The sequence below is a fragment of the Salvelinus fontinalis genome, chromosome 4 (assembly GCF_029448725.1).
Source record: "Salvelinus fontinalis isolate EN_2023a chromosome 4, ASM2944872v1, whole genome shotgun sequence".
NCBI classification, from domain to species: domain Eukaryota; kingdom Metazoa; phylum Chordata; class Actinopteri; order Salmoniformes; family Salmonidae; genus Salvelinus; species Salvelinus fontinalis.
The window spans coordinates 47,315,016-47,459,194 of NC_074668.1; the positions used below are offsets into that span (position 1 = coordinate 47,315,016).

The window sequence follows — 144,179 nt, forward strand, 5'->3', positions numbered from 1 at the left end:
GAGCAGAGACGAGAGATGGAGGGCTGGGGTTGGGGGGTGCTGTGGTGTGGTGTATTGCGTTGTGTAGCTGGAAGAGTTGGGCTGTCTATGATAGCTGGGGAAACACTGTTATTCTGTAATGTGTTGTGTAGGGTTATGTTATGTTATGTATGGCCGTGTAGGCTTGCTGGGGAAATCTCTGATCCCTGGGGGCATTGCGTCAGGCACATGCACCGGCTGCCCCCCGCAGACCCAGCCTTTTGTTATGCTGATGGCGGGAAACTGCTTGGCCTTTTGTCCAAGGCTCAGAGGGAGAGAAGCAAAGACGGAGGGAGGGAGAGAGGCAGGGAGAGACTGAAAGAGAGACACTGAGTAAGAGAATGAAAGTAAGGTGACGGAACAACGAGGCAAAGAATAATTGGTAAGATAATAGGAGGGGAGAGAGAGAGAGAGAGAGAGAGGCACACAGACAGACAGAGGATCCCCAAGGTGTCCTACTCTCCCTGACCTATCCCAGCCTCCCAATACAACGTCACATTCTGAGAGAGACAAAACAAGCAGCCGTCAGCTAGGCTCCTCAGTCGCTTTGAACACACACCGCTCGTACAGAACACACGCATACATACACACTCACACTCACTCATGACCCTGCGCGCCCACAAACTCAGACATATACAGTCAGCGAAACACTCGCCTCAGCTCTCAGAACTCATCCACGTGGTGGTGTGTTGAGAAACACTCTGTCACACACTCTGTCCGTCACTGGCTCCTTGGCTCTGACCGGAGAGAATGCTTTTGCTGTATCGCATATGACTCCATGCCTGCTCTAACTGAAGACTGCTACAGAACACAGAGCAGAGCGGAAGCAGCAAGCAGCAGCTGTGACTGAGGAACAGAGGAGGAGAAACGCTAACCCCCCTCTGAGAGAACAAAAAGCAGCCTGACGTTGTGGCAGCAGCAGAAACAGCCTTTGTCTTGTCCTGCTTGGTTCACATGCTCCCCCCGTAGAAGAAATCAGAAGAGAGGAGACCAGAGGAGAGGAGCCGCACTGAGCACTGACACACTGGCCTACTCTACCAGAGAGAGAAAGGGTTTGCTGTTTGATGTGTGTTATCCTGTTGCTCTTCCCTGTGTGGATTCAGTACTTGGACAGCTCCAGAGCACTAGGTCCGCTCAACAACACAGTGTGTATTTTTGCTGGTCGTGTGTTACAGTCTATGTGAAGTCTCCCTCGTCGAGACTCCATCTCCAGGGAAGCCCTGGACCCCCATCCCCAGCCCTCCATGGCTCTCTCCCTGGCTCCCTGCAGCCCTCTCTCCCTGGGGACAGCAGACAGTATGGCCAGCCTGGAGCACCAGGGGGAGAAGCAGCTCTTTGAGAAGTTCTGGAAAGGGACGTTTAAAGCTGTGGCCACACCGAGACCAGAGAGCATCATCGTGGCAAGCATCACCGCCAGTAGGAAGGTTATCAGGTCAGTTACTGTATCTCGCTATCTCTCCTACTGTAACTAGTTATTTTACCCTTCATTTTGTATTGAACACATCTATAGCTCTCTGAATTCAAGTTATATTTGTGCCTTGTCTTATCTTAGAATAGTGCATATATATGATGATAGCTAGCAAGCAGGTGATTCGATTTTGAATGAAGCAGGTGGTTGGATTTCTTGTAGCAATGTGCACACAGCACTGTCCAACATCAAGAAACGCATGAATAATAATCTAACTGTTTTGGGGGATTTCAAGGGCATTATAATTTCATGCATTTAACATATCATATGTAAATAAAGGATTATATCACATAAAGGGAATCCCTCACAGCAGACATGCCATGTAAACATGACAGAGGCTTCAGTACAATTGTCCCAGGCAGGCTTTTAAATGTTACGGGCATGTCTTCTCTTCTCTCTCCGAGCCTCTAATGTCAGCCACGTCCCCTCCAGTGGCATGGTGGCCGTATGTTGCTGCCTCTCTGTGAAGTGCCACCGCCGTGTGTTATGTATTCATGCCCCTTGTCAGTGTGTGTGTGTTATCTATTCATGCCCATTTTCATCAATGCAAAGGTTATCCTCTACGATCAGCCCCCAGAGCAGACAGGCAAGCAGGAGAGAAACAGACAGGGAGAGACATGTGACATCAGTGTATCACTTTTGATCTATTGTCTCTCTCTCTCCTCCTCTTGTCCCGGTCTTCCTATTTTCCCTGCTCCCGTCCTCACAATCAGACACGATCCCCCAGCGCTAACAACTTTATCCCTCACCCTACCGCCCCACCCGACGAAAGGGTTTGTCAAACACTAAGGGCTTTTCACACTACTGAGCCGAACCGAGTCCGGCCAAACCAAGCTGTATCGAGCTGGCCTGGTTATGTTCCAGGTTGCTGGAACCATGCTGAAAAGGCAAAATAGTGAGAAATGGGTATAAATATCTGTAGCAGTGGTTTTTGGGTATGGCCCTAACACACGAGAGAACAATCACTGTCACAATCAACAGTTCTGAAGTCCCACACGCGAAGTTGATCTTCGAGTGTGGCTCAGTTGGTTGAGCATTACGCTTGAAATGTCAGGATTGTGGATTCAATTCCTGCTGGGGCCACCTGTATGAAAATACATGCTTGCACTTCTGTAAATCGCTTTGGATAAAAGTGTCTGCTAAATGGCATATATTACGATAATTATTGTATTGTTTTGACACCCACCATCATCGCTGAATCTTATTTCACACTGTGTGCTCCTATTAGAATTATAGTTATTTGAATGGGGATTATGATGGTTCATTTCACCTCATATGCTACATGGGTGGGGAACAGGCACATTGAACCATGAAATAGGTCATTAACGGATTTAACTTATCCTTTTAATAGGCTATTCCTCATTCACAAAATGAGTGATACTGTATTTCTCTGAATATTTGGTTTGTCATCCAACCTGTGGCTCGATTAAGGGTTATTTTGTGTGTTGAATATGAAACAGACAATGCAACTGACAATGTAACGTCATCATAGCCAGCCAATTCACTGTCTGTCCCAATCAAAATGAGAAAGACAGTTCTCTCACTATTTCTGTATATATATATATATATATATATATATTTAAATCCCCCAAATATACCATCACTCATCTAACATGGGCTTATAAGACACAATATATTCAGAAAGGACACAGTTCTCTGAGTTGAACTGAGCAGTGTCATTATAATGCCCAGCATTAGAGGAGACTAACGAGGCTGTCTCTTCTGTTTGAGCCCTTCCATAAAGCACGTCCTCCAGCAGCGTCTCTGCCTCTCCTCTTCTCTCATCTCCTCTGGAGGGGCTGGCTCTGAATGACATTGACATTGACGCAAGCATCGCGGGGAGAGGGGAGATGACAGACAGATTTACAACTAGCTAACTAATGTTGTTAATTCAGCTCCAACCAGCCAGCCAGCTAGAGCCTAGGCTGACACTCCTGATTGTTTTCTCTCTCTTTCTCTCTCTCTCCCTCCCTCTCTCACTCTCCCTCTCCATCTTCCTCCCTATTTCCTTACTAGATTCCTCCCTATTTCCTTACTAGATTCTTCCCAGGTCTATAGCACAGGCAGAGCAGAGTGTAATGGTCTAATGTGCTCTGGCAGAATGTGTAGTGTAATGTAATGAGATAGAACAATGCACAAAGACAACACAAGGAGATTGTAGATGGGTGGAGAAGCATCCTACCTGTGTGCTGTATGTATGCTGGTGATGTTCTGTCGTGTTCTGACGGTAACTGGGGAATGCTTAACCCGACAGAACACATAGCCTCAGGCCTAGTTCCTCTCTTCTAATTGTGAGCTTTCTCTCTCCGTTTATCCCTCTCTCAGTCTTTCTCTCTTTCTATGCACTGTAAAACAAATCTACTTAATTCAACTAATTATTATTTAGTATCTGGTTCCACAGCCTTTTTAGTTTACTCAACTTTTCGCCATAGTGTTACCTGAACTTAAAATATTTAGTTTGCCAAAACTTAGGTTAGGGACACCCAGACATCGTGCCTTTAACATACAATGTTTACAACGTACCTATTTGTCACAAATTATTACACTGTGCATATGCATTTATACACAAATTATTATTCAACATGTCCTCCCCTGGGATTTGAACTCACAACATGGCGTAGCAGGAAGATAGGAATGCTTTGAATCAAGAGGTTGTGAGTTCAAATCCCAGATGTTGAATAGTAATTACTGTATAAATGAACATTCACAATGTCATCCTATATGTCAATGTGTGCCAAATATGTTGTTTTTTTTAAAAGCACTTTGGGTGTCCCTAACCTAAGTTGTCTCCAGTTGCAGCCAACTAAAAATGTTAAGTTCAGGTAATACATTGACTGAACAGTTTAGTAAACTAGAAAAGGCTGTGTAACCAGTTACTGAATAATTCTAAGTTGAATCATTAATCTCGCTCTATACCGCCCTCTCCCCCTTCCTCTCTCTCCCTGTCCCTCGCCAGAGAAACATCATTATTCACTGTGTATAACCGAGGGGTGATGAACAATCCTAGTCAACTCCAGGGCAGTGACAGTCAGTGTAGAACAGATGGAGAGAGGGAAGAAGGGGGGAGAGCTGGAAGAGGGAAGGCAGATCGAGAGAGATGTTTAAGTTTAATCAGCGTCTTCCCTTCCTCCTCCTGCCCCCCTTTTATTTTCCTTTTATTTTTTCATTCTTCTCTCTGTCTTTTCATTCTTCCAGCATTACTGGAGCTTGAGAGTCACAGAGCAGTAATTAGAGCTGGTCATTCCATCTCTTCTCCCCCTCTCTTCTTTCCTCTCTCCTCTCTCTTTTCCCCTCTTCCATTGTCTCCCCTCGCTCCTCCCAGTCTTCCCCTCTTTTTCACACGGGTTTGCAGAGGGAGGGATGAGGTTACTAGCTCTGCAGCTGGAGGGTCACGCCCTTAGCTATTATAGCCCTGCAAGCTGTTTTGTTCAGGGGCTCTCTTCATAAAAAATGCAGGCCGCTGTGGTTTAGAGTTGGGGGTTGTGGTGGTTTGTGTGTCTGACCTGCATGCCTGTGTGGGCTTGTTTGTGTGTGTTTGCAGGGGTTAAAGGATATTTGTCCAGCACTGAGGCAGATGGCAAGCTAGGGGAGCTGTGGGAAGAGTAGCGGGGGGCAAGACTCTTACCTCAGCCTTCAGCAGATGCTGCCCTAACGAGGAAAGGAAATGAGAGCTAAGGGATTGGGAGAGGTTGCATCCAAAGGCATTGGGGATACACTTGCTAACACACATAGAAACAGCTACAGCGTAGCCTGTACTGTAAATGAACTAGGAATTGACTGCTGTTGCATCCGAAAACACTTTGACACAGAGGCATATACATGTGGATGGACATTGATACAGAGGCGTGATATGAACACTTCTCTCAGCTCTAGACCAGTGGGACTACTCCCTCTTGCATCGAAAAGCATAGAGAGGGGATACACTTTCTAACACGCATGGATACAGACTCAGTGTAGCTGTAAATGAACAGGGAATACGCCCTGTCTCAGATGTAGCTAGACCAGAGGCAGTAGTACTTTCTGGGGAGAAGCTGCTCTAGTCTGAACAACATGACAAAGATGATTCAATGATGTATGAGGTGGTGCTGCCGGAGTCAAGTCCTGGCTCTGTATATGCGTCCCAAATGACACCCATATGGGCCTTGGTCGAAAGTAGTGCACTATGTAGAGAATAGGGTGTCATTTGGGACAAAGTCTGTATCATGTACAGTTCTTTTAACAGACTGGATTCGATTCCGTTATTGATTTTTACACGGCCTTTAACAGTGAATAAAATCAAGCTGGGTTCTCTTCCCTGACACATTATTTAACATGGCTGTGGATTTGGAGGTTGTTCAGATTATCATAGAATATCATGCCACATTGAAGCATTTAATGGTAACTGGTAACTAATGGTAACCGTCTTATGTACTATGGCTTGCTAGTGTCTGTATGCATAGATGCTGCTGAATCTGCACCTGTACATACATTGACTCGTTGACATTTTCTTTATGTTATGACTCTGAGGCCACTGTGGTGCTAAGCCCGTCTGTGCAGTATTGCTGGGACGGGTTGGATTTCCATGGTGTTGGGCTGGAATGCTCCTGGCTGTGCTGCTATGGTATAGTACAGAGCTGTAGAGTGGCTGATACCCAGGCCCTGTATTTTCTCCTCCAAACCTAGCTGGGGTTCTGTGGACTCTCTCAAAGTACAGAAATGCTCACGGTTGAGCTGCTATGCTACAGAGCTGTAGAGCAGCTGATATGCCATTCCCCTGGGGGTTCTCCTCAGTAATTCCTCCATAATCTAACAGCAGCATTTCAGCAGTATTTCACAGGATGAGAGGAGAGGAGAGAGACACATTTAACCCTTTCAGTAGACAACAATGTCACAACGGTTTTCGACTATTTTCAATACATGTATATTATGGAGTTGTCTCTTGAGTCTATGCATGGTTTTGTTTGAGTATATATATATATTTTTTTGATATATTATGGTTCCACTTAGCTACTGTAGTTCACCCACTTTTTAACCATTGTCGAACTAGGCCTTGATTTCCCTATATTTTGTTCTGCTTCGAGTGAAGCTGTGCGCTCTTGAGTGAAATGTTTCGTTCATACATACCAAGCTCCTTGTGAAAGAAAACATGAGGAAAATGCGTGTGAGGTCTTTGTGAAGCGTGACTGACTGACGTAGCCGATGGGGCTGAGTGTTTTAAATGGGCCCCTCTGCAATAATTCTGACAAGGCCCTGACAACTATATTTAACCTGGAGATATGTCAAAAAAATAATTATGGGCTGGCGAGGTCGCCATTTGTCAGCTCACAGTGCACTTTCGTGTAAAAATCAAACACATTGATATGTAAAGAGTCTCGTGGCATTTAAAGGCTGTGTTCTACTAGCATAGGTACCATGAAAGATTTGTTCCAGTCTGTCAGTATACCAGCTTCTATATAAACTGTTTGTAAACTTAGTTTATAGAAACTGAAGTGTATAAACCCTTATTTTACCAGGTAAGTTGATTGAGAACACATTCTCATTTACAGCAACAACCTGGGGAATAGTTACAGGGGAGAGGAGGGGGATGAATGAGCCAACTGGAAGCTGGGGAGGATTAGGTTGCCATGATGGTATGAGGGCAAGATTGGAAATTAGCCAGGACACTGGGGTTAACACCCAGACTCCTACAATTAGTGCCATCTTTAGAGAGTCAGGACACCTGTTTAACGTCCCATCCGAAAGACAGCACCATACACAGAGCAATGTCCCCAATCATTGCCCTGGGGAATTGGGATATTTAGACCAGAGGAAAGGGTCCCTCCTACTGGCCCTCCAACACTCCAGCAGCATCTGGTCTCCCATCCAGGGTTAACCCTGCTTCGCTTCAGAAACAAGCCAGCAGTGGGATGCAGGGTGGTATGCTGCTGGCGCAAAATAAGGGAAAGGAAGACATACCGTATGTCCTTAACTGACACGTTGATATAGACTACAGTCTCTAACCCGATGAGACATTCTCTAGCCTTCTCAGAACCATATGTTCTCGTTGGGGTTGGACATTTATAAAACTCTGACTATTTTTTGCTTGACATTGAACCACCTACGTATTAATCCTCTATGACAAAGTGAAGAAGTTTGACGCTGCTTACTCAAAGGTGATTGTGTACCCAAGGACTCTACCAATTTCCTTCTCCAGAGAGAGAGAGAGAGAGAGAGTGAATGAGTGAGGCACTTTGTATATTAAAGAGAGCGATCAACTGTGGGTCATTGTGCTTGCTTGCACAAAGACATTCACAGACAGAGAGGGATGGAATAATGTGACTCAAAAGCCATATAAGTATAGGCAGAAAGGGAAAGAGAAAAAAAATGAAATAAAGAGAGATACATAGACAGAAAGAGAGGGAGTACGACAGACCAAAAGAGAAGAAAAGAGAGACAAAGGAGAAAGAGTAAGAGAGGGAGGGAAGGGCAAATCAAGCTGGACTTTTAATAAAGTGGCATTGGCGCTCAATACTTTATGTAGTGGAGTAGGCCGCAGGGAGAAGTATAATGAGTGTCAGAGAGAGAGAGTGAGGCAGGGAGGGAGGGAGGGAGGGAGGGATGAGGGAGGGAGGGAGACGGGGACAGAGAGGGAGACGGGAGCGAGATAGAAGACAAGAGAGAGACATAGACCGGTGAAGAGTCAGACCTTACTGTCAGAAATGTGAGTGAAAGCATTATAGTGTTATCGTGAGTTAAACCTATTTTGAGTCTGGCAATTTGCGGAAATAGCAACTCCACTCAAAGTCATTATACTGTTATGTATAAATAAATGTTCCAGTTTCCGATGTGCACATCAATTCATTTTTCTCAGCTGGATGACTTAAAACAGGTTATGACCCCACAGTAAAATGTGTATAGTGGAATAAACTTAATAATGAAGAAATGAAGAGGGTAAGAGAAGGGATGAATCTCCTTTGTCCTTTACTGATATTGCATTAAATTGAAGGTATGACTTCTTCCTTTGAGCTATTCATTATGACTAATCTTGCAGTGGTTTAGGGGGAGAGGGAAATATGGTCATTGTTTCCTTAGATCTTCATAATCCAAAGAAGCCTAGGTCTCTGCACATGTTCTTATCTGCTGCAGAACATACAACCAGCGGCCAATTGCTCTGCTATATACCAAAGACACTTTGCCAAGATGATATTAATCATTAAAGACAATATTTTAAATCTTGGTTAGAGCTCTAGCACAGCACAATTATGATATAAAGAGAGTAAATAGCCCACATTTCGTCTCACAAAGTGCCCTAACCAAGAAAAGCTTACATTCACACCTCAATTTGATATAGGACATATTGCAAAGGGCTCAACTTGAGTATAGCAAAAAGATGTGACAATCCTGAAGATTTAAGGGTCAAAACGTTTCTTCTTTTCCTTTTCCTTGAAGTACTTAAATTGATCATGATCAGAGCATTTTATGGCCTGTTCTATAGTGGTCAGAAGACTCAGTGGGTGTCACTAAAGGTCACTTGCATGGTGTGACCAATGATGTTTATACGTAAACCCTGGTATTCATCTGGGATTTATTCGATAGCTCTGATGCTCGTCGGATCTGGCACGGCTTGCAAACTATAACAGATTACAAAGGGAAACTCAGCCACGAGCTGCACAGTGATGCGAACCTACCAGACAAGCTAAATGCCTTCTATGCTCACTTCAAGGCAAGCAACATTGAACAATGCATGAGAGCTGTTCCGGGCGACTGTGTGATCACGCTCTCCGTAGCCAATGTGAGTAAGACCTTTAAACAGGCAAGCTGGCAAGTGTCTTCACTGACAATTTCAACCTCTCCCAGATCCAGTCTGTAATACCTACATGTTTCAAGCAGATCACCATAGTCCCTGTGCCCAAGAATGCCAAGGTAACCTGTCTAAATGACTACGCCCCATAGCACTCACATCTGCAGCCATGGAATGCTTTAAAAGGCTGGTCATGGACCCACTCCCTGGACCCACTCCAATCCACAGTTGATGCAGTCTCTATTGCTGTCACGATCGTGTGGAGGATTGACGGACCAAAACGCAGCATTAGGAAAATAAGCCATCTCTTTTATTTTAGAAGAGGGCAAAACGAAACAAAAACACTTACGAACTAACCAAAACAATAAACGATCGTGAAGCTAATAAAACGTAGTGCACACACAGGCTACAAACGTATAACATAGACATATACAATGACCCACAAACAGCTAAAGCCTATGGCAGCCTTAAATATGGTTCCCAATTAGAGACAACCGAAACCAGCTGTCTCTAATTGAGAACCCATTCAGGCAACCATAGACTTTCCTAGAAAACTACACACCCATAGACACAGCTAGAATACATACACTCAACACAAACCCATACACTACCACCAACACCACCTCTACCATATAAATACCCCCAAACACACACATACCCCATGTCACACCCTGACCTAACTAAAATAATAAAGAAAACAAATAATACTAAGGCCAGGGCGTGACATAACCCCCCCCTTAAGGTGTGAACTCCGGGCGCACCAGCACATAGTCTAGGGGAGGGTCTGGGTGGGCGTCCTTCCACGGCGGCGGCTCTGGCACTGGTCGTGGTCCCCACCCCACCTTAGTCACTACCCGCTTACGTAGCCTCCCCCAAATGACCACCCTCCACATTAACCCCACTGGATTAAGGGGCAGCACCGGACCAAGGGGCAGCACCGGACTAAGGGGCAGCACCAGGATAAGGGGCAGCACCAGGATAAGGGGCAGCACCAGGATAAGGGGCAGCACCAGGATAAGGGGCAGCACCAGGATAATGGGCAGATCCTGGCTGGATGACGGCTCATGGCTGGCTGACGGATCTGGCTGCTCATGGCTAGCTGACGGATCCGGCTTCTCATGGCTGGCTGACGGATCTGGACGCTCATGGCTGGCTGACGGATCTGGACGCTCATGTCTGGCTGACGGATCTGGACGCTCATGGCTGGCTGACGGCTCTGGCAGATCCTGTCTGGTTGGCGGCTCTGGCAGATCCTGTCTGGTTGGCGGCTCTGGCAGATCCTGTCTGGTTGGCGGCTCTGGCAGATCCTGTCTGGTTGGCGGCTCTGGCAGATCCTGACTGACGAATGGCTCTAGCGGCTCCTGACTGACTATCGGCTCTGACGGCTCGGGACAGACGGGCGGCTCTAATGTCTCTGGACAGACGGATGGCTCAGATGACGCTGGGGAGACGGATGGCTCAGACGGCGCTGGGGAGACGGATGGCTCAGACGGCGCTGGGGAGACGGATGGCTCAGACTGCGCTGGGGAGACGGATGGCTCAGATGGCGCTGGGGAGACGGATGGCTCAGATGGCCTGCGGAGACGGATGGCTCAGACTGCTCCTGTCTGGCGGAAGGCTCTGGCTGCTCCTGTCTGGCGGAAGGCTCTGTAGGCTCATGGCAGACGGGCAGCTTTGCAGGCTCATGGCAGACAGGCAGTTCATGCGCCGTTGGGCAGACGGCAGACTCTGGCCGGCTGAGACGCACTGTAGGCTTGGTGCGTGGTGCCGGAACTGGAGGCACCTGACTGGGGACACGCACTTCAAGCCTAGTGCGGGGAGCAGGAACAGGGCATACTGGACCCTGGGTACGCACATTAGGCCTAGTGCGTGGGGCCGGAACTGGTGGTACCGGACTGGGGACACGCATCTCAGGGCTAGTGCGGGGAGCAGCAACAGGATGCACAGGACTCTGGAGACGCACAGGAGGCTTAGTGCGTGGTGCCGGAATTGGTGGTACCGGGCTGGAGACACGCACCATAGGACGAGTGCGTGGAGGAGGAACAGGGCTCTGGAGACACACTGGAAGCCTGTTACGTGGTGTAGGCACTGGTGGAACTGAACTGGGGCGGGGAGGTGGCGCCGGAAATACCGGACCGTGCAGGCGTATTGGCTCCCTTGAGCATTGAGCCTGCCCAACCTTACCTGGTTGAATGCTCCCCGTTGCCCGACCAGTGCGGGGAGGTGGAATAACCCGCACCGGGCTATGTAGGCGAACCGGGGACACCATGCGCAAGGCTGGTGCCATGTAAACCGGCCCGAGGAGACGCACTGGTGGCCAGATATGTAGGGCCGGCTTCATGACATCCGGCTCAATACTCAATCTAGCCCTGCCAGTGCGGGGAGGTGGAATAACCCGCACCGGGCTATGCACACGTACAGGAGACACCGTGCGCTCTACTGCGTAACACGGTGTCTGCCCGTACTCTCGCTCTCCACGATAATTACAGGGAGTAGGCGCAGGTTTCCTACCTGACTTCGCCACTCTCCCTTTAAGCCCCCCCCAAGACATTTTTGGGGTTTTCCCACAGGCTTCCTACCGCTTCGTCGTGCTGCCTCCATTCGCCGGTATCCCTCCTCGCACTGCGCCAGAGAATCCCAGGCGGGCTCCGGCACTCTCCCTGGGTTGATCGCCCACCTGTCGATCTCCTCCCACATAGTGTAGCCCAGATCCTTTGTAGGTTCCTTTTCCTGCCTCCGAGCTAGCTCCTCATATCGCCGCCTCTCTGCTTTCGCTGCCTCCAGCTCAGCTTTGGGGCGGTTATATTCTCCTGGTACCTCCCGGTCTAAAATTTCCTCCCATGTCCATGAATCCTTGCATTGCTCCTGTTGCCGCTGGTCTTGTTGCTTGGTCGTAGATTGGTGGGTAATTCTGTCACGATCGTGTGGAGGATTGACGGACTAAAACGCAGCATCAGGAAAATAAGCCATCTCTTTTATTTTAGAAGAGGGCAAAACGAAACAAAAACACTTACGAACTAACCAAAACAATAAACGATCGTGAAGCTAATAAAACGTAGTGCACACACAGGCTACAAACGTATAACATAGACATATACAATGACCCACAAACAGCTAAAGCCTATGGCAGCCTTAAATATGGTTCCCAATTAGAGACAACCGAAACCAGCTGTCTCTAATTGAGAACCCATTCAGGCAACCATAGACTTTCCTAGAAAACTACACACCCATAGACACAGCTAGAATACATACACTCAACACAAACCCATACACTACCACCAACACCACCTCTACCATATAAATACCCCCAAACACACACATACCCCATGTCACACCCTGACCTAACTAAAATAATAAAGAAAACAAATAATACTAAGGCCAGGGCGTGACAATTGCACTCCACACTGCCCTTTCCCACCTGGACAAAAGGAACACCTATGTGAGAATGCTGTTCATTGACTACAGCTCAGCGTTCAACACCATGTTGCCCTCCAAGCTCATCATTAACCTAAGGTTAAGATTAATTACCTCCCTCTGCAACTGGATCCCCCAGGTGATGAGGGTGGGCAACAACACATCTGCAACGTTAACCCTCAACACAGGGGTTGCGTGGCCGTGCACGTTAACCCCATGACTGCTTGGCAGTGCACGAATCCAACACAATCATTAAGTTTGCTGACAACAGAACGGTGGTAGAACTGATCACTGACACCAATGAGAGCCTACAAGGAGGAGGTCAGAGACCTGGCAATGTCGTGCCAGTACAACAACCTCACCCTCAATGTCAGCAAGACAAAGGAGCTGATCGTGGACTACAGGAAATGGAGGGCTGAGTACACCTCCATTCACATCGACGGGGCTGTAGTGGAGTGGGTCGAGAGCATCAAGTTCCTCGGTTTCCACATCACTAAGGACCTATCATGGTCCAAACACACCAACACAGTCGGGAAGAGGGCACAACAATGCCTCTTCCCCCTCAGAAGGCTGAAAATATTTGGCATTGGCCCTCAGATCCTCAAAAGGTTCTACGACTTGAGAGTATCTTGACTGGCTACATCACCGCTTGGTATGGCAACTGCTTGGGTAGTGTGTACTGCCCAGTACATCCCTGGGGCCGAACTCCCTGCCATCCAGGACCTCTATACCAGGCTTGAAATCTGGGCTGGTCATGGACATCGATGTTTCACAAGTTTGGACAGCACAGAACAGTGAGGTACATTACAGTGCAGTTGGGCACAGTGTGATAGAGAGGATAGAGAGGAAGCCCCTAAAAATTGTCAAAGACTCCAGACAACCAATTCATAGACTGTTCTCTCTGCTACCGCACAAGTGGTCCCAGAGCACCAAGTCTGGGACCAAAAAACTCCTGAACAGCTTCTAACCCCAAGCAATAAGACTGCTGAACAGTTAGTCAAATGGCTACCCAAATTATTTGTATTCATCCTCTTTTTTTTGCACTGACTCTGTTGCACTGGCTCTATGCACACTGACTGGACTCTACCTACACACTAACACATACTACACTGACACTCCAACACACAAATACATAACCACACACACACAGTGCAAATGCTCACACAGACACAAAACACACCCACACACACATATTGACACCATTATCAATCCTGATTGCCTAGTCACTTTTACCCCTGCCTACATGTACATATTACCTCAATCACCTCAACTACCTCGTACCCCCAGCATATTGACTTGATACCGGTACTGGTGCCCCTTGTGTATAGCCTCGTAATTGTTATTTTATTGTGTTACTATAAAAAGAATTGTGTGCTAATTTTTGTACTTTTTAACTCTGCATTGTTAGGAAAGAGCTTGTAAGTAAGCATTTCACTGTAAAGTCTACACTTGTTGTATTCGGCGCATGTGACAAATACAATTTTGTTTTATTTGATTGCTGATGGTATGTATTGGCCAATGATAGGCTTTGAAGCCACCGGTTGGCCACATTACACTTTTCAGAAGAATCAGTCCTCCATAGGAATGAATGGAATTCTACAGTATTGAAATTAAATGTTTCAAGGACAAAATGGCATGTATTTAAGTATATTGTCTAGTGGGGACAGTTACAAAAAATGATGCTTTAAGGAAAATGTTTTTAGATATTTTTGGATTTTATTTAGCTAACATAATATAATGTAAAAGTATGCATTAAGGTGTCTGTAATAAAATACAGGTGGCAAAAACAAATGTAGACATTAATAAATGCATTTCCATAGCTTCCAAAATGTTTTTTTTTTACAATAGTGGGGGAGCGCTAAGATGGAGGCCCGGTGGCTTCAAGACAGCGCTCCCTGTCAGTCATGTAGTGTATATATATATATATATATATATATATATATATATATAAATCATTGGGTGTGACCCGTGCCATGTGGGAGTTAACGAGAGCGAGAGCGACAGCGAGAGCGAGAGGAGAGGAGAGGAGAGGAGAGGAGAGGAGAGGAGAGGAGAGGAGAGGAGAGGAGAGGAGAGAGAGAGAGAGCAGCACTGCATTGGGAGAAAGCACAATACTCACTATCCTCTGATAAACCATTCCATTGAAACACTGCACAGGGCCCTTACACACATCACTTCCACCCGAGCACTGCTCCCACGGTAACAGCATGGTAACTAATGTAAAATGGAAAGGGATTGGCTGAGATTTAATCTCTCGTGGACAGACTACCTAAACATAACTGGTACGGTAGATCTGTCGGCATGCTATGAATGCGTGAGATAATGAGCAGCATTACTTCCCATCTTTGGTTGTTGTCACTGGTTATTTAGACGTATCAGGATCAGGCGAAGGCGGTACTAAACATCGCTTCGGCGGATGAGAAACACAGTTGAAAATATGCAATCTCAATTTCTAATATGCTCCCCGCCAGAACCTAATCGAGCATCTGACCAAATTACACAAGATTTTAGTTCCAGGTTAACCGAGATCAGGTGGGATTAGGAAAACTTCTTGAACCGCAACAGACGAAATGTGTCAATAAACCAACCCACTTTCCACCGCTTTGTCATAATTAAGATCTGGGAATGTGTTTTTTAATGGCTGTCAACTCATCGTTAAGAAACACATTTGCGTCAGTCTCCCATCTGTAATGCAATGAAACTGTGGTGTTGGACAGATCTCCAGTAAACGTGATGCTGAGAAAGTATTAATTGTAATAAGATCAGCAGTGCTTTGAGGAAAGACAGATGATGAGACGTGATGGGTTTGTGTCCCAAATGTCACCTATTTCCCTTTATAGTGCACTACTTTTGACCAGGGCACATTATTACCATTCAGACTACACCCATGGGGCCCCGGTCAAAAGTAGTGCACTATAAAGGGAATAGGTTGCCATTTGGGATGCAGGCATGGTTATTGCCAGTTCCAACTGGAACATTCCACAAGGTACAGCAGCACCATCACTCATAATGACTGTGCAGTGGAATGACTCCTAGCCAAATAGATTGCACAGAGACCCAAGACTCATTAAAAATACATACACTCTGAGTCGACATATTGGAAAATCCAGAAAAGTCCTGCATAATAGCTTGACACCGCATCTCCCCAGTGGCAAATTCAGGTCTGAAGGACGAGGACGGTAGAAAAAAATGTATCCGTCCCAAATGGAACTGTGTTCCCTGTGTACACTCTTAGAAATGTGTTTTTTACATTTAGAACCTAAAGGCTTCTTCGATTTTCCCCATATGAGGAACCTTTTGATGATCCCTTGCTGGTTCCAGGTAGAACCCTTTTGGTTCCAGGTAGAACCGTTTGGGGTTCCATGTAGAACCCTTTCCACAGAGGGATCAGCAAGGGATCATCAAAAGGGGTTATCAAAAAGGGTTATCCTATGGGGTGAGCTGGAGAACCATTTTGGAACCCTTTTTTCTAAGAGTGTAGTACACCACTATTGACCAGGGCACTATGTATGGAATAGGGTGCCATTTAAGACACACACAGTATTTACAACAGGTTTAAACACGGTAGACAGACAACCAGACAACCAAACACTCTGTGGTCTCTCAATAAAACAGATCTGAGGATCCTCAACGTTTTGTCCGAGGTTATTGTCTCTGTCTGTCAGCTTACGAACTAAAGCCAGTCCCTACTTGCAGATTTCTTGCTTGGTCTGCACAATATTTTCTTTGTGGCTGCTGACCGGACCCCCGAAGCGATTGGAGAGCCAGTATAACAATGCAAACTTATCAAAGTCAAACCCTCGTCACTAACATTAACTCATTTCACTTTATCCTGGTGCCGGGTCTGCCCCGCACATTTCCATGTCATTTCCATTGTTTCGGTCAAGTTCCATTGACCACTTTATCGCATCTATCTGATTGCATTGTGTTTTTCCTGTAACCAAACATTCTACATTAATGGGCGAATAGGTTGGGATTAACAAAAACTTTACAAATGAATATACATTTCACATGGCATTGATAAACATTGACAAAACAATTAACACGATGAAACAAGTAGTGCACACGAATTGGCGGGAGTCCGTGCGCAATGGTGGAGAGTGACGGTGCCTTTAACCTGTCTTCGCCACACACCCATCCCCTTACTCTGGTCTCAACATTTAAAATGATGCTCGAGACACGTTCCTCACTCACATGCAGCAACATCCTTAACATTGTCAGGATGTAGCAGTGGTCATTTTCCCTTCCACTGAAATCATTACTGTCCAGTATTCCTAATGGTCATGTGACAGCAAGGCAGAATGGCACATTCCAAACGAGCATGTATGGTTCATTGAAAAAAAGCTGAGCTAATATGCTTAATAAGGTCGTGTGAGGATTAGAGTAATTATGTAACTGCTATGGGCTAGGACTGCTTTCTTTATTTTTATTTTCTTCAACAGGGGAAGGTTATTTTCCTCCCCGTGCCCCAGAGAAATCAATGAGAGAGGGCAACGGGAGTTCACATTACACATATGATTGCATCGTTTGTTTACATCATTATTTTGTACAATTATTTGAATAACCAGACCCTATCTCAGTCTCTGGGACCATAGTTTTCTTTGTTGGGTTTCATGGCTTAACATGCACTGCATGAACAAAAGTATATGGACACCTGCTCGTCTAACATCTCATTCCAAAATCATGGGCATTAATATGGAGTTGGTCCCCCCTTTGCTGCTATAACAACCTCCCTTCTTCTGTGAAGGCTTTCCACTAGATGTTGGAACATTGCTGCAGGGACTTGCTTCCATTCAGCCACAAATGAGTGAGGGCGGCACTGATGTTGGGCGATTAGGCCTGGCTCGCAGTCGGCGTTCCAATTCATCCCAAAGGTGTTTGATGTGGTTGAGATCAGTTAAGTTCTTTCCCGCCGATCTCGACAAACCATTTCTGTACGGACCTTGCTTTGTTTAAAAAAAAGATAATAATTTCACCTTTATTTAACCAGGTAGGCCAGTTGAGAACAAGTTCTCATTTACAACTGCGACCTGGCCAAGGCAAAGCAAAGCAGTGCGACAAAAAACAACAACACAGAGTTACACATGGGATGAACAAAAGTACAGTCAATAACACAAAAGAAAAATCTACATACAGTGTTTAAAAGTGGATTAAGGAGGTAAGGCAATAAATAGGCAAATAGTAGCGAAGTAATTACAATTTAGCAAATTAACACTGGAGTGATAGATGTGCTGATGATGATGTGCAAGTAGAAATACTGGTGTGCAAAAGAGCAAAAGAAAGTTAATAAAAACAATATGGGAATGAGGTAGGTAGTTGGATGGGTTATTTACAGATGGGCTGTGTACAGCTGCAGCGGTAAGCTGCTCAGATAGCTGATGCTTAAAGTTAGTGAGGGTGATATACGTCTCCATATCACCCTCACTAACTACAGCGATTTTTGAAATTCATTCCAGATAACTGGAAGGAAAAGCGGCCAAAGAAGGTGTTGGCTTTGGGAATGACCAGTGAGATATACCTGCTGGAGCGCGTGCTACGGGTGGGTGTTGTTATGGTGACCAGTGAATTGAGATAAGGTGGAGCTTTACCTAGAAAATACTTATAGATGACCTGGAACCAGTGGGTCTGGCGACGAATACGTAACGAGGGCCAGCCAACGAGAGCATACAGGTCGCAATGGTGGGTGGTATGTGGGGCTATTTTGTAAATGACATCGCCGAAGTCAAGGATCGGTAGGATAGCCAGTTTTACGAGGGTATGTTTGGCAGCGTGAGTGAAGGAGGCTTTGTTGCAAAATAGGAAGTTGATTCTAGATTTAATTTTGGATTGGAGATGCTTAATGTGAGTCTGGAAGGAGAGTTTATAGACTAGCCAGACACCTAGGTATTTGTAGTTGTTCATATATTCTAAGTCAGAACCGTCCAGAGTAGTGATGCTAGTCGGGCGGGCGGGTGCGGGCAGCGATCGGTTGAAGAGCATGCATTTAGTTTTACTAGCGTTTAAGAGCAGTTGGAGGCCACGGAAGGAGTGTTGTATGGCATTGAAGCTTGTTTGGAGGTTTGTTAACACAGTGTCCAAAGAAGGGCCAGATGTATACCGAATGGTGTCATCTGCGTAGAGGTGGATCAAGGAATCACCCGCAGCAAGAGCAACATCATTGATATACACAGAAAGAAGAGTCCGCCCGAGAATTGAACCCTGTGGCACCCCCATAGAGAATGCCAGAGGTCCGGACAACAGGCCCTCCAATTTGACACACTGAACTCTATCTGAGAAGTAGTTGGTGAACCAGGCGAGGCAGTCATTTGAGAAACCAAGGATGTTGAGTCTGCCGATAAGAATGTGGTGATTGACAGTCGAAAGCCTTGGCCAGGTCGATGAAGACGGCTGCACAGTACTGTCTTTTATAGATGGCGGTTATGATATTGTTTAGTACCTTGAGCGTGGCTGAGGTGCACCCGTGACCAGCTCGGAAACCAGATTGCACAGCAGAGAAGGTACGGTGGGATTCGAAATGGTCAGTGATCTGTTTGTTAACTTGGCTTTCGAAGACTTTAGAAAGGCAGGGCAGGATGGATATAGGTCTGTAACATTTTGGGTCTAGAGTGTCACCCCCTTTGAAGACGGGGATGACCGCGGCAGCTTTCCAATCTTTAGGAATCTCGGACGATACGAAAGAGAGGTTGAACAGACTAGTAATAGGGGTTGCATTAGCGGATCATTTTAGAAAGAGGCGGTCCAGCTTGTCAGGCCCAGCTGATTTGTACGGGTCCAGGTTTTGCAGCTCTTTCAGAACATCTGCTATCTGGATATGGGTGAAGGAGAAGCTGCGTGAAGGAGAAGGAGGCTTGGGCAAGTAGCTTGCGGGGGGTGCTGAGATGTTGGCAGGGATTGGGGTAGCCAGGAGGAAAGCATGGCCAGCCATAGAGAAATGCTTCTAGAAATTCTCGAATATCGTCTTTAAAATTAGAAGCTCGAACTGTTTGGGCATAGATCTGGAAAGTATGACAGAACTTTGCAGGCTATCTCTGCAGTAGATTGCAACACCTCCCCCTTTGGCAGTTCTATCTTGACGGAAAATGTTGTAGTTGGGGATGGAAATCTCAGAATCTTTGGTGGCCTTCCTAAGCCAGTATTCAGACATGGCAAAGACATCCGGGTTGGAGTGTGCTAAAGCAGTGAGTAAAACAAACTTAGGGAGGAGGCTTCTGATGTTAACATGCATGAAACCTATGTTGCATCTCTGGAGGCACTAGTTATGCTAGGTGAGGTCACCGCATGTGTTGGGGGTGGAACAAAAGAGGTATCTGAGGCACGTTGAGTGGGGCTAGGGGTTCCACTACCCTAAACAACAGGAAACAAGGCATATTGACATTAGAGAGAGACATAAAGTGAGGCATAAAGCAATCACAGGTGTTGATTGGGAGAGCTAGCTAAGACAACAACGGGTAAGACAACAACAGCTAATCAGCTAAGACAACAACAACAGGTAAAATGGCGATGAATGGGCAGAGAGGGTCAGTTAACTACACACAGGGCCTGAGTTCGAGGCTGGGGCCGACAGATAAACAAAATAAACAAAAATGGCTTCCCTGTGATTAATGAACAGTCCAGCAGGCATCAGCTGTGTAGCCAGGTGATCATAGGGTCCAGTGAACAGCAATAGATGAAACAGGGAAGCCGTTAGGGAGTCATTACTATGCTAGCAAGCGGGAGACACGGCGTTCATAAAGTTAGCAGGCCGGGGCTAGCAGAGGCGTCTTCACCGACGTCTGACATTGGCCGGTTGAGGGCACATCGGATGGAATTACGTCGGCAGACCAGTCGTGATGGATCGGTGGGGCTCCGTGTCGACAAAGGGTTTAGGCCAATTGGCAAAAGAGGTATTGTAGCTGGAGTAATTTTGTTTGCTAGCCAGGATATGCACCTGGCTCGAGGCTAACTGGTGCTAGCTTTGGGACAAGGGCGTTAGCCACTATAGCCACTCGGTAGAAGCTAGCTAGCTGCGATGATCCGATGCAATGGTCCAGAGCTTACGGAAGGAATCCGGTGACGTTGTGGCTTCTTGTCGTGTTAGTGAAGAGTCCGGGAGGCATCAGCTGTGTAGCCGAGTGGTCATAGGGTCCACTAAGCAGGCCGGGAGACGGGCCTGGCTCAAGGCTAGGTTCGGGGCTGGCCCACTCGGTAGCAGCTAGCTAGCTGCAATGATCTGTTGTAATGGTCCAGAACTTACAGCAGGAATCTGGTGATGTAGTGTAGAGAAGCAGTCTGATATGCTCAGGGTTGATATCGCACTGTGCAGACTGCCGAGTGTTATCCAGGCTAAAAGCGTCTGGTGTCTGAGCTAAAGGTAAAGGCCGCTAGCAGTGGCTAACAATGACTAAATAGCTAGTAGCTAATTATCTGGTTAGTATCTCATGGCTAGCTTCTGATGGAGGTTCTAGCTATAAGGTTTAAAAATAGCAGATCCGTATCACATTGGGTGAGGCGGATTGCCGGAAGGTATATTTCATTTTAAAATGTAAAAAGTGATTGAAATATATACAAAAAAAGACTGGGGCACTGGGGCAGTGTAATTCTGAAAAAGGAAAGGGCCTTCCCCAAACTGTTTTCACAAAGTTGGAAGCACAGAATTGTCTAGAATGTCATTGTATGCCTTAACATTAAGATGTCCCTTTACTGTAATTAAAGGGCCTAGCCCGAACCATGAAAAACAGCCCCAGGCCATTAAGCTTCCTCCACCAAACTTTACAGTTGGCACTATGTATTAGGGCAGGTAATGTTCTCCTGGCATCCTCCAAACCCAGATTCGTCCGTCGGATGACCAGATGGTGAAGCGTGATTCATCACACCAGAGAATGTGATTACACCACTCCAGCCGACGCTTGACATAGCACATGGTGATCTTAGGCTTGGGTGTGGCTGCTCAGCCATGGAAACACATTTCATGAATCTCTCGATTACAAAAAGGCACTCGCACATCTGAGCAATCTTATTTGCAGGTGCATGGCATCAATTGAACAAGATGAAGGAAAAGGAAACCGCACACTGCTCTTGATAGTATCACCGATATTTAATAAGCTTTACGTATCGGCCACACGGCCTTCGTCAGAGCTTTTGGGATTTTTTGAAAGTTGCACCCTTATGTAGACCTGGCTCCACCCACATCCGTTCTACACATCGAAGGGGGTTGGAAGCAAAGGAAAATAAATAAGTGCTACCAAATATAACAATGTGCATTTCATAAATCTTACAAAAGTGTATAAATAAGGCGTATTGAACACTTCTGTATAATCTCAATGAGGACATAGCAAGTTCATTAGTCATTGGGTACATCATATGAAAAACGTCAGAATAATCTACAAGAGACACACATTTCATGTTCCAATTCACAGCATAACATACAAAGGCATTTCATCATTAAGTCCTTTTGGAAACAATGTCTGGAGGGTGAAAATCCAAAAACATTCTCTTTTACTCAGAGTATTATTAATATCACCTCCCCTGTCTGATATCTTAACTTTCTCTATGCCACAAAATCTAAAGGTGGAAATGTCATGCTTCATGTCATTGAAATGTATAGCGACTGGATACTCCCTGTCGTTTCTCCTGATCGAACTTTTATGTTCACTAATTCTCTGTTTAAGAGAGCGGGTGGTTTTACCGACATAACAGAGCCCACATGGACATTTAATAATGTAAATAACATGGGTGGTGGAACACGTAATAATGTCATTTATTTGGAACCGTTTTCCTGTGTGTGGGTGACAGAAATATTGACACTTCATCATGTTGTTGCACTGTGCGCATCCTCTGCATTTATAGCTACCATTTGGTAGAGGGCGTAAAAGTGCTTGGCTAATTTTCTTAAGTGGCTGGCAGTTGGCATGAACCAATTTATCGCGTAAATTGCGACCTCTCCTATACACAATACGTGAATCTCTCGATTAACAGTTATTGTGCTGATATTGCTTCCAGAAGTAGTTTGGAACTCGGTAGTGAGTGTTGCAACCGAGGAGAGAGAAAAAACACTGCACTCGGCGGCCCAGTTCTGTGAGCTTGTGTGAGCTACCACTTCGCAGCTGAGCTGTTGTTGCTTCTAGACATTTCCACTTCACAATAATAGCACTTACAGTTGACTGGGGCAGCTCTAGCAGGGCATAAATTTGACAAACTGACTTGTTGGAAAGGTGGCAGGCCTCCTATGACGGTGCCACATTGAAAGTCACTGAGCTCTTCAGTAAGGCCATTCTACTGCCAATGTTTGTCTATGGAGATTGCCTGGGTGTGTGCTCGATTTTATACACCTGTCAGCAACAGGTGTAGCTGAAATAGCATAATCTACAAATTTGAAGGGATGGCCGCATACTTTTGTATATGTAGTGTATGTAGTTCATATACATGCATGACAGACTGAAAAAATATATAATTTCAGCAAAGTAATGTTCAATCAGAAGTAAAATAAATGGGAACACAAAAATAAGTAACTAGTGTAAGCCTTTGAGAATGTTGTCAAACAGAAACGGAAAAAGGGACACCGCTGAGGGTTGTATGAAAAGGGCATGTGTTCTCCAAAGCTGCATGTTACATACAGTAGTGATGTTCCTGGCTGAGGCTCTACAGGCGCAGTGGGACTGTTATTCTCAGTGGCGTTCCAGTAGCTGAGGATGATTAGGAAGAATGAAGCTGACAGGTTAGCTATCTTCCAGGGCCAGCCTGGATATGTTGGGATACTCTAGGAAGAGCAGTAGTGAGTGGAGGTATAATCAGTTGTTATTGTGTCTGGCCAAATCACATTTAGGCTGGTTTATTAGACACCTATGACAACAACAAAAAAAAAAATTGGATTGGATTTATAAGAGCATGGATCCTCTGTAATTGGTTGACCTCCTATTAAATGTATCTATATGGATCTGATGGGGATTTGGGAATAGTTTGTCAATTATAGAAAAAAGTTTAATTAATGTATCTCGTATAATTTCCATGGCTTAATCATAATCACAACTGAGTTAGAATGGGACGAGGGATGGACTCAATTTCCAAACGTCTTAATAGCCTATCTATTTCATTTTGTGTCAATGGGAAAAAAAATCGGTTATCACACTTTTCTCTCAGTTCATTTGGAAAACATGAAAGCCTTTGCAGATAATCCCATAATTAAACAGTTATTTTAGGGGTTTCAATTAAAATGTTGAGCTCTGCAGTGTCCTTGTGGTGAAAGAGATGGAATTGCTTTGTCTCAGCAACTCTCTATGACTCACAAATGACACCATATTCCCTTTATAGTGCACTCCTTTTACAAGCGCCGTATAAAAGTAGTGCACTATAAAGGGAAAAGGCAGCGATTTGGAATGCGGACAGTTTAAGGACATCAAATTGCGGTAAAACCTCTAGATCTGCCTAAGAGGATAGGCTCAGAATGAATGATGTGGCTTTGATCAGAAGGCAGTGATTTCTGGTGTCCCATCTAAATGAGTTTCAAATTCTTCTCTCTCTCTCTCTCTCTCTCTCTCTCTCTCTCTCTCTCTCTCTCTCTCTCTCTCTCTCTCTCTCTCTCTCTCTCTCTCTCCTCTCCTCTCTCTCTCTCCTCCTCTCCTCTCTCTCTCTCTCTCTCTCTCTCTCTCCTCTCTCTCTCTCTCTCTCTCTCTCTCTCTCTCTCTCTCTCTCTCCTCTCTCTTCTCTCTCGTCATCTCTCTCTCCTCTCTCTCTCTCTCTCTCTCTCTCTCTCTCTCTCTCTCTCTCTCTCTGTGTAGATGTTGAATTATTTAAGCAGAGTTTGAGATTGGAGTTTTTTATTTTCCGCCTTTCTCTGTCGTTCTTTTCCGAGTAAACCTCTGTGAAATGATACACAACAAAACTAGAATAACTTAAAATACATATAAGGTATGGTATGTGCTTCAGCCGTACATATGGACTGGGTTTTCAATGCACTCATGAATACATTGAGCAGTCACAGTAGTGAGCACCCATTCTTCCTTTTGTCAATGCTTATTTCAAGAATTTATAACATATATTTTGTTAACTGTCAAGTAAAAAGTAAGCAGTATAAAAACTTTAGCTGTGGACTCTGAAATATATGCAGTCGAGTGTGATCCTGATCCCACCTCATTGAATTTAAAATATTCAGTTAGAGTTAGAGGGACGATGGCCTTTAAAGTGATGATGCAGCTAAACTAATGGATCTTGACTGGTGGCATAATTCCACTCATGATGGCTAAAGGGTATCTATAATAGACTTAGATATCAAAGTCAAGAATGCACGGAGCACACACATATTCTTGTGTATAATGCAATAATCGAACTCTCTGACTTTTCATATTTGCATGCTTCTGAATTGCTTTCAACACCTAATGCTCATACGCATTGCATAACATTGGGTGCAATGTAGCCTATCAAAAGAGTGGAGAGGGCATTGCCTATTGGGGGCGTGACTTTCAATTTGTACCAGCACTGAATTTTAAATTATATCTGCGTAAGTACTTTGATACTTAAGAGCCTGGAAAAGTTCCATTGATGAGATGGTCACCATTTGGTTACAATGTTGTTGTCAATGGCGTGCGTACTTGGAGCGGAGTCAGGTGCAGGAGAGCAGAGAGTTGTGAACAGGCACACACTTTATTTAGGCAGGAGAAACCTCCAGCCAATGCAAAAGTGCAAACGCGCAAACAGTCACAATAATATGGTATAAACACAATAACATACCTCGTGAAATAAAACACGGAAATAAACGCATATGAGTAAAGCACGTCAACATAGACACTTAACCCCAATACAATCTCACACAAAGACATGAGGGGGAACAGAGGAATAAATACATGTAGTGTGATTGGGGAATGAAAACCAGGTGTGCAGGGAACAAGACAAAACAAATGGATAAATGAAAAATGGAGCGGCGATGGCTAGAAAGCCGGTGACTTCGACCGCTGAACGTCGCCCGAACAAGGAGGGGCCGACTTCAGCGGAAGTCGTGACAGTTGTAACCAGTTAATGTGAAAGTCTTATGTAAGAAAATAGTTTCTCCAGTCATTATTTCATGTTATGGAACAAACGTAATATCTTGATAAACAGGAAATTGATTTCATTGCTTGTAACCCCTGTGAGTAAGAAAGATTATGTTGAAATGACGTGTAAAATACGCATTTCCAGACGTTGAAGTTAGGTTCAATTTTGGTTCTGAATGAAAGATGAAAATATATATTTTCCGTACCTTTAAAATACATATTTTCCAGGATGTTTAAAAGGCATCTTTTCCGGACGTTGAAATCAGGTTCATTTTTGGTTCTGAATGAAAGTTGAAAATATGTATTGTCCCAATGTTGAAATCAGGCAGGTTTTTGGTTCTGAATGAAAGTAATTTATAGACGTCAATGTTTGGGCCAAATCAAGGCTGGTCCAGGCCGGACAAAATCAGAAACCAAACATAGACGTCTATGATTGGTTTAGATTTTGTCAAGGATCAACAAAAAAACAACGTCCGTGTATGTGGAAGATGTCCAAAAGACGGCTCGTGCTTGCTGGGGTGTAGCCTACCATGTCGGCCACAATGGATTATTCTTTTTAAATGGTGATAGTCCCACCATTTGTAAAACAGGCCATTGCATTGGCTTTATTAGTCTTGATTCCTGTGATGAATCAATTTGGCTATTTACAGTACATTCAGGAAGTACTCCTTGCTGTCCCCAGTCCACCTGGCCGTGCTGCTGCTCCAGTTTCAACTGTTCTGCCTGCGGCTATGGAACCCTGACCTGTTCACCGGACATGCTACCTGTCCCAGACCTGCTGTTTTCAACTCTCTAGAGACAGCAGGAGTGGTAGAGATACTCTCAATGATCGGCTATGAAACGCCAACTGACATTTACTCCTGAGGTGCTGACCTTTGCACCCTCGACAACCACTATGATTATTATTATGTGACCATGCTGGTCATTTATGAACATTTGAACATCTTGGCCATGTTCTGTTATAATCCCCACCCGGCACAGCCAGAAGAGGACTGGCCACCCCTCATAGCCTGGTTCCTCTCTAGGTTTCTTCCTAGGTTATGGCCTTTCTAGGGAGTTTTTCCTAGCCACGTGCTTCTACACCTGCATTGCTTGCCATTTTGGGGTTTTAGGCTGGGTTTCTGTACAGCACTTTGAGATATCAGCTGATGTAAGAAGGGCTATATAAATGAATTTGATTTGATTTGGTTTGATTTATTCAGACCCCTTGACTTTTTCCACATTTTGTTACATTATAGCCTTATTCTAAAATTGATTAAATATTTTAAAAATGTCATCAATCTACACACAATACCCCGTAATGACAAAGCGAAAACATGTTTTTAGAAATGTTTGCAGATGTTTTATATAAGTATTCAGACCCTTTGCTGTGAGACTCGAAATTGAGCTCCGGTTCATCCTGTCTGCATTGATCATCCTTGAGATGTTTCTACAACTTGATTGGAGTCCACCTGTGGTAAATTCAATTGATTGGACATGTTTTGGAAAGGCACACACCCGTCTATATAAGGTCCCACAGTTGACAGTGGATATCAGAGCAGAAAACAAGCCATGAGGTCGAAGGAATTGTCCATAGAGCTCAGAGACAGGATTGTGTCAAGGCACAGATCTGGGGAAGGGTAACAAAAAATGTCTGCAGCATTGAAGGTCCCCAAGAACACAGTGGCCTCCACCATTCTTAAATGGAAGAAGTTGGGGCTCACCAAGACTCTGACTAGAGCTGGCCGCCCGGCCAAACTGACCAATCGGGGGAGAAGGGCCTTGGTCAGAGAGATGACCAAGAACCCGGTGGTCACTCTGACAGAGCTCCAGAGTTCCTCTGGAGATGGGAGAACCTTCCAGAAGGACAACCATCTCTGCAGCACTCCACCAATATGGCCTTTATGGTAGAGTGGCCAGACAGAAGGCACATGACGGCCTGCTTGGAGTTTGCCAAAAGGCACCTAAAGGACTCTGAGACCATGAGAAACAAGATTCTCTGGTCTGATGAAACCAAGACTGAACTCTTTGGCCTGAATGCCAAGCATCACGTCTGGAGGAAACAGAGAGATCCTTGATGACAACCTGCTCCAGAGTGCTCAGGACTTCAGACTGGGGCGAAAGTTCACCTTCCAACAGGACAACGACCCTAAGCACACAGCCAAGACAACGCAGGAGTGGCTTCGGGACAAGCCCGGATTTGAATCTGATCTATCTCTGGAGAGACCTGAAAAATATTTGTGCAGCAACGTACCCCGTCCAACCTGACAGTGCTTGAAAGGAGAAGAATGGGAGAAATTCCGCAAATACAGGTGTGCAAAGCTTGTAGCGTCATACCCAAGAAGACTCGAGGCTGTAATCGCTGCCAATGGTGCTTCAACAAAGTACTGAGTAAGGGGTCTGAATACTTATGTAAATGTGATATTTTCAGTATTCCATTTCAAAATTTTTGCAAAAATGTCTAAAAACCTGTTTTTGCTTTGTCATTATGGGTTGTTGTGTGTAGATCGATGAGAAAAATGAAACAATTTAATCAATTTTAGAATTAGGCTGGAATGTGACAAAAATATGGAAAAAGACAAGGGATCTAAATACCTTCTGACTGCATGGAAGCTCTGAATATCAGCTACCCAACTTTATCAGGAGTTATCGTAAGCTTATTTGCAATGTGTTTACACAGCGGGAAATGCAGAACTATTTTCTTTTTCACTATGATCAGCTTGTCAAAAATGTTCGGATACAAACTCGAAACCAGTGATCCTGACAATGGGGTGAAACTCCTGGACAACAGTTGTGATTGTCCATTTCATATTGTCCATTTTACTTGGACCTGTCCTGTTTTTTTACCCCTTTTTCTACCCAATTTTGTGGTATCCAATTGGTAGTTACAGTCCTGTCCCATCACTGCAACTCCCGTACGGACTCGGGAAAGGTTGAGAGCCGTGCGTCCTCCGAAATACAACCCAGCCAAGCTGCACTGCTTCTTGACACAACGCCCGCTTAACCCGAAAGCCAGCCGCACCAATGTGTTGGAGGAAACACCATTCACCTGGCGACCGTGTCAGCGTGCATTGCGCCCGGCCCGCCACAGGAGTCGCTAGTGCGCAATGGGACAGGAACATCACTGACGGAAAAACCCTCCCCTGACCCGGATGACGCTGGGCCAATTGTGCGCAGCCCCATGGGTGTCCCGGTCGAGGCCGGCTACGACCTGTGGCGGGCCTTAGACCACTGCATCACTCGGGAGGTCCGACCTGTCCTGTTTCTTTTGTTGTTTGTTTATTAACGTGACAGTGCAGTTTTTATTTGATTGGGCGCCATTTAGGTTAGAGAAACCTTGCATGATGTAAAAAGTGTCCATCTCATTACATTGTCATACATTTTATATCCAGCCTGTAGGCTACAGAAAAGGACACATACTCTTTCTTCTCTCCAACATCACCCTGGAGAGGCACCCTGGAGAGGCGTGCTAGGAAGGGACAAGCAAAATATTTTGCGCCCCTACCTTTGACAGAGTGGCCACTGTTTATCACAGGCCAGCTTTAGCGATCATCTAAAAAGCCCGTATGCCACTGGTTGAGAGAAATGTACATTGTTTTGGGGCATAATTATGTGAGGTTGTATGTGTTGTTGTTGGAGGTGTGTCTTGGTCAGTTTAGCTCAGAAAATTCCGCACTTGTTAATGTTCTGCCATAGTCGGCCGACTAATCCTGCCTACTGAGCGGCCCGGCCGTGTTTGTTAATAATAAAATATAACAGTTGGTATTGAATCATATATTTGATTTCCACAAATATATATTTGCTGTACAAATGAAGTATGGACCAAGAAAATGGGGTATAGATCTGTAATAGTTAGACTATAATGTGTACATCTGATCCTGTTTAGTAAGTCCCTTCTCTGGATTCCAAGTTTCCACAGGACATTGAGATATTGACTTCCCACTGGGCACAGATGTCAATTCAACATATCTTCCACCACGTTGGTTCAACCTAATTTCATTGAAATGACGTGGAAACAATGTTGATTCAACCACAGTGTTTGCCCAGTGCTCTTCATCCCTCAAGTACTTCACTGTGCCTCTCTCCTCCCATCACTGCCTCAGCAGCACCCCATCCTGTTGAGAATATAGCTTGGGAAGATTGAGAGAAGGAAAGATTAGGGGTGATACGGGAGAGAGGGAGAGGAGGTCTAATCTCAGAGTAGCACTATCTAGTATGCAGCGTTCCTCCAGCTCCCTCCCTGCACAAACTGACAGACACTTCAGAGCCATTGAACTGTGTGCGTGCGTACATGCATGCCCGTGTAAGTGTTGAGCCCAATGTTAGGCTCTCTACATCAGATTGAAAGACATCTCTGGCTCTGCTCAGCTCAGTGTCTGAGGCTAGGTAGAGAGGCTACGTCGACACCTCCTTCCTCCGACCGACACGCTGCCATCTCGCCTATTACTACTCATTGAGCCCACGTTGCTGCTTCGTCACCCTCCCACCGCACACACACAGTCCTGCTCTCTTAAACTCTCCTTCTATCATCTGCCAATCCCATCCTGGGTAACACTTTATTTTAAGGATCTGTAATAAACCATTTATAAGGCATTTATACATTGGGTGTTCACCATTTATTAATCCAAAGTTCTACATTAATGAACCATTTACTGATCATTAGTAGTCTTTTTGCAGACCCAAATCTAAAGTGAGCGCTATTTATACTTTATAACTACTTTATAAATGTTTGGAGTGAGCAGTGTCATTTCTCACAAAAGATGGAGCATGCCATTGGTAGACATTCCTGCAGAACCTGGTAAAAGAATAAGCACACAACACAGGATTTTCTAAAGACGAAATATGTCACTTTTTGGCTAATGCGACCAAATTCATATACAAATGTTAGTTATCGAGCTGTCATTCTCATTGAAAGCAAGTCTAAGAAGCGGTAGATATGTTCTATGTGCACTATATCTATGCCTCCCGTTCTTTATTTATTTATTTTTTTGTCTTTTACTTTTAGTTTTGTACTAGAGGTCGACCGATTATGATTTTTCAACGCCGATACCGATACCGATTATTGGAGGACCAAAAAAGCCGATACCGATTAATCGGCCAATTATTATTGTTTTTTTTGTAATAATGACAATTACAACAATACTGAATGAACACTTATTTTAACTTAATATAATACATCAATAAAAATCAATTTAGCCTCAAATAAATAATGAACCATGTTCAATTTGGTTTAAATAATGCTCCGCGTGAAACAGAGTGCATCATAGGATATCTCCGGCTCCGAGAGCTCTGTGAGCCTCACGCTCTTTGCCTTTTCATCAGGCCTTTAAACCTTTACTTAACACCCATCCCGGATCCGGGAGCATCCTCATCAGTAAAAGCTGACTAGCATAGCCTAGCATAGCGCCACAAGTAAATAATAGCATATAAATATCATGAAATCCAATACAGCAAATGAAAGATTAACATCTTATGAATCCAGCCATCATTTCCGATTTTTAAAATGTTTTACAGCGAAAACACAATATGTATTTCTATTAGCTAACCACAATAGCCAAAGACTCAACCGCATATTTTCACCATGTTTTTTTACCGCATAGGTAACTATCACAAAACCGACCAAATAGAGATATAATTAGTCACTAACCAAGAAACAACTTCATCAGATGACAGTCTTATAACATGTTATACAATAAATTTATGTTTTGTTCGAAAATGTGCATATTTGAGGTATAAATCGTAGTTTTACATTGCAGCTACCACCAAAAATATCCCCAAAGCAGCCAGAATAATTACAGAGAGCAACGTGAAATACCTAAATACCCATCATAAAACATTTATGAAAAATACATGGTGTACAGCAAATGAAAGATAAATATCTTGTGAATCCAGCCAATATTTCCGATTTTTTAAGTGTTTTACAGCGAAAACACAATATAGCATTATATTAGCTTACCACAATAGCCAAACACACAACCGCATTTATTCACTGCATAGATAGCATTCGCAAAACCAGCAAAAGATATCAAATTAATCACTAACCTTGACCAACTTCATTAGATGGCAGTCTTATAACATCAGGTTATACAATACACTTATGTTTTGTTCGAAAATGTGCATATTTAGAGCTGCAAACCGTGGTTATACATTGTGAATATGTAGCATCGATTCACCAGAATGTCCGGAGCTATTTTGGACACTCACCTAATCTGACCAAAGAACTTATCATAAACTTTACATAAAAATACTTGTTGTATGGCAAATGAAAGATACACTGGTTCTTTAATGCAACAGCCGTGTTAGATTTTTAAATATAACTTTACCATAACAAACAGCTTGCGTTATTGCGAGACAGCGCCCGCCAAAACGGCAGAGAATAGAAATAACATTTTCCACAGAAATACGAAATAACATCATAAATTGTTCTTACTTTTGCTGAGCTTCCATCAGAATCTTGTACAAGGAGTCCTAGGTCCAGAATAAATCGTTGTTTGGTTTTAGAATGTCCTTTTCTCCTGTCGAATTAGGAACCTTAGCTAGCCATGTGGCGCGAACATGCCCATCTTCTCTTGACGCAAAGAACGGAAAATTCCAAAAGTCCCAATAAATGTTGAATAAACTGATACAACTCGGTTGAAAAAAACTACTTTATGATGTTATTATCAGATGTATCAAATAAAATCAGAGCCGGAGATACACGTTTTACGTGCTCCTAACATCTGTGTTTTTTAATTTGATTTTTTGCGTTGTTTGTAACTTATTTTAAAACTTATTTTGTACATAATGTTGCTGCTACCGTCTCTTATGACCGAAAATAACTTCTGGAAATCAGAACAGCGATTACTCACCATGAACCAGCAGAAGCTTTTTCTCTCCCTTTAACGAGTCTGACGAACCCGACGTGAACGACATACTGCTTTCCCGGGAACAGGCCAAAATCCCTGTCATTTGCGTGAAGAGGAGACGGAGAAAGAGGGCAGACGTCGAGCTGCCTTCTGAGAATCCGTAGGCGATCGAATAAACCCCCACTGCCTTCCATTCTACTAGCTAATGATCAAATAAAATCGACAACGTACGAGGAAGATTAAACTACCAACGGGACATTAAAAACGGTATTATCTTATACTTCATGGAGTCGTGGCTGAACGACAACATTATCAACACACAGCTGGCTGGTTATGCACTGTATCAGCAGGATAGAACAGCGGCGTCTGGGAAGAGAAGGGGTGGCGGACAATGTATATTTGTAAACAACAGCTGGTGCACGATATCTAAGGAAGTCTCAAAGTTTTGTTCGCCTGAGGTAGAGTATCGCATGATGAGCTGTAGACCACACTATCTACCTAGAGAGTTTTCATGTGTATTTTTCATAACTGTCCACATACCACCACAGACCGATGCTGGCACTAAGACCACACTCAATGAGCTGTATTCTGCCATAAGCAAACAAGGAAATGTTCATCCAGAGGTGGCATCCTAGTGGCCGGGGAATTTATGTAGTCTGTATGTAGCCTCGCTACTTTTAAAGCCTCGCTACTGTATATAGCCTGTCTTTTTATAGCCTGTCTTTTTTAAATTTTAAATAAATTTGATTTGATTTTTACTGTTGTTTTATTTCTTTACTTACCTATTGTTCACCTAATACCTTTTTTGCACTATTGGTTAGAGCCTGTAAGTAAGCATTTCACTGTAAGGTGAAACACCTGTTGTATTCGGCGCACGTGACAAATACACTTGGATTTGATTTAATGCAGGGAAACTTAAATCCGTTTTACCAAATTTCAATCAGCATGCTAACTGTGCAACCAGAGAGAAAAAAACTCTAGACCACCTTTACTCCACATACAGAGACGCGTACAAAGCTCTCCCTCGCCCTCCATTTGTCAAATCTGACCATAATTCTACATCAAAAATGAAAGCAGGAAGCACCAGTGAAACAGTCTGATGAAGCAGATGCTAAACTACAGAACTGTTTTGCTAGCACAGAATGGAATATGTTCCGGGATTCTTCCGATGGCATTGATGAGTACACAATATCAGTCATTGGCTTCATCAATAGCTGCATCGATGACGTTGTCCCCACAGTGACCTTATGTACATATCCCAACCAGAAGCCATGGATTACAGGCAACATCCATACTGAGCTAAAGGCTAGAGCTGCCGCTTTCAAGGAGCGGGACTCTAAACCGGAAGACTATAAGAAATCCCACTATGTGAACCATCAAACAGGCAAAGCCTCAATACAGGACTAAAGATAGTATCGTACTACACCAGCTCCGATGCTCTTCGGATGTGGCAGGGTTTGCAAACCATTACAGACTACAATGGGAAGCACAGCTGAGAGCTGCCCAGTGACACAAGCCTACCAGACGAGCTAAACTACTTCTATGCTCACTTTGAGGCAAATAACACTGAAACATGCATGAGAGCACCAGCTGTTCCAGACGACCCTGTGATCATGCTCTCCACAGCCAATATGAGTAAGACCTTTAAACAGGTCAACATTCACAAGGCCGCAGGGCCAGACGGATTACCAGGACGTGTACTGCAAGGATTCGCTGACCAACTGGCAAGTGTCTTCACTGACATTTTCAACCTCTACCTGTCAGAGTCTGTAATACCAAGAAGACTAAGGTAACCTACTTAAATGACTACCAACCCATAGCACTCACGTCTGTTGACATGAAGTGCTTTGAAAGGTTGGTCATGGCTCACATCAACACCATTATCCCAGAAACGCTAGACCCACTACAATTTGCATACCGCCCCAACAGATCCACAGATGATGCAATCTCTATTGCACTCCACACTGCCCTTTCACACCTGGACAAAAGGAACACCTGTTTGAGAATGCTATTCATTGACGACAACTCAGCGTTCAACACCATAGTGCCCTCAAGGCTCATCAATAAGCTAAGAACCCTGGGACTAAACACCTCCCTCTGCAACTGGATCCTGGACTTCCTGACGGACCTCCCCCAGGTGTTAAGGGTAGGTAACTACACCACACTGATCCTCAACACAGGGGCCCCTCAGGGGTGTGTGCTCAGTCCCCTCTTGTACTCCCCGTTCAATCATGACTGCACGGCCATTCACGACTCCAACACCATCATTAAGTTTGCCGATGACACAACAGTGGTAGGCCTGATCACCGACAACGATGAGACAGCCTACTGGGAGGAGGTCAGAGACCTGGCCGTGTGGTGCCAGAACAACAACCTATCCCTCAACGTGATCAAAACAAAGGAGATGATTGTGGACTACAGGAAAAGGAGGACCAAGCACACCCCATTCTCATCAACGGGGCTGTAGTGAAGCAGGTTGAGAGCTTCAAGTTCCTTGGTGTCCACATCGCCAACAAACTAACATGGTCCAAGCACACCAAGACAGTCATGAAGAGGGCACGACAAAACCTATTCCCCCCCAGGAGACTGAAAAGATTTGGCATGGGTCCTCAGATCCTCAAAAGGTTCTACATCTGCACCATCGAGAGCATTCTGACTGGTTGCATCACTGTCTGGTATGGCAACTGCTCGGTCTCCGGCTGCAAGGCACTACAGAGGGTAGTGCGTATGGCCAGGTACATCACTTTGGCCAAGCTTCCTGCCATCCAGGACCTCTATATGAGGCAGTGTCAGAGGAAGGCCCTAAAAATGGTCAAAGACTCCAGCCACCCTAGTCATAGACTGTTCTCTCTGCCATCGCACGGCAAGCGGTACCGGAGCGCAAAGTCTAGGTCCAGGAAGCTTCTAAACAGCTTCTACCCCCAGGCCATAATACTGCTGAACAGCTAATCAAATTGCTACCCAGACTATCTGCATTGCACCCCCCTCTTTTCTGTGGCTGCTACTCTCTGTTATGATCTATACATAGTCACTATAATAACTCCACCTACATTTAAATATTACCTCAATTACCTCGACTAACCGGTCCATTGTTGGTTCGGGGCTTGTAAGTAAGCATTTCACTGTAAGGTATACAGCTGTTGTATTCAACGCATGTGACTAATACAATTTGATCTTCTCTCTTTTCCTTGTGACATTTATTCAAAACCAAGAGCACTGTACTTCACAACCGAAAGTAGACTAGAGGTTTTCTCACACAGCTACATGTTAGCTCTGTTCTCTCGATGAAACGTTGGATTCCACCACAGAATTAGAACTCATTCTAATTCTATGGATTCCACAAACCCTGTGAACCCAACTTAAACATACGCCTTCGACAGGTTCCTTCTGTTCCGGATATTCTTCTGCTGAATATGCATGAGTGAATACTACTGTAGCAGTGCATAGTGAATTAATAGTGACTGAATCAGTGCCGATGAAGCCACCTTTAACTTCCACAAGGATTATCTCCTAAGAAGGTTTGAACCTCATTGTCTTATATACGACTATTTAATTCAGCTAATTCAGCCAATCATTTGAGTCGCATGGCTTTGATTTCTTTTCAATTAGCTTTCATTACCGCACAGTCTGTTTTTGGGGCATGATCTTAACACAACAGAACGTCAATAAGGTCGCCGGCCACCTGGTCCAATGTGTGGTTGTGTCACGCCCTGACCATAGTTTGCTTTGTATGTTTTATGTTTTGGTTGGTCAGGGTGTGATCTGTGTGGGCATTCTATGTTGTATGTCTGGTTTGTCTATTTCTGTGTTTGGCCTGATATGGTTCTCAATCAGAGGCAGGTGTTTTGCGTTGTCTCTGATTGGGAACCATATTTAGGTAGCCTGTTTTGTATTGTGGGTTGTGGGTTATTGTCTATGTCTATACGTTGGTTGCTTGTGTCTGCACTTTCGTTTTATAGCGTCACGTCCGTTTTTGTAAGTTTGTTGATTGTTTTTGTCTTCGTTAAATAAATCTAGTATGTATTCATCAAACCACGCTGTGCTTTGGTCCGATCCTTACTCCTCCTCAGACGAGGAGGATTACGACGTTCGTGACAGGTTGGTTCTAAATTAATCTGTTTCGCTGGATATTATTAGGGATTCACAGCAAAACCGTGAAATCTATTGTTATTTTTAGATTTAAAAAAATCCTTGACATGGTCAAATAACTCAAGCAGATTTTACCATGTTTTTTTCTAATTTGGCAAACTAGAGGCCATGAGTAACTTGATCAAAGATAATGGTACCGATTGGCCTATAGGTGGCGCTGTTATAAGCAGTCTCACTTAAGCCCTCGTATCTGCTATCCCGTTTGACCTAGAGACTTTAAACTTCGTATGTAGGTGTCTTTCCTCATGCTGAACAAATTTGCCGGAAGGACCCACAATTAACTTTTTTGATATTTCTTAGATTATATATAATTTTCCTTTCTGGAGGCAAAGTCATTCATACCCGTCAGGTGATTGGTTGAGGCTTCTTGGCTGAAAGACGTCACTCTGAGCACTTACCAAAACACCAAACATGGCGGAAAGTTTCTCTCGTCATCTGAATCCAGTAGTAACCACCATCAGAATTAGCATTTCGCTAGCTAACTACTGCGTGAGCTAGACTGCTTCTAGACTTGGGAGTTCATGGGGGTTTCAGGAACCATTGAGTTAGAATCTAAATCTAGAGCCACATGTAGACACGTGTACACATTTGCTGATATTCCATACTAGTTAGTGAGTTATTTGCACCATTATATCAGATTGTTGGTCAGCAAACAGGGTTCTTATGGTCATGAAAGTCGAGGGGACGGTTGCTCGAGGAGAAAGGGAGACATTGCAACAGCAGGTAGGCTAGCCTACAGCGCATTAGGAAGGTATTCAGACCTTTTTTACTTCTTCCACATTTTGTTACTTTACAGCCTTATTCTAAAATTGACTCAATTATTTTTTAAATCATCAATCTACACACAATACCCCATAATTACAAAGCAAAAAACGTTTTTTCATGTTTGAAATGTATAAAAAAATATGTCAATATCACATTTACATAAGTATTCAGACCCTTTACTCAATACCTTATTAAAGCACTTTTGGCAGTGATTACAGCCTTGAGTCTTCTTGGGTGTCACGCTACAAGCTTGTCACACCTGTATTTGGGGAGTTTCTCCCATTCTTCTCTGCAGATCCTCTCAAGCTTTGTCAGGTTGGATGGGGAGCATCGCTGCACAGCTATTTTCAGGTTTCTCCAGAGATGTTCGATCGGGTTCAACACTTGGCTCTGGCTGGGCCACTCAAGGACATTCAGAGACTTGTCCCGAAGCCACTCCTGTGTTGACTTGGCTGTGTGCTTAGGGTTGTTGTCCTGTTGATGAAGGTGAACCTTCGCCCCAGTCTGAGGTCCTGAGTGCTCTGGAGCAGATTTTCATCAAGGATCTCTGTACTTTGCTCCGTTCATCTTTCTCTCAATCCTGACTAGTCTCCCAGTCCCTGCCGCTGAAAAACAAACCCATAGCATGATGCTGCCACCACCATTATTCACTGTACTGATGGTGCCAGGTTTCCTCCAGACGTTGTGCTTGGCATTCAGGCCAAAGTTTTCATCAGACCAGAGAATCTTGCTTCTCATGGTCTGAGAGTCCTTTAGGTGCCTTTTGGCAAACTCCAAGCGGCTATCATGTTACCGTCTGGTAACTCTACCTTAAAGGCCTGAATGGTGGAGTGCTGCAGATATGATTGTCCTTCTGGAATGTTCTCCCATCTCCACAGAGGAACTCTGGAGCTCTGTCAGATTGATCATCGGGTTCTTAGTCACCTCCCCGACTAAGGCCCTTCCTCCCCGATTGCTCAGTTTGGCTGGGCAGCCATCTCTAGGAAGAGTCTTGCTGTTCCAAACTTCTTCCATTTAAGAATGATGGAGGCCACTGTTTTCTTGGGTACCTTCAAGGCTGCAGAAATGTTTTGGTACCCTTCAATAGATCTGTGCCTCGACACAATCCTGTCACGGAGTTCTACGGATAATTCCTTCGACCTCATGGCTTAGTTTTTGCTCTGACATGAACTGTCAACTGTGGGACCTTATATAGTCAGGGGTGTGCCTTTCTCAATCATGTCCAATCAATTAAATCTACCACAGATAGACTCCAAACAAGTCTCAGAAATATCTCAAGGATGATCAATGGAAATAGGATATACCTGAGAACTTAAGAAAAACATATTTTTTGAGAATATGGCTGTAATGTACCATAATGTGCAAAAAGGGAAGAGGTCTGAATACTTTCCGAATGCACTGTATAAAATAAATAATGATAACTAGATAGCCAATTCAAAACATATTGTATAGTCTAGTCTGGCTAGCTTTCTCAATAGTTAACTGTGTAGTCATTAGCAGCTAGTATTATTGTCTTTGTCATGTCCTATGTTCTGTATCTGTCCTGTGACTGTCCCTGTTTTACTGCCCTCTCTCACTCACACTCCCTCTCCCTACTTCGCGCACGGAGTGAAGTGAGAGATGAATTCTGAAAGCGCAAGCATATGACGGTTGATCAAGATTTCAAAACGTAATTACAGGTGAAGTATCAGCTTTCTGTGAGTATTAAAATTATTTCTCAACACTAAATATTGAGGACATAGCACCACTTTACAAACTGAGAATGTAATTGAGATGATGCTCTGGCAGAACAGAGCGGAGCGCTCCATTTGCAGTGAATACATCAATTAGCCTATACAGGGGTACCAATTTACAGTGTTTGTTGGACATAAATATCATGAATTAGATGGCTATTCAGGAACAATATCATATTTAGGGTTAACTAATGTGTTTTGAGTTCTCACTTCCTGGTGAATTATGAAGTATATGCACAAAAAATATGCAGGCAAATTAATCTCTTAACAGCAAAAATGTATCTGATCATTCTGGATCGTATATTGACATGTTGCACATCAAAATATCCATAATGTATTCAAATCAAATCAAATGTATTTATATAGCCCTTTTTACATCAGCTGATATCTCAAAGTGCTGTACAGAAACCCAGCCTAAAACCACAAACAGCAAGCAATGCAGGTGTAGAAGCACGGTGGCTAGGAAAAACTCCCTAGAAAGGCCAAAACCTAGGAAGAAACCTAGAGAGGAACCAGGCTATGAGGGGTGGCCTGTCCTCTTCTGGCTGTGCCGGGTGGAGATTATAACAGAACATGGCCAAGATGTTCAAATGTTCAGAAATGACCAGCATGGTCAAATAATAATAAGCACAGTAGTTGTCAAGGGTGCAACAAGTCAGCACCTCAGGAGTAAATGTCAGTTGGCTTTTCATAGCCGATCACTAAGAGTATCTCTACCGCTCCTGCTGTCTCCAGAGAGTTGAAAACAGCAGGTCTGGGACAGGTAGCATGTCCGGTGAACAGGTCAGGGTTCCATAGCCGCAGGCAGAACAGTTGAAACTGGAGCAGCAGCACGGCCAGGTGGACTGGGGACAGCAAGGAGTCATCATGCAAGGTAGTCCTGAGGCATGGTCCTAGGGCTCAGGTCCTCCTTGAGAGAGAAAGAAAGAGAGAAAGAGAGAATTAGAGAGAGCATACTTAAATTCACACAGGACACCAGATAAGACAGGAGAAGTACTCCAGATATAACAGACTGACCCTAGACCCCGACACATAAACTACTGCAGCATAAATACTGGAGGCTGAGACAGGAGCGGTCAGGAGACACTGTGGCCCCATCCGATGATACCCCGGGACAGGGACAAACAGGCAGGATTTTAATCCCACCCACTTTGCCAAAGCACAGCCCCCACACCCCTAGAGGGATATCTTCAACCACCAACTTACCATCCTGAGACAAGGCCGAGTATAGCCCACAAAGATCTCCGCCGCGGCACAACACAAGGGGGGGTGCCAACCCAGACAGGAAGATCACGTCAGTGACTCAACCCACTCAAGTGACGCAACCCTCCTAGGGACGGCATGGAAGAGCACCAGTAAGCCAGTGACTCTGTAATAGGGTTAGAGGCAGAGAATCCCAGTGGAGAGAGGGGAACCGGCCAGGCAGAGACAGCAAGGGCGGTTCGTTTCTCCTTACGTTCACCTTCACACTCCCCTAACGAAAGGGATGAGTCTACTGAAGGTCTGAGACCTTCTACTGAAGGTCTGAGGGATGAGTCTACCTTCACATCTCTTCTACTGAAGAGATGAGTCTACTGAAGGTTGAGACCGAGTCTGCATCTCTCACATGGATAGGCAGACTTTTCGATAAAAATGGAGCTCTATAGGAGAAAGCCCTGCCTCCAGCTGTTTGCTTAGAAATTCTAGGAACAATTAGGAGGCCTGCATCTTGTGACCATAGCGTGCGTGTAGGTATGTACGGCAGGACCAAATCGTAGGTTAGCAGTAAAACCTTGAAATCAGCCTATGCCTTAACAGGAAGCCAGTGTAGGGAGGCTAGCACTGGAGTAATATGATAGCATTTGGGGGTTCTATTCAGGATTCTAGCAGCCGTATTTAGCACTAACTGAAGTTTATTTAGTTCTTTATCCGGGTAGCCGGAAAGTAGAGCATTGCAGTAGTCTAACCTACAAGTAACAAAAGCATGGATAAATTTTTCTGCATAATATTTGGACAGAAAGTTTCTGATTTTTGCAATGTTACGTAGATGGAAAAATGCTGTCATTGAAACAGTCTTGATATGTTCGTCAAAAGAGAGATCAGGGTCCAGAGTAACACCGAGGTCTTTCACAGTTTTATTTGAGACGACTGTAAAACCATCAAGAATAATTGTCAGATTCAATAGAAGATCTCTTTGTTTCTTGGGACCTAGAACAAGCATCTCTGTTTTGTCCGAGTTTAAAAGTAGAACGTTTGCAGCCATCCACTTCCTTATGTCTGAAACACAGGCTTCTAGCGAGGGCAATTTTGGGGCTTCACCATGTTTCATTGAAATGTACAGCTGTGTGTCATCCGCATCACAGTGAAAGTTAACATTATGTTTCCGAATGTTTCCGAATGACATCCCCAAGGGTAAAATAAATAGTGAAAACAAGGGCCAAGCACAGGAAGCAGCTCTTTCAGTAGTTTAGTTGGAATAGGGTCCAGTATGCAGCTTGAAGGTTTAGAGGCCATGATTATTTTCATCATCGTGTCAAGAGATATAGTACTAAAACACTTGAGTGTGTCTTTTGATCCTAGGTCCTGGCAGAGTTGTGCAGACTCAGGACAACTGATCTTTGGAGGAATACGCAGATTTAAAGAAGAGTCCGTAATTTGCTTTCTAATGATCATGATCTTTTGCTCAAATAAGTATTCCCTGAACATGTTAGATGTAATAGCTAACTTCTTTCATGTCTTACTTGGCAGACCAGAAAAGTCAGTCTAGTGTCCTAACGGAAAGTAACTGTGCGTAAAACATATACAGTGGGGAGAACAAGTATTTGATACATCAGAAAAGCAGAACTTAATATTTGGTACAGAAACCTTTGTTTGCAATTACAGAGATCATATGTTTCCTGTAGTTCTTGACCAGGTTTGCACACACTGCAGCGGGGATTTTGGCCCACTCCTCCATACAGACCTTCTCCAGATCCTTCAGGTTTCGGGGCTGTCGCTGGGCAGATTAGATTAGATTCCATCTCTCACAGTTGAAGTGTGATAAAAATTACAGACCTCTACATGCTTTGTAAGTAGGATAACCTGCAAAATCGGCAGTGTATCCAATACTTGTTTTCCCCACTGTACATTACAGTACCAGTCAAAAGATTGGACAAACCCACTCATTCCAGGGTTTATCTTTATTTTCACTATTTTCCACATTGTAAAACAATAAAGAAAGCATCACAACTATCCAATAACACATTTGGAATCATGTATTAACCAAAAAAGTGTTAAACAAATCAGAATATATTTTATATTTGAGATTCTTCAAAGTAGCCACCATTTGCCTTGATGACAGCTTTGCACACTCTTGGCATTCTCTCAACCAGCTCAATGAGGTAGTCACCTGGAATGCATTTAAATTAACAGGTGTGCCTTGTTAAAAGTTAATTTGGGGAATTTCTTTCCTTCTTAATGCGTTTGAGCCAATCAGTTGTGTTGTGACACGGTAGGGGTGATATACAGAAAACAATTTGGTAAAATACCAAGTCCATATTATGGCAAGAACTGCTCAAATAAGTGAAGAGAAATGACAGTCCATCATTACTTTACGACATGAAGGTCAGTCAATGCGAAAAATGTAATGTACTTTGAAAGTTTCTTCAAGTGCAGTCACAAAAACCATCAAGCGCTATGATGAAACTGGCTCTCATGAGGACCACCACAGGAATGGAAGACTCAGCGTTACCTCTGCTGCAGAGGATAAGTTCATTAGAGTTAACGGCACCTCAGATTGCAGCACAAATAAATGCTTCACAGAGCTCAAGTAACAGACACATCTCAACATCAACTGGTCAGAAAAGACTGCGTGAATCAGGCCTTTATGGTCAGATTGCTGCAAAAAAAACACTACTAAAGAACACCAATAAGAAGAAGAGACTTGGGCCTCCCGGGTGGCGCAGTGGTCTAGGGCACTGCATTGGAGTGCTAGCTGCGCCACCAGAGTCTCTGGGTTCGCGCCCAGGCTCTGTTGCAGGCGGCTGCGACCGGGAGGTCCGTGGGGCGACGCACAATTGGCATAGCGTCGTCCGGGTTAGGGAGGGTTTGGCCGGTAGGGATATCCTTGTCTCATCGCGCTCCAGCGACTCCTGTGGCGGCCCGGGCGCAGTGCGCGCTAACCAAGGGGGCCAGGTGCACGGTGTTACCTCCGACACATTGGTGCGGCTGGCTTCCGGGTTGGAGGCGCGCTGTGTTAAGAAGCAGTGCGGTTGGGTTGTGCTTTGGAGGACGCATGGCTTTCGACCTTCGTCTCTCCCGAGCCCATACGAGAGTTGTAGCGATGAGACAAGATAGTAATTACTAGCGATTGGATACCACGAAAATTGGGGAGAAAAGGGGATAACATTTTTAAAAAAGAAAAAAAAGAAGAAAAAAAAGAAGAAGAGACTTGCTTGGGCCAAGAAACACAAGCAGTGGAAATTAGACAGGTGGAATGTAACGATCGCCGTATTATTCTTCCTCCTCCTCGGACGAGGAGAGGCGAGACGGGTCGGACCAATAAGCAGAGTGATTAGTGTCCATGATTATTTATTATAACGAAACTGAACACGAAACAAAAGAACACCATGAAACAATCGACAAACAGTCCCGTGTGGCACGAATGCAGACACGCGATACAACCACCCACAAAACGCACGTGAAACCCCGGCTGCCTTAGTATGATTCTCAATCAGGGACAAACGATCTACAGCTGCCTCTGACTGAGAATCATACCAGGCCGAACACAAAAACCCCAACATAGAAAAACACACATAGACCAACCCACCCAACGCACGCCCTGACCAACTAAATAAATACAAGAAAAAAGGAAAACAGGTCAGGAACGTGACATGGAAATCTGTCCTGTTGTCTGATGAGTCCGAATTTGAGATTTTTGGTTCTTTGGTGTCTTTGTGAGACGCAGAGTAGGTGAACGGATTTTCTCCGCATGTGTGGTTTCCACTGTGAAGCATGGAGGAGGAGGTGTGATGGTGTGTGGGTGCTTTGCTGGTGACACACTGTGATTTATTTAGAATTCAAGGAACACTTAACCAGCATGGCTACCACAGCATTCTGCAGCGATAAATACGCCATCCCATCTGGTTTGCACTTAGTGTGACGATCATTTGTTTTTCAACAGGACAATGACCTAACACACCTCCAGGCAGTGTGAGGGCTATTTGACCAAGAAAGAGAATGATGGATTGCTGCTTCAGATGACCTGGCCTCCACAATCACCCAACCTCAACCCAATTGAGATGGTTTGGGATGAGTTAGACCGCAGAGTGAAGGAAAAGCAGCCAACAAGTGCTCAGCATATGTGACCCGATTCATGAAACTAGGCGTATGTCGCAAGTCACAACTTCTCAGGAGAGCTGTTTGAACGTAAAAATAATTTTTTTTACGGCAGAAATGTTTTTGGCAGAAATGCCTTCTCGTACATGTGAACTTTCATGTGCCATAATGTCAAACTTGTATGCCATCTGTAAATATGAATAAAATTGTTAAATTATGAGCCTAGTTGGTTTACCCACATAAAAGTGAGCAACCTTCCCGCTAGTCATGACTGGCTGAGATAACGAGTGGGCTGGACATGCCGTGAGATGAGTTTGGATTGGTCTAACATATAGCACGCATCTGTCTATTGGAGCTGGTCAGTATGTTTAGGTAATCGTGTCGAACACGGCTTTGGAAGAAAATGCGCGTAGTAAAACTGCATAAACCTCATGCAAGTTAAAGTGTACTGTTAGCTAGCTAACGTTATGTGTATGCTCGCCACTTTCTGGAGGACCAAGTTTTGAAATCAGTGGAATTCGAGTATGATAGCTAAGGAGATGGAGAAAACACCAGTCTGGATTATATTGTCGTTGTGAGTTGTTATTATGGTCCATTGTTTAGCTAGCTAGCTACAAGTCTTAACAAAAGACTCCACTCTAATTTTGACAAAGTATTACATTTCAAGTTAAAGTGTACTGTTAGCTAGCTACTTAACGTTAGCTGGCTGGCTTGCTAACTAATGTTACATCACACGTTGGGATTCATTGTTTACCTAGCTATCTATCTAGCTACATTTCTTAACAAAAGACTCTCGTCTTAGTGTGCCAGAGCGCAGAATAACTGATGCATTTTTGAACGCTCAACACCTGTTGAATATGTTCGGTGTCAGTAACTGTCAGCAACAAAGCGTAATTCAATTGATTCCAGCATATTCTCTGTATGGTAATAATATTGATAATCATGAATTTAACTTTGTAAACTTTGTAAAGCGCAAATCAGAAGGTTTCTCATAAAAGTTAATGTCAAGCCCTGTAGATGATTCCACCATGGGCAATAACTGTTTACTAGAACTGAACCGTTGGACATGGGTCAATGACCTTTGGTATGTAAACCTAATCTATCTGTCCTTAGAAGCTGTGTGAATATAAAGTCACTACAACCTTGTCACACCCTGATCTGTTTCACCTGTCTTTGTCTCTACCCTCCTCCAGGTGTCACCCATCTTCCCCATTATCCCCTGTGTATTTATACCTGTGTTCTCTGTTTGTCTGTTGCCAGTTCGTTTTGTTTCGTGAAACCTATCAGCGCTTGTTGCCCTGCTCCTGTCTGTTCTTGCACCTGTTTTCCAGTCCTTCCCGGTTTTGACCGTTCTGCCTGCCTTGACCCTGAGCCTGCCTGCCGTTCTATACCTTGCCCCACCTCACAGGATTATTGACCCCTGCCTGCCCTGTCCCTGAGACTGCCTGCCTTTCTGGACCTTTTGCACCCTCTCTGGATTTGCCTGCCCCTGTACTAGAAATAAACTTTTGTTTCTTTGACACTGTCTGCATCTGGGTCATACCTGATATAAAGAGCATTTGTGACCGACCACCTTGACTCAGTTTAATGTAGCAAGATTTTAACTTGTGTTTTTTACATTGGATAAAAACTGAGACACAGAGCTATACCATGGTATATCATACACTGCATTTGAGGAACAATGGTAAAGTAATTCTTCTTTGAAAGTTGATACACTTGTAACCTCACTTTTGAAAAAATGGCCATTGAATGTTTTGGTACCAACTGGAGAGCTCTTCTTTGTCTACACCCATTCAGCATTGTTCACACCCTCTTAAGATTTAGCCCGATCCATGTCTTTAAGAGTTGATCCGAATGTTCTGTACTAACAACAGCAGTCAAGTTTCCAAACTAACTTGTTACTTCCAGACACAAAGAACAGCTCACTGAACATTACTCGCCCTGGCAGAGCAGGTTAAGCCATTTGTATATTATCCAGAGAGCTGGTGACTGTAGATGTGCTGCTGGCAACAATTTAATTATGCTTTTTTGCCGACATTTACTGACACCGGCCATATTCAACTGGTGTTGAGTGTTCGTAATATCATCAGTTATTCTGCACTCAAGGCACACAAATCGGAGTAGATGGCCAGACTGAATTTACAAACTCACCCGAAATGTTACTTGCATAGTGAAGTCTTTTGTTAAGACATTTAGCCAGCTAGCTAGGTAAACACTGAACCATAATCCCAACTCATGACGTTACTACCCTGCATGAACCTGAACCTAACAACCATGTTCAATGTTAGCTAGCTAACATTAGGTGAAAACTAGCCAAGCAATTGGCTCTGAGATACGAATATTAACATCATACACGTAATGTTAGCTAGCGAGCCAGCCAGCTAACATTAGCTAGCTAGCTAACAGTACACTTTAACTTGAAATGAAAATGACTTTGTCAAAATTACTAATGCGTAATATCTGAAAATGCATCTAGCTAGACTATCTTACCCGTATACATCATGGTTGGATGCCTCTCCCTGTCACGGATGCCATGGTTGGCCTTAGTTTGAAGATGTAATCCAGAGACAGGTGTTTTCTCCATATCTTTAGCTACCATACTTGAATTCCACTGATTTCAAAACTCAGTCCTCCAGAAAGTGGAGAGCAACACTTATGCAGTTCTACTAAGAAATATATTTTTTTTTTATAAGCCTTGTTAGACAGGATTACCTATACATACTAACTAGCTCAAATATATTGAAGCCTGCTATATGGCAGACCAATGTCTTTTCTGTGGCTAAACCAACTTGGCGCCTAATTTAACAATTTTATTCGTATTTACAGATGGCATACAAGTTTGTTATTAAGGCATATGAAAGTTCACATGTTCCAGAAAGCATTTCTGCCAAAAAAACACAAAAAATAAGATTACGTTCAAATGGCTCTTGTGTGAAGTAGTGACCAGTTTCCTGAAACGGGTCATATTTACACAATACAAGCAGCACTAGCTTAGCCACACTAGCCTCGCCCTTCTGTGGGTGCTAATAAGCTAGCAAGCAAGCTAGGTAGTGCTATGTATCAACAGGTAGTGCTATGTATCAATCCAGTAAGAATTGAACGTTATTGTCACGATCGTCTTTAGGTGAATGAGTGGACCAAGGCACAGCATGATATGAATACATCTTCTTTTAATATAAGAAAGACGACAACTGAAGAACACTGACAAACTAATACAAAAACAACTAACGATCGTGAAGCTATACAAACTATGTGCACACATGCAACATAGACATAGATAATTACCCACAACCTACCTAATGCCTATGGGTGCCTTAAATATGGCTCCCAATCAGAGACAACGATAGACAGCTGTCTCTGATTGAGAACCATTCCAGGCAACCATAGACTTACCTAAAGACCTACACTGAACACAACCCCAAGAACTCTACAAAAACTCCCTAGACAATACAACCACCCAAGATGAGACAAACACACACAAACATCCCCCATGTCACACCCTGACCTAACTAAAATAATACAGAAAACAAAGATAACTAAGGCCAGGGCGTGACAGTTATGGTTTCGATTGGTCACTCTTATAAACAAACTATGTACCACTCATCTATTAATCATGTATACTGTATTACTGACCTCATGTATGCCCAAAAGGACAACAGAGGTCACATGATTAATACAACTGAACCTTCCATGGCTGCCCCGAAGGCCTTGACGTCTTTACCTTTGGCACATTAAAGATAATAGAATAATAATTTAACTAACTAACCTGTCCTTGAGCTGGCAACCTGGCGCGCACACACAAACACACACGCACGCACACACATCCATACTGAACTTCGTATTGGGCCTCCAGTAAATTTAATGAACCTCCCTCCCATAAAAACGGTAATAGACTTCCTACGATGGGCCACAAAATAACATGGATGGGAGAGGAGGAGGAGGAGGAGATGAGCCAATTAATAAGTCTGCGTCTTCGAGACGAGAGAGACGCCCTCCCTACTTGGCAGGGATGTGCCTCATGGAGAAGGTCAATCTCTCGTTGATCAATGGTCCCCATAGGGGAATGACAATTATGTGTACCAACACACAGTAAGAAGGACCTATAGGTCTCCTCCAACCTCATAGTGTACAGGAGAGAAAAACCACTCAGGGACATTGTTTTCTCCGAAGGAATCTTGTGGAATTTCCATTGCTTTGGTATAAATAGGGACTGTTTATTTTAAAACAATACAGTTTCACCCTGAAATGCAGTACAGTAGATACATGGATCATTTCCTATACTTTATGGCACATAACATTCCATTTTCCATTCCATTATCTAGATTGATCTTAATTTGTAATTTAGAATGTGTATGACATAAAGATTTCTATCATATCTCATGTAAATGTGAGCATTACATTACGTCATCAGCCTGCTCCTCTATGGAAATAACTAGCCAAGATCTCTCTCTCTGTGTAGGAGTTGAGAGAGAGAGAGAGAGAGAGAGAGAGAGAGAGAGAGAGAGAGAGAGAGAGAGAGAGAGAGAGAGAGAGAGAGAGAGAGAGAGAGAGAGAGAGAGAGAGAGAGAGAGAGAGAGAGAGAGAGAGAGAGAGAGAGAGAGAGAGAGAGAGAGAGAGAGAGAGAGAGAGAGAGAGAGAGAGAGAGAGAGAGAGAGAGAGAGAGAGAGAGAGAGAGAGAGAGAGAGAGAGAGAGAGAGAGAGAGAGAGAGAGAGAGAGAGAGAGAGAGAGAGAGAGAGAGAGAGAGAGAGAATCTTCTGTGGTTCTCATTTAGATGGTGGCTATATCAGGCACACAGGATCGACATGGGATTAAATCTGCCCTGTCCATCTGCCCCGTTACACTACACAGGTGGCCAGGAGATGGCAGCTTCCTGTGGGACAGATATAGACCTGGTACCCTCGGGGTAGACTCAGTTTGTGTGTGTGAGAAGTGGGGAGACCCCTGGTGAGAGCTCACCTGTTCAGACAGACTGTTTCTGAGCCAGCCTAGCGTGAGACCAGGTACAATGTGTTTCGAAAATACACAGGTGAAGTGTTTGTTCCCGGCCCAGGTGTAGTGTATGTGTATAACAAAGAGGGTCCTATTCAAAACCAGTAATTGGGTTTGTGGAATAAGTCAATACTTGTGGAATAACTCAGGCTCCCGAGTGGCACAGCGGTCTAAGGCTCTGCATCTCAGTGCCAGAGGCGTCACCACAGACCCTGGTTTGATTCCAGGCTGTCACAACCGGCCATGATTGGGAGTCCCATAGGATGGTGCACAATTGGCCTAGGGTTTGCCTGGGGTAGGCTGTCATTGTAAATACGAATTGTTCTTAACTGACTTGCCTAGTTAAATAAAAAATATTGTGAATGCTCCTTTGGATTCATGCACAGGTGCTCAACAAAATAATGTTTGCAGTGAGTACATAGAAACATAACGTATTTTCCTGTCAAAAGGAGGATGGTGTGTTTTGACTTTGTGACATACCTTTTCGGGATTTGGGGGCCCTAAGAATGACTTTGTTGAACCTCTCAGGAAATATAAACCAAGCTGTTACTGTATGTAGTGTGTTTAGGATGCATGCAGGACTTAATGAATAACCCAGACCACAGTAGTATTACAAAGCCACTCTCAACACTTGAATGCCATTGTTTATAAACCCAGGAGTGAATACTGATCTATCCTGTCTCCACATTATCCTAATTTACACTTGGATCTTTTATAAGAAACTGACTGGCAAAAAAAACACCTCAGCAGTCAACATCTCCAGATGTTGCTTGTCACATCATTCATGTCTCTCAACCACACCGCCAGATTGGTCAGCTCCTATTTAGTCTCTTTTAATATTCCTGATATACTATATATTCATATTCTATTCGCTTTCATTATTTAATGACGGAGGGATCGAGTGAAGTGTGTTCGGTGGCCGTACAGGGGACTTTGTGAATAATTCACCGGGTTGTTTTACATAGCAAAGGCTGTCCGGGCTTAGCGAGGGATGGGTATGGGGGGTGTAGATAGATAGATAGATAGATAGAGAGATAGAGAGATAGAGAGATAGAGAGAGAGAGAGAGAGAGAGAGAGAGAGAGAGAGAGAGAATGTTCAGATTTATGGAACAAACCAATCTCTCCCCTCATCCTCTCCCAACCCACTCTTCTCTCTAAATGAATTTCCTCGGTACTTCCAGCTCCTTGTCAGACTTTGTAACTATCTTTCCTACGCACAGCAATCTATTGCCCCATTGGGTTACACTCTCCTCTCTCCCTGCCATGCCTCACTGCAAGCCTGATATGTTTACTGACACAAATTAGCCCGTTACCCAAGAACCTCATTACTGCAGAGTTCTGTTGTGTCCAAAGCTGTTTCCCCCACACCGTAGTCGGTGTGTCTGGGCAAGCTTTGACAGTGTGGACTTACCCACAGAGTGGATACAAGGAAACGTGATGGGGCATAATTGGGCAAGAATAAAAGAAATAGAAAGATAGAATATAGAAGAAGGTCTCTCTCTCTCTTTCTCTCACACACTCCCAATGCTGCGGTTTGCGGTTGATGGTCTGTCAAATCGCATTTTAATTTGGATACTGGATACTGTTTCTTAAGGTATGAAAAACTAATATTTATTTGTCTCTTACACAGCTGCTGACAGAATGCTACTTGTCTAATTGAGGGGGGAAGTTTTACCTAGAAAGCAATTCATAATAATATTATCTTCTCCCTGTCTTCTGAATTTATATGAACAGTCATTATTTGTGAACACATTCATTATTTGTTCACCTCTGGAATTAAGTATCCCTGCCCAAAGTTTCCCCAGTTACCTTCGACTATCACCATCTATCCCCAAAGCATCCAAGTGTAAATGGTGTCCTATTTCAAAAGGAGACAGAAACTTTTCACAAAGAAGCAGCTGACAAGTAGAGCGGTCCATCTCAAGCTCAGCCATCTGCCTGTTGTTAAGTCCTAACTCTCAGCCAGGACAGGACCCCTATTGGCTCCCTAGTCCAACTCTCTAGCCACTCCCTTAGCACCTGTTTGGCACTGGCACTGGCTCCTCCTTAACATGCACAAAATCTCGGAACCAACCAACACTGCTTGCTTTGCTGACACTACACCACTGCTTTCTTTTTTCTCCCCACTAACCTCCAATCACACTATAGGTCCAATCCTCTCCTCTGCCAGACAGCTGGCTCTCTGGTGTAGTGGCGGACATCTCTGGTGCCACAGTGTTGTAATTAGAGGCAGGGTAGAGCATGCATCAGTTATTTCTGCTTGCTTCTCCATAGACATTAGCACACACACACACACACACACACACACACACACACACACACCAAACCAGGGCAGGAAGACAGGAAGAGCCACCATCATCACAAGTTGCAAGCACTACTAATTAAACACTGTTTCCCTTTCCCTCCTTCCTTTTTCTCCTACTCTCCTCTCCCTCTCCCTTTCCTTCCTTCCCCTCCTCCCCCTGCCCCTCATCCGCCCTTCTCCTCTCCTCTCTTTCCCTCCGCCTTGGCACAATATAATGCCTAATTACTTATAACTAACTTGATTGGGGGGGAGACTAATTGACACACTGTCGTTTAGAGTTTATAACCCGTGAAAGAGCAGAACCACTTTAATTTTCCCTTGTTAACGATCCAAGCAAAAAATACATACAGTGCTCTCTGGTATTTATAGATGATGAAATTAGCATAGTTGATTTTGACCTTGATGGCGGTGCCAATGTCAGAAGGGCGAGGATGTCAGAGGCCCATTATGCCTAATGGGCCTCTGTTAATCAGAACATTTTCATGGCAGAAAGCGGTTAGTCAGGATGCTGATTTGTACCCATTGTTTTTTAGCCAGGAGGAACTGGTTCTAATTCCGCTGCAATCAAATCCCTTAGTTCTTCCTGCTTGGAAGTGGAAACAGGAATCTGGAACTGGATCTGTTGGCCCTGTCCTCCTGTTGGAATCATCAACTGTCCCTGCCACTAAATGGGCTTATAAGTCATGGTAGCTTTTTTGTGACGCTAACAGAATGTTAGCAGTCTGAGGTGATAGAGGCAGCCATTTTGGGGAGTTTAGGGGAGGTGCCGTGTCATGAAGTGTCTAGGGCAAAGAGAGAGGCTGAAGTTCCTTGACATCTAGTTTATCTGACTTAATGCAATCATGAGTATTTGGTGAACTTCTACCTTTGCTGACACACAGTGATTGCCAAGTTTTATTTGATTTGTGAAAAGGGAAGACTGTCAAGGTCAAATCAGATCAGAAGTGATACGTGTTATGCAACGTTTATAACGGCGTTTCTCAAATGTCATTCCTCTCTGAAGCCCCTTCTCTCTTCTGCCTGCTCTCAGGCAGCGGTTGGTTTGTAATAAGAGGAATCAAAAAAATAACAGCCCTTGTGAATTTAATTTAGGTACCACCGAGAGCCCTCTGAACGCCTCTCGGGGGAATCGACAGAGTTTTGCCGGTGTCTGCTGAAGCCTTTGAACTATGAGTCATATATCTGTGTAAATGCATTTTACCAGGCATAGTATTTCGAGTAGAAGAGTTTAATCGTTAGTTGGTTTCACATCTTTTATTTTCACAGCTCTGATGTGTAATAGATCCGCGTCCGTGTTAAGATTATTTTAAAATTCATTCAGATAACTGTACCGTATGATGAATGATGCTGAATTTCAATGTGTTTTCAGTTGCAGGGCAGAAAATCATTGCATTATATTTTAGGACCAAATACAGCATTTGAGTGTAATTATTTAGTCCAAACCACCACAAAATGTCCTAAAATAGCTCTATTTAAATGAAACCCGAAAACAACAGATATCTAATTAAATTCTAATAGGAGTTCTAATATTTAATTCTGTGCCTAAAACCTTGTGTGTTTATTAGACTTTGCTGCGCTGTTGTGAGTAGACCTGATGGAGTGAGACCTGGGATCAGGGTTTGCTTTTCAGCTCTGCTCTACCTCCGTTTTGCTCATGTATCGATCCCATTACTCATCCGATACGTCAGATCACCCAGAGCCCTGATCAAAAGTAGTGCACTATATAGGTAATAGGATGCCATTTGGGACGCACTGGAGGCTTACATAACACCGTTGGGTCTGTCTGTCAACTCAGCCGCATAAGAGCTAAGCCCCAGCCAATGACGCGTCCTATTCACAGAATGCCCAGACAGCACAGTCAAGTGCTCTTACTTCGTTACTCATCTACCTCCGGAGGTTAGAAGTTTAGGATACAGGAGTCTCCTGTACTATGTAGATATTTCATCATATCATGTAATTTCATGTGGCACTACTATGGTTTTAAATGGATATGAGGTGATATTGAGTTGTGCATGCTGTGAGTTAGAATTGTATTGCAATTTCCAAGACTATGCTGCAGTAGGAAAGAGTTGATTGAACTGCAGCACGCTACCAAGCCTTCCTTATGCTAATTAAACACAACATTCTCCATTGAAGTCCCCCCTTCCTCTCCAGTCATGGCAGCCTTCCATTCATCCTTCCTAACTGACCTTTATTTGTCTTGTAGCGAGGAAAGAATACCGTTCGTGAGCAAACAACACTTCCATGGCCGAAGGCCCTGAAGCGAGGCAAGGGTTTGACCTAATTTGTTCTGTTTGGACAGAGGAAGTGATTGCCAGGGCGTCTTTCCAAATGGCCTCCCATTCCCTTTTTAGAGCACTACTTTTGATTAGAGTCCTGTGGGCCATCGTCAATAGTAGTGCACTACAATAAGGTGCCATTTGGGACGGAGCACAATAGATGGAGAGTGGACGAGACTTGCCTTAATTTGATTGATGTGTGGTTCACAGAGCGGTGTACTTTGTTGTAATTACTCTTTGCGCTAGCTGTGATAACGGAAATTAATCAGTCCATTACGTTGCTCCACTTTATCATCAGCTGCAATAATTGACTAAACCAACCTCAATTGTCTTCAAAGTCACTTCGCTATCTTGCTACATTGCGCTTTACTGGCCATCTCAATTGTTTGAAAGTCTAGAAAGGGCTAGCATTCAATGCGGCTGATAGTACAGGCAGGTGAGAAGGTTGGATTTGTTTCTTCTACCCAATAACTTCTCTGCCTATTTGCCTCTTTTTTTGTTTAAGTGTTCTACTTGAATTTTACCCCCTTATTCACCATCTGTTTTCCTTGTTCTTTGTGTAAATCTCAAATTATTTGTTAATCTCCCTTAAAAATCTGAAATATGTCTTTGTATTTTTTTTCATGGTTTTGTTTTATAATCAGTTAAAGGGGAGGTGCCTACAAGCCCCTCTGGATTTCTTACCTTTCATGCACAGGTTATTTTTGTTCATCTTTTAAACCTTTATCATATATATGTTTATTTTTTTCTTCTTGTGTGCAAAAAATAATAATCAAAAAAATAAGACAGAATACAATGACTGGAGAAGTAAGACAATGAGACGTTTGAAACCAATGTATTTCACAAATTCTCAGAGTTGTCTGTTTATAGTGCATATAAAATAGTTCATATAATATATAGACCTTCCTTCTAGCTGTCACGTTCCTGACCTGTTTTCTGTTGTTTTTGTATGTGTATAATGGTCAGGGCGTGAGTTTTGGGTGGGCAGTCTATGTTTTCTGTTTCTATGTTGGTTTTGGGTTGCCTGGTATGGCTCTTAATTAGAGGCAGGTGTTTTGCGTTTTCCTCTAATTGAGAGTCATATTTAGGTAGGGTGTTCTCACTGTTTGTTTGTGGGTGATTGTCTCCTGTTTCGTCCATGTCTGTACCATACGGGACTGTTTGGCTGTTCGTTCGTTTGATGTAGTCTGTTCCTGTCCGTGAGTTCTACGTTTAGTTATGTAAGTTCAGGTTTTCGTCTACGTCGTTTTCTTATTTTGTAATTTTGTAAGTGTTTTGTTTTCGTTTTGCCGTCGTATTCAAATAAAGAGATGGCTTATTTTCCTACTGCTGCGTATTGGTCCACTGATCCTTCTCTCCTCTCCTCGTCCGAGGAAGAGGAGGACAACAGCCCTTACACTAGCATAAAAGCAGAGAAAATGTCATCACCCCGTCCCTGTGCGGTGATCACTGAACCTATCAAAAACCCTGTGTAGTTATATCTGAATATCTTGTCAAAATCCTTATAAGTAAAACTGGACACAAGGTTTGGCGAAAACCCTTAGAGACGAAGAATAACCCACGTCTAGCGACCAGCGATACCTCCTAATTGTGTCGGAGCGACCATTAAATCCTTGATGTCCACTTCTATCATCCTACCTTCCAATCAGGCAGTGCAGGGGTGCATCCCAAATGGTACCCCATTCCATATATAGTGCACAACTTTGGACAAGAGCGCTATGGGCCCTGGTCAAAAGTAGTGCACTATATAGGGAGTAGGTTGCCATCATTTCAGAAACATCCCAGAAGAAGGCGGTGGCCAATTTGAGCTTGTCTCGGCTGCCCAGAAGGATTTGCATCCATCCCTGTGAATAGCAATTAATTCTGGCAGCTAGGAGTGTTACTAAAAATCAATTACCCAACTACGTTCATTTGGGATTTTCTCTGAGAAATTGTCTCTTGCAGGAGAGGGCCAGGGAGTGTGTGATGAGATTTTTCTCTCCGTGAGACAATGACAATGAAATAGCACTTTTACTGAAACAGACTGAATGTTCTAGATCAGTGGTTCCCAACTACGGTCCTCGAGTACCCCCAACATTACACATTTGTATTGTATCCCCAGACGGCTGCTAGATGGTTGCTATGTGGCTGCTAACCATCCATGAACGTAACACAGTAGCCTGTGTGACACAGCACAGGCAATGACAAAGATCATTAGTGCCATTAGTACCAGCATTACAAGTTACTTCAATAATATACAGCTCTGGGAAAAATTAAGAGACCACTCCAAATTAAGAGACCAATCTTAATTTGTTCCAGAGCTGTATTAATGTAGCCTACTGATACACTAATGATAGTGAGTATGATAATGAGATAATGAGTGAGTATGAGTATTTTCTTTGCAAAGGTGGAGAAGGAAGCAGCACTAGAGCTTCAGGTGCTCCTGCAGAACTGGAGATGGTGGTCAGTTCAGAGTCAGATTCAAAGCAGGAACCTTCAGGTATAACTTAAGAGCACAAACCTAAATATGTAGGCTATGATTTTAGATTAGTATGTGCTTTATTTATGAGATTATCAGTAGAACTGTAATCAGGGGGCACACAATCGATGACTGCACAAGCAATACAAGTTTAAGTTGAGGTTATTTACAATGTTAATCTCATTCTGCAGAGCAACCAGATATGCAGAGAGAGAGAGAGAGAGAGGTACATAGAGCCCAGTATAAGGAAGATAGAAAGGGACAGCGAAAGCACTGAAAATCCATTTGATTATTTTGCCCGTTCTCAGTACATGGATTTTGACTTATTTTTTCCAGTACCAACCAAAACAAACCCCACAAAGCGTCATTCCCAATGTATTCCACTCCAAAGATGGCACAAACATAAAATGGCTGACATACAAGGAAGTAACCCACTCCTTGCTCTGCTCAGTATAATATTGCATTCGCAAAACCTTCAGCCGGTGATAGTGCATTTGTCAAAGGAGGCATGCAGGCCTGGAAACATGCCCATCAGAGAGTACAGGAACATGAGAGAAGCAAGACCCATAGAGAAAGTGCAGAAGCCTTTTTCCTCAGAGCCAGCAGAGCTGACATCCGTACCCTTCTGAGTCACAAGCAAACGTCAGTTCAACGAGACCAGGTCAGAAAGAGGAGGCAGGTCATGGAACGTGTGATTGATGTAGTTAAAGTCATTGGTAAATGTGGGCATAGCTACAGAGGACACAGACACGAAGCTGTATATAACTTGAGAAACGTGTTTCTTATGCATATATTGTTGCTAAGCAAATATGATGTCTGCCTACAAGAGCATGTTAGTTGTTGCATTGAGAAGATGGGAAGTAAAGGAAGAGGGTCCTTGGTAACTATGACGTCCAAAACAACAGCAAATAAAGTCATTGAAGTCATCAGAATGTGGATTCAGCAGAGAATTGCTGTTGAAGTGAGAAAGGCAGGGATGTTCTCAATTAGAAATGGACACAACACAGGATTTAACATCCAAAGACCAGTGTGCAGTAGTTCTGCGATATGTCACTGATGTTGTCCACAAGAGACTCATTGTGGTCATTGACTGTGAGTCATCGTCTGGACAGTACTTTGTGGACCTTGTGAAACAGACCCTTGAGAAGATGGATATAGATATCAAACAGTGTGTTGGTAATGCAACAGACTGAGCAGCTAATATGCAGGGGTAATGCAGGGGCTTTTCTGCATTGCTCACAGGAGAGTCTCCTAACCAAGTACACATATGGTGTTACTCACATGTCCTCAACCTTGTGCTAACTGAAAATAATTGATGGAAAGAATTGAAAAGGATGTGACCATAAAACCTTGCCATCTGAAGCAAGGCTTCTGGGTACAAGGTTGCTCTCCTAAAGTATGAAACCATAATTACAGCTGAGGTTTGTAATGCAGTGCTGTGTGCAGATGTCTCCTGCATGAATCCTAAGCATTTTCCTGAGATCAGAGAAGAGGGCCTCCCAAAGACAGCCATGAAGGAGCTCCGCAAATGCTTACTGGAATTTGATGAACATGCCACTGTTGAGACATAGCAGGCGGAACTGATCAGCCTTGCACAACAGTGGAAAAGACTGCCACCAGTGATGAATCAGGGGAAGGCTTTGAGCATCCTAATGAAAGTGTGGAGTTGGTGAGCAGAAGTTGTTCCACATGTAAAAACTGCCTGATATGCTGCTATCTTCTCCTGTCTCAGTACAATCTGCTCACGGATGCGTATCACATCATTGGTTTGGGCTACAAGTTCCTCCTCACCCTATCCATCACTCAGGTGACTTGTGAAAGGACCTTCTCCACCCTGAAATTCCTGAAGAACGAAGAACCTCCCTCACTCAAGAGAACCTTGAAGCGTTTCTTTTTAATGGCAACAGAGAAGGAGATTCTTGACAAAGATGGCATCATTGACAAGATGGCATAGAGCAGTGAGTTACTGCTCCGCCTACTGGTTTACTGGTGGTAATTACTTACTGGTTACTCTGAAGTAGCTATGCTACGACTCTTCCTTAATAACAGGCTGACAAGGGTGAAAGAAAATTTGCTGTGAGTTAAAGCTTTTGTACAGAGGCATGTTTTTTGGACTTTCGTATTATACTTGCAGTTATGTAGCCAATGTCCAATTTCATTGACTCAGCGTATAGATGTGTTTATTTTTGTGTTGTTTGCTTTCTGGACACAAGTGAGTGAACATTGTAATCTACATTTTTTTGTAGAGGAGTGCTTTTTCGACTTGTGTATTATACTTACTTACTGTACGTTGTTGTAGTTTATGTTCAAGTTCAGTGAATGTGTGTGGGTGAAGTTTTCTGATACTTTTGATATGCTTGACGCTTGAATATAAAGATACTAATTTGAACATTTGAGCTAACTCTGTATATCTCATTCTCTTTTTAAAAAGTGTAGGCTAATTGTTTTGTGTGTCTAGCCTTGTAAATTTTTATGTGCTATGGTTGGTGTATTTCGAGTATTTCGAGTCTTTGATGGTGCACCCATAGCCATAGCATACCTTGAAAACTAAGTGTTAGGATAGGCTACTTGTTGGTCAGTCCCAAATGTTTGTATTTTGGAATGTGGATAACTTTCTTCCCAGATGAACATAGTGGCCAAATGTATAACTAGTTTGGTACCCGTTACATCAACAAATAGGGTTAGCCTACAAAATTAGCGGTCTGGTGGTTTGCGTGAACAGGGTGGCCTGGGATGGAGTCAAATTCCCGGCCTGAATTATTGTTTCAGTTTGCCCCTGGTCATGGCTCACATCAACACCATTATCCCAGAAACTCTAGACCCACTACAATTTGCATACCGCCCCAACAGATCCACAGATCTCACCACTGCCCTTTCCCACCTGGACAAAAGGAACACCTATGTGAGAATGCTATTCATTGCTGACAGCTCAGCGTTCAACACCATAGTGCCCTCAAAACTCATCAATAAGCTAAGGACCCTGGGACTAAACACCTCCCTCTGCAACTGGATCCTGGACTTCCTGACGGAACGCCCCAAGGTGGTAAGGGTAGGTAACAACACATTCTCCACACTGATCCTCAACAAAGGGGCCCCTCATGGGTGCTTGCTCAGTCCCCTCCTGTACTCCCTGTTCACTCATGACTGCACGGCCATTCACGGCTCCAACACCATCATTAAGTTTGCCGATGACACAACAGTGGTAGGCCTGATCACCGACAACGACGAGACAGCCTATAGGGAGGAGGTCAGACAACTGGCCGAGTGGTGCCAGGACAACAACCTCTCCCTCAACGTGATCAAAACAAAGGAGATGATTGTGGACTACAGGAAAAGGACGACTGAGCACACCCCCATTCTCATTGACAGGGCTGTAGTGGAACAGGACGAGAGCTTCAAGTTCATTGGCGTCCACATCATCAACAAACTAACATGGTCCAAGCACACCAAGACAGTCGTGAAGAGTGCACGACCAAAACCTATTTCCCCTCAGGAGACTGAAAAGATTTGGCATGGGTCCTCAGATCCTCAAAAGGTTCTACATCTGCACCATCGAGAGCATCCTGACTGGCTGCATCACTGCCTGGGATGGCAACTGCTCGGCCTCCGACCACAAGGCACTACAGAGGGTAGTGCGTACAGCCAAATACTAATACAATTTGATTTGATTTGATGTTGCTCTATTTGTGAGTACACTGGCTGAGCTTGGTCTCATCCATATGCAAAATCTAGTAACACCACAGTCCACTTAAATGGCTTGCTTGTTTGTGATGACAAGCAGGTGTATGAGCGTATGTACCTGCATGTTTAATAATGAGTGTGGGTCATGGATAGGTGTGGGTGGGTTTGTGTATTGAGAGGGAGCCACGGTGAAGGCTCCTACTGTTGTTTGTTGACCGCGAGTGGAGTGACCTCAGTAATCATCGTTGCAGCTCTCCTCCTCTGCTTTCATTAGACACTGACCTAATAGCACAGTGGGTAATTACCTCTTCTTCACAAATATGAGCCACTGCATGCTGCAAAAAAAGGACAGATATGTGAGGGTTGACACAGAGAACACATGGAGACACAGTACAGGGTCGGGTTCAATTCCATTTCAATTCCAGTAAATTCAGAAAGTAAACCAAATTCAATTCCCCAATTCCAAATGTTCTTAATTGCAAAGCATTGACGAGAATTGGAATTGGAATTTCACTGAATTGACTGGAATTGAAACGGAATTGACCCAAACCCTGATACAGTAGTATTCCACGTGGACCTATTTCCCACTACTGAGCTGAACCTGGGCTGGGTTAGCCTGGTTCTGCATCCACTATAGTTACTGGAAAAATACTGGAAAAGACCAATCCAACTCTACATGAAAAGTGTACATGTTCATTATTGGAGTAGTGTAGTACCCCCGAGGCAAGTGTATTCACATCATTCATCTAATTGCTATCTAGGAAAGTCTTTGGGTTATAATTAAGTTGTCCCTAGAATATGGAACTTGGACAAACAATACGCCTTCATTTAAATAGGGTGTGCTAGTCCATCGGGTGTATAATTGTGGTGCTAGATCATGTCTCTTCCACTCCTAATTATCATGACTTTCATCGCCTATAATAATGATTATCCATTGTTCCTGCGAGCTTTACATGGGTAATGAACAGCATATTAGCCTTGCTGAACTTCAGAGGAGTGTCTTGGGACCGAATGAATGGTCAAATCACCCACAGCAACTGGGGAAGGAAGATCCCTAAGACACACTAACACACACGTTCCCTTTACTTCGACTCTGTTACCATGTCCATATTAGCATGCCAATTTACATAAGTATTCAGACCCTTTGCTATGAGACTCAAATTGAGCTCTGGTGCATCCTGTTTCCATTGATCATCCTTGAGATGTTTCTACAACTTTTATTGCAGTCCACCTTTGGTAAATTCAATTGATTGGACATGATTTGGAAAGGCACACACCTATGTATATATATATATATATCTATATCTATATATATATCTATATCTATATATATATATAAGGTCCCACAGTTGACAGTGCATGTCAGAGCAGAGACCAAGCCATGTGGTCAAATGAAATGTCCGTAGAGCTCCAAGACACGATTGCGTCGAGGCACAGATCTGGGGAAGGGTACCAAAAAATGTCTGCAGCATTGAAGATCCCCAACAACACAGTGGCCTCCATCATTCATAAATGGAAGAAGTTTGGAACCACCAAGACTCTTCCTAGAGATGGCCGCCCGGCCAAACTGAGCAATCAGGGGAGAAAGGCCTTGGTCAGGGAGGTGACCAAGAACCCGATGGTCACTCTGACAGAGCTCCAGAGTTCCTCTGTGGAGATGTGAGAACCTTCCAGAAGAACAACCATCTCTGCAGCACTCCACCAATCAGGCCTTATGGTAGAGTGGTCAGACGGAAGCCACATGACAGCCCGCTTGGAGTTTGCCAAGAGGCACCTAAAGGATTCTCAGACCATGAGAAACAAGATTCTCTGGTCTGATGAAACCAAGATTGAACTCTTTGGCCTGAATGCCAAGCGTCTGGAGGAAACCTGGCACCATCCCTACGGTGAAGCACGGTGGTGGCAGCATCACCCCCCCCCCCCCTCCCACCCCCACCCTTGAGTGTTGGGCCGAGTAACCTAACCTTTACACAAATGCAGAGTACTATATACAGCTGAACTTTAAACTCCTCATGACTATCTCTATCTCGGTTACACCCACCACATCTTGTCTATGTGATGCAGTCTTTAACTCATTTGTCAGCTCAAGCCATTTCTGGTGACCATAAACCCATATTAACTGCAGGGAACTAGAGTGGAGACCATAAAAACACAGACACTAACAGGACAGAAATATCATCCTATTTGTTAAGTATTAATTGCTAACTATTAATATCAAACAAATCATGTAAATATGTAATTACCCAAAAATATTTGAGGCTGTAATCGCTGCCAAAGGTGCTTCAACAAAGTACTGAGTAAAGGGTCTCAATACTTATGTAAATGTGAAATTTCAGGGTTTTTAAAAAATACATTTGCAAACATTTATAAAAACCTGTTTTTGCTTTGTCAGTATGGGTTATTGTGTGTGGATTGATGAGGGGGGGAAACAATTTAAGACACTTTAGAATAAGGCTATAGTATAAGGCTATAAGTAACATAATGTGGAAAAAGTCAAAGGGTCTGAATACTTTCCGAAAGCACTGTAAGTAATTCTACTGTAAATGGTATGCTAGGCGATATATACTCTATATTTGAACATATCCCTCCAAATCCCTTTTTCCCCCATCTCCACTGTGGTTTCAGGGTAATAGTACATGGACAGTGGGTTTCTCTATCTGAGTTTCCATTACTGACTCAGACAGAGTGATTTGTTTATGAGACCACTGTACCAAGGCTCCCCCAAAGTCACTGATCATTCACTGATAAAGTGAATGTCACTAATAATTCTCAGACCACCATTTTGTATGCAGGATGGGTTCCTGTCACACCATGTTTGTTTTCTCTGCCTAAATCGACTGTTTAACCTACATGTACTATGTCAATGTCAATGAGGAGGACCATAATCCAAATGTTGACATCTCCTTTGACTTGCCCTCTCCCTGACCGGCTGTGGCCGTGTTGTTTAATTTATTGATCCACCATCTTGTTTTTCCTGTTTTCCCTTCCTGTTTGAGGCTAGATGTATCGATCCTTCCTGGCATCTCCTCTATTAAAGCTCTATTAGACACGCACAGGTCTTCTTGGCAATGGCAGTATGTCTCCTGTAGATGTGCACTGAAACTAAAACTAAAACTTTAATAAACTTTAATTTATATGGTAATTTGGGTATAGTCAACAGTAAAATCATCTGAAACATTTTACTGCAGCATACTGTAAATGATGGTGCTCTGTGGAAAATATTGTGCATGGGGAAAGAATTGCTGTATTTGGAATGGTACTGCAATTCAATTCTGCAGAATACAGTACCGTACCGCATCTTTGGTGCGCCAAAAACCTTTTGACCCCTAGTGGGTGCATGGTATTGTTGTTTTTGGTGCATCAAAATATTTTGAGGTGTGCCTTGCAATAGGCTATATTTGTTGCACCTGTGAGTAAGAACGCTGTACCAATTTAACTTCTATGTGGTTTTAGTGCCCCATCAACATAAAATGTATGGGGGAAAGACTGGAATTGCAGGAAGTCTTAAACCTTGGTTGAGCATTTTGCCATGTCCTTTTAATCTGTTTTGCCCTGTAGAAGCTGCTAGTTTGGAAGCCTTTGTTAAGGCCTCATTAATATGCTGTAATCTGCAAACACTTTACCTGGCAGCCAACCTGCCTGCTTGCATCAATCCCTTGTAATTACAGTAAAATATTGTGAAATACAAACCCCTCCCCTCAATGAATTTAATTTATTAATTAATTCATACCAACTATGGTAGCATTTATTTTTCCACCGTATAATACAGTACATTTTACGGTATTGTACTGTGTGTAATTACACAGTACTTGCTTTGATACCGTATTTATATCACTGTACAGAGTACTGAAATATGAAATACAGAATTTTACTTGCCACTCAGCTGCCTGTAAGTTACTGTCAAATTCACAGTAACTCCTTTACAGTGTGTGTGTGTGTGTGTGCATCCCCGTGTGCACATGGCTTGCATAGCAGCCACAATTACCCTCATCTTGCAAAACAGAACGCACATCCCTTCACAGTGACCATGAGAAGTGGATGAGAAGGACTGAATGGAATCTTACATCCACGATTCATCTCGGCACACCATACCGGTTAAGAGTAGGCCTACAAAAGAATCATACACAGTACTCACAAAGCCTGGGGGGCATAAAATGCTGTAAGTCCTACTGTACTTGGAAGAATGTATCCAGTCACAGCAGGGCATCAGTAGTGGAAGGGATGGAAGTTGGAACATAATACTGGTCTAGAATCAGAATCCCTCTTTGTTACATCCTTGTGGGGGCTCCATTCAAAACTCCGCTCCACGCTGCTCCCATCTACCATCTCTCCCTGGACATTCTGCCATCAAATCACAAGCAAATCGTCTGCCCTTTTTTCCTTCACGTTTTGTGTAAACACTCCATTTGGAAGAGTTTGTGCAGAGGGAAGGAAAGAGAGAAATAGACACACACCGATGCAGGAGGCAATTATGTCATCTTTTCTTGCAGAGTGGCGTACAACTCTGATTTACTAATTCATTATAGATTTTTTTTTCACCCTATCATTAGAGGTACTGTGTGTGTGTGTGTTTGTGTGCATGCGTGAGTGTGTCTTTGCATGCATGCACAAGAGTGTGTCAGCCTGGCCTCAGAGCCATACGAAATATAATTTACGTATTTTTGAGAAACTCCAAGATGGATGATAATGGTCTAGTTACTTTAGATAGAAACGAAAGTAGGGAGGTTGGTCGGGAAGGATGGGTGTGCGTAATTCGCGACCGTCTAGCAAAGGTTACGTGTTCGAGTCGGGGACATTTTAGCAAACCCTCTCCCTAACCCTTATTCTAAACTTAACCCAGTTCACCTAACCTGCTACATAAATTCACCTAACCTTTGCCGTTTTAGTTCTAAGCTTCAACATAAATTATCCTAACCTGTGTCATTAGTTCTCCTAACCACAGATGTAAATTCTCCCTGTAATTCTCCTTTGTTAATATGGCGCAAAAGCAACCTTGTCTCAGAGAAAGACCTATAATACCATACATCCCCAGGATGTATGATAAAATATTTCTTCCAATTCGTATTGCACGACCGGGTAAGACGTATGACACTATATGCCCTATAAAGCATATGATATTGCACTATTGCTAATCCATTCATAATGTAACATAACGTAATATATCATACTAAATGGAGTGTCATAGATTTACTTACAGAATAATACACTGTAATAGATTGTTAATTTTTGTACACAGACACAATAATGCATTAACGGGCATGTAAGAATGCACGCACACACGCCATCCCCCGAAGCCTCCCCCTTCATACACACTCTTTTGCTCTCTCTCTCTCTCTCTCTGACCCTGGGGAGTTTGCTGAGGTGAAAGTAATGCCCCCTTTAAGCTCCTCTCTCCTGTTTGTAATGTAGATTCTGCTCCATCTGTTGTTGCTTTCCCCCTCTTCCACATGATACACCACAATAGCAGCAGTACTACATAACGAAGCAACAGAGCACAGGGGCCTATGCCACTGTTCCAGGAAGCATGAGTCACTCTGATAAAGACAACAACAAAGCCAAGCCACAGTCAGCCTGGTTATACCCCTTCTATAAGTGTTCCACAAAAGCAGAGATTGCATATGATTATGTATAATATCATTAGAGTATGTCATTTGTATGATTGGATGACTGTGTTCATCTTTATTTGGGAATGTATATGTAGGATTCAGACGAGATTCAATGCCATACAACTCTCCTTCTGTGGCCTCTAACTGCTCTTAAACTCAAGTAAAACTAAATGCATGCTATTCAACCGATCACTGCCCGCACCTGCTCGCCCATCCAGCATCACTACTCTGGACGGCTCTGACTTAGAATACGTGGACAACTACAAATACCTAAGTGTCTGGTTAGACTGCAAACTCTCCTTCCAGACTCACATTAAGCATCTCCAATCCAAAATTAAATCTAGAATTGGCTTCCTATATCGCAACAAAGCATCCTTCACTCATCCTGTCAAACAAACCCTCGTAAAACTGACCATCCTACCGATCCTCGACTTCGGTGATATAAAATAGCCTCCAACACTCTACTCAACAAACTGGATGCAGTCTAACACAGTGTCATCTGTTTTGTCACCAAAGCCCCATACACTACCCACCATTGCGACCTGTACGCTCTCGTTGGTTGGCCCTCGCTTCATACTCGTCGCCAAACCCACTGGCTACAGGTTATCTACAAGTCTCTGCTAGGTAAAGCCCCGCCTTATCTCAGCTCACTGGTCACCATAGCAGCACCCACCCGTAGCACGCGCTCCAGCAGGTATATCTCACTGGTCACCCCCAAAGCCAATTCCTCCTTTGGTCGTCTTTCCTTCCAGTTCTCTGCTGCCAATGACTGGAACGAACTGCAAAAATCTCTGAAGCTGGAGACTCATATCTCCCTCACTAGCTTTAAGCACCAGCTGTCAGAGCAGCATTTTTGTTGCTGAGAATTTTCCCGGAACAGCAGTAGTGTATTGAAGGTTTAAATTGGCTTCTAAAGTTTGTAATTTCCATTGAAAATGTCAAACTTGATTTGCACAAACGAAAAATGGATCAACCCCTACAAAAGATGTCCATGAATTAAAATCTAGATAATAATTCACATTTTCTGTCACACCCTGATCTGTTTCACCTGTCCTTGTGCTTGTTTCCACCCCACTCCAGGTGTACCTGTGTTTTCTGTCTGTCTGTTGCCAGTTTGTCTTGTTTGTTCAAGCCTACCTGTCACGCCCTGAAATTAGAGAGCCTTTTTATTTCTCTATTTGGTTAGGTCAGGGTGTGATTTGTGTGGGTATTCTAGTTTTTCTATTTCTTTGTTGGACGGGTATGGTTCCCAATCAGAGGTAGCTGTCTATCGTTGTCTCTGATTGGAGATCATACTTAGGCAGCCTTTTTTCCACCTTTAGTTTGTGGGATCTTGTTTGTGTGTAGTTGCGTTCTGCACTGCATGTAGCTTCACGTTCAGTTGTCGTTTATTGTTTTGTTTCGTGTTCATCAAATAAAATGATGTACGCTTACCACGCTGCACCTTGGTCTGATTCTTCTGTCAACGGGCATAACAGAAGATCCCACCACCAAAGGACCAAGCAGCGTGGCCAGGAGGAGCAGGGATCCTGGGCCTGGGAGAAAAGGGAGGACATCATGGACATGGGAGGAGGTTATGGCAGGGGACAAGACCCTGCCATGGAAGCAGGTGGAGGCAGCGAAGGAGGATCAACGACGACTCCAGGGTTCGCAACCACAACGCAAGCACGAGAGGCAGCCCCAAAAAGACTCCAGTGATGATCCATGGCCCGAAGACTCCAGTGATGATCCATGGACCGGAGCCTCCAGTGATGATCCATGGCCCGGAGCCTCCAGTGATGATCCATGGCCCGGAGCCTCCAGTGATGATCCATGGCCCGGAGCCTCCAGTGATGATCCATGGCCCGGAGCCTCCAGTGATGATCCATGGCCCGGAGCCTCCAGTAATGATTCATGGCCCGGAGCCTCCAGCGATGATTCATGGCCCAGAGCCTCCAGAGACGGTCTGCAGTCCAGAGTCTCCAGCAGCAGTCTGCAGTCCAGAGTCTACAGTGCCTTCTGCACTGCATGTAGCTTCACGTTCGGTTGTAGTTTATTGATTGTTTCGTGTTCATCAAATAAAATGATGTACGCTTACCACGCTGCACCTTGGTCTGATTCTTCCGTCAACGAACGTGACACTACCAGTGTTTTTTCTCAGCTCTTGTTTGTCCCTAGTCTCTCTTTTTCTCATCCTCCTGGTTTTTGACCTTTGCCTGTCCGGACCCTTTACCCGCCCGCCTGACCAATCTCTGACCCTGAGCCTGCCTGCTGTCCGGTATCTTTGCTCCACCTCTGGATTACGACCTCTGCCTGACCTGAGCCCGCCTGTACCTTGGGCTCTGCTCTGGATTATCAACCCCTGCCTGCCTTGACCTGTCGTTTGCCTGCCCCTGTGGTTACAATAAACATTGTTACTTCACACAGTCTGCACTTGGGTCTTACCTTGATTCCTGATATTTCCTTTTGCTGCAGGATTATTTTCCTGCTGTAGCAAACTGGCTCAAATTAAGAATACAGAATATCATTAGAGTATATCATTAGTATGATAGGATTTCAAGCAGAAAAGGATGACTGTGTTCATCTTTATTTGGGAAAACGAACATCTTGAGGGAATGTATGACCCAAAACTGACATACCTTTGTAATACCATCTCTGTCAGGGTATTCTTTCTAATTATGAGGGTGGGTCATGTTGGATATCTACATAAAAAAAATATATAGCTCTTCATGGCATAATAACCTTTTTATTGTTCCATACTGCCCTATATAACCCCTAAACAGTTTTCACCTTTTTGCAGGTTTTGACCAACTCCTGTCCAACGTATAATTCCTCTTACAGATATTGGAACTTAATTTGACCAGTTTTGCCACAGATTTTTTTTTATCCTGCAGCAGGAGGATTTGATTATATTTTTAAAAATGGATCATTCCTACTGGAAAAAGTGTTTTGATAGGCTACAGTAAGCTACACTTAGTGTACAAAACATTAGGAACACCTTCCTAATATTGGGTTGCACCCCGTTTAACCCTCAGAACAGCCTCAATTCGTCGGGGCATGGACTCTACAAAGTGTCATAAGCGTTCCACAGGGATGCTGGCCCATGTTGAAGCCAGTTGTGTCAAGTTGTCTGGATGTCCTTTAGGTGATGGACCATTCTTGATACACACAGGCTTTACAGCAGCGTTGCAGTTCTTGACACACTCAAACTCATGTGCCTGGCACCTACTACCATACCCTGTTCAAAGGCACTTAAATATTTTGTTTTGCCCATTCACCCTCTGAATGGCACACATACACAATCTTTGTCTCAAGCTTAAAAATTATTCTTTAACCTGTCTCCATGACACCAATAAGGGATTATAGCTTTCACCGGGATCACCTGATCAGCCTTGGTGGTGCCAAACATCTTCCATTTAAGAATGATGGGGGCCACTGTGTTCAATGCTGCATAAATGTGTTGGGACTGTACCCTTCCCCAGATCTGTGCCTCCACACAATCCTGTCTCGGAGATCTACAGACAATTCCTTCAACCTCATGGCTTGGTTTTTGCTCTGACATGCACTGTCAACTGTGGGACCTTATATAGACAGGTGTTTGCCTTTCCAAATCATGTCCAATCAATAGAATTTACCACAGGTGGACTTCAATTAAGTTGTAGAAACATCTCAAGGATAATCAATGGAAACAGGATGCGCCTGAGCTCAATTTCGAGTCTCATAGTAAAGGGTCTGAATACTTATGTAAATAAGGCATTTCTGGGGAGGTTTAACTGTTTTTGCTTTGTCATTATGGGGTATTGTGTGTAAATTGTTGATGATTTAAAAATAAAAATAAATCCATTTAAGAATAAGGCTCTAACGTAACAAAATGTGGAAAAAGTCATGGGGTCTGAATAATTTCCGAAGGCACTCTATGTCGTAGTGGAGACCAATATCTATCTTGTGTTAGTAAGCTATATAAAATGACGATTGTTGATGTGTATGGCGACATTTGAGATATTTTTTTGAACATTTGAATGTCGCAGTAGTAGGACGTACAGTAGTGGGACATTTATTCTGTCTGGTTTGAGAGAGCGAGAGAGAAAGAGGAATTTGTGTTTTCAGTGAATTTATGTAAATCATGAGGCTCATTTAAGATACCACACCAACAAATTAAGATTCCACACCTGTACCCGTCTTCTACCTGTCTCGGGGTAAACAAATTCAGGTTCTGTCAGAATTCCAGAGGATTACAGGCCACATAATTCCTCTTCAAATACAAGACAATTCTGGAAAGATATTCCATCACAGCGCCTTCGGAATAAAAACTGGTCCATGACGTCAATGCCAATAGCAATCTAGAGAACAAATAGGGTCTACTTTTTCTCCTAACAGAATAAAAAATTAATTAATCATCATCTAGTTCGTGTTGAAATATTCATTTCCTCTATCAGCCTCAGTCTCCTTCCCTTGATTCCTTGATCATGTTAAATCACCCAACCCAGCAAGCGTCAGCTGTCTTCATTTCACCCATCACCTTGAAAACTCACCACCGTGATGGAGACAGCCTGCACTTTTACACTACAGGCCGTACAGTTTGACACTACAGGCCGTACAGACGGTGTGCGTGCCTACGTGTGTGTACGTGTACACTCGCTCACTGTAATTGCTTGTGAGTGTGTGTCTGTGTGTGTGTGTGGCCCTCAGTCTATAATACCGAGGTGGGAGAGAGAGAAAGCAGAAAGCTCTGAGCGGAAGGAGAAGAGGCAATCAAGTCTTAATCTCAGCTCCTGATTATCTTCTCATTACAATCAGACAGAGACGCTCGAAAGGAGGAAGATGTATAATTACGCTTCAATCTCCCATGACTAAAACACAGTATGGTAATAAGGAAAGGGCACAGAGAAGTCTGTGTCTCTAATGTCGCCCTATTCCCTATATAGTGTGGTACTTTTGACCAGAGCCCCATGAGAAAGTAGTGTACTATTATCTGGACAGTCATGTTACATAGGTTTGATATTGTGATGAAGCCAAGACTGTAGGAGTCAATGCAAAAAAAGGCTAAATCATTTTCATATGATTTTAATACGAAATTGCATAGGAAACGGTACAGTAGCTTTGTGTCCAAATCATGATCGTCCATAGTTAAGTGCATAGTTAAATGGAAATGCATGTAGTGGAGTGCTGTTATATTCATTCATTACTGGCGTTATTTCCATAACACTGTTTCCATTCTACATGTTGGGAGAATGAAGTGGTAAATCTGTGAGTAAGAGAGCATAGTAATATAGCACGGTGATAAAATGTGATTGAATTGTTTTAGCTTTTGGGTCTGATAGTTGCTACTATGCAATGAGTATAAGTGGTAGTTTCTTCATCCCTATGGAAGGACAAGCTCAAGGTGCTCTGCCTCTGTCTGTGCTTAACTGTTCCACTGTTCCACTTGCCAACGCCTCCCCATTGCTACGCCTGCCAACCTCGAGACCTCGAGATGCAGAAAATAATTTCAGAGAATGTCAGGTCAACTGAAGCATGTAAATAACTGCATTTCAACTGACAGCTCATTTGAATGGAGAATAGCTGGCCTCTAGCTGGCCTCCAGGAGCTGTAGAGCATTACTTTTGACCAAGACCCATGTGGCTCTGGTCAAAAGTAGTGCACTATATAGGGAATAGGGTGCCATTTAGTACGCAACCAGGGTCTGGGTGGGAAAAATAGAAAAAAAAACATCCTGTGGAGTGACTGAAAGGAGGAGAAATAAAATAGGCCTTAGTGATGCATCAATGCATTTCAAACGGTATAATCAAAACAGCTAACAGTTCGTATTCTGAGAATATTTCGAAATGGAATGTGTTTCAGAGAGTCACGTGTGCAGCTGACAACAACAACAAAGAGAGAGAGAGAGAGAGAGAGAGAGAGAGAGAAGAGAGAAGAGAGAAGAGAGAGAGAGAGAGAGAGAGAGAGAGAGAACTAAATCCATTCTTCTTCTTTTCTATCAATCCACAGCACAGAGGCAACAACCTGCCAGCCACTCAAAGCCGATGAGAGAAAAGGGGAGGTAGCGGACACCAAGGTGGACACAACCACAGACAGAAATGGATGCATTAGAGACATAGGACGACACAAACATAGCAGCTATCGTCGGACGCGGTGGTGAGTGCCTCTCTGTCTTGCAGTCGCAGCTCCACCAAATAAATGACTGGATTGTACAAGCATTGCTTCAGCGTAGCTTGTATGGGGGCTCAATTTCAATTTGGGATTGGGGGGGTGATCAATTTCAATTTCAAGCACTTGCCACTTCTATTTCAGCATTTCAAATGGTGAAGAAGGGAAGTCTTTGAAGGTGAACGGTCTTTGTAGATGATAAGGAGGTTTGAGAATTAAACATTTGCCTTCCACTTTTTACACTATTATCCAGCTTTCTTTGCCACAAACGTTTGAACAGCCTTGTTTGTGATCAAGTGTTGCATAGTGGATAAAGCTACGAATATCCAGAATACACCTTGGGGGATTCTCTCCCTGTCTACGTCCCAAAGGGCATGCTATTCCTTACATTTTGCACTACTTTTGACCAAAAGAAGTGTATTATATAGGGAATAAGGTTTGATTTGGGACACAGACCCAGACTCTCTCTGAAGACAGAGGTAATCTCAGCTTCCTGGTGCGTCGTGCTGAGAGGGACGTAAACAGTGTTATCAGCCCCGGCACAGTGCAAAACACAAAGGTGTTGTGAAATATTTTGAGCACAGTGACAGTCGGTTCTCCCCTTTCATGGACACCCCCTACACACCCTACCCTCTCTACCCGCCAACATCCAACCCACTAGTTTCCTTTCCTCCACACCTCAAGAATAGTCTGTACCTCCCAAATGGCACCCTATTCACAATAGTGCCCTACTTTTGACCCAGAGCCCAATGGGCCCTATTCAAAAGTGGTGAACTAAATAGGGCAGGGATCATTAACTAGATTCAGCCACGGGACAATTTTTTTATTGTGCGGATGCTCATGGGGCCGGAACATAATAACAAATCATTTGTAGAAATCAAGAAGCCCTAACAGATAAAATATTTGACTAAAACATAATAATTTCAAACCTTGATAACGTTTGTATACAATCACATATATATTTGTATTATGTGTTGCTTAAATTTGGCCCGTGGGACGCCAGTTGGAGAAACCTGCTATAGGGAATAGGGTCCCATTTGGGAAGCAGACAGAATCCTTTGCTATGTCATTTTAAGGTGAGAAAATCAATTTGGTCAGATATTTTAAAGCTGGAATAAGTCTTCAGACACCTTCAAAGCCGGCATGGTAATACAGCTGGAGGCGGTAGCCGATATGTAAAACACGGGAGAAGACATCTTAAGTGTTACCGGGATCATAAGCAGTGGAAATCATAGACTGGCTCGTTGAACTTTAAAGAACAGCTGCAGCTGCACTTTGGTTTAAAGCTTAACATAGAGAGAAAAAGTAGTCTCTGATGTGCTTCTGACGATTATGATCACGCCTTTTACACAAGAGAAGCGTATGGATAAAAGCACTTTGTAGGGCTGTGGTTAAGAACTTGACTTTAAAAAGAGCAAACTGTGTTTTGCATAATAACTATGGCCAGGAGTTTGGCCTGGTCAGGAGGACAAACACCCGGCCCTAGTAACGGCTAATAAAAAGCCTTGGCCTTAGCTATCCCTGCTTCTGTATTGAGTGTTTTTATTGGGCAACCAGGCAGCTATATCATGGCTGTGCATCAATAGCTGACAGGTAGAAATAACACACGGGCAGTCCCAATTCACTTCCTACCCCTTCCCTTGGCCCTAACATTACAATGTTTGCCCATCTGAAGGGTCTGGATAGGTATAAGCAGTGTAGTGATGGTGCTTTCACCATATTGCTTCCACCTTACAGATTTGCATTTAAGGGAAGGGCCAAGTGGAAAGGCTAGGGAGGGAATCTGGACCAGTTGTAAACCGCACCAGTAGTCTGGATAGGTATAAACAGTGTAGTTGTGGACCTCTCACCACATTGCTTCCCGGGAATAGGGAGCGGCTATAAACCTTGCCCTGGCTGTGTGCATCAGTATCTGACAGCTAGAAGTAATGGCCTCCATCAGAGGCCTGTTTATCCCGACTGTGCCCTGAAGGTCAAAGCGCTGAGGAGAAAGGACAGAAGCTAAAACCAAACCTGACACCACAATCATTAGAGTCCCACCCCACCGCACCAGCAAACATCACACAGTGGGGAACAGGGGTAGCCCGGGAACATGCAGGAAATACACAGAGCTATGACGGCAAAACTGCTGACTGACATCGACCAACTTACCTTCGAAAAATCTGTTGTAACAGTGACAGTCTGTGGAAATGAGCTCTAACTGCTGTTATTTCTGTAGATGGCTAGCTAGCTGCTAATGATATACATATAGCTAGCTACAGTTGAAGTTGGAAGTTTACATACACTTAGGTTGGAGTCATTAACTTGTTTTTCAACCACTCCACAAATTTCTTGTTAACAAACTATAGTTTTGGCTAGTCGGTTAGGACATCTACTTTGTGCATGACACAAGTCATTTTTCCAACAATTGATTACAGACAGATTATTTCACTTAGAATTCACTGTATCACAATTCCAGAGGGTCAGAAGTTTACATACACTAAGTTGACTGTGCCTTTAAACAGCTTGGAAAATTCCAGAAAATGATGTTATGGCTTTAGAAGCTTCTGATAGGCTAATTGACACCATTTGAGTCAATTGGAGGTGTACCTGTGTATGTATTTCAAGGCCTACCTTCAAACTCAGTGCCTCTTGCTTGACATCATGGGAAAACCAAAAGAAATCACCCAAGACCTCAGAGAAAAAATGTAGACCTCTACAAGTCAACTTCAACCTTGGGAGCAATTTCCAAACGCCGGAAGGTACCACGTTCATCTGTACAAACAATAGTACGCAAGTATAAACACCATGGGACCATGCAGCCATCATACCGCTCAGGAAGGAGACGCGTTCTGTCTCCTAGAGATGAACGTACTTTGGTGCAAAAAGTGCAAATCAATCCCAGAACAACAGCAAAGGACCTTGTGAAGATGCTGGAGGAAACAGGTACAAAAGTATCTATATTCACAGTAAATCGAGTCCTATATCGACATAACCTGAAAGGGCGCTCAGCAAGGAAGAAGCCACTGCTCCAAAACCGCCATGAAAAGCCAGACTACGGTTTGCAACTGCACATGGGGACAAAGATGGTACTTTTTGAAGAAATGTCCTCTGGTCTGATGAAACAAAAATAGAACTGTTTTGCCATAATGACCATTGTTATGTTTGGAGGAAAAAGGGGGATGCTTGCAAGCCGAAGAACACCATCCCAACCGTGAATCATGGGGGTGGCAATCATGTTGTGGGGGTGCTTGCTGCAGGAGGGACTGATGCACTTCACAAAATAGATGGCACCATGAGGCAGGAAAATTATGTGGATATATTGAAGCAACATCTCAAGACATCAGTCAGGAAGTTAAAGCTGGTTCGCAAATGGGTCTTCCAAATGGACAATGACCCCAAGCATACTTCCAAAGTTGTGGCAAAATGGCTTAAGGACAACAAAGTCAAGGTATTGGAGTGGCCATCACAAAGCCCTGACCTCAATCCTATAGAAAATTTGTGGGCAGAACTGAAAAAGCATGTGTGAGGAAGGAGGCCTATAAACCTGACTCAGTTACACTATCTCTGTCAGGAGGAATGGGCCAAATTTCACCCAACTTATTGTGGGACGCTTGTGGAAGGCTATCCAAAGCGTGTGACCCAAGTTAATTAAACAATTTAAAGGCAATGCTACCAAATACTAATTGAGTGTATGTAAACTTCTGACCCACTGGGAATGTGATGAAAGAAATAGAAGCTGAAATAAATAATTCTCTCTATTATTCTGACATTTCAAACAAAGTGATGATCCTAACTGACCTAAGACAGGGAATTGTTACTAGGATTACATGTCAGGAATTGTGAAAAACTGAGTTGAAATGTGTTTGGCTAAGGTGTATGTAAACTTCCGACTTCAACTGTACATTTTGATTAGCTGTTGATCCTCAAGGAAGAAGTAACTAACGTTGCTTCAGTGGAAGGGAATATTAATTTTTCATCCATCTTTATTTTATTCAATCACCATATCCTCCCCAGTGCCAAACCAGAATTTACACTTAACTACAGGTCTAGGATTAGATTCAGTCCCCAATCCTAACCTAAACCATACGGTGGATGATAATTAATCTTACTGTGGATCAGTGGTTAAGGTAAACTTTCCTCCTCATTTTTACTGCTGAGCGAGATGCAAATGGTTTCTTTCTTCTGCAGGGATGGAGTTAGTGGGAGAGAAGTGTTAATGAGTAACAAAGCTTTCTCATTACCGAGACGGTACTTTGGTTCCTTCCCTATAATCAGCCCTTAATGTATTTCAGCTGCTAATTTTTAATGCTATCCAATGCAGCCTCCAACCGACATCGTTAATTCTGCTGAGACAGACGGCCGCGTTCCATCTACATGTAATGGTGTGTGTGTGCGTTTGTCCGTGTATGTGTGTGTACGCGTGCACGGGTGTACTAAACGGACAGACACAGCAAGGCTAGGCATTCCCGGAGGGAAGGACGGGGAGGTATTGTCTGCCCACATACGTTTTCATCTGAGAGAAGGAACGATATACACTGCAGTCGGTCACACACAAACACACACACACACACACACACACACACACACACACACACACACACAGACTGTGTTGTCATATGATCTAATGGGTTTTCTGCTGGAGTGGCATTTATGCCTCTATCATATCCCTCAGTTGTTCGCTGAGTGCTCTGTTGCATCGCAGCATGATGTTTGGAGCCACTCAGATGCTGTTAGACTACGTGTGTTTACACTATTCAGTAGGTGACGTAAAAGGGAGCTCATTCGTAAATCAACAGTGTTTTGACAAATCTGATCACGCACTTTACATATTTCACATCTATACGGAACAAAAATATAAACGCAACGTGTAACAGTTTCAAAGATTATATACATCTGTTGGTCACAGAGAAGGGGCGTGGATTAAAAAAAAACAGGAAGTATCTGGTGTGACCAGCATTTGCATCATGCAGCACAACACATCTCCTTCACATAGAGTTGATTAGGCTGTTGATTGCGGCCTGTGGAATGTTGTCCCACTCCTCTTCAATGGCTGTGCGAAGTTGCTGGATATTGGCGGGAACTGGCACAGATCCTTGTTGATAGGGCCATGCATTATCATGCTGAAACATGAGGTGATGGTGGGGGATGAATGGCACGACAATGGGCCTTAGGATCTCGTCACGGTATCTCTGTGCATTCAAATTGCCATTGCTAAAATGCAATTGTGTTTGTTGTCCGTAGCGTATGCCTGCCCATACCATAACCCCACCGCCACCATGGGGCACTCTGTTCACATGGTTGACATCAGTAAACTGCTTGCCCACACAATGCCATACATGGTTGTGAGGCTGATTGGACGTACTGACAAATTCTCTAAAATGACATTGGAGGCGCCTTATGGTAGAGAAATTAACATTAAATTATCTGGTTACAGCTCTGGTGGACATTCCTGCCGTCAGCATACCAAATGCACACTGCCTCAAAACTTGTCACCTGTGGCATTGTGTTGTGTGACAAAAGTTCCAATTTTAGTGGCCTTTTATTGTCCCCAGCACAAGGTGCACCTGTGTAATGATCATGCTGTTTAACCAGCTCCTTGATATGCCACACCTGTCAGGAGGATGGACTATCTTGGAAAAGGATAAATGCTCACTAACAGGGATGTAAACAAATTTGTTCACAACATTTCAGAGAAATATATGTTTTGTGTGTATGGAATTGTGTTGGCAAATGGGAATGTATGCGTACGTGCCTGCATCTGTGTGTGCGTTTGTGTGTGTGTGTGTGTCCGTGCCTGTGCGTGATTAACAGTGACTCACCTGTGACTGCAGTCTCTCTCAGCTCCACCTTGTTTGCCAGAAATATTTACGATTCAGCGAGTCCTACATAATTTAACCATCTAATTTCATCTCCTCCAGACACCCAGATAATGCTCATTTTCTACCTCATTATTGAAGCCAAGGCAAGGCTGCCCAAATAAATTGCAGTTAAAGGCCCTTTCCTTGGCATCTCTCTCTGTCTCACGCTTCTCTCTATCGCTCTCTCACAATTCCTCCCTTCTTTACCGTCTCTCCCTCTCTCTATATTTCTCTCTCACTCCCTCCCCATCTCCCTCCCTTCTACCATCTACCTCTGTCTCTACCTGAAAGGCCAATTTAAGGAGTCTGTAGTGCTTAAAAGGGCCTCGTCGCCCTGACGCATTAGCCATTTGCAGAGAGCAAATGAAGTGGACCTTTCAGGAGCATTCATCCTGAGAGGCAGATGGTCTCCGACAACAGTTCCATCTTTATTGACTAATTAAAAGGCTCTGGGTGGAAAGACAATGACTAGGGGAGAGAGAGAGAGAGAAACTACTTGGCTGGAGATAGAGAGGGAGGGGGAGGGAGAAAGGGTGTGAGGAGGGGGGGTGAGAGGGAGGAAAAGAGTGAAAGAGCAAGAGAGAGAGTGAGCGGGAGAGGGGAAAAGAGGGGATAGAGTGAGAAAGGGAGGGAAAGCGAGATACATTTATTTGAGAGAGAGCTAAGTAGAGAGAGCGAGAGGGGGGGCTATGCCATGCCTGTAAGGTCCTGGCAGGAATGTAAAGCTCAGAATCCATCAGGGCTTAAAAGGTACTACTCCCTAACTTAATTGCTTGCTTTGGGCTCTGGAAGTTGTCAAGTTGTAATACCCCGTTCGGCCACATTTTTTTTGTGCCACTAGTCTTGACTGCTGAGGAGTGCTGTGGCTATGACTGAACTTTGTGTTTACTTAAAAATCAAATTTGACATCATAATGTGCTACCAAATAAAATATTTTTGACATTCCTGTACATGACCATGAAAATAGTGCATTGGCAATGCTGTCATCACTAAATATTTACTATGTCAACAATCCCTGTCTCCTGTCTCTCTGTCTCCTGTTCCAGTGTGTCATTTGATGACGATCTCTCCCCTTGGCCCCACGCTCCCAAAGGGAAGAAAAAGAAAAGGAAATCGGAGAGAAAGAGGAAGAGGAAAAGGTCCGTACATAAAAGGAACCAGCACTCTGGTGGCCCGGTGGAAGGGTCTATTGTTGTACGTGTGTGTGTGTGTGTGTTTGTACGTGTGTGTGTGTGTTTGTACGTGTGTGGTCATAACTGTTTATGTGGTTTTTGTCATAGGTCTCCGTCCTACAGCCTGTCACCAGTGAGGAAGAAGAAGAAGAAGAAGAAGAAGAAGAAGAAGAGCTCTAAGAAATGCAAACGCCACAGGTAGCTACTTTCTATGGAATGTTGTTGTTGATCTGTATTGAAATTAGTATCTTTGGTCTTTTTCACCAGAAGATGAACCAGCATGAGCCCGGCATGCAAGATTACTTTGGCAAACACTTTAAAATGTATAATATGAGGTTTGAGTGAAGGAGAAGTTTCAATGGTATGCTTCTGTCAAAGAAATGGATGAACACACATGAAAGTGTCAACAACAACGTTTTATTTTTGTTTCTCTTTTCCAGGTACTCCTCTAAAAAGACAAAGCACAGCTCTTCAAGCTTGAAACATAAGAGGAAGGGTGATCGAAAGCACAAAAAAAGGTTGGTTGATGTCATTTTCCATCAATTCAGAGCTTTAGATTCATGTCGAGAAGCAACTAGTATGGACGAAACTGCACTGATTTTGTGTTCTGAAGCTGAAAGCACCCACTCTGAAAGCGAAAAACACGATTGAAAGCACAAAACACAATGAAAGAGGAAAATTTATCCAAAGAGAGTAAAAGAAACCAATTTCACGCTATGAACCGACAACATTTATAATTCTGCTGCAGTGAGCAAAGCAGAGCCGAGCATCGTTGGTGAACATAGAACGAGGTTCAGACGGTGTGACTGCTTACAGAATGTCAGACCACTGCCTTCCATATATACAGTATATAGTTTCCATCTCCTTTTTTATCTTGCTCTCCCTTCTCTTTCTTTTTCTTTTGTCCTTTTTCCACCACAATATTTTGTCTTCTTTATATGAAATATATTGATTTGGTGCCAGTAATCAGGGAAGCAGAATACGGAGGAGTAAGCAAGTGCAATATCCATCACAGCAACGTTTGGCCATTTCTTCCTTACTAAGAAAATACTCATTCCCTGGTCTCTCTTCTCTCCTCTCATTTACTCTTCCAGCTCACGGAGTCACACGAAGCGGAGACGACACGACCGGAGGTCAGAGTCAGAGAGTTCCACCTGGCGCTCCTCCAGCACCGAGAGCAGGTAAGGCCTAGCCTCAACACACACACACACTGCGACGGAAGCTACCATTTATCTTTTCAGCCCCGGGCATCCTGCCTGGTCTGGTCATGCCACAGTGATGACTAATAGGCCAGAGGTGACTGTCTGATCATAGGAACGAGTAACAGATGTAGCGGTAGCCTCCTTATCACATCTTCACAGGAAATGGCTGGGAAACGTCATCCACAGATCGATGCCCACTCAATTAGAGTGACATACGGCCAGATCGCTGTGTTGCGGTGGCGCTGATAGAGTTTGATGGATTTGGTGGATTAATATTGCAGTTGGTGTGGACTAGAGTTATGATTTTGAGGTGATTGGTTAGGTGAAAGGATAGGTTCTAAATGATTTGTGAGAGCAGTTTAGTTTTTGCATTTGACTCTTCCATTAGTTTGAAGCCTTCGTTAAGTTTCAATATGACTGTAGTCTGACAATAAATCATTTCATTTTCATCATCTGAATCCTGAGACAGACAGAACAATTATATTAGACCTCCCTTAGTGTCACCTCTGCACTCCAATAATTAACTCATCATCTGACATAATCCACTCTTTCATACATACACCCCTCATTCATTAATGAATTCATCTCTTTTGGTAAATTCATCCATTCATTCTCTCATTCATTCACACTGGTAACATGGGGAGACAGAATTGAGAGCCAAAGGTTTCAAATTGAAATAATCTTAAACCAGAGATGATTGCATTTAAATCCCTTCTGGATCTCTCCATTATTGGGAGTTTCCCTGGGATATTCAGCAGAGGAAATCATTACTGAAATTGAATAGCGGCAAGCTTTACGCCGACCGACCGTGCTCCACTGAAAGGTGCCGAGAGTCTGTTTGCGCCGCAAATGGCACCCTATACCCTTTATAGTGCACAACTTTTGACCCCATATAGTGCACTACTATATAGGGAATAGGGTGCCATTTGGGATACATCCACTGTCGTAGGGGGAGACAAGGGGGGAACAATCGGAATCATTTTCAATACCCAGGGATTCCATACCAACTGTCCCCTGGAAAACGATTATACACCAACTGCATTTCAGAACTGTATAATTATTTTGGAATTGTATAACTGTCAGGTCCACCAATAAAACCCCACTGAGTTCTCCAGGATCGTGTTCACAGCTCTAGCTAAAGCTAGTTTGGAAATGTGAAATGCCTTGGTTTGGTAAGGCTGGCTATGTAAGTTCTCCTTCCCCTTAGCTTGGCTGGTGGCAGTATCTGTGCTAGCAGTGTTTGCCCGTGTCGGAGGGTAAGGCTATATATCAACCCGGTTTGTCTGAGATCTGCCAAGCCGACACACACACGCACACACACACACACACAAGCTGCTGCAGGCATTAGTCTGTAATCAGATAAGGGTTGATCCCTGTTCAGCCTTAGATCACATTCACTATGAGGCTGATGCCTGGTTCTCCTGTACAGTCTGGGGTATATCCTGAGCTGGCCCTCTGTCCCCCTGCCCCTACACAGTTTTTCCAATGGCAAAGTAGGCCATAACCAGTTAGAACATCATTTTGGTTGGTTGGTGAAACAACTTTCATCACAAGATGAGGGGAAATTGCATTTGAAGTCAATTTGAATACAGTTGTTCAAACAGTAAACATTGACCTAGTGAATACATGAGGCCAAATGTGTATTCTCAACGCTGCACAATAAGTGCTATTTTGAGTAAACGGTTTTGTCCCAACCTATCCCTAACACGCACAAATGCCAATTTTGTCCAGACAATTGTGGCCAGAAAATACTGTCAGCTGGCAAGCAAGTGTTGCTTGATTTGTAGACTATGATGAAGTAGTGAGGTTTTTACTCCTTAAAATCTGTGTCCACAGCCATCATCTGCACAAATCAGTGAATCACCCTGTGTTGGGAGGCCTAGCTGCCCAGAGGGAGGACCCTAGTACAGCGCACCTGGACCACAGAGCGTTTGAGTGGGGGTCCGCCGCCAAGTCAGTCTGTAAAACGACTCCAATCTTTCGCTCCGTCCTTTCTACTGGCACCGTAAGTGTTCATCGGGATTCTGAGCCTTAACAAATGTACCAGTGGTGTAGTTTTATTACTCTACTAAGGCCATGTAAAACTGCCTCCTTATCTCAAAAACATTCAGTGAATTTATAACAAAGCAACTGGACCGTGTCCTTTCCCAAGATCAAAAATGGCTACCAGAAATACTGTGCTGTATAAAAACACGCATATAGCACAGATATGCAATGTATTTTTGGAAGATATGGTCTTTCGAATTCAATTTTGGTCCTTTGTGGGTGAATTCCAATCACTTCAGAATCAAATAGATTTTACATGGCCTGTCTGAATCATGTTGTTTCCTTACCTCTTTTCTATGACCGCCACGTTTAGCGGTAAGGTCATCTGTTCTTGTTTTTCCATTTTATCTAACCAACATCATCAAATAAATACAAAAATAGCAGAAACAGCACCCGAGGAACATGCTGGAGGTAGGCAGATATTGATAATGTGCCGAGGATGCATTCCAGCTCTTTTGTGAAAAGCTAATGGGGCAAGAGTGAGAGGAAATGATCAGCACATTGACTGCAGGCAAGATTACAACACATACTGTAGCAGTTAATTTGTTCTTGAATTCAGCTGTTTTTCCTGAGCTCAAACCCATCACTAATTGTTGTCATCAAAACAATACTCTTATGGACTGTTTATGAATTGCTATTGGCCCTGCACTGTAGCAGTATTAGAAACTATGTCTTGGGTGATAGTAATTGATCAGGTATTTCAGATCCGAAATAGGAGGTTGGCAACATCTAACTTTGCCAAGTGGCGTTTCTCTCTTTTATTGCTTGAAACTGCTTGGATTTGAAACCCAGCTCAGCACCGTCCGTTCATTGACTCATTGTCTCATGCTTGCTGAGGCATGAAATACATTCCATTTCTCTCCAGTGATCATTAAATTATGCTAATTACACCCCAGATTTTTTTTAAATCACAAACCACAGGTTTTGTAATTTAAATGTAATAAACTAGGCCTACGTTGATGCATGCTTTGTATTCTAAACTCAAACCTTTTTTCTGAGAGGGGTTTCTACAATTGGTTATCTAATATAATTGTACTATGTTTATCACTTTTTGTATTCATTTTATACAGGATTTAATTGAATTAAAGTAATATTGTTGCAGGAACCTATATAAACTAACTCTTTCATAGAATTTATTTTCACAGGTTTTAAGTGAATGAATCATCAGTGAAAGTATAGTCCTTTCTGTAGTTATATCAAAAGGAACAGAAATTAACTATTTCATAATTGGTCTTGACCATTCATTATTTGCTGGGGGCAAACTTCGGAACAATCTTTTGAAAGTTATTAGAGCAGTGCATGATGGTCAATGGTGTTCTACACTGCATTTGTTTGTGTCCCACATTTGTTTATATAAAAAACTAAGCCGTTAACAACCCAATATTGTTAACCAACCAGGTTGACACTGAAATACTCATAGTATAATGGTAGCCTTATGTTTTTTTTTATTTTTTATTAATGCAAATACTGTTTTATATGCTTGTTTTCGCTTATGTTGAATGATTAAACCACTGCACAGAAGTGCAGAATTTTTTATTTTTTATTAAAATGTCCAGGAAAGCATTTTGTCTTCATAACAGATCCTAATGAAGCTAAACTATGTGGGTATTAGGAAGATTGAGGAACAAGATTGGATAGATTGAAGCATATTTGTCAGTAGCCTGTGACGGATGGTTTGGTTTTGATGTTTCCCCTGGGGTTTTCAGTTTTAATCTGGTCTGATGTTGCAGATCGGGGACTCGATTATCTGAAAAAGCCTTAGGGCAGTCAGAGTTTAAGTAATCTACTACAAATTATTTGGAATTGATAGGTAAAAAGAGATTATAATCTGTTTGGGGGGAATTTAGTTTCGCTAAACATTCAATCATTTAGTATCTTATTTCACATGAGTTTCGTTCTGCAGGAAAACATTTCTAGCATTCCTGTATAGTCCTCAGTGACAAGCAACCACTCTTGCTATTTTAGAGTAAAACGAACTCACTTTAGTAAAAAAAAATGAAAAAGCTACAGTGTAGTTTACAAAGTTGGTTTGAATACCTATTCTAAAGTAGATTCAGTTTGTAATAAAAGGCCTTACAGACGTGCGGTGTAACTATTCCAGATTGAGTGCATGATAGAAACTTGTTATGGGCTTCTAGCCCCAAGAAAACTCCTAACCAATCACACTTAAGGGAAGAAAAAGGACCATGCCAATAACAGTCTAACTGGCTCTGGGTTTGAAGAGAGGGTTGTTGTCTTTTTCTTGCAATTTACAACTCTAATGATGCACTTATGTTGCCCGCTCTTCCCTTTTTCTTACACCTTACCTACTTAAGGAGGAAATCTTGATTGGTAAGTCGATGCTATCCGCAGACGTAGGGATTTACTGTACCTAGGGTTCGCTGCAGGGTAATTATTTTCTTCTTGCAGGGAAAAAGCACAATCATCTGTCCTATTCTGAGGGCTTTCTTAGTTAGACTGATGGAATATCTCTTTGTCTGCAATCCTTTTCATTTCTACATAATACCCATTTTGTGATGTTTGTTCAATGTTCTATAAAACAGGCTTTGTAATGGGGCTATTGTTTTTTGTTATTTTCTTCTTCTTCTTTCTTTTTCTCTCAGTCTACTTGGCTAAAGCCGTTGGTAGTTTTATTCACACATTAGTTTCTCTCTTTCTTTTGCGTTCTTTTGTTCTTCCTTTCATATGTTTGTTTTAGTTCCAAATTAATTTACTTTAAACCTTTTTTGTTAATTTATTTCTATTTGGTTCAGTTTTGTTTTTCTTTCCAACTTATTTGCATGCCACAAATTTGCATGACGTCTTTAATCTTTCCAAGTTCTCTGTCCCAAAATAATAATTTATTCTCTGTGTTTTGAAGGGAAATACGTGCCTTTGTAGAGTATCACAGTGCATCGTACAGGTAATTGCTTGAACCTATCCAAAACATCTCTAGAAGTAAAGCAATATCCTCTTTCTGTCTGTTTACAGGTCTTGCAGTCAAAACCTGGCAGTGAGGTTTTAAACACGACAGTGGTTCACCATCACACTCTGACCAATCAGAGCAAAGGACCACAGGATTACGATTCCGGGAATGACACGTCTTCACCACCGTCGACCAAAACCAGCATTTCACGGACAAACGTCATCGGTGACAAAAAGGTCTTGTGTCAAGCGCCGGCTTCCCCAGAGAAGCTGAAGTTTACAGATGGCGATAACGCATCCGACTCTGGGAATTCTGTGACCAGCTATGCTTCCCTGTGTAAACCTCTGCATGTGGAAGGTGGTTTGTCTACTCCCATTTTCAATGGGAACGGCAAGAGGTGGGCTTCCTATCTTTGAGGAATATCATACTGTAGATGACGTAAAGTGATGCTTGAAGTCAAAGATCAGAAATGTTCCTTAATTTAAGCCAGCCATTTACATACTGTAAGGATGACATCAACATATTTTTACAATTGCAGCAGAAATTGATACATTGGTGTAATTCCACTGTTATCGTTGCAGTGAGCCGGTAACAACCTCAGTATGTGGGGCCAAGGTGGGGAGACTTCAGAAGACAGTCTCTTCTCTCTCTCCTTTGAGGATGGTGGCCTCTTCGCGTAAGCGGACTAGAACCAACTCGTCGAGCAGCAGAAGTAGATCCTCAGGGAGCTCAAGACATTCCGGACGCTACTCTCGAAGCCGATCACTGTCATCTGCCAGGTTGGTTTCATTCAAGTTTTAAAACTTCTTCTGGCTGCAAGCCCTAAGTCGGGATCAATATGACAACAGCCACTTCAAGTGCAGGGCGTGAAATTCAAAAGATTTTTTTTTTTAATATTTAACTTTCACACATTAACAAGTCCAATACAGCAAATGAAAGGTACACATCTTGTGAATCCAGCCAACATGTCCGATTTTTAAAATGTTTTACAGCGAAAACAGCACGTATATTTATATTAGCTCACCACCAAATACAAAAAAGGACAGACATTTTTCACAGCACAGGTAGCATGCACAAAGCCAACCTAACTAACCAAGAACCAACCAAACTAACCAACAAACAACTTCATCAGATGACAGTCTTATAACATGTTATACAATAAATCTATGTTTTGTTCAAAAAATGTGCATATTTCAGGTATAAATCATAGTTTACATTACAGCTACAATCAGAAATTGCACCGAAAGCAGCCATAATAATTACAGACACCAACGTCAAATACCTAATTACGCATCATAAAACATTTCTGAAAAATACATAGTGTACAGCAAATGAAAGACAGGCATCTTGTGATTCCAGCCAATATTTCCGATTTATTAAGTGTTTTACAGCGAAAACACAATATAGCGTTATATTAGCATACCACAATAGCCAGAAAGACAAGCCATTTCCCAGCAGTAAAAGTTAGCGATCGTAACAAACTAGTAAAAGATATATAATTTTTGACTAACCTTGATATTCTTCATCAGATGACAGTCCTATAACATCAGGTTATACATACACTTATGTTTTGTTCGAAAATGTGCATATTTAGAGCTGAAATCAGTGGTTATACATGTTGCTATCGTAGCTACTTTTTCCACAATGTCTAAACAGCAACGATATTTTTCTGACACTTTTTCTGACACACATATTCTGAACAAATAGCTATTCATAAACATAACTAAAAAATACATGTTGTATAGGAAATGATAGATCCATTAGTTCTTAATGAAATTGCAGTGTTAGAATTCTAAAAAATAACTTCATTACGACATCCAGCTTCGGTATAGCTAGAGTACCCCAAAGTTGGGCGGCGGCGACTAGTTCACATGTACGACAGATATATGAAATAGCATAATAAAATGTTTCTTACTTTTGCTGATCTTCCATCAGAATGTTGGACAAGGGGTCCTTTGTCGGGAATAATCGTTGTTTGGATTTAGAACGTCCATTTTCCCTCTTGAATTAGCAAGCACACTAGCCAAGTGGCACAAATCTCTCCATGTCAACAAACGGAAGAGAACGGAACACGGCAAAACTCCCGAAAAAAATTCAATAATCTGATGAAACTATATTGAAAAAACATACTTTACGATGATATGGTCACATGTATCAAATAAAATCAAAGGCGAAGATATTAGTCGCCTATAACGGCAGCTAAACAGAAGGCAAATCCAAGTCCCTCTTCGCGCTCTCCAGAAAACAAGAAATGGGGGACACGTCATGCAAAGAGCTTGTATTCCACTTCAGACCAAGATAAACACTAAATTTCTTCTCTCACCGCCTCTTGACATCCAGGGGAGGTCTAAGAAGTGCACGTATACTAATACGTATCATGCCCATTTATAGGCAGGAAGTAGAACAGAGCCTCGATTTCAGACTTTCCACTTCCTGGTCAGGAAGTTTGTGCCAAATGAGTTCTGTTTGACTCACAGATATAATTCAAACGGTTTTAGAAACTAGAGAGTGTTTTCTATCCAATAGTAATAATAATATGCATATTGTACGAGCAAGAATTGAGTACGAAGCCGTTTGAAATGGGCACCTTTTATCTGGCTACTCAATACTGCCCCTGCAGCCCAAACAGGTTAATGTTCTAATGTACTTCACTGATACCTTAAGCAGCCACTTGAAATATGTGGGCTTCGCTGAGCACCGTTGAAGTAAATCTGTTCTGCTTGTCTTAAGGTCATACTCCCGTTCACCAAACTACTTGGCTGGTTTGAGAAGGAAAGGTAGTGAAGGCAGTGGAAGGTCCAGAAGAAGCTACTCCAGATACAGTAAAGAGAGGTAAAACATGTTTCCCCTATCTACTTGCTCCACTAACTACTTCTGGCACAATGATAGCAGGATGTGCAAGTGTTGTGGGTTTAAAATGTGTCTGAATTATAGAATTGCTTATGAGTGATGCCTTACTGTGCTTCTTTTGCCATCTAACATAGGATTCGAGAGAAGAAGAGGGACCCCAGCTCCTGTGAGAAGGATGTGAAGCACAGCAGTCAGAAGCGAAGCGGGAAGAGGCATAGACGCAGGTCCTACTCTCCAATGAGGAAAAGGAGGAGAGATTCACCCAGTCACCTGGAAGCCCGGAGGATAACTAGGTATCCTTTTCGCTTTCTCTCTGATACACATTTCTTACAATACATGCATTCTTTCATTCGTGCATCGTAACTCTTTTATTTGACTTCGTATCAACTTATTTACTCAAACCACAAACTCAACAATGGTTTTCCCGCAGCAGAGGCCCTCTTCTTTTAACCTTCGACAATGGCCTCCAGTTTGTCTCAGAGACTTTTGGCGGACTGTGCTGTGAAAAGAAGGCCATTTACCTGCTACATTTTCTACTAGTCTAAACAAGCTACAATGGATAAAGCGAGACAGCTCAATGAAACAGTTGTGCTCATGATTATGCATTGAAATGTTCCAGGCGTAATGTTGTTTTAAGGTGTGACAGTAATGCTAGATCTTAAAGAAGTTTATCCTGACATGAACACGAGCTGAAATACAATTTTGTGAAGAAAGTGTAACATAGCAATCCAAGCATGAATACTTAGGCCCCTTGTACTGTATGTTAACAATAAGGTATGGTTTGGCATCAATATCCAATTGAGCATTCTGAATGACACCGCAATGTTTTCTTTTCTTTTTTTAACTTTATCTGCAATTGATTGCTTTGGGACTTAAATTACTTACTCTTCATGTATTGATTCACACATTCTCTTTAATGATAACCATACCTGCCTGATTTCCCATAGTGCCAGAAAGAGGCCCATCCCCTACTTCCGGCCCAGTCCTTCATCCAGCAGTCGCTCTACCAGTGTATCCTCTTGGAGCAGCCTCTTCACACGGAGTCGCAGCCCTAGGTCCAGTCCTGGCATCTGCCTCAATAGTTCAAGGAGTAGGAGTAGGAGCAGGAGCCGAGGAAGAAGTAGGAGTAGGAGCTACTTCTCCTACCGGAGCTACAGTCGCAGCTCCTCTTGGAACTCCATCTTTGGTCGCCGGAACCGCAGTCAGAGCCGGAGTCGCAGCTATGACTCGTTGGACGGTTACAGCAAGGGCAAGAACCGGCACTGAGTTTTTAACAGACTGAGGAGGTTATAGAGGAGACTGCATTATCATTTCCCAATCTCCCAGTGGAAGTATGAGGTAATGTTTTCATCTCTTTGCGTCTTTCTCGTGTTAGATGCCTGAGCCAGTCCCTTCAAGTAGGTGTATTTTTTTGTGTCATTATTTGTTCAACAATGTCTTGAATAGAGGCAGTTGTCTTGTCCGTGATGTATTGAAGACAGAAACTACTGGAAATAGATTGTTTGTTTTCTTTGGTTCGTTTTTTTCAGTCCGCTGTGTCCTCGTCATGCATTAGCATTCAAAATGGCCAGAGACTGTTTTTCCTTGTGACACTCTTCCTCTGATGTCTGTGTCTGAAACGAAGGATGGAGGAGCATTGTTCAATTGAACCCTCTGATAAACTCTTATTTTATAACAACTCTTAAGTTTCTGACCATTTCAGATCTGGGATGTGCACTACAAAGTTGTTTTGGGGACAGAGGGAGCGTGAGAGCGAGGGTTTTTCAGGAACATAGGAAAAGGTGTATTGCTTCTCTGATCTCAGCTCTTAACAATGTGGAGCAAAAACATGCCTCTGAGAAATGATGAGAAGGGGGAGGAAGAGGAGGAGGAGGAAGTCCCAATGCCAAACTAACTGCCTATCAGCTCAGATTTATTTATCCTCTATTCAAGTGGAAAACAATTTAAATATAATTCCTTATAAGATGATGGTGAATGATCAAACCACTGCACAGAAGGGCTGAAAAAGTGGGTTTAAATAAAAATGTTTGTCTTCATAACAGCTCCTCTAGTGAAGCTAAACTATGTGAGTTTACAAAATAGATTGTTTTACACTGTTTTAGTAGCTTCTAGGTTTTCATATTTATTTATCTAGATAGTTATTTATTAATTAAAATATTTATTTATTTATTTATTCAAATGATCTGTGTTCTATTTATTTTCTCATTTTGAATGAAACTTGAATAAGAGTGCAATGAGAGAGTGTTCAACTGTTTTACTTTTCAGCATATGTTTGACAGAGAGGAGATTCACTATTGGATAAATCTGTTATTTTGTTATTCAGATTTTTTGTGTAACGGTCCCAAATTGCACTGTTCAATAATGTGTTTGGTATTTCAGAAGCAGAATCAAACACATACTTCACCTGTCTTGTTTGCATAGTCCGCCCACCAAAGGTCAAGTTTGGAAACACACATTTTTGTGTCATGCATATTTATAACGTGTTTACAGTAATATTTATGCTTTCGTGTTGCCTCTCAGCAATGGTCTATGTTTCTATGCAATGCCATTATATTGCTGGGTTTATACAATTATGAGTATGTTGCGATTAAAAAAAAAAAAAAATCCCATTCAAACTCTACAATGGACAGTCTGATTCTAGCCCATGTGCCAGTCTGTTTGTGCTATCATGCCAACTCACTGTCACCCATTGACAGTAACAGAGTTGGCAAGCGAACAAGCAGATCTGGAACAAGGCTAGTCTGACTTTGCACAATAGACAATGTAATATCATATCGATACAAACAATGTTACTTTACTTCACTCCATCTCAACTATTCATTCCTCTGTTCTCTTTTGGGGAGAATGCTATTTCCTCAGAGCCTATGCTATAAATAGCCACATCATCAGAGATGACAGAAAAAGCAAATAGGAAAGTACTAAAAGCCTGTGTGGCAGACTTTTAGCCTCAATGGATACTCCCATATACTCTTTCAAGGAGATCTATGTGGGTAGAGTAAGCAACAAAAAAAATGAAAACATTAGCATTTAGAATAACTGTCTTTGCCCTTATGTTTAATTTCTCCATTAGGTCCAATCTATCACCCTGTCTATCTACGTTCAGAATCTGCTCCAGGCATGAGGGTCTGCTCTCTATGCATTGTACATATAACAGTCTGAAGTTATTTATCTGAAGGTTCAGAAACTTGTCCAAAGGTTTGGAGAGCTTGGAAGGAAGATGATGACACAAGAGTTCGACAACTCACTTGACATATGCTACTGATGACATGCTTTTGCGGTAGTGCTGAGTGATTGACCGAAATGTAGGTTTATTTTCATTTTTTAAAATAACTAATTGATCAATGTCAGTTCAATTGTATTAATTGCTTTTATTTCCATTTTTTCCCCTGCGCTCTCAAAGTGCGGTTTGTGCCGTTTCTCTAGAGATTTCTCTCTGGGAGATGTTGTCCAACCATAGAGAATGATAGAGGCCTCTAGTGGCCAAAAGGCTGTATTAGCATGGGCAGCACCATTGAGAGCTTCCACCATTTTAATGCAGTCAACTGGGTGGGACTTCCAAATTCATTGGCTGATCCCTCCTGGTGGCCCAGTTGGAGTCATGTCCAACCGAGTCATCAGGAGGGTTCAGCCAATCGTGAATAAGAAAATGGACTACTTCAAAATGGAGATTACCTCAATGGCGCTGCCCATGCTATCACGGAGACTATAATACCATAGATACAAAGATGAGTCCTCTATCACAATGTGTCAAAGTCATAGTTAAGACCAGAATCCATTGCGCCTACAGCTGCCTGTTATCATTGGTTCTTGCCGGGCAAGACTGTGGGGCCGTCAGACCGACCCAGCGAGAAAGAGCAGAGCGATAGAGAGACAAGAGAGGGATAGAGAGGTATCTCTACCCAACAAAAATTCGAATTGATTGGGGTCACTACCATCATTGGGGTTTTATTAATGATATAATGAAGTCATCATCATACATTCTTAGAAAAAGGGGTTCCAAAAGGGCTGTTTGGTTGTCCCCATACGAGAACCCTTTTTGGTTCCAGGTAGAATCCTTTTTGGTTCCAGGTAGAATCCTTTTTGGTTTCAGGCGGAACACTTTTTGGTTCCAGGTAGAATGCTTTTGGGTTCCAGGTAGATCTGGAACCAAAAAGGGTTCTTCAAAGGGTTATCCTATGGGGAAAGCCAAAGAACCCTTTAAGGTTCTAGATAGGACCTTTCTTTCAAAAAGTGTACTAAAAACAAATATGTAATTTACACAAGCAAAATATTTTATTTAAGTAAAGTAATGTGAATAAATGATGGCTAGAGCCCAATAAAGGATAGTAATGGGCAGTCACTACCATCAATTGTTTTATTCTGTGTTACAGCATTGAACCCACATAATGCATTTATTGTACAAAAACAAAAACATGATTATTTTTCAAAAACTGAACCGACCTAAAAAAAAAAAACTATTTGCTGAGCACTATTTTGAGGTGACCCACTCTTCCCTTTTACCCTGATATACCATTCCATGATGTACAGTATGTATGTACAGTATGTACACTGTACAAATTAATATGAATTATTACTGTGGTGTAAATATGAATCTGCACTGTATAGATTCATTATATGAGGGGTGTGGCATAATTCATTCAGAATTTGTGGAATAGCCATTCAAATGATCAATGCAAAATGATGCACTGGTACGGTATGGTTTCTCTCCTACTGTAAATACTTTGCCTCATTGTTGTCAACTCATCTGTAAGCTCTCTGATTTTAGTGTTAAATAATGTGCATTCATTCTTTCATTTTCCATGTGAAAGAACGATAATGCAAGACTGAGAGCCAGGATGCGTTTTCCCGCTGGTGTCAGTGCGAGCTTGACTTGTTGTAATGTGTCAGCTGAAATTGTATTGTCCTTCCTTTGAACCTTAAATAAGCCCGTATGCCTCCCCTTCCTCTATCTTGTAAGTCTGTAAAATCTATGTAAAATCCTAAATAAAACTGTATTTCATTCATAGCCTACAGGGTTTACTTGCCATCTTAATTGTTTCAATACCTATACAAAAAAAGCTTAACTATGATGTAGGACGATAGTAGTTGCTTACTGTTTCTTTACTGTTGGGCCAGATACAAAGATACCGCAAATACATGTCATTTACATACTGACGAAGTTGACTCATTAGCAATTCGTTTTATCCGTATAGTGACATCAGCGTGTTTTCCCCTTGCTCTCCTCCGCGTCTCTCCCTTTCCCTCCCTTCGCCTCTCCCCCTCAGGCACGCTTGAAGCCATGCGTTATTTTCTATTAAAAAGATGAGTCACCGGGGAGCGATCATTTCAACAGACAAGAATTTGTTGGACAAGTAACACACGAGCTAATGGCTAAACATGGACGGAGAGGGAGGGTCTTCTGTGGTCAACTGTTGCGTCGCGACCGGTTGCGCCCAGAGGCACCACTGTGCACATTCACCGTCAGGGAGAAGGTAGCCATATAAAACGGTTGACCAATCGGCATAATGTCAGTTCAACTCATAGAGGGTATTAAACTTCTAGGATACTAACTGGAGGGGTAGTTATAAATCAATGTCCTTGGGTTGAAACCGTTATTTTTGGTGATCCATTCCGTAACTGTCATGAGCCCAACACAGGAAATTATCAAATTAACAACTTTTTCTTTCTCATAGACTACTCAATATTTATAGAATTCGTAGAGCTGTCAGCTTGGGGAGAGTAAACTTGGAAAGGGTAAACATTTTTCTTACTTTTCTTCTTTGGGACAACGACCGGTAAACATGGCAGAAGGAGACTTCTACACTCTTGGAAGTAGGCAGAGGGTCCCCCGAGATCCTTTCAGAGAGAGTCCGTCTCTCGCCTCCCGATTTATGGACGATGACTTTGGGATGTCCCCTTTCCCCGAAGACTTGTCAATGGACTGGCCCGGCTGGGCTCGGCCTAGCCGGCTCAGCACGCGGCTTTCCGCACCGTTTACTGGCACTCTGCGCACTGGGTTTCAGCCAACGCGCACATCGACTGGGCAGACGCCGGTGTATTGCACGAGATATAGCGAGTCCCCCCGCAGCTCTCCGACCCAAACACCGGGAGAGCCATGGAAAGTGTGTGTGAACGTCCACAGCTTTAACCCAGAGGAACTTAACGTCAAAACCAAAGATGGGTTTGTAGAAGTGTCAGGTGAGGAAATCTTCGAAACGTAAATAACAAAAAAGTTACTAATATTGCCTTTACAAATCCAAACTAAACAAACTAATACCACCAGAATTGCTTGGAGGATAAATAAGAAACACTAACAATGTTATTTTCGTTTTAAGTTGTACCCAGCTAGCACATTTAGTTCCTTGGAAATTGTGGAAACATGTGTTTTTGATTTCACATTGGTTGTGGGAAAGAAGCCATACTTTCCTGACCAAGTTAACATTTGTTCTACGGTTCTGAGAACGTTTTACTCTGGTTCCTTGAAAGTTTTCCTGGGAGGTTTTATTAATGCTCTGAGAACCGAAATGATAGGTTATTTGGAGTTTTTTTAATAACTTTGTAAAACAAACCCTCTCAATAACTGCTAGCTTATTTTGTGTAAACTTTTGTGAACTTCAAGCAGAGATAGGACACATGGAAATTAATGCAAATACATTTATTTTTTATTGTGACACCAGTACCTATAATCTTCTGTTCTCTATCCATGGGTTGCGTTCCAAACACCCTTGCCTCGTCCACTTACCCTTGGGGGAATCTCCGTCGTCATCTTGGCGGGTGGTCCAAATGATTAGCCAAGCAAGGGAAGTTTGCACCGTAAGCGCCTCAGCCCTTGTTTTTAGTCGGCTTTGCGAGTGTACAATTATGTTCACTCCGGGCCTGAAACTCCCCATAATTAAATTTGTTACGATTGTACATCCGCTAAGAAAAGTCCGCAAAAATTTAAAAAATACATCAATGGAGAAGTCAACATACACGTGTAAGTAAACACGAATGTAAATAATTTTGAAATTGTGCTACTAATGCACATGATGGCACAAACACGTCTCATAAAAAGTAAACATGTTTTTCTTTGGTTATCTTTTGGAAATTGTAGAAATAAAACATGTTCCTTCTTCAGAAGATCCAGCTAGGCAGGCTAACGTTAGTTAGCTAATTAATGTGCTAGCTATCATACAGTAGGTGTATATTAATAACTATATATTTAATAAGTAGACATGCACTCATAATTGACTGTAGCGCATATAAAGCACCTACAAGCTACCGGTGGCTGAAAACACAATCATCGCAGGATGAATGAGTGACGAATTTCCGGCAAAGGGTGGTCAATTTAAAAATCATTCCTTTCTCCCTCGCCCCTTGCCCTGCAAGTGTATACTTGTCAGACGTCATGATACGTCATCAGAAGTGTCCACTTAATTTGAGGGCTGAGGGGATAGGGTGTGTTTTTTAAGTGTTTGGACCGCATCCCATGGAGTTACTCCACTGTGCCACTAGGATAGAGCTAGCATGCCATGTTTTTTTATGCATACAATGTTATTTCTTGTCTATTCAAACAGACTCCATTTCAAAGGAAACAAGCACTCATTAAGATCAGGTGTGGCTAATTAGTGGGTGCGGCCAACACACCTGAGCACACTTAATAAGATAGAGGAGACAGTTTTGTTGATGAGTTTTGTTGATGCTGAATGGAATGTATAGGTTTTTAAATAATATTTTTAGAACGTTCTCTGAACGCTACCAACATTTTCTTCTGGTTTTTATGGAACATTTTCTTCACATTCTGAGAACTTAATGTATGTTTTTACATGTCTGAAATTCCCACAGAAGAACATTGTTCCTTAACGTTCTTGGAACAATTTGAGAACATGACTTTAAATGGAACCATGAGGAAACCTGTAGGAAACGTTATGCTGAAGTACTGAAATTCACACAGAAGAACGTTGTTTCTTAACGTTCTCTGAACTATTTGAGAACATTCCCAATGTCAAACCATTTGGAAAACATTCCGAGAACATTACCCACATTTAAATACAATGTAACCATGTTTGAAGTTTTATGAAACGGTCTGTTAAAGTATTGAAATACAGTACCAAGAAAATAAAACATTTTTGTCATGTTCCTTAAATGTGCTAAGAATGTTCCAAAGCCAAGCAATTATCCTGCACCATTCCCAGAAAGTTGTAAGAAGGTTGTATGCAAAAGTACCGTAGGAAAACCACGCTTTCACCAACTCTTATAAACATATGATTATCAGAATGTTGTGTTCTAGCTGGGTAAAGTACCACAATAGATAAAGTAACACAATAGACATTATTGACAAAATAGTTATATTCATATTTTAAATATTTACATAAATGATTCACATAGCCAGCTCATATCAGCTCATATCAAGGGATGTTATGATATCCTGCCCTACAGTATGGGCAGTAGGACCCATGACTTGCAGATTGCTAGACCAGTTCATCAAGCCTCGGCACCTGTTTAGATTCCTTCAGAATCACTCACCAATGCGCCAGATATAGATTTAAGTGAGGAAGGCCCATGACAACAGTATCTGTCCACAAGAAGATAAGCAACACACTACTGTTAGTGTTTAACACTGGAGAGAGAATGTTCTGGAACTATTATTCTGCCTGGTGATAGCTGACTAGACCCTGCAGTATTTATTAAATCATAAGATTGTTGTACTACCATACCCTGATTCTAGGAACCAAAAACATGAAACAGCTAGGTTCTGGAAGTATTATTCATTATTCAGTATTCTACCCATTGATGGCTAACTACATCCCTTCAGTATTTAGCCAATTCATATACAAGTAATTTTAGAGTTTGTTTTGTTACCATGCCCTGAACTGATTTATAGAACAGAACTGCCCTGATTGTTGAACCTAATACTTTTAAGGGCTATATTAACCTCCTGTCCAGGGCATCCATATAATCTTTGAGTTTGTTATGTATAACCAGGTTCTGATTGTATAGGCAGAATAAGCGTAAACAATATTTCAAGCTCTCCATGGCTTCTTTAGAGAGTAGACTAAATATTTAGGGAACAACTGAAGAATGCCAGGGATAACCAGCACCTAGGCAAGGTCTGAGGGAAGTAGAGGGTCGTGTAGGCTACAGAGAGAAGATACTAGGCCCTATACAAGCTTTTTATAAACACATTGTTGGCATGCCAGTTGGGTCATTTAGTCAGCTAGCTGCCTATCTCCGTGGCTGCCTGCCTGCCTCAGTGACCTCGTTCTAAAAGTCTGCCTGTGTGGGCGTGTCACAAGCATGTTCAAGCCGGGGTTGACGTGGCCTCTCCGGGCTTCCTCTCATGTCACAGTTTGTACAAAGCAAAAGTTAACCTAACATTGGCTGAACAGGATTTTGCCTCATCATAGTTTCTAAGCTGTCCAAAGCAGTATGTCCCTGAGGCTGCAGCAAAAACTATGTTTAATTAATGGGTGTAGCCTACTGTATATTTGCAATTAAGTTCTGGGTGTGTTGCCAGGGCAGTTTGGAATGTGACATCTGTACCACAAGGGACTGAGGGAGGGTGAGAGGTTCTGGAAGACTGAGAGAAAGCCTGTGGTTGTGTTTTTATTCTCTCCAGACCAGAGCTCACACTGCAGGGGTATAGCGTTGCACATAGCTGGGCGGGACCGAGCAGAGGGGCAGAGGGGTGGAGGGCAGCGGCTGCTACACTGACATTTAGCATGTAGAGCAGCTGCACAGACAGAAGTCATAAACAGAACTTTATTAAGAAGAAGCCTTCATTCTGGGGCTTTCCAGATTTATCTCTTTATCTCACTCTCTCTGTTTGTCAGGAATATATGTGTTTGGGTTGGTGAGGTCATACTTTGAGAAGAAGCAGGGTTAAGATGGGAGGAGATGGAATGGTGTCTTTCGTCATCATTCCTATGGATATATGACCCACCCTTACACCAGGGACACGACTATGTATGTACGCTGTGTTTACATCAGTCCACAATCCTGGGAATTAGATAATGATACTGCTATAAACATCTTTAGAAAAATATTTGAGAAATATTTTTGCCAATTATTGCAAGGGTTTGATTTCAACACCCAGACCCACTTATCAAGCTGTCTATTATCTCATAAAAACGATACGGATATGTCACGCCCTGACCTTAGAGAGCCTTTTTATGTCTCTAGTTTGTTTGGTGTGATTTGGGGTGGGCATTCTATGTTTTGTTTTCTATGTTTCTTTATTTCTATGTTTTGGCCCGGTATGGTTCTCAATCAGGGACAGCTGTCTATCGTTGTCTCTGATTGGGAATCATACTTAGGCAGCCCTTTTTCCCTCCTTTCAGTGTGGGTAGTTATCTTTGTTAGTGGCACTTTGCCCTGTAAGCTTCACAGTTGTTTTTTCATTTGTTGTTTTGTTGGCAACATTTTAAATAAAAAGAGAAATGTACGCTCACCACGCTGCACCTTGGTCCACTTCTTTCAACGGCCGTGACAGGATAATATGTTCTAAAAGCTTTGACAGGGCATATACTGTATATATACTGTATATATATATATATATATATATATATATATATATATATATATATATATATATATATATATATATATATAGTTGAAGTCAGAAGTTTACATACACTTAGGTTGGAGTCATTAAAACTCGTTTTTCAACTTCTCCAACAATTTCTTGATAACACACTATAGTTATGGCAAGTCGGTTAGGACACCTACTTTGTGCATGACACAAGTAATTTTTCCAACAATTGTTTACAGACAGATAATTTCACTTATAATTCACTGTATCACAATTCCAGAGGGTCAGAAGTTTACAAACACTAAGTTGACTGTGCCTTTAAACAGCGTGGACCTTGTGAAGATGCTGGAGGAATCAGGTACAAAAGTATCTATTTCTACAGTAAAATGAGTCCTATATCGACATAACCTGAAAGTCCGCTCAGCAAGGAAGAAGCCACTGCTCCAAAACCGCCATGAAAAGCCAGACTACGGTTTGCAACTGCACATGGGGACAAAGCTTGTACTTTTTGGAGAAATGTCCTCTGGTCTGATGAAACAAAAATATAAGTTTACATTCACCTTAGACAAATAAATATAAACTCAGTTTTTCACAATTCTTACATTTAATCCTAGGAAAAAATTCCCTGGCTTACATCAGTTAGGATCACCACTTTATTTTAAGAATGTGAAATGTCAGAATAATAGTAGAGAGAATGATTTATTTCAGCTTTTATTTCTTTCATCACATTCCCAGTGGGTCAGAAGTTTACATACACTCAATTAGTATTTGGTAATATTGCCTTTAAATTGTTTAACTTCTTATGGCTGCAAGCCCGACGTTGGTACACTTATGACAACAGCCAGCTCAAGTGCAGGGCGCGAAATTCAAAATATGTATTTTTTAAATATTTAACTTTCACACATTAACAAGTCAAATACAGCAAATGAAAGGTACACATCTTGTGAATCCAGCCAACATGTCCGATTTTTTAAATGTTTTACAGCGAAAACAGCACGTATATTTATGTTAGCTCACCACCAAATACAAAAAAAGGACAGACATTTTTCACAGCACAGGTAGCATGCACAAAGCCAACCTAACTAACCAAGAACCAACCAAACTAACCAACAAACAACTTCATCAGATGACAGTCTTATAACATGTTATACAATAAATCTATGTTTTGTTCAAAAAATGTGCATATTTCAGGTACAAATCATAGTTTACATTGCAGCTATAATCAGAAACTGCACCGAAAGCAGCCATAATAATTACAGACACCAACGTCAAATACCTAATTATGCATCATAAAACATTTCTGAAAAATACATAGTGTACAGCAAATGAAAGACAGGCATCTTGTGATTCCAGCCAATATTTCCGATTTATTAAGTGTTTTACAGCGAAAACACAATATAGCGTTATATTAGCTTACCACAATAGCCAGAAAGACAAGCCATTTCCCAGTAGCAAAAGTTAGCGATCGTAACAAACCAGTAAAATATATATATTTTTTGACTAACCTTGATATTCTTCATCAGATGACAGTCCTATAACATCAGGTTATACATACACTTATGTTTTGTTCGAAAATGTGCATATTTAGAGCTGAAATCAGTGGTTACACATTGTGCTAACTTAGCTACTTTTTCCACAACGTCTAAACAGCAACGATATTTTTCTGACACGTTTTCTGCCACACATATTCTGACCAAATAGCTATTCATAAACATAACTAAAAAATACATGTTGTATAGGAAATGATAGATCCATTAGTTCTTAATGAAATCGCAGTGTTAGAATTCTAAAAAATAACTTCATTACGACATCCAGCTTCGGTATAGCTGAGTACCCCAAAGTTGGGCTCCGGCGACTAGTTCACATGCACGACAGATATATGAAATAGCATCATAAAATGTTTCTTACTTTTGGTGATCTTCCATCAGAATGTTGGACAAGGTGTCATTTGTCAAGAAAAATCGTTGTTTGGATTTAGAACGTTCATTTTCCCTCTTGAATTAGCAAGCGCACTTGCCAAGTGGCACAAAGCTCTCCATGTCAACAAACGGAAGAGAACGGAACACGGCAAAACTCCCGAAAAATTTTCAATAATCTGATGAAACTATATTGAAAAATCATACTTTACGATGATATGGTCACATGTATCAAATAAAATCAAAGCCGGAGATATTAGTCGCCTATAACGGCAGCTAAACAGAAGGCAAATCCATGTCCCCTTTCGCGCTCTCCAGAAAACAGGAAATGAGCGGACACGTCATACAAAGAGCTTGTATTCCACTTCAGACCAAGATAAACACGAAATTTCTTCTCTCACCGCCTCTTGACATCCAGGGGAAGGTGTATGAAGTGCACGTATACTAATACGTATCATGCCCATGTATAGGCAGGAAGTAGAACAGAGCTTCGATTTCAGACTTTCCACTTCCTGGTCAGGAAGTTTGTGCCAAATGAGTTCTGTTTGACTCACAGATATAATTCAAACGGTTTTAGAAACTATAGAGTGTTTTCTATCCAATAGTAATAATAATATGCATAATGTACGAGCAAGAATTGAGTACGAGGACGTTTGAAATGGGCACCTTTAATCAGAGCTACTCAATACTGCCCCTGCAGCCATAAAAAGTTAACTTGGGTCACACGTTTTTGGGTAGCCTTCCACAAGCTTCCCACAATAAGTTGGGTGAATTTTGGCCCATTCCTCCTGACAGAGCAGGTGTAACTGAGTCAGGTTTGTAGACCTCCTTGCTCGCACAAGCTTTTTCAGTTCTGCCCACAAATCTTCTATAGGATTGAGGTCAGGGCTTTGTGACGTCCACTCTAGTACCTTGACTTTGTTGTCCTTGAGCCATTTTGCCACAACTTTGGAAGTATGCTTGGGGTCATTGTCCATTTGGAAGACCCATTTGCCACCAAGCTTTAACTTCCTGACTGATGTCTTGAGATGTTGCTTCAATATATCCACATAATTTTGCTTCCTCAGGATGCCATCTATTTTGTGAAGTGGACCAGTCCCTCCTGCAGCAAGCACCCCCACAACATGATGCTGCCACCCCGTGCTTCACGGTTGGGATGGTGTTCTTCGGCTTGCAAGCATCCCCCTTTTTCCTCCAAACATAACGATGGTCATTATGGCCAAACAGTTCTATTTTTGTTTCATCAGACCAGAGGACATTTCTCCAAAAAGTACGATCTTTTTCCCCATGTGCAGTTGCAAACCGTAGTCTGGCTTTTTTATGGTGGTTTTGGAGCAGTGGCTTCTAGGAGACAGAACGCGTCTCCTTCCTAAGCCTTATGACGGATGCGTGGTCCCATGGTGTTTAGACCTGCGTACTATTGTTTGTACAGATAAACGTGGTACCTTCAGGCGTTTGGAAATTGGTCCCAAGGATGAACCAGACTTGTGGAGGTCTACAATTTTTCTTGGACTTGGCTGATTTCTTTTGATTTTCCCATGATGTCAAGCAAAGAGGCACTGAGTTTGAAGGTATGCCTTGAAATACATCTACAGGTACACCTCCAATTGACTCAAATTATGTCAATTAGCCTATCAGAAGCTTCTAAAACCATGACATAATTTTCTGGAATTTTCTACGCTGTTTAAAGGCACAGTCAACTTGGTGTATGTAAACTTCTGACCCACTGGAATTGAGATACAGTGAAATAAACTGTCTGTAAACAATTGTTGGAAAAATGACCTGTGTCATACACAAAGTAGATGTCCTAACCGACTTGCCAAAACTATAGTTTGTTAACATGAAATTTGTGGAGTGGTTGAAAAACGTGTTTTCATGACTCCAACCTAAGTGTATATAAACTTCCGACTTCAACTGTATATATATGAAGTGATGTTTAGTCTATTGGTCTGCTTTCTGTGTCTAGTAACAGAGATATGTTCAGGGTCTTATCTTCCTCCTTGACCTGATAATGACCAAGCAACAGAGATTACACCATTTGACAATGTATTATTGGTTAGGGTTATTGAGCTCTGCTCATTGGATTTCATGTTGTTTTTTTCACAGGGAAACATGAAGAGAAGCAAGAGGAAGGAGGTATAGTGACAAAGAATTTCACAAAGAAGATACAGTGAGTATCCATGGCCACATGCAACGATGATACCAACAGCAACAACAACAACCAATAAACACATACTCCCTTAGGATTACTTTGCGTAGCGTCCATATCTCACAGGTAATTAAATATTTCAAACATATCATATGATCCCATTTCAAAGTTGTCACTCGTTCCTCGATGAGCAAAACAACAACCTTTAGCCTCCCCACAGGGAATCTATCAGATATTTCAAACATCTATTTTGATACGATCCAATATAGCCAAATAAAAAAACGGATAAAGGAACACCTTACTGCACAATGGGGACTGTGAAGAGACACAGCCATTTTATATATCTTCATTGGTAATTTGCACTGTACTATGTATTAGACCTAGATATTGTGTGTATGAACTGATATGTAGGCTATGTGTGACGTTTTAAATGTATGTAGTTCAGTCCTTGACTAATAATGTCCTGTACTATGTATTATGTCAAATTTCATGTCGACCCCAGGAAGAGTAACTGCTGCTTTTGTAGGGGTCCTAATAAATAGGATTAGTTAGTCAGGATTAGTTACTGTCTCCCCACAGGTAATCCATCAGACATTTCAAACATCTACTGTCATATGATCTCATATCAAAATGCCAGCTAAATGGCCCAGTAACCCAAGGCAGCTAGGGCACAGAAGTTTCCATATGGCCATGCCCCTGTTAATTAGGACTATGGAACATCAAACAGTGGTGCTAATCACAAGTATGGGAGCACTGGCTACCTATCAAATGGCACCCTTTCCCTACATACTTCACTACTTTTGACCAGACCCCTATTTGCCCTGGTCAAAAGTAGGGAATATGGTGCCATTTGGGATACAGCCACTGTCTTACAGGCACTGTCTTACAGGCACGGTGGAGGTGGCGTCACTTCAATGTTATTAATTTATTCTTGGCTAATTAGTAGGCAGCTAGTCTGCACCGGCACCAGCACTACTCTCTCTCTTCATATCACCAAGTCTTGTAATTGTAATCCCTCAGATCACACAGACACACACACACACACACACACACACACACATCAATCTCCAGCTAAGCGAAACCCAACGCAAGAGACAGACTTAGAGATAGAATAGTGGGTATATAAATAACTGTCCTCAATACAGAAATCCTCTGGCTGTAGAGTACAGTAGGCTACCCTCAGTGGAGAGAGGAGACATTCCTGTATTGCCTAACTAATCTAATATATTGTTATTAGTGAAAAAGACTAGAGGCTGGGTCAATCTGTAGCGCTGAAGATCCGCGATTGTAATTTCTAAGTAATTTCCGATTGAGCCAACATATGCAGCATTTACAATGAATGGAATCTCCGCAAACGCGGAAACACTGCCATTGAATTTATTTTGCGCTATACTGCGGATCTTCAGCTCTACGGATTAAATCAAGCCCTAGAGCTTGTTATTCCTTGCAGAATATAAAATTCTGCTGTGCGTCGGAGCCCAGCCCCGCCCCCCCCATATTGTTTTTAATTCTTATTATCACATTCACCGGATAGGTGCAGTGAAATGTGTTGTTTTATAGGATCAGCCGTAGTTGTAGGCCACCCCTGGAGCAAATTAAACAATTTTTCACCTCGTCAGCTCAGGTATTCAAACCAGCAACATTTTGGTTTCTGGCCCAACATGTTAACCACTATGCTACCTGCCACCCTTACAACAATTTTTAGCTGTGACTATGTTCATGATATAACACGGCTGCTTGTGCCTTTATTTCTTAATGAACTTATTGTGGTCTTTCTAGCATAGGATCTTAGAGAGAAGAGTGCATACAAATCATTAACTATTTAGGATTTTTCTCTGACTCTTCTGTGGTAAAGGTATAGTGCATCAACAGGGTTAACTACTTATGTTATTCCAACCTGGGGTAGACGTAGCATAGTAAACAAAAATCTGGGATACTTAAATGAGTATGATATGTTACGTTTGGAATTGTATTATTCATTTGTGGGTGTCCATCATTAGTTTCGTATGATATGTTACGAATTATAATTCATAAGATATGTTACGAATTACAATCGTATGATATGTTATGAATTGCAACCTATACAATATGTTACAAATTTACAATATGTATGATATGTTATGAATTCCAATTTGTTGTGGCTAACGTTAGCTAGGTGGCTAAAGTTAACGTTAGCTAGGTGGCTAACAGTAGCTAGGCTAGGCATTAGGGTTAATGTTAAGGTTAAGGGCTAGGAGTTAGGTTAAAGGGTTAGGGGAGGATTTTGCTAATATTCTATGTAGTTGCAAAGTAGCAAATAATCTAAAATGCTAAAGTTGCCTGTGATGAGATTTGAACACGCATTATTTGGGTTTCTAGACATTCGCGTTATACACCTACCCATCCACCCCGACCAACCACCCTACTTTAGTTGTTGCCTTAAGTAACCTTCTGTCTTATTTAACCATACCAAACATAACATATCATACTCATTTGAGTGTCCCATATTTTTGTTTACTATGTTACGTCTAGTCTTTGAGACCAGGCTGGCTTTTGTCATAACTTTCCTGTGAAGATCTGAAGGATCAGGTTACAGTCGGTCCGCTCCACAGCGCCCTCTCTCTCCCGCAGAGGTGGAGGGGGCCGCTTTATGGCAGTCGTAAAATACTCTGCTTCTGGGCTCTGTAGTATCGAGATTGGAATGTGACTGTGGAACACAGAGAGACACTTGGACATCAAAAAGTTGAATAATTGAACAGTATTTCTGTATTCCAAGCAGTTGGGGTGGTCCATGGACACTTAAGGAACAGTCATGTCGATTTTGTTTCATTTGGTGACCTCATGAAGGACAGGAGAAACACATGACTGCTTCTTTGTTTGTATACACTTCTCAATTATGGGGTTTACATCTGATGTTGTATAAAATAAATTATTAAGCATACGAATACTTTTGGAAAGATAACAATGTGATCTTAGTCTTCTAAATGAGAATTGTTTTTCATAGTAACTTATGATCAGTCAGTGGCCACGCCCCCGTGAGCACAGACATTATACGGTGTCATGGAATGCCCCCTTTTCTACTCCTGTATAAATCCACCGGTGCCAAAATTGACATTAGACCAGAAAACATGGAAGCTGTCGCCTCATGTTGAAATGGTTGGCAACTCTACCAAAGGACAAGACCAGAGAACGTGGAGATCATTCCCACGTTGAAATGGCTAAGAAATCTACAAACTAAAGAATAAATATTCAGGCTGCAGCTGTTTAAGTACTTTAGTCTGGTAAACGCAACCGGTCGAACGACCGAATGGCACTCTGACGTATGCATTATAACAAGCTACAACTACGAAAGACTTTGATCTCTGGGGGAACGCAACCAGAGACTCTCTGGTTAACTATTATCCAGCAGACGGACCAGCAATCACAGAGGGACAACAAAGGCATAAACTAATAAATATATCAATTGCAATTTCTTTTCGAATGGGCGGCTGTTCATGTTCAAAGTATTAGCATTTCCATGAGTGTAGTTATCAACTCTGAATTTTCCGCTCTTTAGTTGTCCCCACCCCTTTCCTTTGTCTACCAAGCTGTCATATCGGTTTCGTCCACTAGGGACTTTTCTTTGTGTCATGTTAGTACCCAATGTACGACCTACCGTGTGTGTGTTTATGTAATTCTGTGATTGATTAGTTATTTAGTAAATAAATAATTAAGCCAATTTATATATAACTGATTCATGATTTATGATGCTAGGGTTCGTGCAGATATCCAAGGGTTTGCCACATTCAGGAACTCTATAAACAACATTTTCCATAGGTGCCCCGACTTCCTGGTTAATTATCATTCCATGATTCGTTTAATCACAGAATAATTACACAACGAGAATTGATTTGATAATATAACAGTCTACAAATTTAACTTCTCTGCGCTACGGATCCCTTTTACGGGATCATTTTCCTAAACAACCGCTGAATTGCAGGGCGCAAAATATTACTACTATTATCATTACTAATTATTAATATTATTACTACTATTATTACTACTAAAATATTTATAATCATGCAATCACAAGTGAAATATACCAAAACACAGCTTAGCTTGTTGTTAATCCACCCATCGTGTCAGATTTTGAAAATATGCTTTACAGAGAAAGAAATCCAAGCTTTTGTGAGTGTATCAATCAACGCTAGAACAGCTAGCCCATAATTAGCATGGTCACGAAAGTCAGAAAAGCAATAAAATGAATCACTTACCTTTGATAATCTTCGGATGTTTGCACTCACGAGACTCCCAGTTACACAACAAATGTTATTTTTGTTCGATAAATATTACTTTTATTACAAAAAACGCCATTTGGGTTGCGCGTTATGTTCAGAAAACCAAAGCCTCATTCCGTTCGACGAAAATTACAAAAAGTATCCGTAGAACCATGTCAAATGTTTTTTACAATCAATCCTCAGGTTGTTTTTAACAAACATAATCGATAATATTTAAACCGGACCGTAACCTACTCAATAAGAGAGAAAAAGAAAATGGAGCGCTACCCTCTCGCGTGCAGGAACTAATCTGAGGACACCTGACTACTTTTGAAAAATCTCGCTCATTTTTCAAAATAAAAGCCTGAAACTATGTCTAAAGCCTGGTCACAGCCTGAGGAAGCCATTGGAAAAGGAATATGGTTGATAACCCTTTAAATGGAAGAAATACAGGCCAGGAAACACAGATTTTAAAAATAAATATCACTTCCTGGTTAGATTTTCTCAGGTTTTCGCCTGCCGAATTAGTTTTGTTATACACACAGACAATATTTTGACAGTTTTGGAAACTTTGGAGTGTTTTCGATCCTAATCTGTAAATTATATGCATATTCTACAATCTGGACCTGAGAAATAGTCCATTTACCTTGGGAACGTAATTTTTTTTTTTTTATAAAAAATCTGACCCCTAGCGTCAAGAGGTGACAGCAAATGCTACGACACTATTCTAAAAAAACAAATACTCATTGTATTCCTATGTGTTTTTCTGTGAAGGTCTCTCTCTATGCTAGCTATTTGGTTTGTTATTCGGGGCTGTGTGTGGATTGTATGATACGTCTTTGAGACCAGGCTGGCTATTCAAGAAACAAATACTCAATGTCTCTCTGTGTCTCATTCTCTGGAATGTAATTCCTATGTGTTTTTCTGTGAAGGTCTCTCTCTGTGCTAGCTATTTGGTTTGTTATTCAGGGCTGTGGGTGGATTGTCATTGTCACTTTACCTCCTGTCTCTCTCTTCCCGCAAGCCCTGTTTCACTGCCTCTCACCCGAAAAAAAGCATATTGGACAGTTTGGGCAGCCATACAGAATCAATGGGAGAGATAAAAAGCTATGTAGCCAGAGGTGAATAAAATCCCCAGCCGGACAGATACGATTATGCAGTCGGGTGTGTCACGTAATAAGCCGGCTGAGTGATTTGACTTTGTCAGAGAGACTTGCTGCATTTGGCTCCCTAAAACAGGGGACTGTGAATTGGAGCCTTGAAGCCTTGAAGCCTGGGATGATTTATTATGGGGTCTTCATTCATTTCTAACTTTCCACACTTGAGTATGTCTGTGGTATCTATTTCCCCTTGATATGCCACTCTTTCCCCTTGCTCTCTGGCTTCCTCAGACTCGGACAGGCAAGACGGTAGAGAGACTGTAGAGGGGTTATGATAATGAAATGGAGGCTGGACTCTAGGTCTGAGTCTATGAGTCTCTGCCCTTTAAAAAAAACACGTCAAATTTGCAGTTTCACACGTCCAATTTGCAGTTTCACATGTGAAATCACATTTTCACACGTGTTAAGCTTACATTTCACACAGGAAACCATATTTTCACATGTATTACATTTAGAGTTTACATGTTACCACCACCTTCACATGTGAGGAGAATAATGTGTTTTCACCTCACATGTGAATTGCAGTTTCATGTGATAAAAACGTTGTGAAAATCGGGTGTGCAGATTCACATGTGGGGTTGAAATCATGCTATTCTCCTCACATGTGAAAAGATGGTGTTAACATGTTGCAGTACCGATGTTTCCACCAGGAATTTAGGGTGACCACATCTAAAAAGCCCAAATACGGTAAAAATACGGCCCAAATAAGTTTTTTTGGAACGATAACACGATTAAATGAACCACCGCAATTCTCCCTATCTTTGGTTATGTTACGCTGGCCTTTGCTTTCGCTGCCTTTTCTCCAGTTGCAAGTTTTGGCACATTCATTTCAACAACATAGCACCCTGCTTCTCACTGCTGTTTTGCCTCTGAAACTACAGAAGCAGGGTCAGTCCAGGTCAGTCTCTGGATGGGAGCTGGAAGTGGTGAAGAATAAACAAATGAAAAAGAATGTCACATGTGGGCAAAACATTTTTCACAATGGAAAAACCTGAAAAATGTATGTGAAACTTCGCACGTGTCCCAAAACCACGTGTCTGACTCGTATTTTTTTTTACAACAACAAATATTAAATCATTAATTTGTTTCACGTGAATTCAGTCCTATGTATCAAAATTTGTAATTGTGTTTTTTACATTGGATAAAAGTAGAAACCATAGAAAATGGTACACTGCAGTTGAGGAACAATGGGAAAGTAATTCTGCTTTGAAAGTTGATAAACTTGTCACCCCACTTTTGAGAAAATGGCCCTTGAAGCTTTTTGGTACACCTACTGGAGGGTTCTTCTTTGTCTACACTCATTCAGCATCATTCACACCCTCTTTAGCGTAAGCCCCAACCCATCTCTTTAAAGATTCACATGTGAGGCCATGTGCTAAACAGAGTGAGTAGTGTAGTAAACAACAAAAGTAAACAACAAAACTACAATAAGGAAAGATTCCAGATAAAAATATATTTTATTGTGCTTGGCCTATATCCTAATCTGACTGCAGTGCAGGTCATGTTCTTCACATTACCGTCTCTGGTAAACACACACTCAAATAAAATAAAATTAAATACAGAATAAAGAAGGTGTAAATGGTACAGTGAAATGGTTACTTGCATATTTGCATAGTAGCGATATCAAAAACGGAAAGTGTCCAGATAATTGTTAGATGACGCTTACCCAGACACATTTGTCTAAATTGATGGGTCATGTGAAAGAAATGTTATAATCATCCCCCAGCCAGCTAAGTGGATGGGTCACTATTGTCTAGACATGTACACATGTTCATGAAATACAATAGATGGCTGTAATCACCCCCAGACACACCTGGCTGACTTGATGGGTCTTGTAATCATTTGGTGAAGTGGAGTCTTTTTGTTTAGCTAAACAATGAACTGGCATTATCTCAACTCATATTAAAACTTCTTATGGCTGCAATCCCATTAACGGGATTGATATGACAACAGCCAGTGAAAGTGCAGGGCGCCAAATTAAAACAACAGAAATCTTATAATTAAAATTCCTCAAGCATACAAGTATTTCACACCATTTTAAAGATACACTTCTTGTTAATCCCACCAAAGTGTCCGATTTCAAAAAGGCTTTACAGTGAAAGCACCACAAACGATTATGTTAGGTCACTGCAAAATCACAGAAAAACACAGCCATTTTTCCAGCCAAAGACAGGAGTCACAAAAAGCAGAAATAGAGATAAAATTAATCACTAACCTTTGATGATCTTCATCAGATGACACTCATAGGACTTCATGTTACACAATACATATACTGTATGTTTTGTTCGATAAAGTTTATATTTATATCCAAAAACCTCAGTTTACATTGGCGCCATGGTCAGAAATGCCTCCAAAATATCCGGAGAAATTGCAGAGAGCCACATCAAATAACATAAATACTCATCATATACTTTGATGAAAGATACATGTTTTACATAGAATTAAAGATACACTTGTTTTAATGCAAGCGCTGTGTCAGATTTCAAAAAGCTTTACGGCAAAAGCACAATATTCAATAATCTGAGAACAGCGTTCAGCCACAAAAGGAAGCCATACACTTACCTGCCAAATTGTGCATTATAAATCTTCACTTACCTTTGCTGATCTTCGTCGAAATGCTCTCCCAGGACTCCCACTTCCACAAGAAATGTTTGGTTTGTTCGGTAATGTCCATCATTTATGTCCAAATCGCTATTTTTGTTAGCGTGTTTGGTAATCAAATCCAAAGTCAGGAAGTGCGTTCACTAAAAGCAGACAAAATGTCAAAAAGTTACATAACAGTCAGTAGAAACATGTCAAACGATGTATTGAATCAATCTTTAGGATGTTTTTAACATAAATCTTCAATAAAGTTCCAACCGGAGAATTCCATTGTCTTCAGAAGTGCGATGGAACAGAGCTCCCTCTCATGTGAACGCGCATGGTCAGAGCATGGTCAGGTCATGGTAGACCTTACTCATTCCCGTCTCCTTCGGCCCCACTTCACAGTAGAAGCATCAGACACGGTTCTACAGACTGTTGACATCTAGTGGAAGTCGTAGGAAGTGCAAACTGACCCATATCCCACTGTGTGTTCGATAGGCGATGAGTTGAAAATTGACCAACCTCAGATTTCCCACTTCCTGTTTGGATTTCTTCTCAGATTTTTGCCTGCCATATGAGTTATGTTATACTCACAGACATCATTCAAACAGTTTTAGAAACTTCAGAGTGTTTTCTATCCAATACTAATAATAATATGCATATATTAACAACTGGGACTGAGGAGCAGGCAGTTTACTCTGGTTACCTCTGGGCACCTTTCATCCAAACTACTTAATACTTCCCCTGCAGCCATAAGAAGTTAAACTGATTGTCATAGCAGTAGTATAAATATGCAGGTAGCTAAAGCTAACCAACTATGTTCAATGTTAGCTAGCTAGCTAACATTAGGCTATTACAAGCAATGCATATAGTTTTATGCTTCGAATAATATTACTACACAGATCATACACGTAACGAGCCCGCAAGCTATCGTTCACTAGCTGCGAACAGTACGCTTTAACTTGCAATGAATATTACTTTTTGACTAAATTAGAAACTTATAATATATGAAAATGTAGCTAGACTCTTACCCATATAAATGGATGAACGGTTTACGGCAGACTGGAACCATTTAACTCTGTTTGTAGCTACATCTTGTTTGGCCAGTATTGTGTCAAGTCACTCCGGTTCACACTGACCGTGGCATGTGCAGAAAGTAGCCTATCACAACTCTTTCCAACTGATCTGTCGATAGCGCCTGCTAAATTCAGGGCATCAATGTTGTTGAGAAAAGTAGCCAAATGTTTGTAATTTTCGATGGCTAATGTTATACCTTTCAAAAAAGCCGTGTTTGAAAGGATAATCAACACATACTGAGTAGCTCGCGTTATAGACAGAAGCGAGCTACATGGCAGACCAATGCAAACTCATCTCCCGGCATGTCCAGCCCATCCATTATCTCAGGCAATCATGGCTAGCGGGAAGGTTCCTGACTTTTTCCGTGGCTTAACCAACTAGGCTCATAATGTAACAATTTTATTCGGATTTACAGATGGAATACACCTTTGTTATTAAGGCACATGAAAGTTTACATTTTCCAGAAGGCATTTCTGGCCCAAATAAATATTTTTAAATATGTTCAAATGCCTCTCCTCTGAAGTAGTGACGTGTAGCTTCCTTAAAGGGTCACACATGTGTCTGAAAACCATATTTTTTTCATATGTGATTTTTTTCATGTGTTTCTTTTGTAAGGGTGTTGTTTATTTAAGCATAGGAACACTTGGCAGCTCATATGGAAACTCCAGCGACGGACAGAGAGCTTTATATGGCCAAGCTGCTTGACAAAGACCAGAGACCAGTCTGTCTGGGGTCTCTCTCTCTCTCTCTCTCTCTCTTTCTCTGTCTCTCTCTCTCTGTCTCTCTCTCTCTGTCTCTGTCTCTGTCTCTCTCTCTCTCTCTCTCTCTCTCTCTCTCTCTCTCTCTCTCTCTCTCTCTCTCTCTCTCTCTCTCTCTCTCTCTCTCTCTCTCTCTCTCTCTCTCTCTGTGTATTGCAGATCTTAACTCGAACCAGTGTGCCTGGCGCCTACTATCATACTCCATTCAAAGGAACTTAAATTGTTTGTCATGGCACACATACACAATCCATGTCTCAATTGTCTCAAGGCTTAAAATCCCTCTTTAACCTGTTTCCTCAACATCATCTAAACTGATTGAAGTGGATTTATCAAGTGACATCCAATAAGGCATCATAGCTTTCACCTGGTCAGTCAATGTTGTGGAAAGAGCAGGTGTTCTTAAAAAGCTGTAATATGTAACTTTTTGGGGCAACCCAATTAAATAGTTCTCATTAAAAGCAAGTCTATGAAGCGGTAGATATGTTCTTTGACCTATTTCTATGCTTCCCGTTCTCAAGTTTTGTTTTGTTTTACTTTCAGTTTTGTACACCAGCTTTAAACAGCTAAAATACAATATTTTTGGCTGTAGAAAATATATTTCACAGCTATTTAGATGGTACAATGATTCTCTACACTGTATTTGCTTGTTTTTTCACATAAACTGAAATTTGGCGCACTATTATAATTTTAGCAACCAGGAAATGGCGGAGCAATTTCTGCATACTGCATCTTTACTGTTTCGTACACTAAATGTATTTAAAATAAGGAAGAGAATGTATGTTTAGATCATGCTTATGAAGTATTATATAACATGTGCTACTACAGTGTCATAAACCAGATTAGACCAGATAAAACTCAGCAAAGGTTAATCCCATGCTGACATTTGTTAGGAATTGATAGCAGAGAACACAAGACCTCTAACTTTACCCAGAGCCATATGCTTCTGTCTGGGCTATATACTCCAAGGATATATCCTATCTAGCAACCAAGGTAATCTTTAAATCTCTGTTTGTTTATCTCATATTGATCCAAACATATTAGTCGTTTGTCCAAAATGGCACCCTATTTCCTATAAAGTGTACTACTTCTGAACAGAGCCCTATGGGCCGTGAATAGGGTGCAATTTCAGAAGCAATCTCTGTCTGTTTATCTCATATTGGTCCAATCATACCAGTCCTCCTCTCTCCATCCTTCTCTCTTGGCCCTCTACTATTTTCTATTTTTACCAATGACCTGCCACTGGCATTAAACAAAGCGTGTGTGTCCATGTATGCTGATGATTCAACCCTCTACACGTCAGCAACCACAGCTAGTGAAATCACTGCAACCCTAGAATGGGTAGCCTATAATAAACCGGTACTCTACATCTCTAAAACTGAGAGCATTGTATTTGGTACAAATCATTCCCTAAGTTCTAGACCTCACCTGAATCTGCTAATGAATGGTGTGGCTGTTGAGCAAGTTGAGGAGACTACATTCCTTGGTTGTACCTTATGGGTAGCCTATAAACTGTCATTGTCAAAATATATGGATTCAATGTTTGTAAAGATGGGGAGAGGTCTGTCCATGATAAGAGATTCTCTGCTTTTTTGACACCACACTCAACAAAGCAATTCCTGCAGGCTCTAGTTTTATCCTATCTTGATTATTGTCCTGTCATATGACCAAGTGCTACAAATAACCTAGTTACGCTGCAGCTGGCCCAGAACTGAGTGGCACGTTTTGCTCTTCATTGTAGTCAGAGGGCTAATATCAATAATATGCATTCCACGCTCTCTTGGCTAAGAGTTGAGTCTCTTGGCTAAGCATCACTTCTTCTTTTTATAATAAACATTTGTGTTGGAAATTCCAAATTGTTTGCATAGTCAACTTACACACAGCACTGACACACACACTTACCCCACCAGACATGCCACCAGGGGTCTTTTCACAGTCCCCAGGTCCAGAACTAATTCAAGGAAATGTACAGTATTATACAGAGCCATGATTGCATGGAACTGTCATCCATCTCATATACTGTATGTACTGACATGTGTAACTGATTGATGCAAACGCACATGCACACTACATGTTAATGTTTTTAAATGTATGTACATTTTTAAAGTATTTTGTCTGTATTGTATTTTCCATTATTAGTCGGACCCCAATAAGACTAGCTGTCGCCATTGGCGTCGGCTAATGGGGATTGTAATAAAATAAAATAAAATCCTCCAGAATCCTCATAAACATTTTGACAGGCGGTAATGATATCTCACTCTCTCTCTAAACTATTTTTCTCTGTCTGTCACTCTGTCCCTGTCTCTTTCTCTCTCCCTCTTTCCCTCTCTCTCTCAAAACACATTTATGAGGAAGCCATTTATGCTAATTTAGTCATAAACTAGTTCAAAAACCAAGGGGGAAAAGTGAGAGGGAAATTGGCTGTTACCTGTCTGTCTGGCTGTTGAGATGAGCTGATTAGAAAAGTATGCAAATGGAAATTTCAGGTGATAATAAACTTTGCATCAGACAGCCATTTTTAATAATTGGAATCAGCCCTCATTTCTCAATCCTGCACCTGGAGCGAGTATGTCTCTTTTTTCTCCTTTTTTTTTCTCCCTCACGGCGCTGCGATGATGACGGCAGCCAGAACATTTTAATGAAAACCTGAAAAATGAGCGTTGGCCAAAGAAAAAAAAAATTGCTTTCAACATTAATTTAATCTGGAGCCAAGGTTTCTACTTACGGATTGTGTTAAATCCTCTGTTTATAACTGGAGGCTGTTATGGGTATCGACAAGATGTCAATCAAATCCATTTGTTAGCACCAAACAGTAGTTGCAGTACTGCTGAGGTCATTCAGAAAAGGTTGCAAAGTTTTTTAAAACCTCCAAGCACAGTTGTGTACACAATGTTTTGCCTTTCCTTCCACACTAGTTCTCTCTGTCTTTGTAGTTACCAACTTTTTCAAGACCCTCAAGCTTAAAGTTGTATGTACAAGTCTCTCAAGTGTTCTTTCTCTCCCTCTCAGGATTCCAATCGACGTGGACCCTCTGACGGTCTTCGCCTCCTTGTCGCCAGAGGGTGTGTTGATCATCGAGGCACGGCAGAGCCCTCCCTACTACCTCTTCAGTAACGAAGGTCCTCAGGGAGAGATGGAAGAGGCCAGCCAGAGCCAGGAGGCCACCATGGTCTAGGTTGAAGCCCAGGACCGAGCTCTCTCCCCTGGGGAGACACAGGCTCACCCGGGCCCCCCTCGGGACATAATAGAGCATCCAGCAGAGTAGAGAAAGGGCTAACACAGGTTCAAAGCCATCGAGACCTTCTGCGTTATGTTGTTGGAGTGGGTTCGAAATGGCACCCTATTCACTATTAAGTAGTGCACTGAATATGGTCCCAAAGAAGCATTTTCTTTTTGAGTGTTAAGTAATCACTCAATCACTCCCCTAAAATATATAATAATAACATGGTGTTTGTGTATCTCTTGGCAGCGAAGGCTACTTGGATCTGTCACAGATTTAATTAAAAGTCACAAACTAAATCAATCCTAATGTCTCACAGTAGAGTTGCTATATACAGTATGCATCCAGTCCCAGATGCAATACTGAACTGACTCCAGATCCTAAACTGAGCAGCCTAGAAGCAAGCTGGGGCCTATTCTGTCTGGATCATCCTGTGATGCCTTGGTTTTCTATCCGTATCCCATTTGTGATGAAAACGTCATTTGACAGGATGCTTCATATACACCATATTATGTTAAATGTGTATTTGAAAGAAGCACATTCAAATGGATAATCAAATAAAGTTATCCCATATGGCTTAATTTCTGAGTGGGAAGACTTAATGAAAGGGATATTCCCATCATTATAGTATGTAACCTACTGTACGTGTGTGTTGAAACTGTATTCTACCCTAATGTAGGCCTACTGTCTGTAAATACATTGCACTTAACAGTACGTGCCAACCCATAGACACATCTATTTGAGTGCCATGATTACCCTACCTAGAGGTCTTACAAACAGATGTTCGTTGCATTTTTCTATTTGTACATGTAATGATGACGCTGTGTTCGTTCTTGGTGCAAAGGGAATGCATTTTTGCTAGACTTCTCTACTCCCTCCCCCCTCTCCTTCCTCTGCCCTCCCTCATCTCCTCCATCCCTCTCTCTCCCCCTTTCCCTCATGTCTTTGTGTTTGTTTATGCAATAAAACCTCCCATCAATCCCAGTGTGTGTTCACATCTGTGTGTTTTGTTCTGTCTGCCATGTACAGTATGGGCCAGATTCCAAGATGTCTGCCCAACAGTGCCCAACAACAGTAATTGGGTAACAGCTTAGTGTAAGTGTGCATCTCAAATGGTACTCTATTCCCTTTTATAGTGCACTACTTATGGTCCATAGGGCTCTGGTAAAAAGTAGTGCACTTTAAAGGAAGTTGGGTGCCATTTGGGACGTAGACAAAGGATTGATTGATACAGGGGAGGTCCTGTGTAAACACAAACTCACTTCCTTGACAACTTCCTTCACAACTGCATTACTTAACAGCTCTGCGCTGGTCCGCAAATCGCAAGAAGTATGACTGTCCTGACTTCTACAGAGGCCATATCACCGGAAATGCTGCACGGCCAATGCAGACATCGGATTGACCATGCAGTGACTTTAATGCTGCCCGGTTGTACAAACATAGGTTACTGTATGATAATATGTATCATGAAACATGTCTAAACCATGAAACGCCATGATAAAGAATCCATGTTCCTATGTACTCATGGTAGGTAAACAATTACTGTGTGGATGTGATAATCAACCATCTAGAAAAGGTTAATTGGAGGTTAGCGTGTCAATATGATCACAAGGAATACCAAAGCATATGGAATATTGATTGTAAATCGCTCTGGAAAAGATTGTATGCTACATGACTTAAACATAATGTAAATGAATGTGACACTACAATTGGACATAGCTTTATCCTTTTTCTTTTGCCATTGGTTTATTGGAGCGCCAAACGTTGCATGGTTACAGTGTGAGTATGTATGTCAGGGTATATTTAGTTATGCAAGCTTTTGCTGCTGGCTGATGATGAAGTAGCCTGGTCCCAGATCTGTTTGTGCTGTCTTGCAAACTCCCTATGGTCATTGTCGGCAGTGGGCAGAACAACAGATCTGGAACCAGTCTAGTCATGAGGAGGAAGACTGCAGAATGTAGATGCGATGGGAAGGATGATTTGATTCACAGGGAATTCCTGATGGGATGATGAAATGATGGCCATGGCTCTTTTTCTTTTTACTTGGTGTACTCCTGTTGCTCCATATCAGGGTGCTCTTGGGTTTCCAGCTCCTGGGAGTGGTGGGCCACCTCTGCTGGTGGACTCATGCCTGGCTCAGGACCCTCAGGCTGTGGGAGCTCTTCCGCCGTCTCCCCTGTGCCCTCCGGGTGCTGGAGCTCTCCGCCATGGTCATGGGCCTGGTCTGTGTATTCCCCCTGGTCAGATGTGACTGTGTCTGGGGTGTCTGGGCTGTCAGGAGTCTTGAGGTGCTCAAAGGGCTCTGTGGAAGTCGGAAGACCTTCCTCTTCACTAGCTTCATCATCTGCGGACCCAGAAGGATGTCTCGCCATCTCCCCAGCTGGCTCAGTAGGGGTCCTCTCATCTGCATCTCCTCTCACCTCCTCATGCCTCTCGGGTCCTGCCGCGCCGCTGTCTGGTTGAGCCTCTGGGTGAGCCTCTTCTCCAGGGACTTCCCGTGCGAACTCATCCCTGCGCTCGAGTGCCTCTGTTGGGGGTAGTGTGCCAGGCTCTGTGGGGGTGAAGTCAGCAGCCGCCAGGGACACAGGAGCCACAGCAGGGGCAGATGGAGAAGGCTGGGGGTCCCGGGTCTCTGTGTCTGTGTCTGGCTCGGTAGTCCTCTCTGGCTTGGCACCACCCTTCTCTCCCTCTTCTCTTTTGGCCTCTTTCTCCACCTAAATAGACATGTAGAAGTAAAGAACATAAAATAAACATACAGGTTATGATTAAGGGTCATGTGTCTATTTGTGTTCTAATGTATGTGACAGATAACAATAAAAAGGACATGGACAGACACAGAGATACAGTTTTGTTATTACTCCAAACTATGATATACCTCCTATGCTTCCGACTTCCTATTCCGTACCGTACTTTATTTTAAGTGTCGAAGGCAAGGAATTGTCGAACACAGACAATGAGTACTATATACAGTTGAATTTCATATTTCGCCTCTAGTTAGTTGTTCACCTGACCTGAATGGGAATGATGACGTCAGCAGGGATGGTGGGATCAGGAAGTGAAGCTTCCACAGACAGGATGCCATCACCAGACAGAGAGGAGCGGATGATCTTAGGATCAATACCTTTTGGGAGCCTGGGACAGTATCCAATCATGTTATCATACACATACAATGAATACAATATTAAAATACATAATATTTATAATTCATCATGTCTATAAGTACAGTACTCATAAGATTCATTTATAATGTCATAAACATTAGTATTGCTTTACTTTGGTGTAAACAGTAGTGTAACATTTGTATTCTAAAAATGATGTGTCTCTTCTTGCTACATTAAAATGTATAATACAAACTGGTGAAGCTTAAATACATTTCTCAAATTATGATTATCAATAAGCTTTCTTGTGGAAACTTACGTGTATCTCCTGGTAAAGCATCTAGCAATAAAGCCATGCTTGTCTGGTCTCTCCTCGTGTTTCCCTAAGGAAGAAATATAAATTATATTAGCAATATGAATACCCACAGTGGATCTAGATATCAACACTGAGGATGTGTCCCAAATGACACTCTGTTCCATTTGTATTGCACTACTTTTGACCAAGGCCCATTGGGTAGTGCACTATATAGGGAGTAGGGTGCCATTTTGGAGAAATTGATTGCTGTATGCCACCATAGTCCTACTCTCTTAATTTCCCTGAGCTGTTGTGTTCCACTAACTCACTCAAACTCTATCCTGTGGGCATCATGTCTAAACACCAGACTGTTTATGGTTTGATTGTATAGAGGGAAGCTTCTCCATACATCTTTACAACACTGAAGCAAATCAGTCTCAGGACACAATATTGTTGTATAACATAACAGCAGCGTTCTGTTCAACACAGCAGCCCTTTACTTTATAATATACTTTATCTGTGCTATAAAATAAGCATATAATGTCAGTTTCATTACACTGTATGCATCTATTCTATAACAAAAGAGTAGCATTTCAGTATACATTTCAATAGCTTCACTACAGGTGTAGGCCTACCTTCGATTTCCAGGAAGCCTTCCCGGGTCCTGAGAGTGATCTCTACAGGGGAGAAGTGACTGACGTCCAGGGTGATCCTCCACTTGTACCCCTCCTCCCGGACCTCTGACAGCCCTTGCAACCCTGCAGACTCTGCCCTGCTCAGCCTGGGGCCTGGCTGGTGCATGGAGGAGGCCGGGACCAGGAAGGAGGGCACCAAGAGGGGGAGAGAGGGCATGTACCCAGGCCAGGAGCTGGCGGCCAGGCGTCTATGGATGTTATCTATCCAGCTAAATTCACGGAGGTCTCCGGCCTCTAGGGACGGTGGCAGGCCAAAGTCCTGGTTGGGGAGGAGGCAACTGGGGCTCGGGGACTGCCACCAGCTCCGGAGGGCAGACCAGAATAAGTCCCGGGAGTAGTCGGGGCGTGATGGTGCCGATGGGGCCGCTGTGTACGCTTTGGTCTGCTCGGTCATGATTCAGAAAAATATTAGAGGAGCAAATAAGAAATGCAGAAGTCGTCTTTAATGAGGAAGAGTCGCAGGGGGATTAATTCTTATAACAAAGGAGAGGAGGGGTTTCAGAAGAGAAGGAGCACTGTGCAGTGAAGACCGAGAAGTCTCCAGGGTTCTTTATATACCCTCACTGTCTGTTTTAGCACTTATTAAGCACTAATGGTTATCCTATGAGAGGGGAATGTGAGGGTGAGGTGATGGGTGCGCCTCGAGACAGGGCCAGGGAGAAGGGGTCATACACTCTGGCACCCTATTCCCTTTATAGTACACTACTTTAGGGCGCTAGTCAAAAAGGGCTCTGGTCAAAAGTAGTGCACTATATAGGGAATAGAGTAGCATTTGGGATGCAGACAGAAACAGAACTAATTACATGTATTTATAACTGTGAGGGGGAAATGGCAAATAGCTGCTGGATGACTCCAGACTCTGTATGAGTTGGAGGAGCATAGTCCTGCCCCGGCTGTGAGAGCCCCGGCCCATCATCTCACGTGTGTGTGTGTGTGTGTGTGTGTGTGTGTGTGTGTGTGTGTGTGTGTGTGTGTGTGTGTGTGTGTGTGTGTGTGTGTGTGTGTGTGTGTGTGTGTGTGTGTGTGTGTGTGTGTGTGTGTGTGTGTGTGTGTGTGTGTGTGTGTGTGTGTGTGTGTGTGAGGTGGAGGAGGTCTTGTCCAGGCCCAGCCCCGACTGTGAGACCTGGCCAGTCTTCTCACGCCCTAGTGATCTTTATTCTCTCTATAGGGTCTCAGCTGTATGATGAAAGGTGTGTAAGTCAGGCCCTTTTCAAATACTTCCTTCCTCCCTTTCATCCTTCCTTCCTACCTTCCCTGAAGAAATCCCTTATCTGATATGATTCGCTATGTGATAGAATCATTGCTTACACCTATCCATTTGTGTTAGATCAGTGATTACTTCAAGGTAGGGAGGGCGGAAGAACGGGTGTGTGTTTCCAACAGGACATCAGTGTCCGCCCTCAGAGTTGAGTCACAGCTCATAGAGATGCTGTTTGTTTTGAAGCATGAAATGCCTCCCGTGGTCTTTTGAGATGGAAATGTTCTGTGTCATCTAAAAAAAAAATTGTGCAGTGTGTGTGTGTGCTTGTGTTGACTTGGGGTGAAAAGCTGAAAAGCTTCTTTTTATTCGTTTTGGCAGTTTTCAGTGGGGTTATTAGCATTCCCATCTTTTATCAGCTATGACAGAGTTGTAATTGTTTCATCTGTGAGACGCCTTGAGATACTGACACACTGTCCATTGGAGCACAAACCCGATTGAACAGATGTCTCTGTCGTTCAGCAAGATGTCCCAGCATCAGTTTCTACTTCAAGGATCAGGCAAGATGTTGTTAGCAGAGGTTGAATTGGGGTTTTGTGGAAGATTGCTGTTGTTTACAATTCCCCACTGTCTTCTTCTAGACAACTAATATAAACTCTAGGCAAGATTGTGAATGCATGGAGGAAAGTAATGATATGTATATCGTCAAAAGGATGTTTGAGATTTACAGTGGTGAAAGTCCTACTAGGCATGTGCATGTGTTATTGTACCAACAGTAACATCCTCAAAAAGTCATTGAATAATAAATAATAAAAGAGAAAGTTATCCATATTCCAAGGAATCCCATACAAACATGTGCATTGTTATTGTGTTTTCGAGATAGTTGGGCCTGCCATGACATATAGACTACCACCTTGCACTTTCTGTGTGGGCTGAGTTTCTCTGTAACCACGGGAGACAGGGTCCTACAACAAAATGCGCGTGGGTTCAATGTCGACGCCGGTGCCAAAGTCTAGCAGGCCATTCTGCGGTTTCTTATTTTTATTTTCAAAGATAATCATGGCAACTTCAATAAAAAAACAGTGAGTGCTACGATATATTTTTAAAACTTGTCCTACACAACGTTTTGTCTACAACTTGAAAGCTTTGTCTGGTTTTATTACAATGACGACTCATCGAAATGCAGCACTAGACCCGCGTCACTTCGTAATAATCAAACCGCTTCCGAATCTTAAACCGTCGGGAGAAATGCTCCAGGCCCGGAGCAGAACGGTGTGGTCCGCCTGTCAGCCGACCAGAGAGCAGGTGTTCTGGGATAACTATCACCGACGACAGTGGCAGCTGAGCCGGCAGGGCTATAGGGCAGTCCCCTGGAGACCCTATGAGGAGGTCGGACAACCGCTCTACCTTGAAACCAAGAGACTACTAGAATCACTGGGACAACCTGTGGAAGAGGTGATTGTTTCCCCTTGGCCTTGTATGTATCTGGAGATTGTGTCTAATTGAATAAGAATAATTTAGGCTAATGAGTAGGCCTAGTTGATTTATGTGACAGTTTATGGTAGGCCAGCCTAAATAGCTCACAAAGTATGCCTAAATATTTATTATCCTTCATAGGCCTACCATGTAGCCTACTGCCAGTTCCATTACACTAGGCCATGACACTCCATCACAACATGAATTAGCATTTTTGACACTAATATTAACACCAATGTTTTTTGCCAGTATATCATAATAATGATGAGTGAAGATGAACGTTTTAGTTATTGGATAAGTAATGTATTATTATTTCATGTTCCTTCCTTCTCTCTCGCCCTCTCCTTTCATGTACCCTCTTTTCTACCATTGAACTCGGTTTCCCTGTATGCAAGTAATATTTTCTCTCTGGTGGGAGGTGGGGTGTGTGTGTGTGATGTGTGTGAGCACTCATTTCATGGCATCCTGTCTATCTCCCCATTTATCAGTCCTGTTCCCTTGGACTGACCGGGCCGTTCAGCATCTCACACACGCACACACGCACGCACGCGTGCGCGCGCACACACACACACACACACACACACACACACACACACACACACACCCTCAGGCCCGACACGTAACTCCATTTACTGTTAATGGACAGTGATCCTCTGTGCTAAACAGATCAGTGACACGGAGAGTGTGTCTGTCTGTCATCACAAATCAAATACTCCCTCAGCCCCAGCTCTCATGCCTCAAAATTACATAAAAAACTCTTCTCAATTCTGTCCCTAGCCTCCCAAAGCAAGAGGGTTCAGCTCAGTGAAAGATGCAGACACACATTGGCCAGTTTACTTTAACCAGCCTCTGGGATTCCAGTAGCTATGCGATTTTCCCCTTTAATGTTATCCCAGCTAGACCTTTTGTCTATAGAGTGAATATTCCATATCCTGTTTAGATAATGCACAGGCATGGAGGCCCATTGTTTGTCTTCCTCTATACACAGCCTCTCTACATAGTCCCTAATAAATGCATCTGAAGTAAGACATAAGAGGGCGGCGGGCACAATTTATAAGGTGATTATACCTGTTTTTTAGGCTAGCAGCAGAGGCCATCACAGCAAATCAGCAGGCTTTAAGTAGCAGCAGCAGATACATGGGGTATTGGCACCTAACACATCATGGGATAATTTGAAATGGGTGGTTTATTCCTGTGGACATTGCATTCATCATAGTTATCGGGGACGCTCAGTTGCTGAGGCAGCTAGGCAGCTTGCCTGGCGAGCAGAGCAGAGGGAGCAGGCAGAGTCCACATTAAAAGTGACAACATTAAAATGGAGAGGAGGCTTATATTCTTGAATGCTGGAACCTCGGTCCCCCCCCCCCCCCCCTCTCTCTTACTCTCTCGTTCTCTCTGTCTCTGTCTCTTTGGAGTCATCTCATTCAAGTGGTGTCAGAAGCAGTAGGAGACAACGATGATATAACGTTAATCTTACATGAGGAATTGCTATTTGTTCACTGAGTTGCATCCCTTGAAGTGTGTTAGTGAAGTTGTGTGATCAATTGTTACAAAGGCTGTATTGAGCAGTCGTACTACACCTACCATAGGAGGCTGATGATGGGAGGACAGCTCATAATAATGTCCGGAACGGTGCGAATGGAATGTACCGTGTCCACTTTAATTTGAGGGTACATTTTTGTACATAGTCCCCCCATTTTAGGGGACTAAAACTATTCTAAACGGTTCACCCGATATGATTGAAAATACACAAAAATGAAAGCTGACAGTCTGCACTTTCAACTCATAGTTGTTGTATCATTTCAAATACAAAATGCTGGAGTACAGAGCCAAAACAACAAAAAATGTGTCACTGTCCCAATAATTACTGTATTTGATACCATTCCACTCACTCTACTCTAGCCATCGCCACAAGCCCATCCTCCCAAATTAAGGTTCCACCAACCTCCTGTGTCAACTACTGTGGGTGTCAGAAGTATTCACCCCCCTTGGACTGTTTTCACATTTTGTTGTGTTACAAAGTGGTATTGAAATGAATTTAATTGTTTTTGTCATTGATCTATACAAAATACTCTGTAATGTCAAAGTGGGAGAAACATGTATTTATTTATTATTCACCCCGCTGAGTCAATACATGTTAGAAACACCTTTGGCAGGGATTATAGCTGTGAGACTTATTGGGTAAGTCTCTTAAGAGCTTTGCACACCTGGATTGTACAATATTTTCCCATTATTCTTTTCAAAATTCTTCAAGCTCTGTCAAGGTTTTGGGGATCATGGCTAGACAGCCATTTTCAAGTCTTGTTATAGTTTTTCAAGTAGATTTAAGTCAAAGCTGTAACTTGGCCACTCAGGAACATTCACTGTTTTCTTGGTAAGCAACTCCAGTGTAGATTTGGCCTTGTGATATAGGTTATTGTCCTGCTGAAAGGTGAACTCCTTTACCCATGTCGGGTGTAAAGCAGACTGAAACAGGTTTTCCTCTAGGAGTTTTCCCGTGCTTAGCTCCATCCCGTTTCTTTTTATCCCAAAAAACTCCCCAGTCTTTGCCGATGTCAAGGATACCCATACCATGATGCAGCCACTACCATGCTTGGTAATAAGGAGGCAGTTACTCAGTGATTATGTTTTGTTGTGTAGGATTTACCCCAAACATAAGGCTTTGGATTTAGGCCAAAAAGTGTATTCCTTTGCCGTGCGGTATTACTTTAGTACAAGATACAAGATGCAAGTTTGGAATATTTGTATTCTTCTTTTTACTCTGTCATTTAGGTTATTATTGTGGAGTAACTACAATGTTGTTGGTCTATCCTCAGTTTTGTCCCTTCACAGCCATTTACATTTTTTTAAATGACCAATGGCATTGTGACATCCCTGAGCATTATTCTTTCTGTCCTGCAGCTCAGTTCAGAAGGACGACTGTATATTCGTTGTGTATGGGTGGTTTAATACATCATCCACAGCATAATTACTAACTTGACCATGCATAACCTTTCACGAGCCTCTACCCCGGGTCCGGGAGCACCCCCCCCCCCCACCCCACACTGATTAGCATCGCTAGCATAGCGTCACAATTAAATAGTAGCATCTAAATATCATTAAATCACAAGTCCAAGACGCCTAATGAAAGATACAGATCCTGTGAATAAAGCCACCATTTCAGATTTTTAAAATGTTTTACAGGGAAGACACAATATGTAAATCTATTAGCTAAACACGTTAGCAAAAGACACCATTTTTCTTTGTCCACCATTTTCTCTCAACACCAGTAGCTATCACCAATTCGGCTAAACTAAGATATTGATAGCCACTAACCAAGAAAAAACCTCATCAGATGACAGTCTGATAACATATTTATGGTATAGGATAGGTTTTGTTAGAAAAATGTGCATATTTCAGGTATAAATCATAGTTTGCCATTGCAGCCACCATCACAAATCTCACCAAAGCTCCTAGAATTACTACAGAGAGCAACTTGTATTACCAATTTACTCATCATAAAACATTTCTTAAAAATACACAGCACATAGCAATGGAAAGACACAGATCTTGTGAATTCAGACAACATTTCAGATTTTCTAAGTGTTTTACGGCGAAAACACAATAAATCGTTATATTAGCATACCACATATGCAAACGTTACCCGAGCACTGATTCAAGCCAAAGAGAGCGATATCGTTATCATCGCCAAAATATATTAATTTTTTCACTAACCTTCTCAGAATTCTTCAGATGACACTCCTGTAACATCATATTACAACATACATATAGAGTTTGTTCGAAAATGTGCATATTTAGCCACCAAAATCATGGTTAGACAATGACAAAAGTAGCCCAGCTGGTCAGAAAATGTCGTGCACCATATTAGACAGTGATCTAGTCTTATACATAAATACTCATAAACTTGACAAAAAAATACAGGGTGGACAACGATTGATAGACAATTTAATTCTTAATACAATCGCGGAATTACATTTTTTAAATTATCCTTACTTTTCAATACAGGTTGCGCCAAGCGAAGCTATAGCAAACAAAATGGCGGCATAAGCGTTTAACATTTTTCGACAGAAACACGATTTATCATCATAAATTGTTCTTACTATGAGCTGTTCTCCCATAAGAATCTTGGGCAATGAATCCTTTCTTGGGTTTAATCTTCTTTTGGTCGAAAGATGTCAACTTGTCCGTCGAAATGCCCACTAACGTACGACCGGGACCCCGAAACGTGCCCGGAGCTTCAAAGTGTATTACAAAGCAATGCCTCAAAATCGCACTAAACGGATATAAATTGCTATAAAACGGTTTAAATTAACTACCTTATGATGTTTCTAACACCTCTAACGAGTAAAAACATGACCGACGCTATATTACTAACTAAACCAAGGCTTGGAAAAAGGCCAGTCAGATATCCTTCTTGCGTTGAGCGCAGAGTCCAAAAGAACGGTACTTCCGGTATTTTGTCATTTATAGAGGCCATGATTGCGCAATCGACTCCATTCAAATTGTCACCACTTACTGACATCTAGAGGAAGGCGTGGGCAGTGTTTGTATCCTCATAGGATCTACAGTGACTTTAAAACTGATCTGGAACCAGAGGCCAAGAGTTCTGAAAACTCATTCACTGGGAGGAAAAGTGCTGTAGAATGAGTTCTGTTCCACTCAGAGACATAATTCAAACGGCTATAGAAACTATAGAGTGTTTTCTATCCAATAATAACAATAATATGCATATTGTACGAGCAATAATTGAGTACTAGGCAGTTTAATCTGTAGAGAAAATTATGCTAATGCAAAACAGCACCCCCTATAGTTGCAAGAAGTTAAAGAGATATTCAATGTATGTTTTTTTATAGTTACCCATCTACCAATCACTGCCCTTTCACTGAGCTTTTGAAAAGCTCCCTGGTGTTTGTGGTTGATTCTGTTCTCATTCAAAAATCATTTCAAACCCTATTATTTCACACAAAGTGAGTCCATGTCATTTATTATGTGATTTTTAAAGCAACATTTTACTCCTGAACTAATTTAGGCTTCCCTAAACAAAAGGGGTGAATACTTGTTCAACAACTATATTTGAGTAAAAAAAAAAAGAAGGTGTTAACATTTGTAGAATTTTCTTTTCACTTTGACATTATGGAGTATTTTATGTAGATTAATGACAAAAAATAACAACTAAATCCATTTCAATCCCACCTTGTCACACAACAAAAAAATGAAAGAATCCAGGGGGGGGGGGGGGGGTATACTTAGGATACCCACTGTGTAATTGTAAGTCATCTCGGGGAAATAACAAGCAAATACCTTTCGCTACAGTTCTCAGTTTTGATATGACCATTTTTTAAACTTAGATTGTGAGTATGCAAAACATTTTTTTATTTAGATTGTGAGTCAGTGTTGTATCGAGACCACATATTGAGTGTCTCGGTCTTGTCTCGGTGTTGGGTACATTTGTACTCGGTCTTGACTCGGTCTTGGACAGTGAGGACTCGTAATTTCTTCCAGAGACCAGCCGAGACCAGCGAAGTTAAAAACTCATAATTATCAGCTTCCATTCAGTCAACGTATAAAACCGCTTAGCCAGGCCAAATATACAGTATATCACAAAAGTGAGTACACCCCTCACATTTTTGTAAATATTTGAGTATATCTTTTCATGTGACAACACTGAAGAAATGACACTTTGCTACAATGTAAAGTAGTGAGTGTACAGCTTGTATAACAGTGTAAATTTGCTGTCCCCTCAAAATAACTCAACACACAGCCATTAATGTCTAAACTGCTGGCAACAAAAGTGAGTACACCCCTAAGTGAAAATGTCCAAATTGGGCCCAATTAGCCATTTTCCCTCCCCGGTGTCATGTGACTCGTTAGTGTTACAAGGTCTCAGGTGTGAATGGGGAGCAGGTATGTTAAATTTGGTTTCATCGCTCTCACACGCCCTCATACTGACTGGTCACTGGAAGTTCAACATGGCACCTCATGGCAAAGAACTCTCTGAGGATCTGAAAAAAATAATTGTTGCTCTACATAAAGATGGCCTGGGCTATAAGAAGATTGCCAAGACCCTGAAACTGAGCTGCAGCACGGTGGCCAAGACCATACAGCGGTTTAACTGGACAGGTTCCACTCAGAACAGGCCTCGCCATGGTCGACCAAAGAAGTTGAGTGCACGTGCTCAGCGTCATATCCAGAGGTTGTCTTTGGGGAATAGACGTATGAGTGCTGCCAGCATTGCTGCAGAGGTTGAAGGGGTGGGGGGTCAGCCTGTCAGTGCTCAGACCATACGCCGTACACTGCATCAAATTGGTCTGCATGGCTGTCGTCCCAGAAGGAAGCCTCTTCTAAAGATGATGCAAAGAAATCCCGCAAACAGTTTGCTGAAGACAAACAGACTAAGGACATGGATTACTGGAACCATGTCCTGTGGTCTGATGAGACCAAGATAAACTTATTTGGTTCAGATGGTGTCAAGCGTGTGTGGCGGCAACCAGGTGAGGAGTACAAAGACAAGTGTGTCTTGCCTACAGTCAAGCATGGTGGTGGGAGTGTCATGGTCTGGGGCTGCATGAGTGCTGCCGGCACTGGGGAGCTACAGTTCATTGAGGGAACCATGAATGCCAACATGTACTGTGACATACTGAAGCAGAGCATGATCCCCTCCCTTCGGAGACTGGGCCGCAGGGCAGTATTCCAACATGATAACGACCCCAAACACACCTCCAAGACGACCACTGCCTTGCTAAAGAAGCTGAGGGTAAAGGTGATGGACTGGCCAAGCATGTCTCCAGACCTAAACCCTATTGAGCATCTGTGGGGCATCCTCAAACGGAAGGTGGAGGAGTGCAAGGTCTCTAACATCCACCAGCTCCGTGATGTTGTCATGGAGGAGTGGAAGAGGACTCCAGTGGCAACCTGTGAAGCTCTGGTGAACTCCATGCCCAAGAGGGTTAAGGCAGTGCTGGAAAATGATGGTGGCCACACAAAATATTGACACTTTGGGCCCAATTTGGACATTTTCACTTAGGGGTGTACTCACTTTTGTTGCCAGCAGTTTAGACATTAATGGCTGTGTGTTGAGTTATTTTGAGGGGACAGCAAATTTACACTGTTATACAAGCTGTACACTCACTACTTTACATTGTAGCAAAGTGTCATTTCTTCAGTGTTGTCACATGAAAAGATATACTCAAATATTTACAAAAATGTGAGGGGTGTACTCACTTTTTTTGATATACTGTATACACTCCTTTCTTGAAACATTAATACAGTATCTTAACAGCCTTTATATCTATTAGACACGTTAGCGCAGTGGCGAACCTATAGGCCTTCAGTGTGTGACATGTTCTTGATTCTGAAAAGACAGCAACTGTAATACCAGCACACTCATGTAGTGTAACGGTTTTCTTCCTGGGATGAAGGAGAGGACCAAATGCAGCGCGGCTAGTGTTCAACATGTTTAATAGACGAATAAACGGTAACACTACTACAAGTAACAAAATAACAAATGTGAAAACCGAAACAGCCCTATCTGGTGCAGACAAAACACAGAGACAGGAAACAACCACCCACAACCCCCAACACAAAACAAGCCACCTATATATGATTCTCAATCAGGGACAACGATTGACAGCTGCCTCTGATTGAGAACCATATTAGGCTGAACACAGAAACAGACAAACTAGACACACAACATAGAATGCCCACCCAGCTCACGTTCTGACCAGCACAACACATAAGAACTCTGGTCAGGACATTACATGTAGGAGTGCACTTTTTGTAAAACACAAAGGGCCAGTGGTGTAGTTGAGGCTATATGCAGGTATAAGCCGTATACCCACCTTATTTTCAGTGGGTATTGCGTATACTCACTTCTTAATCCCAACTGATGCATATCAAATCAAATAAAAAATGTATTAGTCACATGCGCCGAATACAACAGGTGTAGTAGACCTTACAGTGAAATGCTTACTTACAAGCCCTTAACCGACCGTGAAGTTTAAAAAATATGGATAAGAATAAGAGATAAAAGTAACAAGTAATTAAAGAGCAGCAGTAAAAAATGACAATATATACAGGGGGGTGCCGGTACAGAGTCAATGTGCGGGGGCACCGGTTAGTTGAGGTAGTATGTACATGTAGATAGAGTTAATTAAAGTGACTATGCATAGATGACAACAGAGAGTGGCAGTGGTGAGGGGAGGGGGGGGGGCAATGTGAATAGTCTGGGTAGCCATTTGACTAGATGTTCAGGAGTCTTATGGTTTGGGGTTAGAAGCTGTTTAGAAGCCTCTTGGAACTAGACTTGGCACTCCGGTACCGCTTGCCGTGTGGTAGCAGGGAGAACAGTCTATGACTAGAGTGGCTGGAGTCTTTGACAATTTTTAGGGCTTCCCTCTGACACCGCCTGGTATAGAGGTCCTGGATGGCAGGAAGCTTGGCCCCAGTGATGTACTGGGCCGTTCGCACTACCCTCTGTAGTGCCTTGCGGTCGGAGTCCGAGCAGTTGCCATTCCAGGCAGTGATATCAAAGTAGTGTAGTGGAGGTATACAATTTATCAATTATGTAGTACAATAGAGAAATCATGCACAAAACAGCCTACACAATCACAAAGCATGTGCAATATATTCACATGCGCGTTGCACACATAGCCTAGTTTCAGTGGAATTTAATCTGCAGGCAGCAAGAGTGTGCAGCTCTCGACTGGTTTTGGCATGGAGCAGCTCACAGAAGAATGACATCGGTACCCCTGTAGGGTAGGGTAGGAAAGACAATTCAATTTATGATATCTACTAGTAAATGCTAACTAAGGCAACAATGGGTATGCAAACCATGTATTGAAAAAGTTAAATCCTATTTGTGATGTGCAAGTGTCATCATGCACTATTTGCATCAGGGGCGTAGACATGGATTGGCCTGGGAGGACAGAGGCCCACCCACTGGGAACCGGGCCCTGACAGCCCCACCCAATCGGATTGATGTGGTTTATGCATTGTTGTGGGCTTAGACCATCACATTTAAAAAATATATAAAAATATATAAATATAAAAAAAAAAATATCTGATTTTGAAAAAATCTATTACATACCTTCGCTGGGTGGGCGTTTGGGAACTTTTTGGCAAAATTTGAATATACCCACTTCTCCAGGCACCACTACACCACTGCATAGAGCCGATGGAAAGACAGCGGTCACAGACGGCATGATGTTAAAGGATAAGCAGTCCATAAACTCAAACATAATAATCCAGTAGGTCCCAGTCATAAGAATCCAAAAACACAACCATTAAGCATTTCCCAATCGAAATGTACAACTATTACTTCCCATTGCAAAAAACATTTCATGTTCAGCACACAAAGTAACCTGTGACCTAAAGTTTAAAGTGGACAGCGTTTTAACTATTTTGCAGAAACAAACAGACAATGATAATATCATAAAAAAATATAAAATTCCCAGTTTATGCTACAAAACCAGCTTTATAAGAGGTTTTAAAAATAGACTCAATGTTCCATGACATACAGTAAGGCATTGTTGGCAGAATAGATGGATGCAGTTCAATGCATGATTAATATAATTCACCACTACATTTCTTGGTAGTTCAAAGAATATTGCTATCAGGTTGTAAATCACAGCTGGCCTGGTATATTGTTTACTGCCTCCATTCAGATGCACTGTTTCAGTTTCAATGACTGAATATTCTGGACAAAAACTGACAAATATAACTAAAGCTGGGAATGTCAATACAATCAAACCAGCAAGGGCAGTGATCACAAGTCAGTCATAACGTGGATAATAGGCTAGCATATCTACCCGCTGAATATGACCGGTGTCACTTAACATAGACAAAAAAAGTAATAGTTAGTCAAGAATGCTCTAGATAACATGCAAACAGCCTAAACAGCTCTGCTAACATGCAAACAGCCTAAACAGCTCTGCTACGGCGAGTAAAATTGTCAGAGTGAGGTGTTCTCTCATTTGTGTCTGGAAGTAGCTAGCTAGCAAGCTAGCCAACTTTAGCCAGTTAGCTTGCGTGCTTGGTTAGGACAAGCATGCATTGGCAGGCAAGCTGCAGAAGGACGAGGAGGCTACATTTCCCCATCATTAATCAGTGCAATTTTGACGGCCAGCTAGCTTAAAAAGTTTGAGAGTTTATCTAATTTTCCTTCGTTTGATTTTTAGCTCATCTTGGTCTGGCTAGCATTAGTTGTTTATCTTGTTGTTGTTTATAACAGTGTTGTGCATAACTAGCCTACCTTTTCATGGTAGTTTGATCAATAGAACTGTAAAGTTCCCAAATGCAGGTGTTAACATATTTGCAGAAATCCATTCATGTGTATTTTGTGGCTTTTGACAAATGCATTCTAATGATCTAAAGTCGCACTGTTGCAACTTCCTGTAAACACACAGTCCAGTTAAAAGTTAATGTGACAAATGGCTTGTTTGTAGTAAAGGCCTACTGTAGCTCTGATTGGCTATACCGCATCAGACTGTGTAGACTCCGGGATAAGACAGATGTTTTTATTTGGTTTTATTTACTGCAGTGTCTATTAATTGTCCAAATGCATGGGCACTTTCCCACTCTATATTGCTATAGAATTTTCACAAATGCCTTAGTATACGTAATTCCCAAATATTCTGTGGTCACTAAGTGGTCACTTGTCAGAAAATGTTTTTAAAAGTGTCATATTCTTCCTGGGATTGTATATGAACACATTTTAATAAGATTTCATGTTGCTAAAATGCTGTCCGTTCCACTTTAAATACAACAATGTTTCACACACATAAGTTATTTTCAAAGAGACAACAGCAAGCACACTGCAATAAAAACACAGTTCCACTCACCAGATGATGATCAATTAAAACTGAACTTCTTGTTGAAAGTTATTCTTGAAAAGGGAGAAGCTAACAAATAAGCAACTTCATCCTCTGCTGCAGCCACTGCAAACTAGCCGACAAGAAAAGCTAGCTACCTAGACCGTGGGAATAATACTGCTCGCTATTGCGCAGTTACCTGTTGGCCTTCAAGAAGGGAGAAGTTTCCATTCGTTTTCTAAAAATGGTGCCACCCATTAAGTTAAAATGTGATTGGCTGATTCCACTGTCACTCCAAAATCTGCCCTAATACAGTTAAATGGCAGATGCCTTTATCTAGCTTCTAATGGCTGATTTAGCTAGCTAGATGTATCTCCCCAGAGACCAGCAAAGAAAAGTCCTGATTGGATATTTTCTTCTCTTCAGTGTTAACCCTTTCCTTTCCCCCAAAAAAGAGATTAAATCAGAACATAATTGAAAATAATAATAGAATTATCATTATTATTATAATCATTATTTTATAAATCCTTAGCCCTTCTTATGAAGGCATAGAAGGCCCATTGTTCCCCACTGTGTTTGAGTTAGTAATAATTTGTAGAGTGACTCTATTTTCCCTCAGCATGCATTTTTTTTATATTTAGAATTTCTTAAAGAATCCATATGTTGTTCTGAAATATGAACACAGAAATACTGGACATTTTGAAATCTAATTATGGTGTTGATTTGACAAAATTACAATCATGGTCTTGAATTGGACACAACTTGTCCCTCTCCCGGTCTCGGCCTTGACTCGGTCTTACCCCCACACCCTCCGGTCTTAGGCTTGACTCAAACTCGATTTGCTCCAGTCTTGTACTTGAATTGGGAATTCAGGTGAAGCTATGATCCCTTACTGATGTCACTTGTTAAATCAACTTCAATCAGTGTGCATGTGCATGCGTGTGTGTAAGGGGCAGCACAAGGGCAAGCCAGAGTCAGATCCGGGAGGGAGTGGTCTGCGACATACCTCACTGTGATGAATGAACGACCTGTCAACTACCCAGTCTCACACCCTGCCACTCTACTCTCTCAGAAATTAGCAGCAACAGGCTAGAGTTTGAATTAGCCAAAGGGCTTTAGGGTCTATCTGTATCTGTGGAAGTCATGCCTTATGATTTCCTGAGAGTTAGGAGTATGATGATTTGAACCATCCTCTGGCACCTTTGGGGCAGTTTAGGAGGCGTCATCGACACCTACGTATGCTATGCATTGTCCTGCTACTGTATGTGAATGTTGTGATTAACAGAACACATCAGCCCATCCCTCTCTTACAGTCGTTTCCTCTTGTTTATTTTATTACAGGCTTCAAAGGCTGATCCCTTACCAGAAGAGGATGTGCCTGTTAGCACCACCCCATCAGATTCCCCAGGAGCAAACAAGGTGTGTGTGTGTGTGTGTGTGTGTGCGTGTGTGTGTGCGTGTGCGTGTGTGTGTGTTTGTGCGTGTAAAGGAAACAGGGTGTGCCTGTTCTCAGTTTTAGTTTTTATACCCTGTTATCTTGTACATACACTTGCAGTTGCCTTTACTGCATCATTTGCTATGAGTAGGCTATAGAGCCTTTATATGACATGCTGCTCGATTATGCAGAGGGATTAATTGTATGATTATCTGTCATTTCTATGAGCGATGTAGCATTAGCACGTTAGCAGCACAATATTTTCTCCTGGCCCGCTGCCTGGCTCTTAGCCATCGGAGGTCAGACGAGGACACACACACTAGTCGACTCCGCTGAGGCTTTTTATGCAAAGAAGGGTTGTTCAGAGCTACAGGGTTAAAAACTGTCTGCTTGTCCTTTTGTTTGTTGTTGATGTTGTTGTTTGCTGTTGATGTTTTCTAGAGCTTGCCATTTCGTTGCCCCCAGGCAGGGAAGAGAGAGGATGCAGTATCTCTTAGGAAGCATCTGGGACATACCAGGTAAGGCTGGTGTGTGTGTGTGTGTGTGTGTGTGTGTGTGTGTGTGTGTGTGTGTGTGTGTGTGTGTGTGTGTGTGTGTGTGTGTGTGTGTGTGTGTGTGTGTGTGTGTGTGTGTGTGTGTGTGTGTGTGTGTGTGTGTGTGCGCGCACGCGTGCATACATATTTTTACCAGAGACTATCTATTGACTCTGCCAAATTTAATTTCACATATTGCCATCAGCACATCTCGATACATCCCATTTTCTGTAGATAAGCCATTATATATCACACTTATACAAAAATGTAATCACTCATATTTTAAAGCTCCAGAACAGTCGTTCTGAAAAGTACTTTTTCTCTAATGGCTAACTATCAGGAAGTTTGAAAAGACAGGCTGAGTGGGCGGATGCTTATATTCATGAGCTCGCCTTGACTGACAGCTCTTTGAAACACCTACTGTATGTCAAGCAACTTAGATGCAGCGAGCAGTGTTGCAGTTAAATCATCTGAAGTAAATTTGGCGATAGCAACTCAAACTCAAAGCAACTCAAACAACATTGAAATTGCATCAATGACCTATTATTATTATTTTTTACATACATCTCCCGTTTGGCATGTCTCTTGTGATACGGTTCACAGCAGCACTGACGGATGTGTTGACTAGACAACTGCGTCAGAGTTTTGAACGACCCTTCCCCCCATTTTGTGCCATGCTGGCTGAAGACCTAGCTAGCCAGTAACTAGCTAGCACCAGATACAGATGAAAGGGGAAACATATAAGTATCTTTGCCGTAGATGAAAAGGGTAAACTTTCTATTATATTTGCTGACACTCTATAGTCAATTTTTGCCACCAGTAGAGTAGCTATCAAGCTGTATAAACCACGCCCCTCTGCAAACACACCTTCTTCGATGTTAGTTACAAGGCGGTACTCATCTAAATTATGTAAGAGAATGCCATGTTACCATTAGTGTATTAAAATGAGAGTTAAGGTGATGTCACCTTTTATCCCTAATAATGAATCCAAGTGTTTAACATGGGGGAGGGGACCAGTAACTTTATGATCAAACTTTATCAATGTAGAAGCAACAGTCATTTTTTCATGCTTTGATCATCATACTTTGATCTGGTTTCCTTCAAATATCATCCAATTTCATGAAAACATGATTTTGACTGTTCATTACCTTTAATTACACTTCTCTACATTACATAGATAAATGTCATGGTCAGGATGACAATGCATCCACTTTCTTATATCAACAGCTGTGGCCAATGGGCTGTTTTACAAGACCATTAAAAAACAAATTAAATGATGTTTAATTCATCAAACAGACATGTAGATGGAAATGAGGTTGGATGAAGAAACTGCATAGGCAACAAAATGCGACCCAAATGGCACCCTATTCGAAAATATAGGGCATAACTTTCGACCAGGGCCCATAGGGTCTGGTCAAAAGTAGTGCACTATGTATGGAATAAATAGGGTGGCAATTGGGGCACAGCCATGGTTACTATCAAGTATCATGTGATGTGAAACAGATTTCCCCATTGAAGTGCTGACTGATGTGGCATTTTAGAAACAGGCGGCCCTGTGATGTATGATGTAGATATCTGGAGAGATGCTTGGCGAGCCATGAGATCTGATTATACATAACAAGGAAACCCAGTGGAGAATACATACCACCAGAGATACTGATGTATTCAGTCATACCAGACGAATAGAAGCTCTGCATATGACTACCATGATTATTGAAGGGTTGTGTCCCAAAAGGCACCCTTTTCCTTAATGTAGAACCCTTTAATAATCACTGTAGTCATATGCAGAGCTTCTATTCCTCTGGTATGACTAAATACATCAGTATCTCTGGCGGTGCGTAATCATCGTTTTCTGTCAACAAAAAATGGCAACATACTAATAACAAATATTGATGGTGACCATTTTTGTGATATGATAAGAGAATTACCTGGTATCATATTATATTTCATTTTATGGGGTACGAAACTACCTGCGGTATTTCTTCTGTATACAGTATGACAATACAAAAAATAGGGTATAAAGTCTTCCCAAATATAAAAAGACTGTAGAGGGTAGGCTATTGCCACTTAGAAACAAACACTGAAGCCCCTCTCTATTATTTGCACAGAGGGAAAACAGACACTATTCATTCGGGCTATTTCTCTTTTTCTCTCCCTCTGAAACGGTAACCTTTCCTCTCCTCAAACACCTGTATGAATTATTCAATAATCTGGGTTTTATAAGAAGCTGTCAGAAATGTCAGCCGTTTTAGGGACGCCCTTGGATGTCCTGAGAGGGTGTAGTCTGTCTGCACGCCCTGTGGCGAGGCTGAGAGTTGTTATATACACACACACTCACAGACACACACACACACACACACCAAATGCCACGTCTGGTCTGTGCCAGGTATCTGCTGCCCGCAGGACACAGGGATGAGAAAATGTGCCAGCCCCACAGCGGACAAACTGACACTCTGTTGCATTTCAACACTACATTGAGAGGATAGAATACTGGGATCAATTCCATTTCAATTCCTGTCAGCTGAATTGTACATGGAATTTCTCCATAGGACTGCAATTCAATCCCTTAACTACCTGTAATGTAGGTGGAATTTACCCCAAACATTACCATTTAGGACAGACCATGTTTTGAACAGGTTCTAACTGAAGAACAAGTGGATATTTTCCCATTTCTCCCTTTTACATGAAGAGCCATTTCAGATTGGCCTTTTCTCTGTATAGAGACACAAAGCTTCACTGCCAAATCACTGTATCGCTCCTTCTCAATTTGTGAACTACATGCCTTTGGTTGCCTAGCAACAGGCTAACTGCTACCTAATACCTCTTCTGATCTGACCTGTTGAAGAAATCAAATCACTTCAATTTCCCCAACAGTCAAGGAAGAGTAACGGTGCTCATTTACCAACCGAACACTGTGAATTATTTAAACGACTGTAAAGAGTTCCTTTCATACGTATTGGCATATCACCTATATTAAACACCTTATTTCAGTGTTTCTGTCACCTTCGGCATAGTCACGCTTGCCAGACTCATAACAAACTTTTACGCTGTTATTTTTTTTTGGGGGGGGGGGGGTGATTTGCTAATATCAGGTTTAGACCAAGTTTTGAGGCTAGCAAAATGATATTGATTGGAAGCTCAATACTTACAGGATGTTAAACGTACATCACTGAAATCAAAGGAACACTCGACCTGATCTGAACTCTGCCCTGTGTGTTAAATAAACAAGCAGCCTTATTAGCCTTCTTTAAGATGCATTTAAGCATTGGAGTTCCAATATTCTAAAGACACAGCAATATAACCTACACACATTATCTGCATCCCAAAAGGCACCCGACTCCCAAGTGTACTTTTTAGGGAATATAGGGTGCCAAGACTAATTGATTCAGTGGTGATGCACCACAAGTGACTCTCTGGCTTCAACACCTGAGATTTAAGGGCAATGGTAGACTCAGATACTGCCTTTGTCTAGTCAAGGGCACTTTCATACAGCAACACAAAGACAAACAGAGAGATACTTGCCCACTGTCCATACACACAACACTGGACTGTTGCTGTCAACAGTATGTGTGGAATACCATATGGCAACTGATCTGAGAATGTGTTGCCGCTGTGATGCTATGATTCACTACAGATGCTGATGGATGGATAGAAAGATGCTTTGATAAAGGCATGGCAGCATTCTGGATTAAGACATTGCACACGGGGATTTGATAGGGAGAGTCACTGATCTGGAGTGGGCTTTGGTATCACAACTAGAGCAAGCAGGGGATGCTTCAGATTTAAGCAATGTTCAGCCTGAAACAAATGAACATTCAAGAGTTCAAACACTGATGCCCTCCATGAGTGTGTGTGTGTGTGTGTGCCTGTGGGTGTGCCTGCGTGCGTGCCAGCGTGTATGAACAGTGATGCCGTCCGAATATGCAGCGTTCGTCTGTTTGGCTCCACTCCTGGGGGAAGTATGGCAAGCCAGCTGCTCACTAGATGAGGAATAATGATTCATACAGGAGGGCTCTAACGTATACAAGGCTCTTGTTTTTTTGTTGTTGTCCTGTCTGAATTGAAAGAGAAAATTATTCCACAGTGGTGTCTATTTATCTCATCTAGAGTCATATAACAGGCTGTCGATGACACGAGTAGAAGATGTATTGTGTTCAAGATCAGTTAAGTAGTAGTCATTTTGGAAAATGTGCATTCTGTTATAGCTAAGACCAAAGCTTGACGTGTAGGCCTGTACTGTAGTATACAATTGGAGATGTATACTCCATTCTAGCAGACATAATTATGCAGAGCAATTAGGGTTAAGTGCCTTGCTTGAGGACACATCATCTGATTTTTCACTTAGCCTGCATCGGGATTTGAACCAGCGACCTGTTGGTTACTGGCCCAATGCTATTAACATCTAGGCTACATGCTACCGTCTGTCTTTAAGAAAGACTAATGCGTGACCAGCAGTAAGCCTGTACTGTAGTGTACGATTGAGACCTATACTCCATTCTAGCAGATTATTAGAAGCAATAGAATCATGCTCGTCGCCCAACTACCAAGGCTCCTTACTCATGTGTGATGATTAAGGAAAACTGAGGCGTATTACAGTTCATTCAGCCGCAAAGTCAAACCATGGCTATGATACTTGTGTGCCTGCATGTGTATCCGTGTGTTCGTGCATCCATGTGTGTGCATGCCTGCGTATCCAAGTGTGTGTATTTTAATTTCCACCAGTAGCATATTAATGCGAAGTAATGACGCATGCAGCCACCGGTGAAAACAAGCAGACATGGTTTGGAATAGAAGGGAAAGGTTATGGGCTGGTGCTAAATCACTGTAATGAAACCATTAGTGAGCCACACGTCACATATTTCTCCCAAAATTCTCTATTTAGGATTATAATTTCAGCCTCTGTGATGATTTAGAGACTTGGTCCACTCTGATTGGTGTGATTTAGAGACATGGTCCACTCTGATTGGTGTGATTTAAAGACCTGGTCCACTCTGATTGGTGTGATTTAGAGATCTGGTCCTCTCTGACTGGTGTGATTTAAAGACCTGGTAACTTCATTTAGCTGTGATCTATGACAGGGTACCTGTTGTCTGCTTAGGAATTACACAGGTGAAGTACATCCTCAATTGACTGCTGTATATGGAGTCGGTCCTATTCTATTTTTGGGTTGGGGCTATTTTCGGTCACTGTAGTAGGGGATTTAACATATTTGTGACTCTTTTTGTGTTTGTAACAGATGTGGTTTCTGAGAATCTTGGTGGCATGACTAAATAAAGTAAAAAATTTAAGTAAATCTGCCTGAAACCTGAAGAATTGTGTTATCTGCCTAAGTTATTGCCTAGGCTTCAGGTTTTAACACAATCTTGTGACATGTAGATTACCCACTCTCAAGCCCAGTCACATGCTGTATCGGTATGTACAGTATCCATATACCCATCTCGTGTGTGTGTTATGTCTCTATCCCCCAGCCGTTTGGTGTCAGCGGTCAGACAGGGCCGGGGTTACTTCCACCTCCTCCAGAAGAAGAAGCAGGAACAGGAGGAGGCGCAGCAGAGGGAGCAGAAGAGGAAAGAGGATTGGCAGCGTGTCCAGCTCAGACCTCCCTGCTCAGAGTCTGACTCTGACAGCGACCCATTGCGGAAGAAGGCCCAGTCAGCTCGACCTTTCACCCCCATCCACCGCTCCCTGACTTCCCCTCAGGCCTCTGAGCCACCACAGTGAGTCCTCACCCTGTACTGTACATCACCTAATACAGTGATACCCTTCTTCACCTTATGTTTAAAGGTGCAATATGCAGAAATTGCTCTGCCATTTCCTGGTTGCTAAAATTAGATATTTTCAATAACCAAAACTATTGTAATTGCAGCTGTTTGAACCTGGTGTACGAAACCAAAAGTAAAAGATGCAAAAACAAAATTAATAACGGGAAGCATAGAAATAGCGCACATAGAACAGATGTACCGCTTCTTAGTCTTGCGTTCAATGAGAATGACAGATCTATACCTAAAATTTCTATGTGAATTTGGTCTGGTCACCCAAAAAGTTACATATTGCTGCTTTAAATATATGATGATGTATCACTGAGATTCAAAATACACTTTAGCAAGGTACTATACAGCGTCATAGTATTCTATAATATATAGTAGGTGAGTAAAAAGTATATAGCAGGTGATGAATATTTATATAACTTACAGTGCCTTCAGAAAGTATTCTTGACTTTTCCCAAATGTTGTTGTATTACAGCCTGAATTTAAAATGGATTAAATTGAGATATTTTATCACGGGCCTACACACAATACCCCATAATGTCAAAGTGGAACAATGTTTTTCTAAATTAAAATGATTTAAAAATGAAATGCTGACATGTCTTGATTCAATAAGTATTTAACCCCTTTGTTATTGCTAGCCTAAATAAGTTCAGAAGTAACAAGTCACATAATAAGTTGCATGGACTCACTCTGTGTGCAATAGCAGTGTTTAACATGATTTTTTAATGACTACCTCATCTCTGTACCCCACACATACAATTATCTGTAAGGTCCCTCTGTCGAGCAGTGAATTTAAAATACAGATTCAACCATAAAAACCAGGAGAGTTTTCCAATGCCTCGCAAAGGGCACCTATTGGTAGATGGTTAAAAATAAAAAAGCTGACATTGAATATCCTTTTGAGCATGGTGAACATATTAATTACACTTTGGATGGTGTATCAATACACCAAGTCACTAGGGCTCAGGGATTTCACCATGAGGACAATGGTGACTTTAAACAGTTCCAGAGTTTAATGGCTGTGATAGGAGAAAACTTAGGATGGATCAACAACATTGTAGTTACTCCACAATACTAAACTAAATGACAGAGTGAATAGAAGGAAGCCTGTATAGAATACAAATATTCCAAAACATGCATGAATAATTTTGAAAAGAATCATGGGAAAGTGTTGCGCAATCCAGGTGTAGAAAGCTCTTGGAGACTTACCAAGAAAGACTAAAAGCTGTAACTGCTGCCATAGATGGTTCTACAAGGTATTGATTGACTCAGGGGTATGAATACTTATTTAAATTAGGTCATTCATGTTCAATAAATTTGCAAGAAATACTAAAAACATGTTTTCACTTTGTCATTATGGGGTATTGTGTGTAAATTGTTGAAAAAATATATACTTAATCAATTTTGAATTCAGGCTGTAACAAAACATATGTTAATGAGTATAAATATGTTAATGAGTATAAATACTTTCTGAAGGCACTGCAGAGCTGCTAACTCTCACGCATTGGCCGTGAGACACGCATTTGACCCTCTTCTCATGCCACACCTCTTATATCTCACGTATTAAAAAGTACTGGTTTTCATTTTCTAATTCGCCCATTGTATAGTCAGTGCGTTAACTTTTCAACTGTGCTCCAAATCGTTTTGAAATCGTAGCATCTGCGCCTGCAATTTAACGTCATGCGCTGCACCTCGGTCGTTGTCCTGTCTTGCCACAACTCTGTAAACCACGGCACATTGAAGCATATGATTGGTTTAGTTATGTAAGGGATCAAGGGGATTGGATGCATGTTTTAAAGAAACGCCTCTCAAGATTAGAGTGGTGATGAATGGAGAGAGAGAACGTCCTCTGCTGAGTTTCTAAAACTGTAAAAAGAGCAGCAAGGTAGCGATGTTTTATGTACAATGTTGTCAACAAAATTAGGTTCTGTCCCTATTGCAGAATGCAGCCTTTTTGACAGCATGTACTAAAGTCGATTTAATCCACACTTGCATGAGTCCCCTCATTTGGTGTTTGGCATTTAGGCTGTGACAACAATAAGGCAGCAGACAAACCTACAGTATGTTTTAGAAGGCAAGTTTGGTAGGGTGACCTGATTTGTAACTATGAAAAACATTTTGTCAAACAGATTGTGAACCCAGAAGTGTAAATTTGATTCTACAGGGGGGGCAATAAATATTCAAATGATTTGGTTATGGTGTAGGGGTAGATTTATGTAATCTTGTGTTAAGGAGATTTTATGATCTATTGACTTTATTTAGTCTGATCAATTGAACAATTCTCATTCTTAACAATGGGCTAAAAAATAGGGTAATTAGTGTGCTTGTCAGCAGGAACACTACTGTTATTCCCTACACGTATTTTATTATTCCACTTCTTCCCAATGTTGCAAGTGTAAACACATATTTGAAATTTGATATGCCTACTTGTGTCTTTGGAAATGGATTACAGTTAGGATTACCACTTTATTTTAAGAATGTGAAATGTCAGAATAATAGTTGAGAGAATGATTTATTTCAGCTTTTATTTATTTCATCACATTCCCAGTGGGTCAGAAGTTTACATACACTCAATTAGTATTTGGTAGCATTGCCTTGAAATTGTTTAATTTGGGTGAAATGTTTCGGGTAGCCTTCCACAAGTTTCCCACAATAAGTTGGGTGAATTTTGGCCCATTCCTCCTGACAGAGCTGGTGTAACTGAGTCAGGTTTGTAGGCCTCCTTGCTCGCACAAGCTTTTTCAGTTCTGCCCACAAATTTGCTATAGGATTGAGGTCAGGGCTTTGTGATGGCCACTCCAATACCTTGACTTTGTTGTCCTTAAGCCATTTTGCCACAACTTTGGTGGTGTGCTTTGGGTTATTGTCCATTTGGAAGACCCATTTGCGACCAAGCATTAACTTCCTGACTGATGTCTTAAGATGTTGCTTCAATATATCCACATCATTTTCCTGCCTCATGGTGCCATCTATTTTGTGAATTGCACCAGTCCCTCCTGCAGCAAAGCACCCCCACAACATGATGCTACCACCCCCGTGCTTCACGGTTGGGATGGTGTTCTTCGGCTTGCAAGCCTCCCCCTTTTTCCTCCAAACATAATGATGGTCATTATGGCCAAATAGTTATATTTTTGTTTCATCAGACCAGAGGACATTTCTCCAAAAAGTACGGTTTTTGTCCACATGTGCAGTTGCAAACCGTAGTCTGGCTTTTTTATGGGGGTTTTGGAGCAGTGGCTTCTTCCTTGTTGAGCGGCCTTTCAGGTTATGTCAATATAGGACTCGTTTTACTGTGGATATAGATCATTTTATACCTGTTTCCTCCAGCATCTTCACAAGGTCCTTTGCTGTTGTTCTGGGATTGATTTGCACTTTTTGCACCAAAGTACGTTCATCTCTAGG

General features: G+C 42.3%; 4 protein-coding genes across 4 annotated transcripts in view; 3 read left to right on the forward strand and 1 right to left on the reverse strand.

Annotated features, from left to right (window-relative positions):
• The first annotated feature begins 546 nt into the window (after positions 1 to 546).
• LOC129853896 (serine/arginine repetitive matrix protein 4-like) lies at positions 547 to 92,897 on the forward strand. Its single transcript, XM_055920380.1, has 12 exons — positions 547 to 1,450; positions 71,714 to 71,860; positions 78,759 to 78,851; positions 78,993 to 79,082; positions 79,325 to 79,402; positions 79,979 to 80,065; positions 81,923 to 82,091; positions 85,103 to 85,434; positions 85,619 to 85,816; positions 87,768 to 87,869; positions 88,022 to 88,180; positions 88,835 to 92,897. The coding sequence occupies exons 1-12, from the start codon at positions 1,263 to 1,265 to the stop codon at positions 89,151 to 89,153; spliced, it is 1,962 nt and encodes a 653-aa protein (XP_055776355.1). The 5' UTR covers positions 547 to 1,262; the 3' UTR covers positions 89,154 to 92,897.
• A 98-nt stretch (positions 92,898 to 92,995) lies between these two features.
• On the forward strand, positions 92,996 to 116,475 carry hspb8 (heat shock protein b8). The gene is made up of 3 exons (XM_055920381.1): positions 92,996 to 94,064; positions 102,399 to 102,462; positions 115,261 to 116,475. The coding sequence occupies exons 1-3, from the start codon at positions 93,668 to 93,670 to the stop codon at positions 115,424 to 115,426; spliced, it is 627 nt and encodes a 208-aa protein (XP_055776356.1). The 5' UTR covers positions 92,996 to 93,667; the 3' UTR covers positions 115,427 to 116,475.
• Positions 116,476 to 117,185: 710 nt separating this feature from the next.
• On the reverse strand, positions 117,186 to 120,081 carry LOC129853898 (heat shock protein 67B1-like). Its single transcript, XM_055920382.1, has 4 exons — positions 119,500 to 120,081; positions 118,889 to 118,952; positions 118,483 to 118,603; positions 117,186 to 118,185 (listed from the first exon to the last, which is right to left on the reverse strand). The coding sequence occupies exons 1-4, from the start codon at positions 119,951 to 119,953 to the stop codon at positions 117,511 to 117,513; spliced, it is 1,314 nt and encodes a 437-aa protein (XP_055776357.1). The 5' UTR covers positions 119,954 to 120,081; the 3' UTR covers positions 117,186 to 117,510.
• A 1,646-nt stretch (positions 120,082 to 121,727) lies between these two features.
• The window catches only part of LOC129853899 (coiled-coil domain-containing protein 60-like), a 61,736-nt gene continuing 39,284 nt past the window's right edge, over positions 121,728 to 144,179 (forward strand). Inside the window, exons 1-4 of the mRNA XM_055920384.1 lie at positions 121,728 to 122,212; positions 134,383 to 134,460; positions 134,918 to 134,994; positions 140,478 to 140,726. Of these exons, the coding sequence (XP_055776359.1) occupies positions 121,922 to 122,212; positions 134,383 to 134,460; positions 134,918 to 134,994; positions 140,478 to 140,726 (695 nt within the window). The 5' untranslated portion in view covers positions 121,728 to 121,921. The remainder of the gene's footprint in view (positions 122,213 to 134,382; positions 134,461 to 134,917; positions 134,995 to 140,477; positions 140,727 to 144,179) is intronic.

Bases quoted from the DNA above. Each gene is read 5' to 3' on its own strand.
- hspb8 (XM_055920381.1), top strand. From the start codon at position 93,668: ATGGCAGAAGGAGACTTCTACACTCTTGGAAGTAGGCAGAGGGTCCCC. The intron at 94,065-102,398 runs GTGAGGAAATCT...TTTTTTTCACAG, and splicing joins TGGGTTTGTAGAAGTGTCAG to GGAAACATGAAGAGAAGCAA. The intron at 102,463-115,260 runs GTGAGTATCCAT...TCTCCCTCTCAG, and splicing joins AATTTCACAAAGAAGATACA to GATTCCAATCGACGTGGACC.
- LOC129853898 (XM_055920382.1), bottom strand. From the start codon at position 119,953: ATGACCGAGCAGACCAAAGCGTACACAGCGGCCCCATCGGCACCATCA. The intron at 118,953-119,499 runs GTAGGCCTACAC...TTTCTTCCTTAG, and splicing joins AGGCTTCCTGGAAATCGAAG to GGAAACACGAGGAGAGACCA. The intron at 118,186-118,482 runs GTCAGGTGAACA...ATGTCTATTTAG, and splicing joins ACGTCATCATTCCCATTCAG to GTGGAGAAAGAGGCCAAAAG.
- LOC129853896 (XM_055920380.1), top strand. From the start codon at position 1,263: ATGGCTCTCTCCCTGGCTCCCTGCAGCCCTCTCTCCCTGGGGACAGCA. The intron at 79,403-79,978 runs GTTGGTTGATGT...TTACTCTTCCAG, and splicing joins GATCGAAAGCACAAAAAAAG to CTCACGGAGTCACACGAAGC. The intron at 80,066-81,922 runs GTAAGGCCTAGC...CTGTGTCCACAG, and splicing joins TCCTCCAGCACCGAGAGCAG to CCATCATCTGCACAAATCAG.